Source organism: Cucumis melo, chromosome 3, assembly GCF_025177605.1.
Source record: "Cucumis melo cultivar AY chromosome 3, USDA_Cmelo_AY_1.0, whole genome shotgun sequence".
NCBI classification, from domain to species: domain Eukaryota; kingdom Viridiplantae; phylum Streptophyta; class Magnoliopsida; order Cucurbitales; family Cucurbitaceae; genus Cucumis; species Cucumis melo.
Window position 1 is genome coordinate 23,697,741 of NC_066859.1, and position 108,783 is coordinate 23,806,523.

The window sequence follows — 108,783 nt, forward strand, 5'->3', positions numbered from 1 at the left end:
ATTCATCTAGTTCACCTGTTGATGAGTTTCCTGAGACTGTTGGGAATATGAACTTTGAATAGTGCACCCTTATGATTTAGTAATTGATCACTTTCTTTTGTTATCATCGCAAGCAATATAGTTTGTGATGTTCTTGGTTGTAATGTTTGCAATGTCTCATCATTGTTATAGGTGACATGGGATGAGCCAGATTTGCTGCAAAATGTAAAGAGTGTCAACCCATGGTTGGTTGAAGTGGTAGTAAATATGCCAGCTATCCATGTCTCCCCCTTCTCGCCACCGAGAAAGAAGCCGCGCTTTCCACTTCAAGCAGATACTTCTGGTTTTGGTCACCTTCCAATGCCATCGTTTTCCACCAATATGTTTGACACAACTAACCCCTTACAAAGTATTACCGCTAACAAAATTCCTGCAGGCATACAGGGAGCCAGGCATACTCAATTTGGACTCTCTTCACCCAACCTCCAAATCAGCAAACTGCTTCCGGGACAATTTTCCCCTGGTCTTAAGCACCTTGATGATGCCACTCCTCTTCCTGGCATCCGAGGGGAAGATATTTTTGGAGGCATGAAAAACCCTGATATATGTTCTCACTGGCTAACAGTGGGAAATCATATCCAAAGCTCGAAAGAAAGCTCAAAGGAGGAAAGCTCAAAAGAGAGCAAAGAAACAAAACCAGCTCATATAATATTGTTTGGCCAACTCATTTTTCCTAACCAACAGAATTCTAACAGCTGCTCTGGAGATACGATGAATGCATCAGATGCAAATCAAGAGAAAGCATCAAATATTTCTGACGGGTCTGGTTTTTCATCGCAACAAAATGGTTCACTTGAGAATTCATCAGAGGGAGGATCTACCTCGTACAATGGTCAGGACAAATCTGGTCTTAGCTTGGACACTGGTCATTGCAAGGTGTTTATGGAGTTGGAGAATGTTGGTTGTAATCTTGACCTATCAGCCCTCAGGTCATACGAGGAATTATATAGAAAATTAGGCAATATGGTTGGCTTAAGAAGCTCAGAGATGTTGAATTCTGTTCTTTATCAGGATAGACTAGGCGCTACAAAGCTTGTTGGAGAAGAGCCTTTCAGGTAATCTTGTTTTAAATCTTTGAAGTCTCTTTCATCATTGCCAATCATCTGACCATGTAGTCTAAAAGACGCTGTTTATATCTGGTTTTGACAGTGAGTTTCTGAAGAAAGCGCAAAAACTAACCATAACCACAGATTCTCGAAGTAGGGACAACATTGATTCTCGAAGTAGGGACAAGATTAGACACATTAGAACGTAGTCATAGGGAATATATGGAACTGCTTTTTCGTTGTACAGTTGAGTTATAAGTTGTGTTGATTGTTGTTTCTTTCTATTTTTCTTATCTTCCCGGAAGTCTAATTTTTGATACATTTCAGTTTGAAATGAGCAGTTCTCCTTTGTTTACCCAGTAAACAAGAACTGGGTTTGTTTTTGAATTGTTGAAAACTCTAGAATTTTCTAGTAATGATATTCTCTTTTATTAGTTACTCATAGTTTTGCTCAATAATATGACCATGAAAAGGAAATAAGCAAGCAGCAATATGAAATGATTCATTCATCTATCCAAATCCTAAACTATGCAAAGATTAATGTAAAAAGTGTGAATGGATAAGATTCGAGTGTAAAAAAGGGTAAGAAAAGTTTCAGGTTTATAGAAACAAAAGTAAATTGGAGAGTGAAAATAATTGGATGAATGACTGTGAAAGAGTGTCAGAAGAGAAAAAAACAGAAAGTGTGATGAGAGAGGAAGAAAGAAAGAAACAATGACACTCAAACTGCATTTAGACAGAAACAGAACATAACAAAGCCCATGCTGTCACCTATTTTTTTTTCTTTTTTTTTGAAACTATGCTGTCAGCTACCTTAGAATCCATAAACTAAAAAGAAAAAAGAAAAGGGAAAAACCAAGGTTGTCGGTGGCCATGTTCACATGAGCAAACACTGCACTATCTTCTAAGTCAACCAACAAACACTCACAAACACCCAAACAAACACAGAGGTGTCTTCCAAGAAATATATATATATATATATATATATATATATATATATATATATATATATATATATATATATATATATATATATATATATATATATATATATATATATATATTATATTTAAAAGATGTCTTTTGGAGGTCCAACGACATTGTTTTAAGTAACCCCAGATCCAAGAATCCATGGGGAAGGCAGGTGGGGGGTTTTAAAAGTCAACTTTGTGAGATTATTTTTTCCCTCCTTCTTCCTTGTTCTTTCTCCTCTCCTCTTCTCTCTTTGTTTAAGAACTAAAAAGACTATCGTTTTTCCTTTCCTTCCAATTTAATATTGGTTCTTCTGAGCCAGACTTTCATACCCCTTGTCGAGTAGATGGTTCCTTTAGTTTCCTCATTTCATACCAGAGTAGAACTTAAATCTGTTAAAATGTTGGATGAAAATAGAACTTATGATCAATGATAAAAATCTCAAATTTTAATAGACTTTTATTCCACAGATGACATAGTTTATGTATCCTTTTTAATTAATACAAACAAGCCACTTACAATTAACTTAGTTGCTGGTCCTTAATCCTAGGTGATTAAGTAGGTTTAATCTATATATCTAATGGGTGTTGTGAACCAAACAAATCTAATAAAATAATCTCCTTTCGGGCCAAAGATGCTAACGGGGTAACAATCACCTTAGGTATCGTTATTCTCACAAACCTCATTACAACCTCAAGGTGATGAAGTAGAACGCTATATGTTTAAAGCTCTAACTATAATAGCGAATGACTTTTAATTATCATAACCTACGCAAATTATAATAACCGATTCAATATTTCAAATACGCACTTAAATCGTAAACAAATTATGATTATCATAGTTTGAATCTAAATTATCTAATCCCGATCATAAATTCATATGAAAATAAAAAAGGAAGAAGAAGAAGAAAAAATAGAAAAGAAAAGAAAAGGTATCTAAATTTAAAGTCAACAAAAAAATAGGGTCAAACAAACAGACATTTATTACCTTGTTCATCGCCATGGTTTCTTCCAAGTTTGACGATTGCTAAGAACAGCTCAGTATATAAACATTTAAATATTCATCTGATTCCTCGTTGCTTCCACAAACAAATCCCCCCTCTTCCTTTTTTCAAATTAAACTAAACCATGAGACATTCGTGAACATTTTTATAATGTTTTAATAATCCAAGAACCGATTCTATTTCTTTATTTTATAAATAAGATTAATCTTTACATTAATTTATATCAAAATTTCATTGAAATAGGATTAGTATTATACACAAATAATCTTATCTTGTACACTCTTAAAAATGTCTACAACCTAACTATAAATATTTTCTTTTAAAACTAGACTCTCCTAATTTATTATAATTATTTTCTTATACTACTTATTTGATTAATTTTCTTTATCAATCTACGAATAGAGATGTTGTATTCAAAATTGATTTTCTACATATTTTAATAAGTTCATAAGGGAGAGAGATTACTAGATAATTTGATACTTAAAGTTAAATTTCATCATTAGTGTTGTTGTATTCAAATTAGAGACACTTTCTCTAGAAAAGAAAATGCTAAACTTACTTGTTTTCCGATAATCTTCATGATGAACTCACAACCCTCTTGATATTATCTTAGTATCACACTGGATTCCTATTTCTGCTTTTTTTTTTCAATACACAAAACTGTAGTAGGAAAGCAGAAGTAGAGTAAGAGAACTGAAACTGCCAACTCGAACAAAAACTCCTAAGAAGATAGTTTATAGTTTTGAGTTGAACAAAGAATGTCCAAGGAGACATTCCAAGTCGGAGAGGCTTCCCTACCCCTATTTTCGAACCATAACCCTATGAAAATCTTCATTTAGTTTTCTGAAATTACTGGACGAGAATCTCTCTTTTTTTTTTTTTTAATTGGTTAAAATCTTATTTTGATTTTATACCATAGTATTTTTCCTAAACTTTTAAAAGTGTTCATTTTAGTCCATAGTTAATTGGTTAAAAGTGTTCCATGACTAATACAGATGCTTGTTCGGCCATGATGGAAGGGCAGAGAAGTTAAAAAGAAGCGTAGAACTCGTGATACAAAGCAGGAAAGCTTACGAATAATACCTCAAAATATGATTTTATTAATGAATATGGGAGCTTTTTATAGCTGAAAGCTAAACAAGAGTTGGTGATATTTGAGCTAACTTTCTTTTGAAATAGAAACAAGAATAATAAACCAAGTAAAATCAAGAAACCTAGGAAACAATTAAAGAAATATCATGAACTTAAAAGAATCTAGGATGTTCTACATCAGTTTGGGCATTTTGGGGCCGAGTCCAGCCGAGACTGAAAAAGATTGGGTCAACTCGACCATTATTTGCAGGAACCGACTCAAGTATTTTTTTTTCTTCTCCAATTTTCTAACCAAATCCAACCCAATTTGGATTGGGTAATTTGAATTGGTCTATTATCGGTTTTTTTTAAAACCCCTAACACAGTCCTCTATATTTGAATGACCAAGAAAACTTACTAATTTATTTTAAAAAATCCTTTAAATGTTTCGAGCTTTGCACTTTTTTTCTCTCTATCTAACGCTATTCTACTTTAGTCATTACGGTTAAGTCTTTTGTGTGTAGGTATTCATAGACAGATGTACAGCTATAGTAGGGATGAATGTGTGAATCCCTTACTCTGAAATAATTTGGAAGGTCTTGTCCAACTACTGTTAATGGAAGAGATGCGAATCAATTTAGTCAACGAGAAAAAGTTCTCCCAACTCCATTCGTTATTGTTTGGAAGGATAGATTTGATGTCCTTTTGTATACGACATTATTATCAGGTTGAAAAGGGATGTGTGTCCTTTTTGTACACATTTTTATACAGTGTACTCTTATATTCATAGTATGTTTGATGCTTCAACATATTCAAATAGTGTGTTGAATTAACTTTTCTCGTGTATACTTTGTAGTAGCAAATTTATAGTTTATTGATGCTAATTTATTTGATGATGCTATCTTGAATATACCTTGTGTCTTACAAGTTAATTAACAGATAAACTTTTCAGACGTTCTCTACACAAAAACTTAAATCACTGGTAAGAAACCTCAGAGAAATTAAGTGACCTAAAACAATGTAACAATGAATTCGTTTTAAATGTTTTATACTCAAACATTTATCAAAAGATCTATAGCAACCTTTAAGAATTAAGAGTATTTTTTAAACAAATAGTGAAATTCCGACCATTTTTTCAAAACCTAACCTAACTAATTAGATCCTATCAAATAAAAATAATCATAAATATTATCATATCTCTTCTGTTTTTTCTTTTAATGCCCACTAAGAACAAGATAATGAATACAAATGGAATGGCATCTAATACCATTTCTCAAGACTCCAAAACCATAGAACTAATTAAAAATAAAATCTAAATCTTATAGGCCCATCTTAGTTCTTCCTATATTTAAAATCTCAATTTGACAAGTTGCAAAATTAATATTCATCCTTACTGAGACAGCAGCAATAGAATTAACAAGTAACAGTCTTTATTCTTCAAATTTAAAAAGTAGTTGAAGTTGAAGCTGAAAGAAATAGGAGAATATATTCCCCACCCTACACATAATTATTAATCTTTATTAAATCCTTAACGAATATACTAAAAACTCAATTATTTACTGACGAAAGAATCCGAATCTTCAATGATTCTATAACCTCAATCCTAATTTCATCAAATAAAAAATGGGGTAACAATGAAAGTAAAAACAAATTCATAGAATCAAGAAATACAGTTTATGTAGGTACCACATAGTTTTTAAAATTTTGAATTTGAAATCAACTGCTTAAATTCAAATTCATTGAAAACACATAAACTAAACAATCAGTTACAGCATAAGGTTAAATGAAGTTACAACATAATATAATATCACCGAACAAGCAGTTTGATTGTATATGTATTACATTGAAATCCCCAATTGAGTTTTATTCTGAAACAGTCATCAATATATGCGTCTTATGTTACACAAATTACACAGGCAACGCCACACGACAACATTGAGCTCAGAGAGTGGTAGCAGAGCACATCGCATGGCTTTCCATGCCTGCATTAACTGAATTAAAAAGAGAGAAATCAGCCCTATTCAAGAACATGGAAACAGGTAGCTTGATGTATCTTAGTTGTTGGTAGGATTTTATCTTTAAAGGGTTAAAATTATCCAGTATTTTGTATTTACTATTTTCTTTATGTTCTGCAAGTTTCTGAACAGTAACTTCGTTTGGGCCCTTTTTAGTCTTATCGGCCAATATATAAGCTAGACCGGTTAGCTTTTTAAGTAATAAGAATCCATTTTCAGTTTTTGTCTTCCCATTTGATTACATCATAGCTTCTCCCAAATGAAAAGCAGCCATCTGTAGTACTTACTAAGAAAAAAATCAAGGAAAATGCCTATTAAACAAGCGTATTATCATTACAATGCTAGTTTAAGGAATTTTATGCCATATTTTGACTGCAATCGAGGAACATAGATAAGTTTTTTAGCTCCACAAGTGGAGTGGAATATTTGAACCTATGGCCTCTAAGTTGAAAACATTTGCCTTGAGGTTTAACATTGAGGAATATATAGTTGCCTCTCCGTGACTACAAGAAAACACACTAGGCTACGTGGAGTAAGGCTCACTAAATGAGGGATCCAAAATTAAAACCTCACCTCTTTAAGGAATTTTCTTTGTGAGGAAAATGGCAGAGGACCAGTCCTAATGTACCACTGGTTTAAGGTATTTTTATTTTTTTGAGAAAGAGATGGCATTGGTATTTTGACGAGCATACATCAATTTCTTGCAAACCCTGAACAGATTAGTGTTGGGGGCGTTTGAAAGACCCCCCCCCCCCCCCCCAAGAAAATTTTTCCTACTCTCTGGCATTTCCTTAAAGTGGTTTTGGAGAAGAAAATGGCTTTACGCATAGGTGGCATAACTGGATATTAAATTGTATGAGCATAGACTCTTTTTACAATGTTTTAAATGGCAAGTCTCATGTTAGAGTGTGCAAAACCTTGAGAAGCAAAGACAAGATGCTTAATTATCACATTTTCTGATTGGCACGTTGGGGATATTTAGAGACATGAAAAAAAATGTTGATTGAAACTGCTGAGATTAAGCTTACTAATAGCCATCATATAGAAAGATAAGAAGGTAAATGAATTTCATTGGCAAGATGCAAGGCTAAGAAAACATTCCCACCCGTACATTAAATCAGGTAAAAAACAATTTCCCACGGTCCAGCAGACTAATTGATCACCATGGATGGAATCAATGGATAACTCACAGTAGATCAATGGTTATATAATTAGTAATAGGAGATCCATAATTTTCATTTTTGAAAAAGAATGAAAATTGTTAATCCTACCCCGTTAGAAAAGACCAAGATCGTTAAGAAAGAACCAGAGGGATATGACTTGACATATTGCAGCTTACATTCATGAACGGCCCCCTACTCAGTAAATTAATTTTCCAAAAGTATTTCTTGATTTAGTTAGCGAAGTTATAAGGCTCCATATAGGTCCTCCGGCAAGAATGAAAGACTTCCAAAGTCACCTAGAATGAACTATACACCAAATAAAGATCTAATGAATACGTAGACAGAGAAGTAAGGGCAGTACTACTACAGAAGATTTATCTGAACTGTGGGCACCTTTGTGTTTCACCAACTTCTTTTATATCTAATTTACAACAACTAAAACATGCCCTTTTTTTTTATCTCAAATAAAAAACATAATATATAGTACTTTCTCATTCGAAGTGATCTTTCTCCTTTACAATGTAATCATCGATACTTAAATTAAAATAAAATGAAACTACGGGAATTCGGGGGAAATTAGTCAAAAATATTAGAAAAGATAGGAGTTACAGTGACCTAATTGTAATCATCAGCCAGAGCATGTAAAATTCATTGCATAAGAAAGAAAAACAAATAAATATCCAAAGAGTGATGAGAAATTAACCTAATTGTAGTAGAGTTCGAGGCCCATGCCGTCGTGGATTTCATAATCCTTGAGAGTAATATGATCCTTGTAAATATTGTACCATTTTTGAATCCGAATCTTCTCAGCTCTAGTCCCAGTCTGGGCAGCCACAAGCTTCTTCAAGTCACCTATGGTGTCATCTTCGTTGCATTTCACTCTGACCTTCTTCCCCAACCGATCATTCAGCACCACCTCGATCATCTTCTTCTTTCTCCCAAGAAAGCAAAACCCTAGGTCGTCTCAGAGTACAACAAGAGCAAAATGCAAAATTGAATAGAGAATTTTTTACGCTCGCTCATTATTTATTTATTATATATTTTCCGCCGCCTTGAAAACTTTGTGTCAATAGCGTTGACTCGGCCAAATCGTCTAATATAATTAAATATTCTAAGTACCACCACGACGTCGTTTCCAATTTACTTTTTTGTTGCTTCGTTCCTTATTTTTGGAATAATTTTACTATATTTTATGTATAGTTTCGATCTTTTGACAAAAGATAACAATTCAATTGTGTTAATATTTTAAAAGTTCTTTAATTATAAATAACTAAAAAATATCATTCTTTTTTTAAAATTATAATTATTGTAGTTTTACTGCTCTTTCTAATATCAAAACCTTGTTTATAGTTAATTTAATGGAAATTTTTTAAAATTTATGAAAATAATTCAAAATATTTATAAAATACTAACATAGTGAATAGTTATATAAATAGTCACAATCTATATTGATAATAGAAAGTAGCGATAGACTATTATCATACACCGTTGAAAAGACACTAATAGATTTTTAGTATCTATGGATCACTGATGATTGTCACATTTTTATAATGTTGAAGGTTAAATCGTGTAATAACTTGTATGTCTTTATGGAAACTAGAGATCACGTGTAACCCACAATATGCAATTATATTCATTCTTACTTTTAAACACATTTGATTCAATTACGCACATTAAATTATTTATGTTATTATAGACCAATCAATAAAAATAATTTAGAACTTTACTTTATATTTGATGAAGTTATGCAAATTAAATATAAAATAAAATAACAACTCAATTTTATTGAATATGAATAAATTAAACTAGGAGCTAAGAGCATAAAACTTAACATATACGAAATATGTCCAACATCTTTAAGAAAGTAAAATTAAAATACTAACAAACTACTTCATTGGGAACAAGTCTTCAAATCTAAACACGAGGAGCTACTCCTTCCAACTATCGGCTTGATATATCTTGACGATTATTTCTTCGATTCTATCAGCAAATTAAAATAAATATTATTTTTAATTAATGGAAGTCAAAAGCATCCAAGAATATAGTTATTTATCAAAGTCTAAGATGTAATAATTATATTACCACGAAGTTCACAAATGAACAATTGCACCAAATTTGATAGATAGTCAGCATCAATTCTCACTTTACATCTATACACAACTAATTATACAATGACTTAAAAGAGATTTTTTTTTACGTAAATAGCTAGCTAAAATATGCGTTGTCAAACAAAAGGTTCTCTACGTTTGATCAATTTGATTGTGTCAATTAAAAGGGAAAATTATATAGCAACAAGAAATTTATAATAAGGAAGCAACTTGCATAAACGTTCTTTTTTTTGTCACCCTCTCTACAAATCATGTTAATTGCAATTTAAAGACCACGAAACATTATCGAAAGAAAAAGTATTTACTTATCCTTAGGACTTGAAGAAAGAATTTTATATGAATTTTATATGTTCTCAAATATCCTAGAGGTATGCAAATCATTTGTGCATAACTAATTGATTCATACATGTGATTGAAAAATTAATTATATGGAGAAAAAATAAATCGCATACCTAATTATTAGTTCACTCAAGCCGGCTCCAATAATCTTTCAAATTCTCTCACAGAATCTAGATTCTTATTAAAATCAAAGACTGGCTTGATCTTGTCAAAAGCTTCCCTTGAAGCTTGACTTTGTTCTTGTATATATGGAGCATACCTCTAGAACCGCAACAACGTATTCATAAATATTAGAATCATTATTGAAATTAAGAAGTTTTTGTTGAGCCTTCAAAATGGTACTTCCAAATTTCGCTTTTAGCATTTCCACTCGAGCAGCTTGTCTTGGTGACAATACTATGATAGTAGTTTTTGTATTTAAAATGGGCGACAACACACTATTATTCTTTTTGGTGATGGAGATTTGAAGTTTGATGATTCATGATTATTGTTGGATTTCTTTATTTGGTGAATGGTATATGGTTTCCCAATGGTTAGAACTTTTGTTGATAAAACTTTGGGTTTTGAAAAACGATAATTTATATATTTTCGTTTTGTTTGCATCATCCTCATCTTTTTGAATGAATATTTTTTTGAAAAACATTAGATGTATTGTTATTGTATATTAGAAACAAAAATGCAAGATAATTAAGTTTGGAAAAAAGAAAAAGAAAAACTCACACGAGAAATGATTGGGAGGAAATATGAAACGACTATGATTAAATTAGAGAAAGAATCTTGAAATTGCGATCCAATATTAGACTATGTTCGTTTTGTTTTATTGGACTTTAAATTCTAATATACTTTAAATTAGACTTTAAATTGCTTTCGTTTTATTCATATTTGTAATATACTTTAATTTTAATTTACCGATTTTTAGTTTAATTTTGATATTTACCAACGTCACAGACTCTCTCACAGTCATTATTGTTAAATATTATTTTCTCTGCTAGATTATTATAATCAACTATCCTTTTATACAAATTATAATTATTGTATTATTAATATATTTACTAATTTTGATACCAACATCTCTATATAGTCTGAATAAATATGCTTAATTACACTATGTAAATTTTATAATTTGTTAACTATTATATGATCATGCATAGAAAAGAATCTGAAAATTACCACCATCTTTTAATCCACTTTAAATTTGTTCATGTAATATTAATTAAACTCGGTATTCAGTTTCTTTTGCTTAATATGAACATCATTATCTCCACTTCAAAAATTAATTCAATAAACTTTTGCATGAACCATTTGATTTGATTAGATAATTTGCAGTTGTCTAATTTTATTTTCTAAGTAAAGTTTTCAACTTAACAGTTTTAATATTTAGTAATTAAACTTGGAAATATATATTAATTTTTACCCATTTGAACTATAAATTTACGAAGAAGAATATGAAAATAGGTCTGCTTAGATATGGATGCACATTTCCAAATTGTGGTACAAGCAATGTTTTAAATTTCCAAGTTGAAAACATATCAATAAGAGGTCATAATTTCACATAAATTATGATGAAAATATACCTGAAATGTCACCAGGATCACTTGGAAGAAGAAATGCAACAATAGCTAAAATTTGGACGTGTTTGCCTAATTTACAAAACCTACGACATCGACGAGATGATCATCAACAACGGTGTATGAGAGAAATAAATAATGTCTATAGTGACAGAGAAAGATTTGGAATATACATTGTGATTTCTTGAAAAATAATGTTCAATCAATGCAAAAAATTATTTGATTAATAAATAAACCAAAATTTGTAAAGGTTGGAAAGCACAGTGTATAAACAACTTGACCAATTAATGTACCCAAATTGTAAAGTTGGGTTGAGCTAGCTTCTATTTTGGATTGGGTTGGGTTAGATCTTTTTTATATATATTTTTTAAAAAAATCAGATTAACACAATCCAATCCAAATATCTAAAGTTATTAAAATATTCATATCATAACTTATAATATTATAATTCATTTATATTGTTGTTACCAAATTAAATTTGTAATAGATAAGTTGAATTTTGATATTTTACATTTCAGTTTTATAAAATCCTAGATATCAATATGTGTTGTAGATAAATTTAAGCCTTTCGAATTAATAAAAAATAATAATAAAATAATAACTTTACAATCCAACCCAAATTTTAAGAATTGTCCAAAAAAATCTCGCTCTAGCTCAATCCAATCCAATTATAGAAGAAAATTTGTGTATATTCAAATAAAGTGAAGATAATTAAAGTTAAAAAATAGGAAGAAAAACTCAGCGAAATCAATACGGAGGAGAAATGTCTGGGAGAAGTTGCGAACTGGGAAGAAGAAAGTAGAGAGGAATATGGAGAAATTAAACCAACCTCTTTATTTTTTTACTTTAAATTGGTTTTATTTTTGTATATACTTTAAGTTTTGCCGCCATCTCCACATCTCTATTATTAGAAAATCTCAACAATATTATTTTCTAAATGAAAATTACTTTTCAATTATACTTTTATTCAAATTATAATTATTGTACTTTTACAAATGAACATTTTCAATATAAGTAAATAAATAAATTTGTAAAAGGGAAACAATATTGTTTAAATATACACAAAAAAAAAAAAAAAAAGGAGGAAGAAAAACTCAGAAGGAAAAATGATTGGGAGGAGATAAGCAACTGTGATGTGATGAGAAATTAGAGAAAGAATCTTGAAATTATGATCTACAATCTTCTTTGCTAATTTTTTTGAACTTCAAAATTACTTTCGTTTTATTTATATTTATAATATATTTTAATTTTAATTTACTAATTTTTAGTTTTGATATTTACCACCATCACAAACTCTCTTATCGTAAAATAATATTTTCTATTATTATTATCAACTAATTTTTTTATACAAATTATAATTATTGTGTTATTAATATATTGCTCATTTTGATATCAATATCTCAATTCTATATATATACATAGTCTAAATAAATATGTTTAAATACACAATGTCAATTTTATAATTTGTTAACTATTATACGATCATGCATACGCAATATAGAAAAAGAAAATGAAAACTATCATTATCTCCCCTTCTAGAATTAATTTAGTAAACTTTTGCCTACACCGCATTTAATTTGATAGGATAATTTACAATAATTTAATTTTATTTTCCGATAAAAAGTTCAAGAAACATTTTTTTGATATGTATATTAGTTTTTATCCATTTGAACCATAAATTTACAAAGAAGAAGTTTCAAATACATCGGCATGCAAATTTCTAAATTTTGGTATAAGCAACGTTTTAAAGTGTCGAAAACATATCAATAAAAGGTCTTAAACGAGAATGTGTATGTCAACAACAGATGTAGTTTCTTGAAAAATGATAGATATTTGATCAATGCTAAAAATTATTCAGTTAATAAATAAACAAAAATTATAAAGATTGGGGAGTAGTGGTGTTGACATAATTCGACCAATCTGAACTATCCAATATAAAGATTGGGTTGGGTTAAATCTTTTTATATATATTTTTAAATAAAATTAACTCAATCCAAATTTTTAATATTATTAAAATATACGTATCATAACTTATAAATATATATATTATAATTCATTCGTATCGTTGTTATGAATTAAGCTTGTAATAGATGATTGAATTTTGATATTTAACATTTGAGTTCTATGAAATTTTAGTTGTAGATAAATTTAAATATTTCAAGTCAATTCAAGTTATTTTTTATATATCTACTTAAGTAGAGGAAAATTCAGGTATATTGAGACAAAATAGAAGATAATTAAACTTACACAAAGAAAGAAAAACTCACCGAAATTGATACGAAGAAATGTTTGAGAGAAGTTAGGAAGTGAGAAGAGAGCAGAGAGGAATATGAAGAAATGAAGGCACCCTTTTTATTTTTTACTTCAAAGGATTTTCTTTTCATTGATATGTGTATTTATAGTTTAAGTTTAACCGCCAATCTCAACAACATTATTTTCTAAATGAAAATATCTTTTCAATTATTTTTCTATTATACTTTTATTCAAATTATAATTATTGTGCTTTTAGGAGGAAGATTTTCAATATAAGTAAATAAATAAATTTGTAAAAGGGAAAAATGTACAAAAAATATCATAACTTAGATTATATAATTGCAATAATATTATTTTCCTGAACGAAAAGAACTTTTCAACTATTTTTAATTATATTTTTATTCAAATTATTTATCTATAATTTATTGTATTTTTACCAATTTCTCTTTTTAGCTTAACTTTTTTTCTTTTCTATAGCTAATTTATTTAGAGGACAGCAATCCATTTTTATGTTATATAGGTGAAGAAGAGTGGAAATTCTTGCTATCTCCGCACTGCCGAATAGTTTCTCTCCCTCAAAATTCCACCACCAAATCTCTGCTCATTCAATGGCAGGTACTGTTCATTTCATTGCAATCTCTTAAGTTCTTCGATTCACAATTTAAGTTCATTTTTCACATTCTAATATGCCTTTTTGCCGGACAATCTGAATTTCACATTATTGTATCATTTCGCCATATGTTGAAATTTCATTTCCGTCCGATTCGGTTCCTTTTTCTGGGAACTACTATGCAATTACTGGCAATCGAGTAGGGGATAAACCTGTTGTTATGGTTTTCGTTGACAACGATTATATTGATGTAATACTAAGTGAACGTGAAGAGTATGCTTAAGCTTTTGTTTTCATTTCTTGTTCGTTCGTTCGTTTGTCAAGTTTTTCCTTCGAATGGTGTTGGAGTATTAGATTGAAGTGAGCTTCAGGAAGAAATGACTTAGCGTGTGTTTTATGGGGGTTGTTTTAGTACAACAAATTTTCATTTGAATTTCCAATCTCAAGGGATGGAATAGATGCCTTTGCCTCAAATTGTTAGTTATTTTTATGCAATCTTCCCATTATTCTAGCGACACATGGGAAATTCTCTTTAATGTATTTATCAGGTCCTGTAATTGTCATGACCAATCAATCGACCCTGCATCACTTCAGATGTCTCAAACTACAAAATTTTGAGTTCATTTCCGAACTAATGGAAGATTGAATACAAAAAAGACTAATAAAATTTCAACAAAAAAAAAAAAAAAAAAAAAAAATCAGAGTATCACTCCTTTGCCAGACCATATTTTTACAGTATGGAGATGTTAAGCTTCAATCTTTGCTCCGGTCAAGGAGATTAGAATAATTCAGACCGTACTCATGGCTCACTCTTTTCTAGCCATGTGCCACATAACAAACACAGAAGAGCAAGATTTCTGTGTTGTATGATTTTGAAGAATTGGTATAATTGAATTTACCATAACCTATCATCTTAAGCTTTTGGATTGAGTGGTAATTTGTTATAATATTAGAGCAAAATGTCCCCTGTCTGAACCCTTGTAATGTTTTTTCATCTTCAATCAATGTTGATTTCTACTTGTTGGAACTTTCACAAGATTTCAAGTCCATAATTGACAAGTGTTGAAGTATTGGTATGGTTAAGTTCATTGTAATCAATTAGGTTGAGCTTTTGGTTTAATTACTTATTTAACAAGCACGGCATAAAAGGAAGAGAGGTATGTAATGAGTTACAAAATTATTCAATTGCAGAAGTTAATTGTTCACAATCCACACCTTAGAGGTGCGGTACCAAACTAATCAAGATAAAAGTTTTCTCTGTGTTTGTAGCCTAAATAAAATGCTCCATGGCCTGAAGCTACCACTTCAGGAACAGTATGACTATTAACATGATGGATTAATATTCTATGAATACTAAGTCTATAAATTGTAAATTTTTATGCAGCAATTTCAGGGAAGGTTTTCCAAAATATTAATGTATCACAGTGCTACCAACAGTCTAGGCATTTCAGCAACCAATATCGAAGGGACTGTTTTGCCCCTTTTAACTTGCTTCCCTTTGATGGAGGGAAGGTTGCATGGACTAGCATCTCATCCATGCAGTTGCGCACCTTTTCCACACCCCAGATAAATTTTATTATTCGAGGACCTGTTCACTGCAATGGTCTGTTCTAGACTCTCACTATCCAGGTTGACATCAAGCGTAAAACCACCATGCTAGACATCCTTTAGGATTTGCTTGATTCCTTTCATGCATAAAGTTTGCTTGCATTGTCTGCTGAGTTGTTTTTCTTTCAATCCTTATTATTTGTTTGACTTCGGTATATATGGTGCCACTTCATATTTTTTGTTTATGTTTTTTCACTACTAAAATTTTATGGTATTGAAAGCAATTAACAACAACCCGAGACTTACGTGGAAACCCGAGAACCGGGAGAAAAACCACGATACTTTAGTTTTTATTATTTTTCTTATGAACTAAAAACAATAGGTACAAAGGGAGTATAAATAGAGTACAATAGGAATAAGAAAGGAAAAGATTTAGGAAATATTTAGGAAATAAAATCTTATATTTTATTTTTTCCAAAAGTATATTTTATTCTTTCCAAAAGTACTAATTCTAACACTCCCCCTCAAGTTGGGAGGTAAATATCAATGAGTCCCAACTTGCTAACGCAAAGGTCGAAGTGTGGTCGGAGAAGCCCCTTGGTAAGAACATCAGCAATCTGTTGGCTTGAAGGAATGTACGGAATGCATATGCTTCCACTGTCAAGTCTTTCTTTGATGAAATGCCGATCAATCTCAACATGTTTAGTTCTATCATGTTGCACTGGGTTGTTAGCAATACTAATAGCGGCTTTATTATCACAAAAAAGCTTCAATGGTGTCTCACATTCCTGATGAAGATCTGACAAGACTTTCTGGAGCCAAATTTCCTCACATATTCCCAGACTCATAGCTCTGTATTCAGCCTCAGCACTGCTCCTGGCCACAACACTTTGCTTCTTACTCCTCCAAGTTACAAGATTGCCCCAAACAAAGGTACAATAACCGGATGTAGACTTTCTATCAATAACAGATCCTGCCCAATCTGAGTCAGTATATGCTTCAATGGTCTTTCTATTTGTTTTTCTAAACATCAACCCTTTACCAGGTGTATTTTTCAAGTATCTCAGGATTCTGTTAACAGCTTCCATATGTTTCTCATAGGGAGCCTGCATAAACTGGCTGACAACACTCACAGCAAAGGAAATATCCGGACGAGTATGGGATAAGTAAATTAATTTACCTACAAGGCGCTGATATTGTTCTTTATCAACTGGAACTTGATCATCAGAGTTTCCTAGTTTACAGTTGAATTCAATAGGAGTATCAGCAGGACGACATCCCAACATACCTGTCTCGGTTAGCAAATCAAGGGTGTATTTTCTCTGAGACACGGAAATACCTTCTTTTGATCTAGCCACCTCCATTCCAAGGAAATATTTCAGATTGCCCAAGTCTTTGATTTCAAATTCATCACCCATTCTCTGCTTTAGTTGACTGATTTCTGTTTGATCATCTCCAGTCAAAACAATGTCATCCACATAAACAATTAGAATAGCTATCTTTCCTGTTTTGGAAGCCTTTGTAAATAAAGTATGGTCAGAGTGCCCTTGACTGTACCCTTGGGACTTGACAAAGGTAGTGAATCTGTCAAACCATGCTCTCGGAGACTGTTTCAGACCATATAGAGATTTTTGGAGTTTACACACCTCCTGACCAAATTGGGCTTCAAATCCTGGTGGGGGGCTCATGTAGACTTCCTCCACAAGGTCTCCATTCAAAAAAGCATTCTTAACATCCAGCTGGTATAGAGGCCAATCTTTGTTCACAGCAACAGATAGCAGGACTCTAACAGTATTCAATTTAGCAACTGGAGAAAAGGTTTCCGAATAGTCAATACCATAGGTTTGAGTGAACCCCTTTGCAACTAACCTTGCCTTGTGTCTATCAAGCGTACCATCTGCTTTGTATTTGAGAGAGAATACCCATTTGCATCCTACAGTTTTATGTCCCTTGGGTAGAGCACAGATCTCCCAAGTTCTATTCTTTTCGAGAGCCTTCATCTCTTCCATAACAGCATTCTTCCATTCAGGACACTCTAGAGCAGTGTAGATATTTTTCGGTATTATGGTAGAGTCAAGGTTTGCTGTAAACGCTCTAAACTGTGGAGAGAGATTATCATAGGAAACATAGTTGCAAATGGGATGTTTAGTGCATGATCTGGTACCTTTTCTCAATGCAATTGGAATGTCAAGAGAGGGATCATACTCATCAAGTTTTCTTGTATGACCCTGTTCAGCTTCATCGTTACTGGTTTCTATTCTAACCTCAGTCTCATCATCAAAGTTCTTTTCTTCCATATTTTCAAGAACAGCAATATCAGACTTGTCATTCTCACTCATTGTATTATTAGTACAAGGTTTTGTAGGGTTTTCCATACCTTGGTCTCGAGGAGGTTCGAAATTTTGGACTGGAGCCGGCGGTTGACTAGTAGGGGACCCAACTTCCTTTCTGAGATTCCTCCTGTAATATGTTTTCCAGGGAACTTGGTTTGTGGGTAAGATTATGGGATGAGGATCAATGTCAGACACGGTAATAAGAGTAGGTTCAACAAATTCAAAGGTGTTGTTAGACTCTTCACTCACATTCTCCCCCTGAAGATGGCTAACAGGAAAGTAGGGTCGGTTTTCACAGAAAGTAACGTCCATAGTGACAAAATATTTCCTAGACGGCGGGTGAAAACATTTATAACCGTGTTGGTGAAGGGGATACCCAACAAACACACAGGCCTGAGCCCGAGGGGTAAATTTGGTCTGATTAGGGCCGAAATTATGGACATAGGCGGTGCACCCAAACACACGAAGAGGAACCTCAGAAACAAGACGAGTAGAGGGGTAAGACTCCTTAAGACAATCTAAGGGAGTCTGAAGGTGGAGGATACGAGAAGGCATTCTATTGATTAAGTGAGCAGCTGTAAGAATAGCATCTCCCCACAGGTATGATGGAAGGGAAGTGGAAAGCATAAGTGAACGGGCTACTTCCACAAGGTGTCGGTTTTTTCGTTCGGCCACTCCATTTTGTTGAGGAGTGTAGGCACATGAGGTTTGGTGAACAATCCCCTTGGAGGCTAGAAATTCACTAAGGTTATGGTTTTGGAATTCCCGACCATTATCACTTCGAAGAATTGCAATTTTTGTATGAAATTGTGTTTTGATAGTATGATAGAAGTTTTGGAAAATGGATGGAACCTCGGATTTATCTGAGATAAGGTAGACCCAGGTGAGACGGGTATGGTCATCAATGAAAGTTACAAACCACCGCTTTCCCGAGGAGGTGGTGACCTTGGAAGGACCCCAAACGTCACTATGGATGAGGTTAAACGGTTGTGTAGGTTTATATGGTTGTGAGGGAAAAGAGACTCGATGTTGTTTTGCCCGGATACACACATCACAAGATAGAGAAGAGACATCAACTTTAGAAAAAAGGTGGGGAAATAAATGTTGCATATATGTAAAGTTTGGGTGGCCCAGTCGAAAATGCCACAACATACAGTCTTGTTCAGAAGTGCTAAAGTAGGATGACAGTAAACTAACCCTAGACAAACTACTACATGAGGTATCATCATCAAGGATGTAAAGTCCCCTGCTATGCCGGGCAGTGCCAATCGTCCTCCCCGAGCTCATGTCCTGAAAATAAACCGATTCAGGTAAGAAGATAGCTTTACAATGCAACTCACGAGTGATCTTGCTTATAGATAACAAATTGTAAGACAGTTTAGGGACATGCAAAACATTCTGGAGAGCAAAACCGTCAAAGGGAACTATTTGTCCTTTGCCAGCGATCGGAGCTAGAGAGCCATCGGCTATTCGGATTTTTTCATTACCGGCACACGGGGCATATGAGATAAAGTGTTCTGAAGAACCTGTCAAGTGATCTGTAGCCCCCGAGTCTAAGATCCAGGGATTCTTCCCATCAACGCTAATAAGCCCAAGGGACTGAGGCATACCTGACTGAGCAATGGCACCCAGAGTCGGAGTCTTGGTCTGGCTCACAGTAGGATCAGTTGATTGAGAAGTGCTAGCAGGTGTAGTCTCACTAATGTAGGCACGTCCTGAGTTCTGTTTCTCGTTGGAGGACCGTTTCTTACCTCCTGGGGGACGACCGTGGAGTTTCCAACACTGATCCTTGGTGTGCCATTGTTTCTTGCAGTGCTCACACACAGGAATTGACTTCCCATTATTCTTGTCACTGTCATGATTTGAGGACCGAGCGCTAAAGGCTGCGGAGTCGATGGTAGGGGTAGTCAATACACCCATGGCATTAGTGCGATCCTCTTCCAGGCGGACTTCAAAACAAACTTCCATTAGGGAGGGAAGAGGTCTTTGTCCGAGTATACGACCACAAACATTATCAAATTTGGGATTAAGTCCTGCAAGGAAGTCATAAACACGGTCAGCCTCTTCAAGTTTAGCATATTGTGTACTGTCATTTGGTGTGTCCCAAACTGTCTCTCTGCACAAATCCATCTCTTGCCAGAGGAGAGAGAGCTTGTTAAAATAGGTAGTTACGTCCAGGGTCCCTTGTTTGCAATTATGGACCTGTTTTCGCAGTGTATATAACCGAGAGGCATTCTGTCGTTTCGAGTAAAGGGTCTGAGTTGTATCCCACAAATCTTTTGCTGTGGCTGCATATAGTAAAGGCTTGCCGATCTGTGGTTCCATACTATTAATCAGCATGGACCGAATAAGTGAGTCCTCTCCTTTCCAGAGTCGTTCCAAGGCGTCTCCTGGTGGAGGACGTACAGTCTCTCCAGTTAAGAATCCGAACTGGTATCGACCTTCGAGGAACATCTTTATTGATTGTGACCAAGAAAAATAATTTTGACCATTTAATTTTTCGCCTGAAAAATTCCCTGTAGACGAACCCAAAGAGCCAGTTATATAATTTGACTGTGAATTAGGGAACGAAGTTACCGGGTTCTTGGAATACATCGGCAACTCGGTTGGTTTGGGATGCGTTGAAGATTCGCCCGCTTCAATGTCCGATCTGTTTTGGGGTTGATCAATTCCGTTACCAGAAAACAGCGGTTGCTGTAAAGGGTCAACGTACAGCTGCTGCTTACTGTACTGATTTGACAAATTTACGATTGAGGGATGCTGTCCGGAGCTCGTAGATGGCGCATGAGGATGCGGATGGCCGGAAGGGTTTGACGGCTGGACATCCGACGGCGCGTAGAAGGGAACGGGATGGGCGGTGACGTGAAACGGCGGCGGCGCGTGGGCCCACGCGCCGGACACGAGCGGCGCGTGAATCAACTTCTGGTCAGACGGCGGCGCGTACGGCTGCGGAACCACTCCCGTTGGGTAGATCGGCGGTTTCTGTAGGTTCTGGAGCAGTTTCTCCATGGCGGCGGAGACGGCGGCGTCCACGGCGGCGGCGATTCCGGCGGCGGCGGCGGCGGCGGCGGCGGCGGCGGTGACGGGTTCAGTTTCGATCTGGGTTTCTCCTAGGTTATTTTCTAGGGTTTCGTTATTGCTTTGCTCTGATACCATATTGAAAGCAATTAACAACAACCCGAGACTTACGTGGAAACTCGAGAACCGGGAGAAAAACCACGATACTTTAGTTTTTATTATTTTTCTTATGAACTAAAAACAATAGGTACAAAGGGAGTATAAATAGAGTACAATAGGAATAAGAAAGGAAAAGATTTAGGAAATATTTAGGAAATAAAATCTTATATTTTATTTTTTCCAAAAGTATATTTTATTCTTTCCAAAAGTACTAATTCTAACATATGGCTTTGCCATCTGAACAATACTTGTCTTCATGATCTTGTTGCAGCTGCTCCATCTACAATCTCTTCTCTTGATAATATTGATTTCCAGAAGCTTCAAAATGGAAGGTACTTAAAAATTGCCTTCTTTTCCTACCATGTTCTGCAATTTACATCTACCTATTTTATAAAATACTCGAGATATCATCTTCTCATTAAGTCAAACGTGTGAAATTTCGATGCATCTTGGAGTTGGGAGGACTCAATAGTACTGAGCATCTTACTTGTGCATTTTATATTGAGAAATTGTCTAATATGGCAGCCCCCCTCCCAAGATTTTGTAGCTGGTGTCTATTGGCTAAAAAGTGTCAGAGTGTTGCTTAACTTGCAGTGATATTCGAGGTGTTGCTGTTGCTGGTGTTGAGGGGGAGCCTGTGAATCTTACTGAACTAGTTGCAGAAGCAATAGGAGCTGGCTTTGCTGCATGGTTATTAGAAAAGAAAAAAGCTGATGGTTCACGACGCTTGAAAGTTTCTATTGGACACGATTCACGTATTTCAGCTAAAAAATTACAGGTATTTCCCAACCTCCACTTGATGATTGGATTTAGTAATTTAATGCTGAAGTCATTAATTAACTCCGCTAACATTTAGACCTTTAAAAACTTGATGTTTTTTCATTTGAAATCATCTCGTTCATATGTTGCGTGTTACATGATTATTACTAAAATTTGTAAACTAAAAATTGTGTTCAGTATGTTCAGTTGAATGAAATATCTAGTCATTAATGAACCCCATCCATCCTTTGTGGTTTTTGTTTTCTTCTATTTCTGACATCCCAATCAACTTTCAGGATGCAATTTCTCAAGGTATAGCTGGTGCAGGGCTGGATGTAATTCAGTACGGGTGAGTTATATTCACATGCCAATATTGATTTTGTAGTCTTTGTGAATAATATGATAATTCATATAGATGTTATTACCTGTAGGCAAAGTGGTTAAATTTTCACTTAATTATTCCATGGCTATCTCTCTCTCTCTCACACACACTTTCTCTCTGATAAGAAACCAAAGAACAGAAATCAACAATGGATGTCCAACAACAAGGGCCTGATCAAAGGGACAGAGCTGAAGAACAGAAACGATATTAATACTAATACAGTAATACTAAAAGAAGAAAAAAAGGAAACAAAAAAAAAAAAAAAAAAAAAAAAAGAGAAAAAGAAAGAAAGAAAGAAAAGAAACCAAAAATACAAACATTCCAACTAAATCTAAAAAATTGCAATTATCACGCTTTGCTATTTTGTATAACTGGATCCAACTTCTTTATATTTTTTAGTCTAATGACATTATCTTTTGACTAGATGGTTACAAGGAATAATACTTTCCTTAGTAACTATGATGCTGATCATATGCTATGTGAGAGACTTATGTTTGATATCTTTTCTTCTTTTGTAGATTAGCTTCTACACCAGCTATGTTTAACAGCACTATCACTGAAGATGAAGCACTTTTTTGTCCTGCTGATGGATCTATTATGATAACTGGTAAACTACACATTAAAAAGTCTCTGAGTTTTGGGTTTGTTTTAGGAAATGAAAAGAAAGTAAATTTATGAAAAATTCGCCGAAAGCTGGGTGTTTACGGAAAGGTTTCTGGTTTCAATCCTATCAGAACTAAACCTACATTATCGGCTCTTTTTCATCTTGAATTCACAAAAACTTCCTGGCTTTCTCCTTGCCATCCTAAGAAAATCTACATCCATCTCAGACTGTTTGACGTTAATAGCCCACGTTAGATCCACCAGATCCATTTTTCTGTCTAAGAAAGAATGACTCCTTTGCACAATGCTAGAATAGTCAGATATTCAATTGGAATTTAGCATGGAAAAGTAATTAGTATAGGGAGAACGAAGGGAAAGTTCGTGAATGATGCTGCATATTTGGACATTGTCTACTAATACAACTTTGGCAGAAGAATGAGAAAAAGAAAGACTCTTGAATATCTTCTCAAATTCTCAGCCAACTCATTACCTAATAGTATCTACTACTGAGTACTAGTCAGCCCTGTCATATCTTCAACAACATATTGGGCAAGGGCATTCTTAATCTTTCAGATTTACAGAGAATAGTAGATACACAGTGACAGAGTGTTGAATTATGTGTTCAGCAACATTGTTTCCGAAAACAGTAGTGCTGTGTCTCAACTAAAAATTTTAGTGTAATGGCCACATTAGCCTTCTATTAGAGATTTGAAATGAAATCAGAGTCTACGAGGACCTTTTTTTTATCCACTTTGCATTTCTAAGCCTGGAACCAAACAAAATAATTGCAGAAAGATAGAAGGCCAAAAATCTTGCGCCATATTTATTCATTATTTTTTATCCATGCTATGTGTTTACACGGATCTCAAATACTGTTATTTTTTGTAGCAAGTCATTTGCCGTTCAACAGGAATGGATTCAAATTTTTTACTAATGCTGGCGGGCTTGGCAAAGCTGACATTAAAGAAATTCTGGGGCGTGCTGCAGAATTCTATAGAAATCTGAATAGCACAGATGGTTTGAAAAATTCAAGGGGGAAAGGTTCTGCATCAATAGAGCAGGTCGATTACATGAGTGTCTATGCATCTGATCTCGTGAAGGCAGTTCGTAAAGCTGCAGGAAATAAAGGTGCGACCATCTAAACTTTTCGTTGTGCTTAAATGGATATGGAGATTAAAGTTTATGAGTCGACTTGGTTATATCTGTCAATTTCTTAATTCTCAGAAAAGCCCTTGGAAGGATTCCATATTGTTGTTGACGCTGGAAACGGAGCAGGAGGATTTTTTGCAGTAAATACCTGTCCTCTTAACTCCTCACCCACACTATTTACACCATCTGATTTTTAATCAATTCTTTATTTATGCCCATAGTTCAAAACTTCTAAAAAGACCATCCTTTATTTTTGTGCTTGTGGTAACACTTTTTTCATTTCCACTTCACAAGCCTGCTTATTTTTCATTTTTAGCTCCATATAAAATTGTATTTATGGATGTTCTTCTACAGTTCTACTTTTGTTGGTTATTCTAGTGAAGGTTTTATATGTTACATATATGTACTAAAGAAGTTCTTCAAGCATGGGTGAGTTGATCGCATGGTAAAGAAAAGTCTAAAAATTTTATACTTTGAAAAAATGAAGAAAAAACACAAGAAGTTATTGTTGTAATCATTGTAAAAGCCCTAACGACTATCGCAAAGTTACTTGCCTTTACGATATTGTGCAGAAATTGGACAGATGCTAGATCAACAAATTATACATTAACAAAGTTCTTAATTCCCATCTCTTATCAGGCAAAGGTGCTAGAACCACTTGGTGCAATCACTTCGGGTAGTCAGTTCTTGGAGCCAGATGGTAATATTTGGTTCGGCAAAAGTTAGATTGGTCCAGTTTCAAAATGGTTTATGGGATTAAAGAAGAAAATTTTATTTGTGCCAGGTTTATTTCCAAACCATATACCAAATCCCGAGGACAAGACAGCAATGAGAGCCATAACAGAGGCTGTCCTTCACAACAAAGCTGATTTAGGGATCATCTTTGACACAGATGTTGACAGGTAATGATCAATGCTGTAATGATAGTTGGTGCTACTAATGCTTAATTGTTAATGGTTGAATCGTTTTTATGCTATGCTCTATTGTTTCAAAACATTCATTTGCTTTAGATCTGCTGCTGTGGATTCTAATGGACGTGAGTTTAACCGGAATCGCTTAATCGCCTTGATGTCTTCCATTGTTCTTGAGGAGGTATTTGTGTATCTGCTCTCTGAAGAGATGTTGTCTTTTATTAGTAAAAGTGGTCTAAATAGTTTTCTTCTTCTCTCCAGCATCCTGGCACCACTATTGTTACAGACAGTGTGACCTCTGATGGCCTAACCTTGTTTATAGAGAAGAAACTTGGTATGAAGGATTCCAGAAATACGTTTAATTACTTAGTTATAGATTCGTATCTAACTCGATGTTTTTTTTTCAGGGGGAAAACATCACAGGTTCAAAAGAGGCTACAAAAATGTCATTGATGAAGCTATCCGCCTGGTAAGATTTATTGTTCTACTGTATTCTAATACCATCATGGTTGGTATCAATGAGTTTCTCAGGGACACTTTTTTTTCCGATAAATTTGATTATTCATGATAGATAATACATGTAATTTAACATTAAAAAAACATATACTTCACTAAAGCTGAGTCAAGTCAATTATCAAATGTGGGGAGTTTGAGGATTTTGAAGATTTTGGTTGGCTATGGCTAGTGAAAGATGCCTGCTAACAGTTTAGGAATGATCAATATTAATAGAATCTCTGTTTTTTTTTTTCATGTTAGGTTGAGATTTAATTTTAAAATCATAGTTACAAAAAGAAAGTTATCATTATCCATGTGAGTCGAGAAGAAGAAACAAAATCAATGTACTCCTATAGCCATCCGAATGACATTTTGTTAAATTTTCATAATATTTATTCAGTAAAACAGGATCCTGTTCTTCCATTTTCACCTTATACTCGTGCCTTTAGAATGGGCAACTTTAGAATTGTCCATGTCTTATGGGCTTGCGTTTACTCCTTTTACTAGAAGAAGAGTATCAATTGCTGTCAGTTGTCTTTTGTTAGGCCTGGTTATCTATTATATTCAAACTTTTATCTTGTCAGTAATCTTTATAATAAACACTAAAATACTAATGTTGTAGAATTCTATTGGTGAGGAGTCACATTTGGCTATTGAAACCAGTGGTCATGGAGCTCTTAAGGAGAACCATTGGCTTGATGATGGCGCATATCTCATGGTGGGTGTTTCTATTTGATATAGCATCCCACAAATTTTCTCTCTCTATTTTTGATACGTTCCCAATTGACAATAGTTGTCTGTCATACATGTACTAATTTAATTTCTCTCTTTAGCTTCGTTGTTTCCTTTAACAATGTAAAAATGAATCTCAGGTCAAAATTTTGAACAAACTTGCATCAGCAAGAGCCTCAGGATTAGGTGGTGGGAGCCAAGTTTTGACCGATCTGGTGGAAGGTTTACAAGAGCCTGCTGTTGCTGTTGAGTTGCGTTTAAAAATAAATCAAAACCATCCAGACCTTCAAGGAGGGTATGACCTATTTGATTTCGCTTTAGAAGGTATTCCTCTCTTGATTCCTTTGCACAAAGTTACTAATAAATCAATGTTTCCAGACCCTTCCGCGATTATGGAGAAGCAGTGCTGAAACATGTTGAGAATCTTGTTGCTTCTGATCCCAAGCTTGTGAAAGCTCCTGTTAACTATGAAGGGGTAAGTTCAGATTTGTCTGCTGGATGACATCAGTTTAGAAAGGTTAAATTAAAAAAAAAAAAAAAAAAAAAAGAATCCTAAAGAGTTTTGTACCTTGTTCAAAAATACCCTATTCTTTCAAAAGTTGATATATTACCCTTTGGCCTATGATAAACATTTCAAAACTACACTTTGAGTAAAAGATTTCTAGAATTTCAGACAAAATTTGGGCTATTTGGATCGCCTCACCATTCTAAAGGATCTCTTCTCCAAGATTACTTCTAGAACGCTTATGAAATATCAATTGTATTGGAACTTTTGAAAATATAGAAGTTATTGTTAAAGAGTACATTCTCTAATTTAGCCATTCAAAAGTTATCTATAACAATTTTCACAACTTCAGTTGTCAATTTCCCGTTTAGTAAATTGGTTTTAACAAAAAGTAAGACGATTTGATTTGTATTAAGAAAACACTTGTGGATGTAAATGGTCTTGTTCAAGGATAAATAAATCATCTATTCAACTCAAAAACAGGTTCGGGTTTCTGGATTTGGTGGGTGGTTCCTTCTAAGACTCTCATTGCATGATCCTGTACTTCCTCTTAACATCGAGGTAAACCGTTCATCCATATCTAAGTTGTTTTTACGATTGTGGTATGTCTTTGCATCTTAAAAATTGTGAATGCTGCGTATTCTAGGCACCAAGCAATGACGACGCCATAAAACTCGGCCTTACAGTCCTAGCTGCTGCCAAGGAATTCCCTGCTTTGGATACGTCTGCACTAGACAAATTTGTTCGAGTATGAATCAGTTCCCGAGGTATACGACCTCTGTATTTCTCAGACACCAATATTCCGAAAAAAACACTTACTGCTCTTCTCACTACACCTCGTCTATAGGCTACGTTCTCTTTTAGTTTCCAGGCATGAACCACAGATATTTTTTCCGCAACTCTCTGAATGACAAACTTCTTGGTGAGAACTATTTTTTCCTCTTCCAATCATTCCATTGTCATGTTCTCAGTTTCTATTTGTGTGTTATTTCTAATACAAGCAAGGGTTTTGAAATTGACGACATTTCTAATCTTTTGTTAGAAGTTGATTGCATTTTGAAGCCCTCCTCGAAAACTTGAACTTCATTTTGATTCAAGTAAAGCCGTGAGTACTTTCATTTTGATTAGATCCCAAATTAAACTTAGTTTTATTTTCTTTGTTAAAATTATATATTAAACCAACTAGTAACATACTTTTAAGTGGTAAAAAAGTTTCAATGAGTTGAAATTATTCTATATTAGATCTCAATTAAGGGTTAGGCTGGCAGTGGATTGATTCTGATTCAAGAACCAAGTTAGATCTTGATCTATTTAATTTTTATTTGTCTATTAATAAAATATAGAGAACTTTTTTATGGATGACAAAGACAAATGAATTGAAACTGTTTAAAAAAGTATATAGTAAAAAAGAAACTGACTCCAAAGAATCGGATAGAATTGCTATATTTTGTAATAATTTCTTTCTTTTTCTTTTGTTATATTTGAAAATGTTCATCAAATATGTATGATTTTTTAACATACTGGAAAAGAATCTAAATTAAAATTTAGGAGAAATGTTAATTATGTCACTATATTTTGGGTTGTGTGAATTAAATCTTTCAATTTATATTTCGCCAATCAATATTGTACTAAACTGATGGTTTAAGTTAATTGATCTAAAAAATTTTATTTTAAAACTTAATTATAGTTACCTTTAAAAATTGTATTGATTTTTAAATAGTTGTTTTTAAATATTAATAAATATAGTAAAATATCCTAGTGCACAATGATAGAATAGTATATTTATTTATGATATTTTACTATATTTATAAATATATTAATCAGTTTTGTCATTCAAAATAAATTTTCAATGTTAAACACGTATGAACGATTATCAGAAAACATTAGGAATAAGAGTCTAAATTGGTATAGTTAAAAAAAATCAACAATTTAAATTGATATCATTATTAATTTATTATTCAAATTGATAACTCCTTAAATTTACATGATAAAAAAAACTTTTGGTCATTAAGATTCGAGGACCGATCTCTTGGAATTGGATTGTAAAATTGTTTAAATAGTCCACCACAACCCAATAAACACAACGAGTTCAAAGAACTCGGTCTTATTTTCTTAATAATTTCTTTGAAAATTCGCATAGAAAACCATAAAACAATCAGAAGGATCATATAAAAATTCCACATGATGTTATTAATCATACAAACAAACTTTCTTCAACATGTTTACAAAGGGAGCAATGTGCACCATTATACAATACAAATACAAGATATTCAGCTAACCAAAGTTCTCCTATCATTTATACAAGCTGTTCTAAGATATCCCACCATTCATTTCTGTTTCGTTCAGAGATGGAAGTTTCTTTTGCACCCCTTTTCCCCCACTTATTTTAATCTTTAAAATGATGTTGAAATGTCCTCTGAAGTTACTAAATTGAGGATGGGTTTTTCAGAAGCTTCATCATGAAACTGTACCTGATGTCTGGAGAGGTCTTTGGCTGAGGCCAGTTTGCTCCTTCGGGTACTTTGATGCTTTTGAAACCCTGACCTCTATATAGCTTTGTAGCCCCGGGATTGTTCGTATCACAATGTAATGCAATCGCTCGGCAGCCCCAGTTCCTGGCTTCGGCTTCCGCCTTTAGTATTAGCTTTTTTGCTATTCCCTTGCGTCGAAACCGCTCACGAACTGCTACATTTGATATGTATGCAATCCCTGTCCTGCCATGGAAGATGCAAAACAAGCAAGGGATTCTTACTCGAAACTACATCACTGGAATGGATCAAACTTCAGCTGAAAACAATGGATGAAGCTCAAATTTTCAGGAAAACATAACTTGAGATCAGCTCTTTCTTTAGAGGAATGATATCATTGAACTGTAATGATATTGATAAAGGGTTAGTTGCTAAATACAGATCAGGTGCCTACAGAAAGACTTAAATTCAGTTCATCTGATCGGTTTCAACTGCAAAATCAAGTGCAAGTATCCTAGTTTGACATTAAATCGAACTTTCCTGCCTCACTTGGAGAAGCCAGGTAAGTATAAGCTGAAGGATATTGTTATTGTTCCTCACCGAGTCAAATGATCAAATGTACAGGAACATCAAGATTTGATACTTCCACACGACAAATGTGTGAATTGCAGACTTATGCATAACATCAGAAAGACTTGAGCATAACATCAGAAAACCTGTTACTTTTACAATAGCAGACTTACGCATAACATCAGAAAGATACAGCCGAAAACTGAATTACTTGAAAACAGCAATAGTTCTTCTTGTCTAAGAATAGTCCTATTCCACAAGTTGAACAAGAGTAATATACTTTAAAGCTCACCTTCTTTGCCGCATCGGTCCTTTTCTCGGTAAGAAATCGGCAACGGTATCAACGGTTAATATTCCAGCAACATAGCCCTTGTTGAGACTAACTTTACCATCAAATCCTCCAATCTTGAAATCATCAGGACCAATAAGAAACGAATCATTTTCTGAGCCACCAATCACGGCAACCAAACAAATCCTCCTACAACCATTTGGTACAGACAATCCAGATAACATAGCCACAAGCCTATCAACCCTCAACACAAAATCTAATGGGAATGAGTATTCTGGGAAGAAGGAACTGCAATGAGTCTCAGCAACTTCCCAACAGTCCTCTATTCTTGCCTCTCTAACTGTTATCTCAGGAGTTAGAGTTGGAAATAAATCAAAAACTTGACTCGCTTTACAAACTCTTGCACCTGAAGGAAAATGCCAGAAGAATCAAACTCAAACCCCATAGCCTAACTAAATGACCAATTCATTACACAAATCAAATATGAATTTCTAAGCTCCAATGTTCATAATCCAATAAAACTCCAAAACAATAACTATGAATCTAAAAAATCGGAAACTAAACAAAACAATAAACACCCACAAGAAAAAAGAGAATTTGACCAAACAAACGAAACCCAAATCCATAAAACACTCAATAGCAACAACCAAACTGAGAATCAGCAGAGAAAGTAAAGTAACAAGCAAAGGAAGAAGAATCAAAGAAACCCACGAAAAGGGGTGTTTTTAAGAGCAAAAAGACACCCACCTGAGGCTGATTTGGGGGTAGAAAGAAGAGAGACGCCATGAGCAGAAGCAGATTTGTGGGGGTTGAAGTTTGTGGAAGAACAGGGTCTCAAGGAAGTGTAAGAAGAAGAAGAAGAAGAGGAGGATGATGATGATGATGATGAAGAAGAGGTTGAAGAGACTGTGAGTCCTAAGGATATGGCCCGCATTTCCAAAGCGATCCAATTGCTTCTGTAATCCTCAGTGTTCCTCAGAAATTGGAGATTCTTTTTGTAAGAAGAGAGTGGTAGTATAAAGGATTAGCAGGCGATGAAGGTGGCACACGTGTGATCATGGTTTGAAGAAACGGTGGTGATCGGCTGAGGATGGTTCGTCCCGATGTGAATTTGATGATGTGAGGTCCTTAGTCTCTCAAGCACTGCCACTCACCTCCAAAATCCAAAACTCTCTTTGGTCAAATCAAAGATCATTCTAAAACCATACTTCAGCCGCCTCCGAAATTGATTACATTACTATCACCGGAGGTTAGAAGTTTAAATTTAGATTAAATTTGTAAATTTACTCCTCCCACAAAGAGTCTACCATGAGAAGGATTAAATCCTTGGTTAATTTACCTACGCAATAAAATTGAAATTATTCACCCCCGAATAATATAATAAAGAAAAATTCATGAACTCTACGATTAATTTTATATTTTTAGATCATTTTCTCTCTTTCCATGATTTATTCCTTCTTCGTCTCTTTGGTACAAGATGGTTTTTTCGTGAGTGTGTGGTCGATATTACTATTATTTCACCTTCTGGATTGGTATACTTTTTTTTTTTTCAAAATTATTTACGTTTTGTTCTATTTTTTTTTAAATCCTTTAATCCTTAATATATAGACTAAATTTAAAATCATTTTCATACCAAACCTATCGATTGTTAATTATGCTTTCTTTATTTAAAAAAAGATTTTTGAAAGATCATTTTCATTATATCATTGATTAGAAAGTTAAGAAAAAAATGAGTTAACTTGAAAGGCCAATATTGTCTAATTTAAGGATATATCAATGCGTCAATAGATGTCTCTAATATTTTAAAATAATAATTTTAGTCATTGTCATGTTATGTTTTTATTCATTACTTGCTTCTATCATTTGTGATTATCACTTAGTTTTACGATCGAGGAGATATCATATTTTTTAAATAATTTCAAATGTAAGTTTATTAGTGTATTATAGTTGAAATTAAAACTGTTTATCTATTTTTTTTAAGTCTAATTTGATAGAAACTAAAATTTTAGAATAAAAGTTTAAATTTTGGTTGAGCTAAAATTTGATTTTTGAAAGAAAAAGAAGAAAAAGGGGTCCGGTCGAAGCGGTCGGGTAAATAACAGGAACCGGTCCGATGGATCTTCATAGAATTGAGTCAATTGAGCATATCGGGTTTTATCGTTTCGCGGCTGCTACTTGTTGGTGTGTGTTCGGTGAAGCTTTTTTCATTGAGGTGAGGGTCCAAGAAAAAGAGCTGAAAATCTTCATCCTCCTTTCTTCTCGATTTCCAATTCCCCAAACTCCATGGCCGCTCTCCAACACTCCTCTTCCACTACACCGGTCAAAAATGGCCTTCCTCCTCAAGAACTCATCGACGATCTTTGCAGGTCTCTTCTTCAACTCAACTCAATTTTCACCTTTCTTCCTTCTTCTTCTTCTTCTTCTTCTTCTTCTTCTTCAACTCCTCCATAATGTACTTCCATCATCTCATTCTTTTCATCTGCACTGTCTTCTTTTTTCTTTTTTGTTCAATGTCTTTTCACATTCTGTTGATTTCTGTTCTGCGACGCCATCGATCGTAATTGAGAGAACTTGTTAAAGAAGAGTAGTCAGTTTACTTGCTTAAAGTTCCCCTTAAAAACGTCGATGAAACTTAGGGAGTTGAAATTTCGAATTTGAATGCGGTTTATGAGAAGGGAACATAGTGGATCGGCTACACGGATGTTCCTTTTATGTATGTGTATGTGTATTTGTTTATGTTTTTGTTTTGAGTGATATCTCTACTTACTTACTTAAACATGCGAACAATTTCTGTATATGAATTATGGTAGGGAGTATTGTTTGTTCATATTTTTGTTAAGAGGAGTTTGTTGGCACGTTACTGGGTGTGCGGTTGGATTGTTTTTTCTTTCTTTCTTTCTGGAAGCAACTTTATGTTCTTCAATGTAGTAAAAGGCTAAGAAATTTTGGCCTTGAATATTGATGACTGATAATGTTATCAGATGTGAAAGGACGTTTTATGCAAAATAGAAGAAGCTCTGCTTGTTTGATTTTTTGGAGGATCTTTTAGAATACAGTTTCCGAGTAAGAAATTTCACAGGTATTTATGAAGAGATGGATTGGAATTTTTATTGGAAAAATTAGTTGTTACTCGAATAAAAGTTTGTTTTTTCTTGGACCTAGATCCATTTCATCCATAGTCTTTGTGTGAGATTTGACCTTGATGGATCTTAGATTCATTCTTCGTTGTTTTCCTTATTTTCTAACCTGCTCGATGCAGCATTGAATCTCTTTTCCTCTTCCTCTATTTTCTTAAATATTTGTCTTGCTTTTCTGCAGTCGGTTTGTTTTGAATGTGCCGAAAGAAGATCTACAGTCATTTGAGAGGATTCTATTCCTCATAGAGTATGCACATTGGTTTTATGAAGACAATTCGGTGGAAAGGAATCCATCTTTAAAGTCATTGAATCTGAAGGAGTTCACTTCATTATGTATCCTGCACTGTTTGGCAACTATTTGATTATGGAAAAATAATTCAGAGTTCTCTCTCTCTATATCCCTCTCAAATGATGATTAATAATTGTTAGTGGTATACTTTATTATTCTCTTCTTAATCCAAATTAATGTGCATATTAGCCACGAGTTTCCACATTGTGTTTTCCCTTACTATATATTATATCAGTGTTTAAAAGCTGTGATGTTTTAAGACCTTATGTTGCCCATATTGATGATATCTTTAAAGACTTCACTTCATACAAGGTTCGAGTTCCTGTAACTGGGGCAATCGTACTGGATGAGACATTTGAGCGGGTGAGGTCTTGTTAATGAAACTCGGCTCACTTACCCCCCCACATAATTAATGTAAAGGATGTTGACACTGCTCCCTTTTGCTTATTATTGGCAAAATACAGTGCTTGTTAGTGAAGGGATGGAAAGGATCTAGTTGGAGTTTTCCACGCGGTAAAAAGAGCAAAGATGAGGAAGACCATGCTTGTGCCATTAGAGAAGTAAGCTTGATTCTTTTCGAATTTTCTCATTGCATAGTCAGCATTCTTGTGTGTCATGTAAATACTACTCGGATTGTAACTGCAAAATTCACTTGAAGTTTACTGAATTAGAAGGTGTCAGATGTTATTCCATTTCCTTCTATAGGATCTGGCCAAGGACTGAATTTTGGTTCAATAATGTCCCGTGTAGATGGAGGGAAGTTTTTCTGTTATCTGGAAAAATTTTCAAACATTGATTTCCTGTTGACAGACAGTACCGGGTCTCCTATAAATGTGAGATGTACCATTTGAATGCAGGTCCTGGAAGAAACAGGATTTGACATTAGTAATCTTCTCAACAAATCTGAATACATAGAAGTTATATTTGGACAGCAGAGGGTGAGGCTTTACATCATTGCAGGCGTGAAAGATGATAATATCTTTGCCCCGCAAACTAAGAAAGAGATCAGTGTATGTGTGTTTCCTTACCTCAAAATACTTTTCTAGAGTTTTAGTTTTGATTTGCATTGAAATCACTACCTCAAAATATGTTTCATAAAGTTTAGTTTTTTCATGCACGTTTTGGGTTTTTTCAGGTTTTTTAACTGCGATTCTTTTGATATTTTAAGCATTTATTATCCTACTCGAACTCCTAAAAATTGTCTTGGAGCCAACCTGAGCATTGTTTAACCGGGTTAAGTGTTTTATGCCACCCCTTGAAGGATCATAAGTTCAAATCTTCTCCTGTATTTGAAACATAATTCTTCTACTTGAAAAAAGAAAAAAAGAACCAAAAAAAAGTCTCCTTCCTGTGAAGGTTTTGGTAATTATGAATTATCATCTGATTATGGGCCATGCCTATCAAATGTTGAAAAGGTAGGCGTGTAGCTTTTAATTTTGAGCCCAGAGAAACATGGGTTCAACAAATTTCTGGGTTAAACGTAAAAGGACAAAAATTTGTTTATTAATAACAGGTCATAGTTGGAACCTTCTATAGTTGAAAGCACGTACTTAACTATTTGTAAACAGGAAATTGCATGGCATCGACTTGACGATCTTGAACCAGCTAGTGATAATGTAATATCTCGTGGGATGAACGGGCTCAAACTTTATATGGTTGCTCCTTTTTTGGCGTGAGTACATCTGTATATTCTTAATGGTTTCTTCCTCATGCTTTAACAAATGTAGATATTTTAAGGGGTCAGTCTTTTCGTGCAGATCTCTGAGGTCATGGATTTTGACACATCATCCCCCTGTTCATTCAAACCCCGATATCCCAATAAGAGGTTTTCTTTTCTCAACGTACTTAGAGATAATTAAATTTTGCAGTTATTATCAAAGATAAGACTCTGTATTTCAATTCAAGTTAATAGGCCGTCCAAATTCCAATGCCTAATCTCACAACCTTACATTCATTAATTTACATATTTATTTGCCAATATGCCTTTCTGATATATGCTAATGTAGTGTCTGTTCATCTTTTCAAGGACTAACGGTATGGAAGGCTAAGAACAGCTCGATAAGTAGCAGCAGTACAATCATAATGGAGAGCCAAATAAGTAAAGCAGAAGTGGATGTTGATACTGGTCCAGGCAAGAGCTTCAGAAACTTCAAGTTTGATACTGCCTCAATCTTACAATCAATGGAAAGAGCCTTTCCTTAAGTCTTTCTATAAGTCCTAAATACCTTTTTTTCCTAATTAGCTCATGCTTAGACCTTATAGATATGTCAAATTACTAACTAATAGTAACAGCAGAAGAAAAAAAAAAAAAGTAGAAATAGGAGTGATAGCTTAGATAGAGAGAGGGAGGGAAATTGTTTTCATCTACTCAACTTTCCTTCCTCCTTGCTATTTTGGACATAAAAAGTGTTGGTTTAGAGTTTTTATTTTGTGTGAAATTTGCATATAGTCTGTAGTCTATACAAAAGTATCGGTGTGAAAATGTGTGAAAAGAAAAGAAAAAGGCTCCAAGAATTGGCATGAATTTGGATTGTTCTTGTGGTGAAAGAGAGATGGAAAAATCACTTCTTGGTGTTCTTTGCCAGCTTGATTGATACGACAGGTGTCGGTTCGTGGGGAGTTCATGTTTATGGCAAATGGGATTTTCTGTACAGAAACACTGATGTGAGAAATGTGTTGAACTTTGATGTTTACTTTAGTTTTTAAGTTTGGTTTAGTAGTCTTGTGGGGTGAGCGCTTTTAGAAATGCTTCTCCTCTTCCCTCCTTTCTCCCAAGGTGGCTCCTACCCATTTCTTTGTTGTTTTACTCATACTTTGCTAGTAATGTGCTTTTTCCTCTTTATATCTATGTGTGTGTGAATTGTTAATGAATGTAAAGAAAACATACTAAAGAATGTATTTGAGTGAGTCAAGTAAAAAGAATCTTTAAGAAATAATCTAAAAGTGGCTAGTTATTTTATGTTTTTTTCTTTCTTTTGTCGAATGGGAATAGCAGGGTGAGTCTGGGACTATTTGTTTGAAGTGTTTTTCAAAAGGAAATCACGAAGTGTTTTTCAGCTAAAAAAACATGGAGAATTGTGAAAAATGACAAATTTGACAAAATATTTATGACGTATACCAAAATTTCAGATTCTACAAATAATAGATAATGATATTTTTCTATCAGTCATATTGATAGACAATATAGAAGTCTATGTTGCATTTTGGTCTTCAATGCCAAAAATTGTCCAAGTCCGACAAATAATGATGAAAGAAACGAAATAGCAACTGAACGGATTGTTAAAAGAAACAAAGACTGCAAAACAGAAACTGGATTAATGAAAGGCTGAGTTGCGGAACATGCTCTCTTTAGGATGTTTCGTGGCTTTGCTCTGAATCGTGCAAATAGAATTATGTCTAGTCGTCATCTCCAGGATAAAACAGCTATTTTTCGTCAATTAGTTTTGCACAGAAATTAATTGGAACTGAAACACTAAAAAAAGAACAACTTGAAAAACTTTTAAGAGTGAGAATTTAATAGAAGATTGTTTGTTGTGTGTTTTGAGAATGAGAGTGAGGGATCTATTTATTGTGTGGGCGGATTACCAACGGTCATATTCGCAATGTCACAAATTAATTTTGTAAACGGTCAATTTAATTCTTAACGGTCAAACGATAAAAAAATTAATTTTGTAACATTTAACGGTCAAAAAATTAATTTGTAATAAACGTTTCATAATTCCTTATAAATTTTTCATCAATAATCCCCCACTTGAAAAATTTTTACTATCAGTCCCCCACTTAAAAATTTTTAAAAACATTTTCATCGAGCAATGTCTGTCTCTATAATGTGTGCTTAAGTAAAGGTGTTTAATGACTTGAACGCTTACATAGTGACAATAGTTTAGAGTATTGTAAAGTAACTCGTAGTTTTGAACTTTACTTCTAACACTATCACACACACAATATTATTTGAGTGAAGTTCTAAAATAGTCTGTGCTTTATGGCCTTGTACGTATATCTTAGTTTAGTGAATGCTCTAGGAATCTGTCCAGAATTTCATAAAAAGCGGTCTTCACTTCCACATTCACAAAGGTGAATCTATTAAGAGTACTCCTGTAGCTAGGTACCCTACTTGATATCAAGTATAGATTTCATTAAGAACAAAGTTCAACCTCATCATACGCTTCAGGATGTCATGTTAATCACTAAAACATAAGAATGAGACTTTTAAATATTTAGCATGATTCTCATCATCTTACTCGTGATCAGTTATTACCCATTGAACTTGTTTCTTGGGATCTCTAGTCTTTCAAGTTGGGTTTACCTCACAATAATTCAAGTTTTAATAGGTTTGAGTCCCATTCTTTCTGAGGTTTTAAAATCCTTTTCTCTAGCTAGTCCTTTCGTCAAATGATCAACCAAGTTATCGTCAGACAGTACGTAATCCACTATCACTACACCAGTAATGAGCAATTCTCTATTGGTACTGTGCTTACGACGTATCTATCGTCTCTTACCATTATAGTAACGATTTTGAACTTTTGCGAGCTGCAGTACTATCATAATGGATTAGTATGGTTGGTATCGGTCTTTCTCATGTGGGAATCTCTGATAGCAAGCTACGAAGCTAGCTTGCTTTTTCACTAGCAGCAGCTAGTGCTATCATCTCTGACTCCATCGTCGACTGGGCTAAGATTGTCTATTTCTTGGATTTCCAAGCTACAACTTCTCCTTCTATATTAAAAATATAGCCACTTGTAGCCTTTGAGCCATCTGAGAGGGAGTTCCAATCAACATCGCTGTAACCTTTAAGTACAACGGAAAACTTGTTATAACGTAATCCTAGGTTTTAGGTTTTCTTAACATATCTCATTATTCTCTGTATCGCATTCCAATGCTCTAGACTGGGTCTGCTGGTAAACCTACATAGTAATCCTACTGCATAAGCTATGTCTGGTCTAGTGCAATCATCAGCATACCTCAAACTACCTATGATACTAGCATACTCGTATTGGTTAACACTGTCACCAGTGTTCTTGAATAATTTTACACTAGAATCATAAGGTGTACAAGCTGGTTTACCATCAAAGTAGTTGTACTTCTTTAGAATCTTTTCTATGTAATGAGATTGATCTAAAGAAATTCTATTTTCAATTCTTGTAATTTTGATGCCTAAGATTACATCAGCTTCACCTAGGTCTTTCATGTCAAAATTTGCACTAAACATAGATTTTACATCATTTATGACGTGCAAGTTTGATCCAAAGATTAACATGTCATCTACATATAGGCATATGATAATACATAGTCTACCTTCAGTCTTATAGTAGATACATTTGTCACTTTCATTTACTTTGAATCCTTTTGACATGAGTAAGTTGTCAAACTTTTCGTACCATTGCTTGGGAGCTTGTTTTAGGCCATAGAGGAATTTATCTAGTTTGCAAACTTTGGATTCTTGGTCGTGAACTATGAAACCTATAAGTTGTTCCATGTAAATCTCTTCTTCTAAATCACCATTTAGGGAAGCAGTTTTAACATCCATCTAATGGATTAAGAGATTGTTCAGGGTAGCTATAGATATCAACACTCTAATAGAGGTGATTCTAGTGACCGGGGAAAAAGTATCAAAGAAGTCTATGTTTTCCCTTTGCCTAAATCATTTTGCTACTAATCTAGTCTTATGCTTATCTACTGATCCATCAGATTTGAGTTTCTTCCTTAAAACCCATTTGCAGCCTATAGCTTTACATCTAAGGGGTAAGTCACCAAGTTCTATTGGATTCAAGAGAGTCTATTTCATCATTGATAGCTTCTTGCCATAAATTGGCATATACAGAGGACAATGCTTCTGTTAGATCTTTGGATCTTCTACATTGTACATTTTGAAGTCTTCTCCAAAGTCTTTTACTGTTCTAGCTCTCTTACTTCTTCTAGGTTCAGGATCTACTTCCTTGTCTTGGGTTTGGATCCTAAATGAAGTTAGACTACTGGAACTTGAGCCCCCACTAGTTTGACTATTTAGGCCCCCACTATTTCTAGATTTAAAAGGAAATCTATTCTCGAAAAAATCTACGTCATTCGATTCTATGGTTACATTGTTTTCTAATGTCATTGAATCTATAGGCTTTACTATTTTCAGCGTAACTTATGAAGACACATTCATAGACTCTACTTGCTAAATTTCTTCTTTTTGGATCAGGTATTCTAACATAAGTTAGACAGTCCTAAGTTCTAAGATAAGACAAGTTTGGTGTTTTATGTTTAAGGACTTCGTGTGGTGAAGTTTTACCATTTGATTTAGGAATTCTATTAAGAACATAATTAACAGTCTTAATTATTTCACCCCACCAAGATGGTGTTGCTCCTGACTCAAGTAAGATAACAACTACTAACTCAGTTAGAGTTCTATTCTTTCTTTCTGCTTTTCCATTCATTTCAAGAGAATAAGGCGCAATAGTTTCATGTATTATTCCTTTTGAGTTATAAAACTCATTAAAAGAAACTGAATCATATTCAGTTCCTCTATCACTACGAAGTCTCTTAATTCTTCTTTTAAACTGGTTCTTTATTTCAGTTACAAAGACTTTGAACATTTCATAGGCATCACTTTTATTTTTAAGCAGATAAATAAAAGTATAGTTAGAACAGTCATCTATAAAGGTAATTACATACCTTTTACTGTTTTAGTTAAAGTGTCATCAAATTCACATAAGGTAGAATGAATCAATTCTAAAGGCTCTGTTACTCTAGTTACATACACTTATGCAAGGTTTTAGTTATCTTAGCTTGATTACAACAAGCACGTTTCTTAAAATCATGCAGCGATAACTTAGGTATAAGATTTAACCTACTCATGTTACTAATTAATCTTTTATTAACATGACAAAGTCTAGCATGCCAAACATTAAAAGAAGTCAACATGTAAGCAGAAGATGCAATCTTATTAATTTCCAGATTCAATTTGAACATCCATTAGTAGCGTAACCCTTCCCCACAAATACATTGTTTTTAGTTAAAGCGAACAAGTCGATCCTATGGTTTGTGTGAATCCATTCTTGTTGAGGAGATATCCAGAGACCAAATTCTTTCCAATTTCTGGAGTATGCAGAACTTTCTTCAGCACAAGCGTCTTGCCGGATGTGAATTTCAGTTCTACTTCTCTAATACCAGCCACCTTGGTTGTGTGATGATCTCCTAGAAGGATATTCTTATCCTTAACTTCATTATATTTTCTAAAAAGACTAAGGTCGTGGCAGACATGGCGGGATGCACCAATGTCTAGCCACCAACCTTCAGACCCCTCAATCACATTAACTTCAGATATCATAGCTATTAATTCATCTTCTACCAGGTTCGCCTGCATAACAGGACGACTCCTGTTTCTACTATTTCTAGCTAAATGACCAGGCTTATTACAATTATAACAAACAATTTGTACCGTACTTCTGAATTGTGGGTTGTTTTGTTTGTTGGATTCTCGTTTCATCTTGTTTCCTTTCGGCTTCAGGTCCAGTTTCAGAACTGCAGTAGGCTTCTTTCTGAGGATAGCGTTCACCTCTTCTTTTTTATCATGCTTCCTTGCTTCTTAGCCTTGTAATTAAACTTTTCAGTGAAAACTCTTTGGTTTTGTGCCTTAGGGTGTTCTTGAAATCCTTCCACGGTAATTTATCAATAATAACAGCAACTTGAAATTGATCATCGAGTGGCATACTTTCACTGATAATCTCGTGGGCTATTTTCTGGATTTCATGCGACTGTGCCTCCACAAATTTGTTATCAGTCATTTGATATCTCAGGTATTGGCTGACAGCGTACTTCTTCGACCCCACTTCCTTAGTATCATACTTCTTTTATAGTGCATCCTACACTTCTTTTGCAGTAGTCATGGTACTATAATAATCATATAGTTCATCAGTAAGACCATTAAGAATTAGATTCTTACAAATGAAGTCAGTTTCTGTCCAAGTGGTGAGGTTCTTTACTTGTTCTTCGTAGGATCTATTTTTGAAACCTTCGGCTTTTTAGTAGTACAAGCAGTGGCCACCTTCTTCAGCGTGAGAAAAAATAACATCTTTTGTTTCCCCCTTTTGAAGTGTGCTCCTTCAAAATAGAATGGACGGTTGAGATTAGAAGACATGAAGTCGAATTGGATTTATCCGGTCATCACAGCAGAAAAGAAGCGTCTTTAAATTGTTCTTGCACTTCGGTCTTCAATGCAAAAAATCGTCTAAGTCCGGCAAATAATAATGAAAGAAACGAGGCAGCAACTAAACGGATTGTTAAAAAGAAACAAAGACTGCAAAACAGAAACTAAATTAGTGAAAGGCTGAATCGTAGAACACGCTTTATTTAAGACGTTTCGCGGCTCTGCTCTGAATCGTGCAAACAGAATTATGCCTCGTCGTCCCAAGATAAAACAGCCCTTTTTCATTAATTAGTTTTGCACGGAAATTAATTGGAACCGAAACACTAAAAAAAGAACAGCTCGAAAAACTTTTAAGAGAATGAGAATTTGAGAGAAGATTGTTTGTTGTGTATTTTGAGAATAAGAGTGAAGGATCTATTTATAGTGTGGGCGGATTACCAATGGTCATATTCACGACGGTCACAAATTAATTTTGTAAATGGTCAATTTAATTCTTAACGGTCAAAAAATTAATTTTGTAACTTTTAACGATCAAAAAATTAATTTGTAATAAACGTTTCATAATTCCTTATAAATTTTTCATCCAATAGCCTATCTTACTATATATATTATAAATAGTTTATTTTATTTTATTATATTTAAAAATATCTATTAAAACATTTATTCCCTAAGTACCTTTAAAAAAGTACTAATTATCTGCCTCTCCCGTGTATTGTTTTCAACGATGATTGAAGCATTTTTTGTTGAGCACCAAACATGGATTAAATATGTGAGTATTTTTTAATGTGATAAAATTATTATTCTTTTGTCATTTTTAAAATCATATAAAAATATGCTTTTGACGTGTGATTCTCATACAGTGAAAGATATGATTCTAAATGAATAAATCATATTTCAAAATGATTTTGAATATGATGGAAAAGAAAAGATGTTTACATTGCTTTTTAAAGGACTAAAGCTGTTTATGAAATAACAATACTAATAATAATTATATAAAACACATTTTGTACTTTCAAAGTTCATATTTAATTGTTTGAGAATCTTGTTTATCTTTAAAACCACTTTCCACGAAAATTTTAAGAGCTTAGAATTCTTTTTGACCTTTCAAGAAGTTATTAGGTTTACTTCTGTGGATTAAGAAAAGTGTTTATTTTGCATGGTGGACTATACTTATTCTTTCATCCTACTGGATAATGCGATAAATTTTTTCTACCTCTTTTCTTATGTTTTGATTTTTTTATTGGATGAAAGTGGGATGCATAGATAGTTGCATACTGGGATGCATTCCAGCATTGTTCGTCGAAAAAACAACTTAACTTCAGATATTACTTTATGTTGATCCTTTCTTCTATTGTGTATTTTTCTAGTGACTCAAAGACACTGGAACATTGACCAAAGCTAAGTCATGATGGTCTTGTTATAGTTCAACCTCCAAATATTTAGATACTATTTAGTCTGTACATATATGATTTTGCTTCATTTTAACTCATATAATTTCAACTGTAGTTTATTTATCTTTAATTTCAAGCTCATTCTAGTCTTTATATTTTATTTGAATTAATTATTTATCAATTTTTTATTTTCTTTCTGTTGTTAAAGGACTCACTCCCAAAAATATATGAGTTAAAATAGATAAATTAAAAGTATTTGAATTACAAGGAAAAGGAAAAAAGAATAAAAGTAGAGTATCAAAATATTTAAACCAAAACCAAATGAGCAGGAAAAAAAAAAGTTCAAATTCAAAGCAACATCTTTCCTCGGGCTTTTAAGCATAAGACTTCGGGAGTCGAAAGGAATTGGAATTTGCTTTTTATTACTTTTACTTTTTGTCTCCATCCCCAATTAATTCAAATTCACAGTTTTAAATTCATTACTTTTATCATTGTATTCCCAACCATTTCAGGGTCATATAGATCATTTTTAAAACTTATTTAATCAAATAATAAGAAATAAATATTATTTGTTGTGAATTTATTCAAATAATTAAATATATCATAACATATTGTACAAAGTTTCCTAATCCAACAGTGTTTAATAGTAAAGTTAGATTAACATTTCCTTTCCAATTAATTAAAGTATTAATATCTTCAAGTTTTGGGTTAATTTTAAAGCTTAATTCTGATTTTTGATCCATTTTTAGGACATTCCCAAGTGAGAATTATGCTTAAAAGCAAGATCATACAATCAAGAAAGTTCTTATTTATGATACAAGAAATTCAAATGTACCCTTTCGAATAATCCATAAGGATAGGATACCCATATTCTCGACGACAAGTATTGTTTATGTTAGATTACATCTCATCATGATCATATTGGTTGGGAAAAATAAAATCCATAACATTTTTCTTCTTACAACCCCAACGACATTTCATGGAACAAATGGAGTTGAAGATTGACATTCTTGTAGAATGAAGAGATATAATGTTTGAAGTTGAAGGAGATTTGGAGAGCACAATTGCATAGCCATCATCCATGTAGTCAGTTCCTTCAGGGAATAGTTGCCACACCAGGCTTCCTCCTCCACTCCCTCCTTTCTTTGTCGAATCCAGCAGCATCTTGTATACCGAGCTAAGATATTTATCCCTGTAAGTCGAATTGTAACCGGGATCCTTCGATGATACCCCGAACTCAGCGAAAATGACTGGCATTCCAAGGTACTTCTCTGCATCCTCTATGTGAGCCTCCATCCATGATTTTGTGAATTGGAGATGGGCATCAGAGATTGCTTGAGAAACCCTTTGATAATTGAGTTCATGTTAGAATCATCTAACAGAGTCTAGTTCATATCTTATGTTTTAAGTTCAAATGTATAATTCAGGTTCTAAGGGTTTTTTCTTCTTTTTTTTTTTTTTTTTTTTTTTTTTTTTGCAACCTACCATGTGTCTGCATAAATGTGAACTGAAGCAAAATCAACACCAAGAACTTTATGGTTTCTGATGAAATCAGTTCCAACTTGTTGAGCATATGTATTTGGATTGAACTGAACTCTATTGGGTGTGGATGGACCATAAAATCCCTCCAGACCAACCTCCAGCAAATGTTTTGGATCCATGCTCTTCACGAACACAGCCATTTCTTGAATCCATCCCTGCCAATGATCATTCAATTAATATTAGTTGCTTAATTGATAATTAGATTTGGTTGTTGTTTTTTGGTTTTTGAAAATTATGTTTATTTCCTCTCAATTTCTTACCATGGTTCATATCTTACTTAAGTACAAGAGTTGTCTTCTAAGTCAAATTCAGAAAAACAAAAACATGTGTTTAACCATTTGTTTTTTGTTTTCAAAATTTAGCTTGATTTTTTCAAAACATCAATAAAAAGTAGATAATTGCAAAATCTGTGATAGAGAAAAGACAAACCTGCAGTGTATTGCCTGAAGGATCTGATGTACAACGGGGTTCGTTCATTAATTCCCAGGCGAAAATGGTTGGATCTTCCTTGTACGTTACATTTGTGTATGTATTCACTCTATTAAGCACCGTCTATGCCGTTCACATTGAAATTCACAATATATTATTTTCATGCTAACAATATAAGATAACAATAACTTAACCATTGAATTCAGTTGATATGTGGGGAACTCACCTTAACATGAGCTTTGTAGTAGCTTCTAAGAGTTGGATCAGTGAAGAAATCATCGTCAGATGTCAAATTGAGGCCAGCAGCTTTCCCCCATTTCACATATTGTGCTTTTCCACCGAATGCTTCCCAATTGTTTGCTAATGATAATATCAACCTTATCTTAAACTTCTTTGCTTCACTAATCACGAAATCTAATCCCTACAATTCATAAATCAAGGCAGTTACACGAGTGAAATTTTGGCGCTTACACAACCAGCATTTTATTGAAGGTATAATTATAAACAAGAGTGAATATGTTGAAAATGAAACACAATTTTCTAGTTTTGATTTCAAAATGATCTCCAAGGAATATGATCAGATGGCTTGTAGATATTAGTCTTGTTCTTATATTTACCTTGAAGACTTCTTCATCATACACAGATGGAGATTTCTGAAGAGCTCTCCACTGGCCATCATTGAAGGCCCATGTCCTACAAACAGTTAAACCCACAGAAGCAGCTTGTTTAAACACCTCTGTGACCTTTCCTCTCGTGGATTGGTCCGCTGCAAATATCATTAACCAATAAGTGTTGAACCCATTAACATAGAATGGTTGGCCGTCTACTACAAATTGGTTCTGTTTTGTCTCCACCATACTCCATGCGTCGTTGTCATTTTGATCCACTCCCTCAAACCTACATTGATGAACCCCACAAAAAAAAAGAACTTACATTTGAACATTATTTGATACTAAAGCTACACATTACTTTGGTCCATTCAATTCTATGTATTGAAAATATGAGTTCAATATAGGTGACTTAAATACATCACAAAGTTATCACAGAAATTCAAAAGGAAATTTGTAAATTATTTGAGGATCATAAGAAGATCTCAATTTATAAAAGATCCAAAGGAAATAATGACGGGCTCATTTGGTAGTTTATTTTTTTTTTTTTTGAAAAAGATATGAGTTTGGTATCTATTTGATTTTTAGTTTTAAATTTTTGAAAATTAAGTCTACAAACACCTACCTCTAAATTTGTTACTTAGTTATACGCTCTAACAATATTTTTAAAAATCAAGTCAAGTTTTGAAAACAAAAAAAAGTAGATTTTATTTTTGAAATTGACAAAGAATTCAACTCTTCTACTCAAGAAATGGAGAGAATAGGTTTACGTTTCAAAAACCAACAAACCAAAACAAAATGGTTGCCGAAATCAAAATGTTCGGGAGCGGCTTTGAAATGATAAAAATCACTTTTGTCATATTCAAAATTACGATGAAAAGAAGGTTACCATTAAAAATCAATTTTAGATCGAATAAAAGTTGTGTTTGAAAGTGAAAGTTAAACACTAAATTGATTTCGAAGGATAAAAAGCATGTCACAAATGATTTTAACCGCTCCAAAATCACTCCCAAGCATATACGATCTGGAGTGGCGGGACCTTTAAATGAGAAAATGATACAACGAGGAGACATAAGTAATAGTTACCCATGACTCATGTCTGAGTACGTGAAATGATTCTCAGTAGCATCCTCGACTGAGAAATCAAATGGCTGATCATCTCCATTACCCTCAACAAAGGATGAAATTGTATACTCAACACAAGAGATAAAAACTACAATCAGAAAAACAAGTTTTAAATTGAGTAATATGTAACGAGCAGCCATTGTTTTGACTTCTCACTGAGAAATCCACCACAAATTTGGACTATCATTTCTCAATCTATATATATATACACACAAATCCTCAACTACAGAAACGTTAGACGCAACAGATAATTTCAAGAAAGAACTAAACAGTTCCAAATCTTTGAAGGCAAGATAAAATTAGATATTGATAATTCCTTCTATGTTTTAATCTTTCAGTTTCAGAAATAGCAATGGCCGTAAGAGTAAAGATGCAAAATGCTATCACTTCTAAGCTACGTCCATCTATTAAACTGGTAAGTAGATACACAGAGGAAAAAGAGTTAAAAAGGTTACCAACGCCATTGATTATTTATTTGAAGCATGAAAAGGAATTTGTCGTTACTGTAGTAAGTGGCATGCACAGTGAAGGCACTGTTCTGAGTGGGTCAGAAGGAACGAACGACAAAGGTACGGAAGCAACCAAAGGCAATGGCAAGTGGGTAGGCGGTGGTGCCCAACTCAGGCGGAGCCGCTGAAAATCACTGCTGCTTTTCTCTTATTTTCCTTCAATTTCTTCTTCATTAAATGCCGCTATTCGGATCGCCAAATTGCACCACATTTCTTTATTCAAAGTCTCCTCTAGGGCTTTGGTTTTGGTTTTGGTTTTGGTTTCAATTTTCTGTGTGTTTATGGCGAAGGACTACCAGGATCCGCCACCAGTGCCGCTAATAGACGGCGTGGAGATAAGGAAATGGTCGTTCTATAGAGCTCTGATTGCGGAGTTCATGGCGACTCTGCTTTTCCTGTATGTGACGGTGTTGACGGTGATCGGGTACAAAGCGGAAACGCATGGTATGGGGAAGAAGAACGTGGATTCTTGTGGAGGAGTTGGGATTCTGGGAATAGCTTGGGCTTTTGGAGGAATGATCTTCGTTCTTGTTTACTGTACTGCTGGAATTTCAGGTTCTTCTTCTTCCTCTCTTTCTTCGTCTTCAAGTTAAGGAAAATTTTCGAAAATTCTCTCATTTTCTTACCTTCCAAACAGCCCAAATTCCATTTCGCGCTTTTTTTTTTTATTTATTTTTTTTTTATTTTTTTATTTTTTATTTCTCTCTTATTATTATTATTATTATTATTATAAATTATTATTATCTGTAAGTTATTTTACTTATTAGTCAATTTGAATACATGGATATATTATATGTGACTAGTTCTTGGGAGGTACACTTTATTTGTAGTTATAACATCCTTTTCTATTCAAAGATAATATTGAAATTTATATGATAAGTTTTGAGTTTTACCTAGCTAATAAAATTTTATAACTACTATTGAGTACCAACTGCTAATATTATTATAAATTTAAAGTAGCAAAAATTAATTTTCGAAACGGTTAACAGTAGAGACTGTGCAGGGGGCCACATAAACCCAGCAGTGACATTTGGGCTTTTTTTGGGCCGAAAGGTGTCACTTGTGCGAGCCGTGATGTACATGGTGGCCCAATGTTTGGGGGCCATCAGTGGAGTTGGGCTTGTCAAGGCCTTCCAGAAGGCCCACTTCCAGAAGCACGGCGGCGGGGCTAATGGGGTTTCCGATGGCTACACCATCGGCACTGGACTGGTCGCCGAGATTGTTGGCACTTTTGTGTTGGTGTACACCGTCTTCTCCGCCACCGACCCTAAACGTAACGCCAGAGATTCCCATGTTCCGGTACACACTTTAACCAATCTCTCTCCTCTTGAAACAACATCATAATTTTTTGTTGAATCTCTCTTATTTTGTTCGAATATAAGTTCCAAGGTTAATTTATAATAAAATCCACAAAAATTAACTATCCTTATAACAAAATCCACAAAAATTAATTATCCTTATAACAAAATAAGAAAAGTTCACGAAGCTTGATTATTTTTCACAAGTTCCATATATATTCTATTTGTTTACAATATTGCGAGACGAGTTGTTTACTTCTTTTTTGCGATTTATTTATCTTGTTTGCAATTTATTATCTCCTCTTCCAAATTTTCTTTCTTTCTTCAGCGTTTAGAGTATAAGATCATATCGTTTAAATCTTATATTTCATCTCCATCATCTTCGACTATGCCCTATTACATTTCTAAACGATTGTGTAACAAAATCTAAACGATCTTGTATATTGTATTATACGATCATTATATTTGAAGTTTTTCACTTTTACATTGGACTATATGATCGCTTACCATAATCAATACAATTATTTATCATGGTCAACACGATCGTTTAAAGCATATTATTTCATTACAAGATCGTTTATTCTTACATAAACGATCGTGTATACAAATCTGATGATCGTTTAGATTATATTACACGATCGATTATGTCTAAAGCTTCCTCGCCATCGTTTAGAGTTTATTATTCGGTTGATTAAATTTGAAGTCTTTTTCTTCATTGTTTAAAATGAACTAACAATTGTGTATCATGATCTAAACCATCGATTAGACTGTAGTACACGATCGTTTAGTCGAAAAAGATTACTCGCGTGCATGTGACTAATTAATCACATGTTGACTAAAACATTTTTGGTATTTCACATCATGGACTTGTACGTTTTTTCCTTTTTTTTCAAATTTTTTCTAAAATTGTTCTCTATAATGTAAATATTTTACCGATTTGTTATATTTCTAGAAAAAAAAACCCCAAGTAAAAAGTAAATAACGAAATATAAGAACTAATAAGTTGAATAATGTTTAAAACAAACTTTCAATTCTGCGATTAATATATGGTTGACTTATTTATGGATCTATAGTAGACAAAAAAAATCTATTAAACACATAATTGAACACTTTCGACGATAAGAACAAGAATATAGCACAATACTTAAATGAGTCAAGACTCCTAACTACGGGAGCGGAGCGCAAAGAAGAGGATTTCTAAGATAGGGGAGCGGAAAGATGCAAAGCGGAAAGAAGCGAAGCGCGCTGCAACTCAAGAGTACGCCCATATTTTGAAAACCTTCGTCGATTGATTTATGGAATTTTCGGCTCGCGGCTGCGATCTATACTTCGCTGTATTTCTTTTTAGAAATAACTTAACTCCAAATAAAAAACAAAAGGGAGAATTCTCATTTCTTGTCTATTGGCATCTCACTTTGAACCCTGTCCTCTCAAAACAAAGGTGTTCGGTGTCCGCGGATAAGGAGTCTGAGTTCAAGAGAATGCAAAAACTCAGAATTCTTGGATCGAAGATCGAACCCGGACCTCTCCTTTCAGTTGAGCCTCTTGTTTTTTCTTTTTCTTCCCTAGCAGACGAAGGAGTTTGATCTTGGGCCTTTCGCTGGCTAATCTCTTCCAAGGAGTATCGGGGGTGCAAGGGTCTTGTGACTTGAATTTGAAAATATCCTCTTATGAGACACTTCTACAGGTGAATGATTTTCAATTCGGACTAAAAGGAGTAATTAAACTACCACAGACCGATAAAGGAAAAAATCAGCAGCAGCTAAGCAGCATGAGTCTGTTCCCGTTTTCCCCTTGGAGCATAGCGACTTCAGTAGTAGTTGCTATGTTGAGTCTGGGTCCGCTCTTTCTCTTTCTTCAAAAGGAAAGTGATCCCAGAAACTAGAATCCAAAAGTCGTAGGACCACTCAAACTAGGCCTTCTAAGATTCCCACGGAGCAAACATAATAAATTAAACTACGATGAGTCTTCTTCCTTGCCTCCAGGTTGCTTTTCTTGCAAAGGGATCGGATCCTGCGATGAAATGCCTGACGATAGGCCATGCCAAATCTTCTTAGATCAACAAATTTCTCTGAGCTAGGACCTCATCCAAAAGAGAGGAGGGAACATCCCGACACTAACTTTTTTTATTATTTTATTATTATTGATATCTAGTAACTCAAATTCTCTATATTTTTTGAGGTAATATTTTCAAGTTAGTGAATATAGCTTTGGCATATAAGTTGTGTTAGGAAGTGGACTTGAGAATCTCCCTAACTTTTTATTTGTTTCTTAGGAAAACTATATTCCTTCCAAGAAAATCTTTTCTCTACCTATATGCCCTAGTGACCTCTCTTTGCTTTTCATCCTTTTAAATGGTATGCTAAGTTTCTTTTTATTGAAAGAATTACAAAGTGGGTTCTTGTGTTGGGCACCAACTTCCAACCCTAAATGCCTATTTCTGACCTTACTTTTACAAAAATTAAAAAAGAAAAATCCTTCTATCAAAGTTATCAACTTTGTTTTATTTGGTTTCACATGCATACACATACTTTACTCTTCCTTAATTGTTTTTGTTCCTAACTTCCTTCATTTACTAACTTCCTTCATTTACAAAGCATACTCTATCCCCCTCGTTTTCATGAATGGCAAAATTTTGCCAAAACGATTATAATTCAATCATATTTAGTATATATTATATGTTAGTAACTAAGAAGCCTCTTGATTAATAATGTGCCTTTTATTCCGCTTTTTGGTTGAAGGTTTTGGCTCCACTTCCAATTGGGTTTGCAGTTTTCATGGTTCATTTGGCTACAATTCCAATCACGGGCACTGGAATCAACCCAGCTAGAAGCTTGGGATCCGCCGTTATTTTAAATGATCAAAAGGCTTGGAATAACCATGTTAGTCCTTATTTTTTTTTACATTCAACAGCAATATTGAAAGTTTTTTAATGTTTCAAAAAAAAAACATTAACGACAATACTAGTAACTCAAATTTACGAAAACATCGAAGTTTGTTCACAATGTTAATGTGTCTAATTTTTTTATTGTTTTGCAGTGGATATTTTGGGTTGGACCATTTCTTGGAGCAGCCATTGCAGCTTTCTACCACCAATTCATCTTGAGGGCAGGTGCTGTTAAAGCTCTTGGTTCATTCAGAAGCAACTCACATGTGTGATGATAATTAGTAATGTTGTTTTTAATTAAGCTACCTCTTTGGAGATTAAGGTTCAAATCAACATTAGTTTATGCATTTTGAGTTTTTAATAATCATGTTTGCTACTGATTTTCATGAAGTTGATGGCTCTTCTTTTCCTTTTGCTATTGGAATGGCTAGAAATAGTTTGTTTATTTTTCATTTGATTTCAGAAGGGTTATTTCCTAGTAATGTAACAGGCAAAGTTTGTTTAATTAGCTTATTTTTTACTTTTTTTTTTTTTAATGATCTTAGTTTTTTATTGTTTATTCAAAATCTTAATTTATCTAGTCAAAGGAGAAAAATTGTGGGATTACCCTAGAATATAACAAAAGAGAAAGTGAACTCATCTTAGAATATACTAAAAGAGAGACAAATTGATTCCCCCTCTCAAAGCATAAGATAAGATGAATGGAATTTAAAATTTTTCTATGGAATCTCATTCTTTTACTTTTTTGCACAGACAAACAAATGAGTTTATTATATGCTAAAAGAATAATAAAAAAATTTAAATTACCTTGATGATATAAAATATTAAGAATAAAAAAAATTATTGTATGAAACTTTAATACCTATTTCTAAAACTTGGTAACAAAAGAGTTACCATAGAGATCATATGGCATATATTCAAAGTTAGTGTTAAAAAAAATTACTTTGAAAACTCATAAACAAAACGTAACTATTTTTCAAAATTTAAAGACTCACTAGAACGTAGTTTTTTTTTTTCTTCCTTTTTTTTAATTTAAACATAGGGTATGAAAATTTCACCTTCCAATGTACTATCACTTAGCTATCCTAAAAAATTGGTTAAAGAAAAAGAAAATGCAACTAAAACTAATACTAATGCAGAAACACGAATCAAACTCTGAGTTAAAAAAGAGTATCTATTTGTTTTATATATAATTAGGTGATATTCCATTTATTTGAAATAACAAAACATCCCTATCCATCCATCATCTTGATCTTGTCACACACGAAATAATTTCTTCATTTTCTTGTTACTTTTCACCTTAAAAGGAAGTTATTATCACACGCCATTCTTTATTCTATCTTTGAAGTATGCTATTTCTTGATATAAGTCAAAAGTAACCTCACACTTAAAGCACAAAATTCATTCACAAATGTCAAAACAAAGAAACAAGAATGAAAAGAACACCTAATATACAATAAAAAGCAAAAATGCATAGTTTAGGCTTAAAAGCAAAGATCACCTTCAATTGGCTCATCACATAAGCTTCTGATTTTTTACTCTATATTAAGCCTTTCACTCAACAATTAACCATAGGATTCCAATTTCCAAACTCTTCTGTCATGTCTGGTCCCCTACCAATCTCCTTTTCCTTTCCTTTTTTTTTTTCTCCTATGCTACTGTTAGTGTTTCTTTCTTTTTTTTTTCTTTGATGGTGGTTGTAAGTGTCTGAGTCGACTTATGTGCATTTTGACTAATCTCATAAAACAACTCGTCTAATTGTACAATATTTTTGGACAAAATAAATACGTAAGACATAAAATTTAAGTAGGTAATCAACATGGATTGAAACTCATTTCCTTCAAGTCTTTTATGAAACTCAGGACCTTTATGTACCATCAGGTCAGCTCATGATGGTTCTTCTCTTTCTTTTTCTTTATTGTTTCTTGTCGTTCTTTTTTTGGTTTTCTTTCTCACAATTTCAAAATATTTAACTATAAGCAACAACCATGACTATGTTTCACTTGTTTTTAGAATTCAAAGGCACGCCTACATAATTACATTACATCATTCATATTCCCTCTACTCACAATTTTTGTCCCTTTTGCTTTCTGTGTCAGGGCATAGAGACCCAGAGATTAAAATAAAGTAACTCTACAGGAAGCCTTATGGCTAAATATATAAAAAGAACTCATGTTGTTCGATGAAGGGTAAAGAATAAGCGAGACAAGTGCATTTCTTACAGGATTTGGAGAGAAAAATAAATGGCACCCATCTCCACCATCTTGTCTTTTCTGTTGTCTTCTCTATCCTTTTTATCTGATCCTTGGCCTGAGGCATTCTATGGTCTCCCTCTCGAACACTCGGCACAGCTGTCACTCATCGGGTATGCTATTTTCCACACAGATACTGCAATTGTGTTATAATTTGCTAATACAAATCAAACTGTTTGTCTTCTCCAAATTCTGCTCAAGATTTCTGTTGAAGATGAAGACAGAGCAGATAAGTAATGGTCATTTCACAGTTCCCTTCTGTTAATCATATGCACTTGTGATATTGTGGTACTGAAGTTCAATTTCAAAAACTTCCAATATGAGAGATGCAAAAATTGTAAATGTAATGTAATCAGCTCAAACTTTTATAGTTCTAAATCTATGACATAGCCTGGCCTTCCTAGTATAAAATAAAAGAAAGGAAGAAAAAACATTCTTATTTAATTATGAGAGGCCACTATATGAGTTTGATGCCTGGGGTGGCCTAAATGCCCACAAAATTAATGAAGATAAGGAATGTGATATCGACCCCATTCTCAAATAATTTTCAGCCTCATTGATGTGATATTCATAATCTTAAAAGAACACACACATATATGTAATTCATCACCTCATTCAAAATTTGTCACCTCAATGTTAGACATCATTTTTTCTGTTAGTCTAGTAACGATCAAAATAACTTAAAAATCATTTAGAACTATTCCTTAGATCTTGGAGACTAAATAGACACTAAACTCAAACTTCATATATCAAAATTTCCTTCTTTTTTCAAGATTTAGAGAGTACAGTAGGGTTATTAAAATTGGCCTCAAGTGTTCTACATTCAGATCAGAATTTGGGCTTGGTGTACTCGTGTATTTGGATCAGAACTAGTTAATGGGACTTTGTCAATTGCGCTTGCCAACATATCCGATGGCCCAGCCTAATTATTTCCCTGGCCAGGTCATCTTTCGCCTAGTCTCCTTTTCATTTCCTTGTAATGCAAAAATTAATTCTCAGATGAAAATTTTAATGTGACATCCGTCAATTATTGTTCAGAAACGTCCTTTTTATATGTTCTTTTTTTTCTTTTAAAGATGTAAGGTGATAGAGATTCAAACCTTCAATTATTTGGCTAATAAACTCTTAGTGCTAATTGAAATAATTAGTCAAAAACTAATTACAATTGGAATATATGGCAGTCGATTGGAAAGCTCCAATAATCAACTCCTCAACATGACCAACACTAAATTCAATTAATGCCATAGAATTTTAAAAATTCTATTGAATATGTAGAAATAATTTTATAGATGTATGAAATTTACAAAAAAAGGGGAGAAAAGAACCCAATCTATGGTGGTTGTCAAAAGAGAACCAGAGTTTTTGGTTCTTTTAAGTCCAAATATCCCAAAAAATTCTCCACATCATCAAATGAATATGTGTTAACAATTTAAAACTAATTGATTTTTGGTTTTGATAGAATATCTTTAGTTTTTGTCGAAGTTCCACAACCTCTTAATACTAGAGATTACTTTAAAAACTTAAAAAATCTATCCAACGTTCATTTAAATATCGAAGTTTTTTTTTATCTGAGAATACCCTTTTGGTCAGGTTCTAGGTCTAGTTTCTATTTGGTCTCTAAGCTTCAAAATGTTACACTTTTAGCCGTTGAGTTTTGTTTTAATTTGACCCCTAAGTTTCAACATTTACACTTTAAACTTTGATTTTTCACCTAATACTCCCTTTCATTTTTTGACATTAATTTTAATAGTATAAAAATAATGAAACTTAATAAACTATAATTCTTTTAAATTAACAAATAAACATAAATGCCAAAGAACAAAATATAACTCAAATCTCAAAAGTGAAAATTTACCATTTTGAAACTTGAAAGACTAAAACTGAAGCATTTAGAAACTCAAAACTTTGTACGGAAAAAGATTTCTCCCTTTTTAACAAAAGAAAAGTTTTATTTCTTGTCATAAGTTATCGGACACTTCAGAGGACACATTGATTCACAGAAGGCAGATAAAAGAAAAGAGTGTGACAAAGCACGTAGTAAGCTAGAAGAGAAAAATGCATAATTTAGGCTTAAAAACAAAAATTACCTTCAATTGGCTGATCATCCCACAACCTGCTTCCGGCATTTGATTCTTTATTCAGCCTTTCACTCAACAACGAACTAGAGTAGTCCAAAAAATCTCCGACATGACCGGTCCCATCCCAGTATCAATCTTCTCCTTCCTTTGTTGTTTGTTGTTATCCATCTTTTTCCCTTAATTTTTTACCCTAAAAATCCCAAAATATTCAAGTACAAGCAACCATGACTATGTTTCACTTGAGGTTGGAATTCTAAGACACGCCGGCATAATTGCACTGCATCAAACTCCTTCCAAACACAAAATATATTTCTTCCTGCTTTCTGGGTCAGGGAATAGGACCCCGGAGTTCTAATGGAAGTAACCCTTCAGGAAGCTTTATGACTAGATATTTCAGCAAGCTTCAATCTCTTTCAGCTCTATATAAACTCACCCACTCCAGCGACTGCATTAACTTACAGCACTTCTGGAAGAAAAAAAATGGCACCCATCTCCACCATCTTGTCTTTTCTCTTCTCTTATTTCTCCTATTTTTCTGATCCTAGGCCTGAGGCGTTCTATGGTCTTCCCCTTGACAACTCGCCCCAACTTTTGCTACACGGGTTTGCAATTTATCAAACAGATACTGCATTCCTGCCATAATATGTATCTCTAGATTCTCTGTAAACCAAGCAGTTCGTTTTCTTTTAAGTTTGTAGCAAGTTCCGCACAAGTTCACTCTGTTGAAGATAAGACTTGCACATAATTAATAGTGTTGCATCGTTTTCCTCTATTAAGAATTTGTGAAGAGAAACTTTCATAAGTATTAGTCTATTGCAGTATACAAGATCAAAACCTCCAAAAAGACAAAACCATTTGCTTGACAAATATTTTCCGCCTGAATCGAGCCATAATACTGAAGTTACCATCATTAGAGAGCAATGATTGTAATCAGCAAAAACTTTCATAATTCTAATTCTATGATATGTATATAGCCCACTTTTCCTTGCAAGAATTTTTTTTCCAGGCGTTTAGCAAACTCGTGTAAGATGAAATTTTGAGGGAAATGCCAAAAAGGATGTTTTTTTTTCTTTTTCTTTTCTTTTTCCTTGGTTTCTTCTAAAATTGTCCAACGGAAAAAGAAAAGGACGGAAGTAAAGGAAATAGTTAACCGTAAGAACTTACCTTCCTTTTTTCTAAATGAAAGTTGTTTTTTTTTTTTTTTTCTCTTTTTTAGGAAAGAGTGAATTAACAAGAAGAGCATTCTTATCTAAGATGAGAGGCCATTGAACAAATTTTATGCTTGGGGGAATTAATTGCCCACAAAATCGATGCATGAAAGGAATTTGATCGTGACTATTCCATCCTCCAAACTATAAAAAGGAAACTTTTTCTCCCACTCCTTTTATACACTAACTTACTTGGGTTACTCTCTTCTTCCTTTGTTCTGCACACTCTCTTCTTCCTTTGTTTTGCACCCTCTCTCAGTTCTTTGTTCTTAGAGTTTCTAAGTTATTGATGAGAAGAAACAGTTCAGTTCATCAAAGTCAAAGAGCAGAGTGGTCTAACAATTCCAGACAGTACTTGTACTGTATCTTCTCAAAGGAAAAAAAACAATAAATAAAACAAACAACACAAAACAAAACAAAACAAAAACTGTAGACTGCATATTCTAAGAAGAAACTGCCAAGTGTTTTGAATTAAGCATCTTTAAAATTTGGAACATTTATGTAACTTTCAGTTTAATTAATTTTGTCTAAATTGGATACATATTTTAAATTTTTAATGATTATCTGACAAAGGACAGAAAAGAGACCAAAATCTCACCCTTGTCTAACGATGGGTTCACCATTTCCTTTAGGAGAACATAACAGAACGTGACTTTGGAAACAGTCAGCAAAAATTTAAGAAAATAAAACTAATTCAGACAAAATATCATTTTACCTTGCTACCATTGAAATTTCAGAATATCCTGAATAACTTGTTCCACCACAATACCACAAGCAAATAAACCTAGCCCAAGCAGTGCAGGCCTTTCTCTCAATATCGCCTTGGATTCAGTCTCCTCTGATTCCCTACTGTGCATTGCCCATGCCATTGCTGGGGGGAGAACTCCATACAACATTGTCATGCAGTATCCTCCCTGTTTCCATTCAGAGCATCAGAGAAACAAGAAAATCAAGTACTGAAGTTCTGTTGCATAATAAAGGATATCCACAAATGATTATACTGACATGACGGTTGATATACTTAATGAGAATCAATTGACTGATTGTATCATTATGAAATCTCTACATTGAAATGTGAATAGAAATAAGTTAAATATTATACACAATTTTTTTACTGTCATATGATTTTGTTGGGACATAATAGCAAGGGGATAATAAAGTAATAAACTGGGAGTTCGCTTTGAGTAGAAGGTTTGGGTTTTAGGAGAGGCAAGCTATTCTTTGATGACTTTGGGATTGAGTGGTATCTCTTTGAGAAGAGATCCCGAGATCCTAAAATACTTGGGAGAAAATGAATGCTATTGAAAGTAGAGATGTAGAACAAACTGATAGAACACCAGAACAGTGATTCTATATATTGATATTGATCAAGATTACAGAAGGAGAGAAGAATTGAGGAGATCAATTCTTGAACAACAAACAAGGAAACTGATAACAAATCCAAAACAGACTCAAAACAAGAACGAAAATATTGAAAGTAAAGACAAAGAACACACCCCGGCTGTATGTGGTGGAAGCTCTATTTGGTGGAAGCTCTATTCCCCTATTTGGTGGAAGCTCTTCTAGCCAATTAAACACATCTTCATATTTATTTAATAGGGCTGGAATGGATTCATTTATAGTCGGAACAACTTCTTCATCATACAATTCTTCAATCGACAAGCTTCCTTCCATGGCTCTACATTCAATCAAGAACCCTTTGTCCTCTATGCCCCAAGATTTCATCATGTTTTTCACACTGACTTGGGTTTTTGTGAGGCTCGGATCCCCCCAAACTATTTTCTTCCCTTCGTGCTAGAAAGTCATGCTCAAATTTTGCCAGTCCACTTTGGTCACTCCTAAGGAATGTAGCCACTCGATTCCTAGGATAATATCAATTCCCCTGAACTCCAAAGGTAGGAAGTTGTCTACTACCTTCCAATCCCCAATAGAAAATTCCACATTTCCACATATTCCTTTCCCCTTAATTGATGTTCCTGAGCCCAGAATTACACCATAGTTCGAAGTTTCTTTAGTTGGCAGATTCAAAGAGGTTACTAATTTTTTCAAAATGAAGTTATGAGTCACGCCACAGTCAATGAGCATCGCTACCTCTTCATTATGAAGCTTTTCCTTGACTTTCATGGTCCCTAGATTGATCAATCCTACCACGGAATTGATAGATAATTCAATATGAGGATTTTCCTCTATTCCCACCTCCATGGATTTAACCAGCAATCATCCTCAATGATCTCCGGTTCTTCTCCGTTTTCTTGGACTATTAGCAATCTCAGTTCCTTTTGCTCCTTCACCTTGCAACGGTGGCCGGTATGATGTTTCTCATCACAGCGAAAACATAGTCCCTTCTATCTTCTTGATTGGAATTCCATAAGATAGTCTTTTCGAAGCTCCCTCTCACCGGTTATCTCCGACTGTTACTCCCTGAAGGGTGATGGTTCTCATTGGCAAATTTTTGTTCGTCTAGTTTTCATTTGGATTCCCAGCCATATTAGTTTTAATATTAGATGTAGGGGTTTGAGGCTTACCTCCATATACACTTTTGAGTCCAACTTCCTTTCGTACGATTTCCCTATTTTCTATCTTCAATGCTAATTTCATCATTTGGCAACTTATACCTCAGCCTTATGCCATGGGCTCAACCGATTCATAAACGTCTCTTCCAATACTACCTTCTGTAGGAAGGACAGTGGCGCCAACAGCTTATTGAATTGGTTGTGATATTCTTCCACAGTGGTTTCTTGTTTGATCGATAAAAATTTCCCGCATATAGTGCCTTCCCTTGTCGATCGGAATCAGATTAACAGACAATGTTTCAAGTCTGCCCAATCTGGAAATGGCTCACGTTCATCATGTGCTCTATACCAATCTAAAGTAGGTCCATCGAAGCTGATCATGGCTACCATCATCTTCTCTGACTCAGTTAAGTCATGGATCTTAAAAATCTATTAGCTCGAAATAACCACGCATCTAGATCATCACCATTAAACACAAGCATTTCCACCTTCTTAAATTTGCTTTGATCAACTGATGTTTCTTTAATTTCCAGTATCGTTATCTCACTTCCTCCCAAATTACTCTCTATCGGCCTTCCTCTACTTGAAGAACCTTCCGTTTCCATCGTCACTATCGATTTCTCTTTGATCATTCCTTCAATGTACTTCAACAACAATTGCTGCTATTTCTGTTGCTTATCGGCTTGAATCCCCAATCTCTCGATACTTTTCGCCATTGAGGGTATATTTTCTTCGATCACTGGCAACTTCTGTAGTTCCACCCGAATTCCAAAGATATCCTCATCAACGGTCTACAACTTCTCTTCAATCCTCTTCTACGCCATTTTGTTTTGCTTCCCCAGGTGTTAAAGCTCTTATACCAATATGATAGAACACCATAATAGTGTTTCTATATATTGATATTGATAGTAATTACAGAAACAGAGAAGAATTGAGGAGAACAATTCGTGAACAACAAACAAAGAAACCGAAAACAAATCCGAAAAAGACTCAAAACAAGAATGAAAACATTCCCCACCCTCTTCCTCTCTCTCAAAGAATCACAGAATTTCTTACTCACAGAAAACGTGCCCTCTCTTCCCCCGCACTACCTATTTCAATCCATTTCTCTAAATAACAGTGGGTCCCACAATGTGATCCCCTTCCCGTTGGTTTCCTTCCTCATTTGCACGTGTATTTACATTTTTATCTCTTCTACTATATTTGAATATAATTGGAAGTTTAACACAAACACAAATCACGTGGAAACCCTAGTACAGGGTGAAAAACCATGATGCCAATATTTCTTATTATTTTCTTATGATACTAAAGATACAAAGGAAAAAATATTTATAGGCAACATGGACCTAATTCAAATAATAAAAAATTAGGACAAAGTAAATGTCAACTACCCTTGGACCTTCAACATGACATAAGCCCACTATTTCTAACAAATGGCTTCCGTTTTTAATCTTTCAGAATGTTTCAGTAATTTGGATTTCTTCTTTTTTCTTACAATCAGTCTTGCATCAAGGAAAAACTAAAGATAACATTACTTTTGTGCCTCTGTTCCGATTTAGACGTATTTTATTTTAGTAAGGTTAATAGGCAATTAAATTACATTTGCATCAAGGATTTAGGTCCTTCAAAATGCATACCCGATGTTCATAAAACAGCAGGCACCTGGTTTTGTTTACTTACCGCAATATCCGTAGCAGCAGAAAATGAATCAGGATTAGTAGTGGACACAAGAAGGGAGGGACCAACAGCAATTGCCAAGGCAGTAAGGCCTAATTTATGCATTTCCCACCAGTTCTTCATTAAGCAGAACTTCGGTGGTTCCTGTCATAGCCAAGAACACATGGTGGCCACATTAATTTTGCCTCTTGCACTTCAACATATCCAACATATAAATCTACAGAGACCGTGAAGAAATTACTTTCAAAGCCTCTCTTGTAGACAAATCAGAAAAGATGTTACTGAGTTGCTCCTTGAAAAATGCAGAGAAGCTTAGCAATGTTCCCAGCATAGATGTTCCAACAGCAAGAAGTGAGAACCATTCTACCATGTAAGAAATTCCACTCCATTTCACACTGAATATCAAACCAACTTCTTTCAGAAATTTGAGGAGATGATACTTTAGCATATCATTACATAGAGCTACTCAATGGAATGTTGAAGGTCTGGAATGAACTACCTCAGGAGCAATTCAACTGGGTCAATTAATTGATCCGCTTGTGCTAACAAGCCAAGGGCTATTTCATCCCAGACAAGCAATGCTAGCAGGGGAATAATGCTACCAAGCAAAACTGAAACTCTTAGGCGAGGAAGGTCACCTTCCAAATAAGCACAGAGAACTGCCAACATATAAGATTTCATCAACCTAATGGGGGCCATAACTTTATACTTTCACAAATAATCGGAGCAAAGTAATGGCAACAAAAAAAAAATATATATATATATATATATATATAATTTACCCGGTATTACATCATGATATACCAAAGCAAAGATAATAACAGGTATTGTAGTTGGGACCTTTCTCCAGTCTCCTCCCCCATCCATTGCGGACCATCCTCCAAACTGAACTGCTAACACTTCAATTCCCAGTAGTAAACCTGTTGCCCAAAGACATTCAAGAATTACTAAATCAACTTTATCTACAATTGTGAAAAATACTTGCAGCAAGAATTTTGCCAATGCCTATCAATGGTTTATTTGGAACAAAAGAAAACAACGGATGTTTGAACCAAAGGAAACTACTCATTGGATCTTTTTTTATTATATAATTCCCTTATTTTTCCTTCTCTTGGTCTAAATTGAATTCTTTTTTCTCCGAGCCAACTTACGGGCAAGGAAACTCGTAGGAAATTAATTCCTAGATGGCCACCATGGCCACCATGGTCTCACTTTTGTTCAATTGGAAATCTTCATTGTAACTCCTTTGGATGGGGGATCTCTCTTTTCCCTTCTTTTGTAATTAGGCAGGTTGATTTCAAACCAGTTTTCCATTCTTGAGTCTATTGAACTGTTTCTAAAATCCCATATCAATAGAGGATTAGTACTACATTTGGAACCATTATGTACATAAAAACTTAAGTGTAATAACAAGTTCAAGTCCAGATATGTTTTAATTGAAATTGTGTCCCAAAAGTTAGAACTGCTCTGAGGTGAGAGGTCATAAAACTGGTTCAAGTCCTGAAGTTACCTATCATACAAGCTGTAAGCCATTGGTTGACTTGATCTACGGCTCTGGTCCTACCGACGGAGATAAGCAGAGAAAAAAACAATGTGAAAAGGAAGCCTGAAAGTGGAGATGGAAGATTAAATGATTGGAGAAGGATCTCTCCAGACTTGGAAATATAGGCAACCATGGAAGTGTAGCCCAAGAAAACATAGGTAACAGTGGCCAGGGTTCCACCAAAATCCCCCAGAGTCTCCTGCGCCATAGTTCTGACTGAAATCACCTCCATCCCCGTCTCTCCCTCTTCGCCCTTCTTCTTCTTTTTCTTCCTCCTCCACAGAACCACACTAATCTCAACAAGCACCAGTGCTTCTACTAAAAGAAACCCCCAACATATTATTATCGATATCGAACTGGGGAAAAATCCCTGCCACGAATTAAACGTCGAAGATAACAAAAATAAGCTCTCCGGAGTCTCCATTTTCAACATAATTTGAATAAAAAATAAGCTAAAGCTGAGAGATATTAGAAGAGAAAAAGAAAGTTACAGCCGGAGACGCTTTCTCTGGAATTGCAAGAATCCCCGATCCAATACTGGTACCAATAATAAAAGCCATAGCTCCAGCAACAGTTCCTTTCTTCTCAGACGACGAAACCGGCTGCAATTCTTCTGTAGATTGTAGACCTTCCTCTTTTTGCTCGAAGCAGAGCAACCGACGGTTGTATCTATAACACCAAGCGAAACTCAAGATTGGTGGATGGTGGATTAAATAGTGGAAAAAGTAACATCTTCAAAGCGAGACGTATTACCTCTTTGCTCTTTTGCTCGTTTGCAAGTTCTGTAGAGTAGTCCTTGGACATGGCGACGGCAAAGGCGATCGTGGAAGAAGTCGCAGGCATTGTATGCGGACTTTAGGGCATAATAAGGTGGAAGAGATGATGATGGAGTGTAAATTCATGGAAGCCAAATGCAGAGGCGAAGAAAGTGATTTTGAAGTTATGGCTGGAAATGAATCTCAGTGCAAAATGCGAACGAAAGTTTCCAAATATGTTGGAGAAGATTCGATGGGGTCCATCGTCGAAAGATTCGTTTCTTGCGATTCCTTCGGAACCAAACATGGGCCATTTATTGGGCTGAGGGCTTAATCTAACCAATTAGGCTGTTTTTGGGCTCAAATGTCACAAGGCCCAGCCTAATTATTTCCTCTGTCAAGGTTCAACAGCTCATTCTTACCAAACTCTCAACTTTCAAACTATCATTTTTCCTCCGGTCCTCCTTTTCATTTAATGCAAAAACAAATATTATTTAAAAAATAAAAATATGATATGGAAAAAAAAAAAAAAAAGGAAAGCTTTCAAAAATATAATATTTGAGCTTTTAAAAATATAATATTTGAGTAATATTTATCCTTAATAGAAAAATCAAATATAATAAATTTTGTGCAGTGATTTTGTTATTTGAAGTGTAAATAGTTTGTCAAATTTTTTTACTCTTAATAAAATCCCTATAAAAAAAGTTTAATCATCTCATACATTTTCTCATATCCATTTTTCTTCCATGTTAATTGTATTTATTAAAAACTAATACGAAATAAATAAATACTCCTAAATTTCTACTTTTTCAAACAGTATTTTTATTAAAAATAAAGTCGAAGTTTTAAGTATTAAAAGTAGTTTCCAAAAACTTATTTGCGATAGAAATAAATAAATATAGTGTAAAGTATAATAAAGAAAATATACAACCCAGAAAACTACCCCCGATTAGGTCCACAAAAAGAATAACAATCACTTTTTTCCAATAACACAATCACAGAGTTTACAAGTCCTATGCTAAAATCATCACAACACATCCATATGTCAAAAATAGAGGTGATGGTATTAGTCAAATAAAAGATGATATTTGTCTCTTAAGGCTTTAGTTCATCAACACAAGACATGGATGTAGTGGGCTTGGCTAATCAACAATTAGTACTAATTGAAATAATTAATCAAAAGCCAATCACAGTGGAGAAATAAAGAAACAACAGTCAATTTGGAAGATCCCATCATCAAATTAAAATCAGTGACCCATTCAAAACCAAACCCAATACGCTATGATTTCCTTGTGACTTAAAACAACTAATTCCACTTCAATTAAAGACATCATCAAACATGGTTTTCAACAATCACAAGCTCAAAACCATGAAAATGACATTGTTTGGCGATTGAACTAAAATTTGATATGTAGCCAAGTTTATGCAAGTTAGCATAATATGTGTATTCATAGTATCACTATACGTTATGTTCAGATGATTAACTTGGACACTCGATTTAGATTTTAACATGTTTTTAGTGATTATAATATTTTTATTTAATAAGGATCTAAGTTGATATTTCTTTTTTCATTTGTTTGTTATTTAATGTTTTTATTTGTATTTCAACCCGATTTGTGAGACTCATCTCTTTTTCTAACAATTCATTAGTTTGAAAAGAAAAACATATACTTTTGATGGAGAGGGTCGAACATATGAATCTAAAAATCGAAAAATAAATGAGAGTTGATGGTGGGATGGAAGGAAGGGCAGTTTGGTCAGAAAGAAAGACTGAAATTAATTAATTTTTTTTTCTCGATTAATACGAGACGAAGAATAAGATTAAGCTTAGTGCGCGTCCACTCTAATTTTCCTTCGCCGACGGGGTTTTTTCATAGTTGATAAAACCGGACCCACACGTAACGGCAAAGAAAGAACCGCGCCAAAAGAACAAATAAAATAACGGACTTTTATGTAATTTTACCGTTCATCACGGACAAACAAGAAACGACTGATTTAAACCGTCCGATCATGACTTAGACATAACATCTACCGTACATGATCAATCATGGCGTAAGCCACAACGGAAAAAACAAAGTCACAACCAAAACGACACCGTTCCCGCAATCGAGATTATTGGTTTTTCTTGTAAGAAAAAGAGTCAGGTCCTGTGCAGCTGCAGCAGGTTTCTTCTTCCATATTCATCTTCCTCCTCTGCTCTGTCTCTGTCTCTGTTTCATTTCAATTTCTTCTTTTCATTTTCCCTTTTTGTTCTTTCTTCCTCGTAATCTTGCTTTTTGTGATATAGACTCATAGCTCATCAAAAGTCAGAGAAAGGGGCTTATCGCCTTTTCTCATACTGCTACTGCACTGTATCGGAGTTGCGAAGGAAAGCCGGCTTTCAGAAAGGACAATCGATTTCCGGATACCCATAATCGGAACACCTGTTTTTGCTAGCGGAGTGATTTGAAAGATCAATTGGTTGGTTGAGCATTCTTGTCAAGATGACGTGACTTTTTTTGTTTTTCGTTCTTTGAATTTTTTAGGAGTTTATCACGATTGTATTGTGTTTTTATTTGGTCTTGAGGAGATAATAGTGCTTTTCGATCGAAGATTTGAGGTGAAGGTCAAATATTATTTTTCTGGACGTAGACTTGTTCTTATTGAGCTGTGAGAATGATTTTCCTTGGTTCTGCGAGGTTTCGTAACGGCGAGGAATGAGACTGGAATAATCTTTGAAAAGCTAAAACCGAAAACAGAACGCGGTTTTTTGTTGTTAGTTTAGTTTGGTTTTGGAGGTACGGATTTCTGCCTGTTGATTGATTTGAACTGTGAAATCAATTCGTCAGGAAATGCAGGAACCAAGTATTGATACCGATAAGCTTAGTTATGAAATCTTCTCGATTCTTGAGAGCAATTTTCTTTTTGGTTATGATGATCAGAAGCTATGGGTTCCCAAGCAGATACCTCCAACTGTTGAAGGTAAACCGATATCCGATACAGCAAGTACTCAAGCACACGCTCAACAAGAAGCAAGTCGTGACACTTCGTCTATTAGAAACCAGAGAGGCAAGGTCTGCATTTTAAGCGTCGATGGCGGAGGTATGGGAGGGATTCTCTCAGGTAAGGCTCTGGCTTACCTCGAACAAGCGCTCAAGTCGAAATCGGAAAATCCTGATGCCAGAATCGCTGATTATTTCGATGTTGCCGCCGGAGCCGGCGTAGGAGGCATTTTCACTGCTATGCTTTTCGCTACGAAAGACCATAACCGACCGATGTATAAGGCAGAGGACACTTGGCGGTTCTTGGCCGATCAAGGCCAGCGGTTCTACCGCCGGTCGAATTCTAGTTCAGGTGGAGGCTTTTTAGGGCGGTTGTTCAAAATCAACCATACAAATTCAACCAGTTCAGCTACCGCCGCTTTAGAAAAGGCGATGAAAGAAGCATTTACTGATAAGGGACGGAGTTTAACCCTAAAAGATACTCTGAAACCAGTTCTGGTACCTTGTTACGACCTGTCAACAACGGCGCCATTTTTGTTCTCGAGAGCCGACGCCCTAGAAAATGATAGCTTCAATTTCCGGCTCTGGGAGGTCTGCAGAGCAACATCTGCCGAACCTGCCGTATTCGAGCCAGTAACATTGACGTCTATCGACAGCCAAACCAATTGCCTGGCCATCGACGGCGGTTTGGCGATGAGTAACCCGACTGCGGCCGCAATCACTCATGTACTACACAACAAACAAGAGTTTCCGTTCGTGCGAGGAGTTGAGGACCTTCTGGTTCTGTCCTTAGGAACCGGCCAGATATTAGAGGCCCGCCGTGATCACCGTCAGGTCATAAGGTGGAAGGAGAAGGAGTGGATTCGGCCCATGAGTCGAATCTCTGGTGAGGCCTCGGCCGACATGGTGGACCAGGCCGTCGCCATGGCATTTGGTCAGTCCAGGAGCTCTAATTACGTGAGGATTCAGGTACAACAATCTGCCACGTGCACAAACTGCATTCAATTCCTATTTCCAAGAACTTTCGTTTTTTTTTTCTTTGAGAAATACTTTCGTTTCTTTATTAGTCATACCATTTTTAAATGAAAACATTCTCTTAAAATAATTATTATGACAACAAATGCATCAATTTCAATGAAAAAGTAGACATGTAGTATATCAATAGGCACGATATTGACCACATGGAAAGGAATGCATGTCAATGGATCTACACTTCAACAGGAAATTTATGGTTCGTTTCATAATCTCGTTCTAAGCGTTAAGGAATTAAATATTTTCATTCCAATTTAAAGTAGAGATGGGTATATTAATTATTACAAAGTTACAAAGATTTTAGTTGAGTAGGTGGGACAAAAATTAGGTGTTTCATGGGTCGAGTTGGCCTCCTGCAAGAAGAAAAGTCACCAGAACCTATGCGGTTTTGCTACCAATAGTGATGATTAATTATGGCATATAAGGACCCTGTGGCCCAGTATTCTGTTCTGCCTTACGTTCTGTATAATTTTGAATGTCATTACTCATAAGCAAACTGATTCTAAAATTCTAATCCATTTAATTTTTCTTGAGAAGAGTTTGCTTCCACCAGCATAGTAATGTGATCATCAAGTCCATTGCCTAACCAGCCTTTGTAGCTAACCTTCCATCCAATAATCTTATCGTAAGTTTCCTCAAAAGGAGGAAATATAGCTGTTCGTGCGGGTAGGAGTGTAAATGCAAGAGGGGAAAGAGTATGGGTTTGATAAAAAGGCTGTGGCCAGTGGTGCATAATACAAAATGGTACTTTACTCTTTGTTTTGCTGCTATTGCGGGGTCCATGCATGATGTATCAGAAATTTGGTCCCTTCTTATTTATTTATTTTCACTGTTCAACCAAACTATCTTACTATAAACACCTTAAAGTCTGTGTAAGTAATTCTATGACGGGCGATTCTGCCTTTTTCTCCGGAATTGGGGAAAATTTCTGCTCCTGTTTTAATAAGGAGTCTTTTTCTTTTGTAATTAGAGAATATCCTTTCACCCCCACTCATTTCCTTTTACATAATACATTCGAACAATCATATATGGGTAAAAAGTAATAATTATACATTTTATTATTATCAGTAAGCGTTCTTTGTAGCTTTAGCTCATAATCTACTGCTTGAAATTCTCCAAGAAGTATTGAGTGAAAACTGAAAGACCTTTTAATGCACATGATACTCAACCAATCATTATTGGAATCTCAGGCACTTGGATCGAGCTTAGGCGAGGGTGGACCTAGCTCAAGTACTGATTCTGATGCTGGTAATGTAAAGAAGCTGATTGAATTGGCAGATGAGGTTCTCAAGCAGAAGAATGTTGAATCTGTGCTCTTTGGAGGAAAGCGATTTGCAGAGCAAACCAACTTCGAAAAGCTCGACTGGTTTGCTGAAGAATTAGTGCTTGAACATCAGAGGCGGTCCTGCAGAATTGCTCCCACTGTGGCTTTCAAGCAAGCTACCACCCGCGAAAGTGCTAAGGAACGTTCATAATGACCAAAAGTATGCTCACTCTTCCTTCTGCTCTTTTCATAATTCATCACTCTGTCTTCAACTCGTTTGCTGAATCCTTCTTATTGTGGCTCATATTACACAAGCTAAGAAGAAAATAAATTGTCAGGCCCCACCGCTCTTTAAGTTTTAGATAATGCGGTAGAGGTCAATAGATATGAATGAAAAATAAACTTGAAAATTTCAAGTATTCACTTAACTAATTTACCATGCTTAAACTTGGATCTAAGTCCTGTGACCTACTACAAACTTCCAATCCTAAAATTGAGGAGTGTGAACTACTTATATAATTAAATTTAGGTTGAATTACTAATTTAGTTTGAGTCTGAACTTTCAAAATTACAAATTTAGTTTTTGAGCTTTTAAAACTTCTAAAATTCACGAATTTACTGGCCACAATTGAAAGAAGGATTCGACGCTTTAAAAAGAATCAAATAAAGATAGACCTCAGAATTTGTCATTATTTAAAAAAATTTCTTTTTATTGACTTTTCACTTTCTTTTAAATTTTTTAAGAAATCAACCCTGAGTTGTCGAAGTCAACTGGAGAGTATGGATCTCTTGCACAGTTACAGAACCTGATTTGAATTTTTATTTTACTGTTAGTTAGTTTGGTAAATTCCAGATAACCGCTTAAAAGTCTTGAATACGTTTGAAATTCTGAAATAAAATAAGGAATCAAATCCTATTGACCAAGATATGGAATATGTTGTAGTATTACTAGAATTAGAGAGCAACCCAAACTCTAATAAAAAGTTGTACCTAATATGCTCACACAAAGAGTCAAAGGTGTGATTGTGAAAACTGGTAAATGGAGAAAAAAGACAAGAAAAATTCTCGTCCCTTTCTCGCTAACTTCTAAAAAGACAAAGGCAGTACTGTAGAAGAATCTCCGTGTCAATTATTTTTGAAAAAGATGCATGAAATGTGAATTCCATTGTTTTTTAAGTATATTTTTTCTTTTTTCATTGTTGATCTTAGTTTATATTTTCATATGGAGTTCTTCTATTTCATCTACCTGAGCTTATGAAGCGTTATTTTTAAGTGGATAGCAATCTTATACTTGTGAAGATTGAAGACATGACCTAAAACATTCTTAATCCCATTTGAAAAAACAAACATAGGATTGTTGCTAAGAACTTAGGACAACATTTTAATACTATTCTTCTTAAAAAATAATAACACTACAAGAAATTAATCATCAAGCGTCAAGAAAAGGTTATCCCAACCACGACGTTAGGAGTTTTGTCGGCAAAAGATTGGTAAATTTTACTCTCGTCGACGCTCTTCATTTAGTGTCTGACAGCTTACACACTCATTCTCCCGACCCAATTAATTATTATTAGTCCTTGTTTCTATTCAATCTTATGTTCTCTTACACAACTTTTGTAATTTCACAGGATATGGTGTAAGAAGAAGAGAAGAGGAGGCCATGAAAAGGACAAAAAACATATATACAGTACAAAAGATTGGTAATCTTTGTGGGATACCCTTTGCTCAAGAGAGGACAGACAGTCTTGTCTTCCATACACAAGTACATGGGTAAGGAAACAAAAAACTGAGGGGAGAAAATTTGGATTTCTCTCCATTTTTCAGGGTCAAACAAACAAAAAAAAAAAAAAATGCATGAATTTCTTTTCCAGCTTTCAAATTGAAAAATAGTTTTAAGTGTGGGTAAAAAGATAAAAGTAGAACAACCCCAAAATATATTGTTTACAAGGGTCTGCCCTGGCTCAAGAAACTTGAGTCTATGGTGGTGGAGGTCTACTTTTGATTTTAATATTGATTTTTATTATTTGTCCTTTTTTTAGTCAGGTTCCTTTTTCCATCAAATTACATATTCAATAGAGTGCAAAAGATATTTGAATGTGGCCATTTCTAGCTATCTGCTTATTTATTTACCTTGGTCTACATTTTAAAATTGATGATAATTCAATTGGTTTAGGTCTCTTTTCTTTAGTTGGTTTCGTTGATATATTTTTGTGGGTTTTTATATTGTAAACTTTATTATTAGGTGTGGTTTTGTTTGATTAGGATTAATTAACCAATATATGTTGGATTTGCATGGATTTTTGGGCAAAATTCAAAATGCTCTCTCACCTATTTAATTAAATATTGGCAGGTACTTCCAATAGTCTTGAGTTATCCAAAATTGTTTTTTTATTTCATAATGAACTAATTTCAATTTTTTTTTTTAAAGAAAACTATTGATTCTAAAATATTGCAAGTACATTTCATAATTGAATGTCACCGACAGCTATGGTTTCAAAAGTTCTTATGATGCTTTTTATTTAGCGAAAATGATTTGAAAAGATTATCCATGGGGACTGCGTAGAATTGACCAATCAAAAACATGCTTAGCATAGTTGAATCTTAAAAAGAAAGAGAGCTGTTTAGTGCACTATTGGCTATTATCTTCGCATCTTTTTTTAAGTGTACTTTTTTTGTTTCTTAGCATCAGATGCACAAAATTTAACACAATAATTTTCATATTTCTTAAATAAAAAAGAAATTTACCCAAATAATTCTAAAAATAAAATAAAATAAAATTTTAAAATTTATGCATATATTCTTTTAATTTTCAAAACTTGACTTAATCTTCTAAAACAAAGATTAAGAGTAGAAAACATGAAAATATACCTTTTCAAAAACTAAAAATCGAAATGGTACATTTAATTAATGTGTCATTTCTTTTATTGTACTTTATTTAACAAATTATTTTTTCCCTCAAAAGTTGCAACACTGTCATTGATTTTTAAAATTCTAAAATCATTTCTACTCTAATTTTACTTTTACTAGAAGTAATATTATAACTTTGAAAAGAATGTTAATATTTTTATAAAATAAGAAAACAATAAATATAAATACATCATGCTTTTAAAGTCATTATAAAGTACTCATCAACTTTTAAGTTTGAATAGGATGATAAGTCAATTAAACCAACCCCACCCCACGGTGTAATAGCACCACTTAACTAAAGTTATATATATACATATATATTTCCATAGTTGATTAAAACCTTTTAGTCAGGATCAGACCTTTGTCTATGAATTTTCATATTACAAAAACCCCTAATCAAAGAACCCCATCAAACTTTTTGTTTGTTAGGACAATTTTAAAAACTATCCTTTAATCATGATTTCTTTTTTTTTTTTTTTTTTTTTTGTTCTTTGCTTTCTCTCTATGTATTGATAATATAATTGTATTTAGTCGCCAAATATGACTTTGAAAACAATATTCTTCTTTAGGGCATGATAATGGATGACCATAACTTCTAAGAAGGAATCTACTTTTTAAGAGACTTGTTTGTCATTTGACAAGAAATGCTTATCCTCAATGTCTCTTAATATATGATTTTGAGTTGTCCCTATGCAAATTGTCTTTGCTAATGTTGGATGTAATAGTATAGTCTCTTTTTTTAGAAGGGCCCAATAACCAAAACAACTTGTAAACGTAACTAATTGTCTTAATAATTATGGAGTGAGAATATTAGGGCGGGTGAAGCATCCCTTCCTATGATAAGGATACTCGTGAATGCTAAGATGAGTTTAGTTTAGTGGTAATTGACAAAAAAAAATTTCTTTAGAGGTTGAAGATTTGAACAACATATCTAAATGTTTATAAGTAATTTACAAACATTTAGAAAGTCAATCCAAATGGACATTTACATAAGCGTTAAAAGTAGACCCTTCAACTTATAATGGTCGAAGAAATTGGACCCCAAATAAAAAAAAAAATTAAACTTTTAAACTCATACAATTGTTAGAGTTTATAGAATTATGTGAATTTTAGGGTCCAATTTTAACATATGTATAAGTTTGAGAGCTCAATTTTTACGATTGAAAATATCACTCAATAGGTAGTTTTTTTTTTGCAAATTAGCCTTAGAAAAATAATACCCAACTAAGGTCGGGGTCAATACTTAATGATAAAATTAGACTAAGAATATATTTGGTATAATTTTTAAGAGTAATTCAAATATAGACAAATGAACTAAAATATTTTTAAAATATAGCAAAATATCGTTTAAATAAATCCTTTCATTTTTAAAGTGATTTTCAAAGGTCAAGGGTGTTTTATTTAAAATATAATAATATGCAAAGCTTTGAAACTAATAAAAAAATAATTTCTTAAAAATTGATGTTAGAAACTTCCTAAACAATTCAAAGTGATTGTGGAAATTTAACATTTATAAAATGACTTTTAAATATGATGCCAACATAGGGTAAGATTTCTTAAAATCACCTGGAAAATATAATATATATATATATATATATATATATAGTATAAAAGTTGTGCCATTTAAAGTATGAGGGAAGCAAAAGGATACTTTTAACTTTATGTAATATTTTTCTAAAATTTGATGACTAATCATGAGTAATTAACACATTTTATAATAACAGTGTATAGATAAATCAATGATTTAGGAATGAAGATGAGAATATTTAACATTATAGTCCTTTTAGTAATTTCTATTTATAGTCAATCTTATGTTTGACTTCTCATATTTTTCACCTTAATTTTTCAAAATGTATGGTTTTAATGAAGTTTTTAAAAATAAATTGAAAGGAGTGCAGAAGTGTTTTTTTGTTTGACTTTTTAAAAATAACTATATAATACTTAAAACTCCAAAAAGGAAAAAAGTAATAAAAATGTATTTTTTTTAGAATATAACTTTTAAAAATTATTCTTTATAATTTAGAATGTCATGTAAATATTTAAAATAAAATCTAGAATAATTTGAGACTTTTTAAAGGGACGTTTACAAAAATAACAATAAATTTTTTGATAATAAGATCCGTGGTACTATATTTTCTAAATTGTAAAAATAGTAAATTTAAAACGAATAACTCTATAATATATCTAATTATTTGTCATATTTGTAATATGCAAAAAATAGATACTATAGACTTTTTTTTTTATCTCTTTTTTGTTTTATAATGTAACTTTCTCTTTTTAAACTTAGGGTTAAAAACTTAAATACTAAAAAAGTATATTTTAAAACTCAGAGATCACATTGATCTACTCATATAAGTCTGAAGATGCATTTTTAAAATTCACGAACTAAACAAACATATTCTTCAAAAGTTGAGAACTAAAGTTGTAATTTTCCCAAAAAAAAAAAATTATTATAATGAATAATGAATTGAATACTTTGTTCCCAAAATTTTATAACAGAGAATTGCAGGGTCATAAAATAAGGTCACAATTCAAAGACTTTTATTCCCAAAATTTTGACGTCTCATAGATTTCAAGGGTGAAGAATCACAAACAACTCTGCAATATTAACTTATTTTGTCCCAAGATCCTAACAGATTACAGGAAGATTGGGGGAAACAAAAGAATTGAGCACTGAGAGCAAAGCGTATAAGAGATTTATGTTACAATAGCTTTTGTTCAAACAGTCGTTTTCGAAACCCCAACTTTTGGTTCGATTGGTGACTGCAGGTCTGAATTGATTGGGAACAGATTGCATTGTCCATGCTGTGCCATCAACTGGTCCATAAGAACTAGAGCTACCATAGCTTCAACCATAGGCACAGCTGCATAACCATCAAAACAAACAAAGGCAATTGTTGTAATATAGACTGAATTCTCCATTTCTGTAAGTGTATATGTTCATGGTCACAAGATTTCTAATGCTATTTTAAGAAGGATAAAATCTTACATCTCTAACACATTTTCTAGGGATTACTAAATTAGACATCGGCAGTCAAATGTGAAATAAAATATACAACGGAGTGGAGTGTGGAGACTGCAATGTGCCAATATCTCAAGTTTAGATCTATCATTTCTTGCTAATAGTGGCCACACTTCCAAAGGACGGATAGATGAATATTTAAAAATCAATGAAGTACCTCTTGGGACGACACAAGGGTCGTGACGACCACGAGCAATCAGTTCAACCTCTTTCTTATCTCTGGTAACTGTATTCTGCTTTTTCTGCATAGAGCACAGAGTATTTTATATCAGGATTGAAGCACCAAGAAACATACAGAAAAGGTAAACTGAAACAATGTGGATTCACTTGTTATTTTCACCAAAAGCAAACCAAATAACCACGAGCTGGGTTAAAGAAAAGAAATTTGGTGGAGATTACATTTCTCATCAGATGGGCAAGGAAAAGATCAATAGAGGAGCATCTTACCCCAATGGTAGCTGTTGGCTTAAAAGCTACCCTCATGCTTATGATTTCTCCATTAGATATACCTCCCTGAACGACAATACAGGTTTTCAGTAATTAGAACAAAATCGCAAAAAAAAAGGCACCATGTTCTGTTGATCAAATCTTAATCACTTCATTTGGGCACGACTCAGTACCTGTATTCCACCAGAGCGGTTTGTAACTGTTCTAATTCTTCCATTCTCATCTAAATAGAATGGATCGTTATGTTCACTGCCAGTTAAAAATGTACCTGTAGGGGTTTTAGTTTTGAACATGTGAGTGCTGAATATAAAAGAAAAACAAAATTCAACTACAAAACATGAATTAATTCCAACAAGGGTTGTGTAATCAATGAAATAAAATTGTGCTCCAAAGAGCTAGACAAAATTTCAACCTCCGAATCCACTGCCAATTTCAAAGCCCTTCGATGCTGGTAATGACAAAACAGCTTTAGCAAACTCAGCTTCAAGTTTGTCAAAAACTGGTGAACCAAGCCCCTGATGAAATTTGTAATCCTCGTTACTTCAACAAAATTTTAACAATATAGAAATATCTTGAGAGAGAGAGAGAAGTACAGGTGGACAGTTCTTCACAATGCATGTGACCACACCACCAATTGATTCCCCCCTCACACGAACAGCGTCGATGGCAGCAATCATTTTCTCAGCATATTCAGGATCTGGGCACCTGACTATGTTGCTCTCAATCTGATAATATTCAAAGTAAATGATCATCAAGTCGGAATTAATAAAAGAAAAGGAACTGAGTATACAAGGAGAACATTTGCTATGAAAAATTTGATTCGATATTAGAAACAATTAGAATAACCATCCATCGTTGATAGTATCTCAACTTACATATACACAAATCATTATATGTCAGTGGAGACGTAATTAACGGGAAACCAGTTCTACAGCAAGAGAATTCAATTGTTCAACAACAATGATAAATGTACTATAATTACAAAAAGAAAATGAAGACAGCACCCAAAGAGAGGCATTAAAGTGAATCACACCCCACTTTGGCATGTTAAGGGTGTCATGAGTTCTTAGTGTGAATGAGAAATCCTCAATACACGTTAAGCTTTCAGATAGTAACTTCAACGTAATTCCCAATACATTTTCAGTATTGGTATTCTTGAAGGCAAACAAAAATTTGAACATCAAAATTTGATATCTTAACATATTTTAGAGTATCTGTTTTAACTCTCTGCATTGCTAGCTAGTTTACCTGCTCCATTGACAAAGTTTCATGATCAACCACACCCTCGGGCAGTACAACCTTGTAGACTTGAGATACATAAGCAAGTACCTAAAGAATTGACAATAACAAATCAATCAGGAGAAAAGTGGCGGCTAAGATTGAGAAATAGAAAGTTTAATCATAATATGGGATACACATTTTTGGATGCGAGTATAAACAGTTTATGCTGTGCTATAAATATGGATAATGGCTAAGATTCAGCATGAAACTACCGACAATGACAATTGACAATAATGAAAATGAAAATAAATTTCACAACTAAGTTGAAGTATGAATCCACCTCAGTTCCTGCTAGTTCCTTCAAAATTTTCTTAGCAACAGCTCCAGCAGCAACCCTCCCAATGGTTTCCCTGGCTGAAGATCTGCCACCACCCTACATGAAAACACACGAAGGACATACATAGTGTTACAAAACGTTCTACTAGTATCAGAATGATATACAAATATGAAACAAGAGGAATTACCTCAACAGCTCGAATTCCATATTTCATGTCATATGTGGCATCGGCATGAGAAGGCCTATAGGCTATTGACATTTCACTATAATCCTGAAATCAAACAACAATTATTAGAACTACGGCCTACGCCTAACATTCCAATATAATCAGGAATAAAGCAAACTTCAAACATATGGCTAGTGCATAGGTCTCTAATGAACTAATACACTTAGAGCTCAAGTTAGATGTAAACAAGAACATTGAATAAAAATCCATGCACCACATCCATTATAAAATCATCTTGTGCAACGTATTTTATATTTGCATTATGAGATAAAAGCCGTGTTTATAGCACAAAGAGAATTTTAACCCAAAAGAAGAAAAAAAAGATCTAGAAATCATTGTTTTCACTGTAAAAGATCAGATCGTCTAATGCACCAAATCATTCAAAATACATTCAGCCATGAGATTACTGCTATAAAGTCAATATAGAGCCACAATATGTTCAATCAAAGCAAAATATAAAAGATAAGAAACTAAAATTTTAACAAAATAAGATAAGCAACTCACATGTCCTCTCTGATCGGTATTTGGTACAAATACGTGAATTGGTGTTCCAGTAGTAACTCCTGCAATAGAAGTATCATAAATAATTCATTCAAGGAAGTAGTGATTGAGTGACATGGTGAAGAAAATTCCCAAGGAAGCTAAAATGGTTTAGTACCATACCATTAGTGACTCCTGAAAGTATCCGACATGTATCGGTCTCTTTCCTTGGAGTGGTAATTCTACTCTGACCTGGTCTCCTGGATAGTTAAATATATTCTATCAGTTAATGCTGAAAGAAAATTCATTGCTAAGGAATGCATAAAAAAATCACTTGTAAAATAAATAAATAAATAAATAACATGGTAACTTTCTCAACTTTTTGGACAAATAAACCAATTGAACCTTTTCTACCAGCCATAATCAACAAAAAAGAAAAAAAAAAGATGAACAAAGATGAAAATGTCAATATCAAAGGATATCTTGAGTGTAGGCTTTTTGCAGAATTGTAGATAAAAACAGTCAATCTAACTAGAATCTAGAAAATACATTTACGGGGTGTTTGGCCATTGAGTTAATTATTATAGTTTGTGTTTATTATAATTAACGGGCTATCATAGTTAGTGTTTGGAGTGCAAATTCTTTTAGTCTAAGCCATCACATTTGTATCTGGAGTGTAAACTATTTTTGTTTGAGTAGAAAATAGCAAACACTATAGTAAAGAAAAAAAGAAAGAATGAGAGAAAATAGTAAATAAAAATAATGCAGCAAAGAAGACTTTGAAATAGTATTTACTATACTCAATTGTAAGTGATAATACACCAATATTGTTGGTGGTGCCCCATACATGGAGTGGGCTATAATAACCCACTTCACCAACTTCTAGTTGGTATCCCAAACGACTCCAACACGTTAAGATTCTCATCTTATTTATGATAGTATTTTTGTATGATGCTGTCAATGAACAGATTAATAAAAGAATTGAATAATTGGTCATCCATGAACATCATTCGGTATTATGATTTCTATTGATAAGAAATATCATTCTCTTTGTAATCAATGAACAAGTAACATTAGCTCCATAGAAATGCCAAGAACGCTACCAATATTTTTCGACCTTTTATTTACACAAGCAGCCTTAGATAAAATGTCAGATCATGAGGTTCCTTGCAAGTACCTTCTGTCAAGCTCCACTTGCAAATCAGCTTCCGAAATTGGGCGACGTGGAGGACATCCATCAATCACACAGCCAACTCCACCTCCATGAGATTCTCCATAGGTTGTAACACGAAAGTAATTTCCAAATGTACTACCAGCAGCTTTTATCTCTGCGATTAGCCCAATGAAATGTAAGAAATTCAAAAGTCTAAAGTTATTGGTTGCAAGTTCCTCACTGAAGTTAAAAGACTACATTTTCCAGACCCCCCCCCCCCCCCCCCAACTCATACCACTAATTATGTACCATTTACACCACATTGGACAATTGGATGACCAGGAGAAGGTTGAAAAAGCTAAAACGGTTCAATAAAACAAACTTCCATCCACCTATCACATGAACTCAATTCAAGCCCTCGATAAAATTATAACCAAACAAACAAAAGCAAGTGAGTAAAACCCGATTTCATGAATTTCCTACAAAATTTGTTACAACTAATAATCAATAAGTAAACGAAATCCTCAACAAAAAACTCCACCATTAGAAGAAGGCAAAAGACATGTAATACAGAAGAAGATAAAGCAAAACATACGCAGCTTCTTCGCGTTTCGGGACCCAACTGAGATTTTAACGGCGGAAAAGGAAAGCTTGGAAAGATCTGTAGAGAGAGAGGTCAATCCAGAGAAGCCTTCGGTTCTGGAAGAACCCAGAAACGGTTTAGACGAAAGAGAGGAAGCCATGGAAGAAGAAGAAGAAGCAGAAGAGGAAAGGTTGAGATTTGTAAAGAAGCAATTTTGTGGGAAATATGTTTTAAGTAATAGAAAAAAGAGTACCAACCCACCAGTCCTACCTCACCTACCCCCTCAATTTCTCACTGCTTTCTCTCTGCTTCTGTTTGTTTGTTTGGTGGGTCTTGTGGCGGGCGGTTGAAGATGGTGGGCTGTGAATTTGGTTGGTGGCCCTTGTGGCATTCGACGAATTTGACCGTTGAAACGACGTGTCGGTTTTGTTTATTAATTTTAAAAGTTGGCCTTCGAACAATGGTCTTTTCAAGGCCCAATAGATTTAAATGGGCTGTTTATTAGGTCCACTAGTTTGGGCCCTGGAAATTCTGTTTCTATTGTTGGGAGTCAAATCAGAAAAAACCAAAAGTCCTCAAACCTTTGAGCCCGGCCCGAAACTGTCCGTCGCCATTTTGTTTTTTCTTTCTTTTCAAATTAACTTAAAATTATATTATAATCACTGTTAGCGATTAGATTTAAAATATATAAATATTTTTAAAAAATTACAAGTATATATCATAAAAGTCTAAGCGATGGAAGTATATAACCAATAGGTTTTAGTATATTCGCATTTTTTTTAAGAATGTAATTAACTTAATTTCAAACTATATGGATGGATTTTGTATAACTAAAGTTTAAACTTTTTCTTTTTCAAATTATATGAATCACTTGCTTTTGTAAATTAACCTAGCTGGTTTAATTAAATTAACAGATAATTCTTTTTAATTTTAAGTTACAATAAATATAGGAAGATTTTAGAAATATAATACTATAATTGTATAAACTAAAATAACATTTATTACATAAGTCAAATGTTCAAACATCCTCACAATTGATTATTATAAAAATAACAAACAACTAATTCATGAATTAGTTTTCAAACGAACTCTATATAAAACTAAATTTTTTACTACACACCTACTTCTCTAACAATATCGTTGTTGTTTCTTACAAGAAAAAACATGATATATATTATTTGGTCAAATTCGATGGCTTGAAGCATATGAACATCGTCACTAATGTGACAGGTGACATGGTTAATAATATTATTCCCATTACATATTATAATATGAATCCACTTAATATCCTATATAAAAGTATTGGTATCTTTTGAAATTCATACCTTCAAAGCAACTAAATTGGTTGTCAATTCCAAAGACAACATCGAATATTATTACATATATTAAACCATATATTTACAAAACTAATAAAATTAAATTAAGGTTATGGGCCCATCTATTTTTTATTTTTTTTCTTTTGTCGCAAAGGCCATACGATTTTATTTCTTTTGATATAATATTTAAAAGATGAAAAGAAGAAAAAGAAAAATTATGGTTGCGTTGACCCGTCAACCCAATGAATAGTTACCTATCATCCTCGTGGAATTCACATTTAATCAAAAAAAAAAAAAGTGTTTTTCATTGTTTTAATTTACTGACTTATCTATCCGTTATAATGTTTATTTTCTATTCTAATGGTAGAAATTTAAGACATAATACAAATTTTATGTTGGTTGTATTGTACTCATTTTGACACATGATTTTCAATTAATATAGTATGTGAAATGTATTATATATATAGTATTTATCTTTTATTTTACTAGCAAAATTTAAATAAGATACAAAATTTAAGATATTAATTTTGTTTGATTGACCCATGAGTTTGAGCTAATACATAAAGGTAGGCAAATTTAATATTATATATTTATACCTAAACAATTTTTATTTACTATATGATTGTTCCTTGTGAGTATATATGTGTATTTAGATCTTTCAATTTTGCTTTTGTACTATATTATGATAGTTACAAGCATGAAAAAGAAAAGTTGAGTTGTTATATGTAATATTGGACCTATAAAAAAAAACCAAGAAAGAGATTCAATGATCATAGACAAAATTAGAAAATTGATATTTCAAATAAAAAAGAACTAGAAAAATGACTCGGACTCAAACGAACATAAGACAAGTATGAAACAAGGTAGGGTGAGGAGCCAACAAATAGTGGGCAAGACAATTTAGCTCACTTGATCAAATTGGCTTGCCTTGGTCTTGAATGAGGTCGAACCAACACCAACTAAACCCCATTCTTCGAAGCTAATTATCCGCAGATTCCCTACTTGGTATCCTTTGTATTGGCTCGACCTAACTCTCTAGATCTTTACAATAAAACTACGACATATAACAAGTAGAAAACAAGCATATGTGAACCCAACGAAGAGTGAGAGCGAGACAATTGAGCCACCTAAGCCAATTAGCATGTTTTGCCTAGCTTACTCCTAGCTCTATCTAGTTCTCCTTGTGTGGTCTAATACAACCCATCGAGTCCTATTCTTAATAGAATATTGAGGGAAATCTTGAGTTTCACTCCACTAAATATAGATTATGATAACTTTGGCATCAAAGTTGATGATCTTTTCTTCTAAAATCACTGAAAGCTAATTTAAGCATTAGAGTGTCTGTGACAAACATTATACTTGTATTTTATTTTGATTTATGTAAGAGACCTCTTTCCCAAACTACAAATTTGCCAACTTTAATGTCATGTAGAGGCCATGTGAGTTATTTAGGCTAAATTTTGGCCATCAACATAAGCCAATATTGCATAAATAACGATAATGTGATGACCTAAGAAGATAATCGGTTAGTCTCATATTTACAAGGCTTATTACCCTAACAAGTTAAAAAAATTCACTTATCCTTAAGCTCATCTAAAAATTATATATATATCTCATTTGCAAATTGCGTTCATGCTCTTGTAGATGTAATCGCTTACCTTCACACTCCATAGAAATATAAATTAGACACACACATCAACCAATGGTATTTTTTGTATAGTAGAATGAGCACAATTATTAAGTGCAGTTTAGCATCTCCCTCTTTTAACATAGTAAAAAAATAAGAACACAATATATACTTTACTTTTTAATTGTTGCTTTACAAATTTAATTTGAGTAATTGACTAGGTTGCCATAACTATAAGCCAACCCCTAATACATTTTCTTCTAGAAATAAATAGAAATTCAGACATGATAGCAAATTTATTGAGATCCAGTGAGTTGGCAATTCTATTTCTTGATCTGATTGATGGGTGGACAAATTAGAAGTGCAATACAAACGGATAAGAATACACATTTTCAACCCATTAATTTTGACATTAAAAAACAAGTAAAAATCATGAGAGATTTAAACTTATTAATAACTTTTATTTCACATTTGAATTGACTAATCTAGCTAACTATGCTCATAAACATAATTTAATATATAAGAATTAATAAATAGACAAAGTTATTTGTGGTGGAAGATTTAATTTAATTTGAATGAAGTTTAGGGTTAGGGAGAAATGATGATGGAGAGAGAGCATGCGATAAATTATGAAAATGATGATTGATGTGAAAGAGAAAAGAGGTGTGTGTCAAATGATGCTTTTTTTTTCTAAAGGCTAAATGTTGTCTCAAAATAATGTCGCATGCAAGTGTGGATGCAGCTTTTATTTCTTTCCAACTTCCAACTCAATTTTTCCTTTTTCTTTTCTTTTTTCCAATCACTTTTTGGATTTTTCACAATAAAACTCTCTTCAATTATTCTTACTCCATAAATTAATAATTAAAATTTCCAATTTTGTTTCTCTCTCTCTCTCTCTCTCTCTCTCTCTCTCTCTCTCTCTCTCTCTCCTCCCTCCCTCCCTTCTTGGAAATTTAATTTCACATCATATTTCAATGGTCTAATTACAAATTTGTTCCTTTTAAGGTTGTAAAAAAAAAAAAAAAAAGATTTTAGTTAGATGTTTTTAAAATTAACTGATTAGTTTTTTTTATCACATGTATATCAACCTAACTGAGAGATATGCGATGATGTATACTTTCTAATTATTTGATTACCTCTAATATATTTTGACAAATCTCTAAAAAATGATTCATAGTAGGAATTATTTATCGAGAGTTTTACCAAATTATAATGACTAAATTCTAATTATAAACAATAGAAATTACATTATATATTATAACTTTCTCAAAACTATAAGAACTAAATTTGCAATTTAACCAACCTATATTTCAATCCAATTTTTATGCATAGTTGTTTTAAGATTAATTTTACATTGATACATAAGCTACTTCTTTCATTATGTTGTCAATTACTTTCAAGATGAGCCTTCATGTGTTATTTAATACGACATAGGAGTCCATGAAGCCCAGCACATGGATTTAGTCAAAAAAAAAAAATAAAAACTTGGGATCCGATTGAAAAATGATGAATCCATAGGACATCGGGGACATGTTCAAGATCTCATATTATTGATATAGAGTCTCATGTTATATAAGACATATAGTGAATCAAACAAATTAATAGTATAAATGATCAAGAACTAAGTGTGATGAATAATTTGAGAAAAATATCAAAAACGCGTGAAAAAGTGTATATTATAAGTACAAATGGTCAATGATCAAACATCGAATTTTCCAAGTTAGAGGGTCAGTAGGAGTCGGAAAGGTGAAGATGTTAATAGCCAAAATTGAATTAAATTAGTGGAGTATGAGTTACCTCATGATTATGATTTCATTTTCCCTTTATTTTTAAATATTATAATTTCACAAAATTTGGTAATTGGGATTGAAATAATTGATCTTTTTAGTCACTTTTGTTATCCTTAAGTAATGAATGTAGATACAAAAGTTACTGAGGATTGTTAGAGAAGGAGAGAAAAGATGGATGGGATATTTAGAATAGAGGTCATGATAAATTATATAATACAAAGTGTATGATTGATGTGAAAAAAGAAGATTGATATGAGTCAAATTATGTCGCATGCAGCTTTTGGGTTGCAAATAGATAAAAAAGAAGAGAGGAGAAACAATTTTACTTCATTTCAATTTTAATTTTAAAGTCCTTTTTTTGGGGGGGAAGATTTGAAATCTAGTAGCTATATATCTACTTTTGGACTTATATATCCCCATGTGAATGATTGGAAAAAGCAATTTTTTTTATTAGAGTAAAACTTGGGTGAAACCCTTATAGAAGAAATGTTAGCTAGGTGACAATTTGTAAATTGAAGATTTAGTTAAACTCAAAACTTAATTAAGTTAATTAAACTGTACATATAGGGGTGCAGTAGGATTATATGGTCAACAATATTTTTCTTTTAATCATTCTATATACAAAATGAGCTACTAATGTAACAAAAATGTTTATATGTTTAAAATTTGAATCTATAAAATATGTATACATATGCATATATGTATATCTTTTTCAAACATCTCTCTATAGTGTTTTGGACTCGTGATTAGGTTTGTGTATTTCAAGCTAGGATTTAAGAAGCTAGACTTATGTGCCTGTAATTTTAGTGTATTATCTCTCTTGAGTTATCTCTTAATATACAAATTGGTATAGTTAAACTAACAATGTCTTCCATAAGTTGAGACTTTTACGAAAACATAAAACCTCAGACAATCCAATTAAATTCATAAGCCTCATTATTGAAATTCAAGTTTTTCATAATTAGTTACTTTCCTACAATTAATAAAGGGACAAAATATGCCACAAACTTCTTACTTTTCCAATCCCAAACTTGCTTAATTTGACAACAAATTAACCTTTCTAATCGTTTGTTTGTTATTCTTAATTTTTTTGGGAGGTTAAAATTATTGTATATATTATGTATATATTGAACACTATAAGTTTAGTAAGTGTTTAAAAAAATGTTTTTAATAATTAAAAAAATCAATTTAAATGAGTCTTCTATCATGCAATGAAGTTCGTTGAAAAGTATAGTTTTTCCTCTTTAACATGGATACACATTGTGCAGTAAATGTTTATATTATTGTTTTAGCAAACATAGTTTAACTAGTAACATACTGTATGTGTTATTAATCAATAGTTATCAGGGTCTATAGTTTAATCTTTTATTTAATAAAAAAAAGTTTGATTTGTAATAATTTATAAAGAAAGTAGAAACTGAATTTTTACTATGCTATTATCGTTTTTTATAAAGAAGAAAAATAATAGTTAGTAATGAAAATGAAATAACTTGTCAGTATAGCTACTTTGTGAGACAATGATCTTCAATCCATTCTTCTCTTCCACTACTTGTTGTCTTTTATATACTGTTTAGGGTTTTGATCTCCTCTTCTTCCCTGTTATCTAAAAAGAAAAAAGATTAAAAAAAAAAAAATATATCATCTCCTCTCTTATATATTAATAACTTATATAAACTTTATTATCCCATGAAAGTAGAGAGATCACACATCACAGAAGAAGCTTCATTTTTCCTAAACTAATATTCACCTAATTGTTGGGTAGATGAGACATAATCCTCCAAGATACTTATTAGATTATTGTTAATAGACTGACCAATTGAGAATGGTTTAAAATTTAAATAACATTTTACAATACTAATTATGATTAAATCATGCGTCAAGAGTGAAAAATGTAGAACATTACTATACTAGTGACGTTCAATAGTCTTACTGGGGTATCTTTAATATGATCATATAGTTCAAACAATCAAGTATTGGAATTTTGCTCTATATTTGTAATATTTATATTATAGAGTGATATTATTCTCTTTAATAATAAAATTATACGCTTACTAAACCACTAAATTCTGTGTCGATTTTTTAATAGATTTATCTTTGATAGTAAAATTTAATTTCTTAACAAAGTCTTTATGAGCTAAGTTGGTTAATTATACTTATATATATTCTGTGAAATAGTTTTACACACATGGCACACCAACTTTAGTCATATGGGTTTTGAAAAACCATCTACTAGTAGGAAAAAAGAAAATTAAGAATAAAGACTATGTCAATAAATCTCAATTTTAGAAGAATGTTTTACAAAGAAAAAAAGAAATTACGAAATCTTCATTAAGTGCTAAAGTGAAATTACCTCAACCTGCAACTTATATATGCAATTCATCAGTGAACCACTTGCACCAAACAAAATCTGATCGAATATACTAATATTTTATACTATTTTTAAAGGTAACAAAATAAATCAAAATATTTATAAAATATAACAAAATCTATTAATGGTAAATACTAATATAGAATCCTATTAACGTGTAATAAGGATAGAATTTAAAATTTTGTTATATATAAAAATATTTAGTCATTTTGATCAGTCAGCTGCCGAGAAGCTTGAAAATTTTTGGCAGAGAAAGAAAGAAGGAAAAAGAAGGTTTTGGTTTTCTTCTGTCTCCTTAATTTTCCTTTTGTCTGAAGAATTTAAAGTGTCCTTCCTTTGACCTGTGCTCGGCCTTTGAGACCCTCTCTCTTTTTATATTTATATATATATATATATACAATCATAATATTATATTAATTATACAAATACCAACAATAATTATTCTCCCTTTTCCTATTTTCAAACCAATCACATCACGACAATTGTACATCCTATTGAATATTTGAGATATACGATAAAACATACTGATTACTGATTATTAAGAATTAGATCAGAAAACATGCATTTTTTAAAAAAAATTCAAATCAAACATATATTAAGAGAGTCCCATTTTGGCATTCTTGTTAATTTCTCATACCCCTACATAGTGAGATTTTCCTTTTTTTTTAGTTAGAATATAGATGCACTCTATTTTGATTAGGTTGAGATATTCTCAATACCCTTCGTCACACTCTAAAGAATCAAAAGCATTATCGTATTACCATGAAAACGGTCGAATAATAAGCAAGGCCTTTATTCCTTATCATACCTCTTTAAGTTACCTTAGTTAATCTTCTTTTTAGAAAGATACGTACAATAAATAAATAAATCGATGAGGTTTTACATAACTAGATTGGCACATTCATAACATATTCTTTCTCATATAGGATAGTTGGAGGAGAGCCGTGGGAAATAATGGAAGATGAAGAAATATATAATTACGTAAGATTAAGCATCCCTCGTTATAAGAGTACCCTAGTTAATCTTCATTAATCATTTTTGCATGTCTATCAAATTTTTTCATTAAAGAAAAAAAAAACAAAATTTTACATTATTCCCTTTAATGATAATTTCTTTTGGGGAATATGTAGTTCTTGCACATGCTCAACACCCTTCATTAAGCAGTATTTGACATATACTTCATTCCTTCTGGTTAGATATTCAAATTTCCGTAATAAAAAAAAAAAACAACTTCGAAGATATATGTGTTTAGAGGAAAAAAAATACAAATGATTACATTAGATAATGTAATAAAATGGGTAGCTATTTGGGCTAAGATGCTATGCAGATAACCCTAAGCTAAGAGAGAATCCCTTCTCTCTCTCTCTCTATACTCAGTTACTCACATCTTTTCCATTGTAATATATAAACACCAACTAAGATTATATATTCAAAAAGGAACAAGAATAATAAACCCTATAAAAAAGAAAAGAAAAAAAACCTATTTGGGATCCCCTGTGTTGGTCAGATCTACGATTCTCCCTTCTTCTGGAACACGCATCACCGCACGATCAGATTTAAACTCATCAGATCTTCGGTCGATCGAGCACTCCTTTTGCTATTCTACATTTCTATATTCATAACATATAATCCAGATTCCATTGCGTTTTCCCAATGACATTAAAACAATTAAGAATATGTCATTCACCCCATGCCTTAACAAAATATCATAAACATTAAACTCAATGTATTACACAATGTCTTGTTTTTTATATTATTTGTATTTTTAGTTTTAAATATAATTAATTTGCATATATTAGGTAATAAATATATAAATTCCACTGCCAAACAAGAGAAAAATTAGTTTGTAATAAAATGAAATTAATTTAATTTCCAAATCAGAAGAACCCTAAACTTAAGGAAAATAATAATGGTCCAACACCTAAAATAAAAGACGTACTATTGTCTGTGAGTCTGTGATATTCTTTCTGCAAAAAATAAAATAAATAAAAAACATCACATCAAAAGAAAAAAACCCTAAATTTCTTAAGGAAGAAGAAGAAGAAGAAGAAAATAGGAGTAAAAAATAATAATAATAATAATAAAAATAAAAAGGTACCTCTTTTAGTGAAATACAATGTAAACTAGATTAAGAAAAATGGAGATGAAATCTTTGAAGTTAGGGTTTTTCTTCTTCCCCTTTTTGATTTTTCATCAGCCTTTTGAAATTAGGGTTAGCTGTAATAATAATATTATTAATTTGAAAAAAACAAATGTAATTAAGCTAACACTACAGTAAATAGAAGCCCGTAAAAAACGGAAAACTTTAACATAGAAAATGCAAAAAGATGGAAAAAAATAAAAATTCTCTTCTTCATTCACCGTCCATTAATAGGAAAAAAGTACACAAAACATAACATTGAGAAACGCTTTTTTTAACAATATTCACACAAGGCGACTAATAACATAGCTCAAATAATTTAAAAATAAGAGTTAAAACAAAAACAAAAGAATATCATGGCATAATAAGAGTGTTGCAAAAGCTCGATGCATCCAATGATCCCTCAACCGTGCGTATTTTATTTTCAAAATAAAAAACAAAGAAAAAGATAAAGACTTTTATAGAGATTAGAGATTTGAAAACAGGACAGGAGGGTATACATACATATATAATAGGAAATATAGATATGGATATGCTTGGCTCCTCATACGCCATGCGCGGAGGCCATCGGGAATGACGGTGAGCGCTCTACAAATGGCATACAGGGAGCCAGGCATATTGAAAGCATATATTAATTATCACAAAAAAGGAAGAAGAAGAAGAAGAAGAAGAAGAAGAAGAGGAGGAAAAAAGAAAAAAGAACAAAAATTGGAGAGATGAATGGGTGAAGGGAAAGAGAGGAAAAGGAAGGGATTATATAAGGAGAGATTTTGAAGGGGGGGGGGGGGGGGGGAAGGAAGGTGAGAGAGAGAGAGAGAGAGAGAGAGAGAGTTGGGTCAAAATCAGAAATGGGGGATTGGGGATTCAAAAGCCCCACAAAGACAAAGGGAAACAAAAGGACTTTTGGAGAAAGACATAATAATAATAATAATAATAATTTCTTTTTGAAATTAAAAATAATTACCATATATATATTTTACTTTAGGGTTTAATTTGAAGAGAGAGGGTAAAAAGAAAAGCATTAAGTTAGGGTAGGGGAGGGGGGGGGGGGGGGGGTTAAGGTGTGTGTGCTTTGAAATCTCTCCTTTTGTGGGTCATAAAGCAAACCTTACTTTTCTATTCTGAAACTCATTTTGTTTGGGAGTGTTTGGAAACATTTGGATTCCCCCCCTCCCATCTTCACACACACACACCCCCCCTCTCCTTTCTTTCTTTCTTTTCTTTTTTTAAAAGAAGAAAACAAGAATACATATATGCACATCCCCATCTCATCTTTCTACATCTCAAACATCCTTCAAGAAATTAACTGGAAAAAGGCTAAAACAATGTGGTTGGTTGGCTAACAAGACATAGTTTAATACACTAGGGGGAAAAAACATATTTTTGGTTCTTACATTTTAGGGTTTAGTTTTTATTTGTTTCTAAGTTTCAAAACTTTTAACCTCTCATTTCAATTTAACTTATTTATTTTGGATTTTACTATTTTATCCTTCGAATTTTGAATTTTGTTTCAATTTGATCTTGTTTAAATTAATTTTTAAAATTGTATTTCATAATTATTTTGAGTTATTAGATGTTAATGTCAAAATTGAGAATGAGTATTTAGTTTAAAAAAATCAAAGTTTAAAGTACAAATCTAGAAATATAATGACCAAATTGAAATAAAACTCAAAACTTAATTAAATGACCAAATCGATATATCAAACACAAAACTTAAGAACTAAAAATGTAATATCTTACTACATGAAAACTAAATAGAAACGAGTTAGATTCAAAACTTAGAGACAAAAGAACCAAAAAAAAAAAAAGTCTCTTTAAAAATTGTATTTTTTGAATCATGAATGAATGTTTACTATCGAGAAAATTCAACTATAACGTAACAATCATGCATTAAAAATTTATCCTTATTCATATATGACGGAGTTTATTATATTTCGATCTCTCTTTCTCCCATTGTACTAACTCTATAAAATAAAACCTTCATTTTGTTATAAACTTAAACTCAATGAATTAAACTAGTTGTATATCTTCAACCAAAACATTAGAGATATATTATTACTAATTGAATGGTGGTGAATAGGTATATCTCTCAATAGTGATAATTTAAAAAAAAAATAGAAAAAAAAAACAGTCTCAAATGGAGGCTGATTGAAAAGAGAATATAATTAATGATCATAATGGGATTTCTTTGAACAATAACTCTTCTTTCTTTTTGGGTCAATATTAATTAATTGGATTTTGTGTGTTTTTGTTTGTATGGATGATAGAGAAAGAATGTGTTTGTGTAAATTGTAGAAATAAAAAGATAGTTGCTTTAGTGTTAATTAAGATAACTAATCCAACCCCACTTCACCTAATTCACTTATGCTTTGTCCCTTTATTGGGTTTGCAAATGGCCACTTCATGCCTTTTGAGTTCTTTTAGGCCAAAAGGGTCAATTTGACTAAAAGAGAGGGTGAGGAAAATGAATATATATATATATATATATATATATATATATATATATATATATATATATATATATATATAGGTCCTACTATAATTATCATTATATTTACTTTAAATTCCTTTACCCTCATGTTCATCTAATTTGTCCAATATACATCTCCATCCCTCTCATTATCCTTTTTCTCTAATAATTCCCTTTCTTATTTTCAATTTTCAATTTTCAATTTTCCTTATATGGTACCTAATTCTAATTAAATGTGAACAATCAAATACATATCATAATTTAAATTTCTAATTTTGAGACAAAAATTAAGTTAATCAAATACATATCCTTCCATGAATGGTGGATATGAAATTTTGTTATATTTATAAAAAATATTTATTAAATTTACGATACTTGGCAAATGCGTATATATGATCTTCATTTTAATTTATGTTAATTACAAGAGTATGATGGATTATATGGTCTTTGGAAGCTGTAAAGTGCATATTGATCCTTTAACAAGTGCAAATAATTGTTTCCAAAAATAATGAACAAAGATATTATTGTTTTAGTTCAAATATATTTTTAAATTAGGTATTTGTTTTTATGCACCGGAAAAAAAAAAAAAAAGATACACATGCCATAAATTGGAGAGGATTTAAATACAATAGTTTTTTTTTTTTTTTGTTATTTTTTAAGACATTATTTCTCTCTTTTCTTTCTTTCTTTTTCTCCCCTCAACTCTACCAAATCATTTTCTCAAAAAGAAAACCCTAAACCTTGAGGAAGCAAAACTGATATTAACTAATGAGATAATAGAGAGTCCAAAACCAACCCTAATATTAAACTGTTGGACTTTTAAGAAAATTAACTAATAAATAATTGTAATCGGTAGCATATGTCTAGAACTAATAATAATGAAAGTGTATATAACAATTCTTTAAAAAAAATTGAAAATGTAACAAAATATATTATCAAAATTTGATAGGCTTTTATATATCGTTATTAGACTTTGAAAGTTAGATCTAATTTTTGTTATATATATGTAAATTTCTTTTTGGAGTGTTCTCTATCTCTTCTAATATTTTTTTTCAATATTTGGAACTATTCTAAAACAAATAATATTATACCATTTAATAATGTATTTGTCCTCGTTCTTTCATTTGTTACTATCTAGTTTTTATATATGAAAAGAATATAGTTATGATTAAGTTTCCTTGGTAAAATTAAAGAACTAATTAGGCATGAAGTATATATAGGTGAGTGAATGAAGTTGTTAAAGGGAATAGTTTTCAAATGAGTCGTCTTTTATTATATTGTAACATTTTTTTAAAATTTAGTCTCTTACTGTTACATGACATAAGTATTATTAATGAACTTTTCTTTTTGGAGAAAGTTTGTAATTATATTCCTCTTTAAAATTTATAAGAAATTTGATAGAGTTTTAACTTATCACTACCAACAAATGAGAAACTAAACCCTAAACCTTCCAAACCCTAACCCTAAGACAAAATGAAATTAATTTATTGTATAAAAATAAAACCAAACATATAGTTAGGGAGGGTAACTATTATTATATAAGTATATAGCTAGTGAGATACTAAATGAAAAAAAAAATGCTAGAAAAAAGTGAAAGTACAAAGACTATAAAAATGTATATTATTATAACATTAACCAAACCAAAAAGAAAGAAAGAAAAGAAATGGAATGAGAGAGAGAGAGAGAGAGAGAGGAATATTCAAATGTTGCAGTTGGAGAACACCCATTTGCCCACTTGGAACTATGGGAATTCTACAGAGAACATACCCAATGTACTATATAATATAAATATTTTAAAACCATACTATAAAAACAAATAATAATAATAATAATAATAATAACAATAGGTATAGAGTTGTAGAGATAGTGATAATGCTTTTTGGCAGACAAAGGCAAAGGAATTGGAAAAATGGGAAATGGTCAAAAGAGAAAGATAAAGAAAGGATTTGTATTTAAAAATAGAAAGAAATTAAAAAAGAGAGAGATGTTTATATTATTAGAATTAGAATTAGAATTAGAATTAGAATTAGAATTAGAATTAGAATTAGAAATAGAAATAGAAATAGAAATAGAAATAGAAATAGAAAATTGAAAGAAAAGAAAAGAAAATATAAAAAACACTAAGTGTGGGGAATCCTGGTGTCAGAAATTTAATCATATTGGCCTTCATCTCAAAAACTCCCCTTTACTTGGTTTTGTGCCAAACTGATCAATCTTTTGTCCCCCTTCTGTTTGTTGTTTGTACCCAAAATGTCTCTCAAGGTTAGATTCTACTCCAACCTCCCCTTTCTCACTCTCCTACTCCTCCATCTCATCTCTTCTTCTTTTTCTTTTTATTTTCCACAAATTTCAAATCCCAGGAGTTACAACTATATACTTATACATAATCCTAATCACATAAGTTTGAGACTATAATTTCAAGTTGTACCGTTATTTGATGGTTAGATTCGTCATTTTAGAATTCAACTTTACACTATGATAGTAAAATTAAAACTAATAGATTATACAATCTACTGTTTGTTTGTGTTTTTAAGTATTATTTTTGACATGCTTCAATATTTTAAATCTTTGTTCACTCTTCCCAAAATATCCACACACAAACACTCTTTTAAGTATCTCTCCTTTTCATGCCCAATACCAACATAAAATATTCTCCCCACCCCCTTTTTATTTTATTTGTTTCATTCATTCATTCCTACACTCTCCATCCTCACATTCCTTTCTTTCTTTCTTTCTTTTCTTTTTCTTTTTTTATTATTATTTTTCCCATCAAAATCTGCCATGTAATTTCAAACATGATTTGATAGAATAATAATAATAATAATAATAATAATAATAATAATAATAATAAAGCCTTATAAGTTGTAATTTCAAACTTTTTGAAGCCATTCTAGGGTTCAAATTGTAGTGGATTAATTAGTACTGTATTAATTACCTATTCATAAAAGAAAAAGTGTATTTATATTGTTATTTTATATGTTATGGTTTAGTTTTATAATTAAACTTCATATTGGGTTCTGTTTTGTACGTGTGCTTTAAGAAGTTTTGAATAGATTCTTAAAGCTTTTAGGGTTATACTTAGTTACTATGCTTTCAATATATATATATATATATATATTATAGGTAGAACAAGCCTAAATTGTTGTGTTATTTTTTAAATTAATGACACAATTTAAATAATCAAATTTTAGACTAATTAAAAGTTAACATGAGTCACGAATTAAAATCAAAGATATAATTAAGTTGGTCGATTTTGATGATCATACAAAATAATTTGGTCAAGTTTAGTATTAATGGCTGAGTCCAATTGAGCAAAAAAAAAAAAAAAAAAGGAATTTTTTAACTTAAAGGTCAATCGAGTCCAAAATTTGATTAGTTTAACTCAAGAGCCAAGCCGTCCAAGTCCACAATACTTATACGAAAACTCTATAAATAGAGAAATTCTCTACGTTTGAGCGGTGCATGACTTTTAAATTTGAAAAAGCCTAGAGAGAGTTCTAACAACAATTAAAAGATTTTCTAAGCATTTAGGTTGAATACCATTGAAGATACAAGTCCTTTAAAGTTATGAATATTATTCCAAGATTTCAATTTCAAAAACATTCAAATGTTTTGCTTCCTCATATTAAGCGTACATATTCAACAAAGAAAATCATTAAAGATATATCAAATTACACAAAACACAAGTTCAAATACAGAACACTTCTCTTTGGAAGTCTCATGTAACTAAATTGTCAAGCCCGTTGAGACATCTCTACCTTTTGTTTTTCTCTCTCATATCATCCAAATCAAGCTAGCAATAAAACCAAAGAATCTTGCATCCAAAACAACTACTACACAAGCGACTGTTACATGCATGAGACCTATCCTCCCACATTCATTCAAAAGAAATCATGGAAGGAACAAGAACAAGCTCCTATCATATCAAGCAAAAATCTAGAAACATATTTCAAAATCTCCCAGAGGCGAGATTGTTATAAGGAAAAATCCTTTATTAAATTTAATTTGATTTTGCTTCTGCTTCAAATTGATACAAAAAGTACATAATATTTGTTATGGTCGCAATGTAACATGTGAAAAAACTATTACAGAGATCATGAAGTCACGTCTTCAAAAATTAAATGAGAACTCAAAGAACTGCTAAGTGAGTCAAATAACTCTTGTTTGTTAAAATTAGTCTAGTAGGAAAATTGCAACATTCAATTTCTATTGTCTTGTTGTAGTCTAGTAGCTTTAAAATATGATCATGAATTTTATAAGATCTAAAATGTAGAGACTAATCTTAGAATAATTTTATGTATTCAAGACCATATACTAAGAGAATCAATAACTTGAGAATGTTTGTTGGGTACTAACCAGTAAAGTTCCAACACTTTGATGTAAAATATGATTCAAAGTAGCACATTGTCCACTTTGTTGAAAACGAGAAAAACTAGAGGAAACATGCTCATGGGAACTTTGAAAGAAAACACTTGTGATTAGGACACTAATCTAGAACCTAAAGTGACTGACATTAGAGAAGAGCTAGAAAGAGAGTTTATAGGCATAACTATTAGTACAATCGAGTTAATTAATGCCAAACATCGAAAAGGAAAAGTCAGTTATCAACTGCATAAGGATAAAGAGTCTCGAGTCCTTTATTTCAAAGATCGACTCATAAACACAAGTTCGATCACATGTGCATCCCTAGCAATGTATTTGATCAAAAGGGTCCAGATGTAGGGCACAATGTGGCCTTCTTTAAGACTACTTCAACTTCTCAAGCATAATGTTGGCGCGAGATGTGAATTCATTTGAGTGTCATTCACCTTCACTTTTCATGCTTAGCTCGAGCCTTTAAAGGATTTTGTGTGGTTGCAACCTACGTACATACTTGGCTGCAATTGTTATTTCATGCACAGTACGTCCTTAAAACTCATGAAATCAAATTAAAAAAAAAAAAAAAAATCAATTATTCACAAGACATGCAAATTTCAGGTGGGGACACATTTCACTTAAGCTTTTCTTTTCTAAAAAAGTTCTCTGGATGACCTCTAGAATAGGTCCATTTGTTGCAATTAAAACAATCGCCACCAAATTTTCTTGTACACTATTGCCTTTGACTTAAATTCGGACCTTAAAATTTTCTGCTTGGGGATTTATTTTTCATAACATTTTCAATCGGATCTATAGCACTATTCATATAACATTATTACTACTTTTTTACATATTTGTTCTTTTTCCAAATCCGAGACAAAGCAGATGCTGTTTGAGCTTTATCTCATTGCTTATGTATGAGAGAGTTTTTTAGGCCTCTCCATGAAGCTAGTAATCTTCTTTTTAGCTCTCTCTATGGACATTACATTTTGTCTTTTTTCTCCATGAAGTTTTTTAGATTTCTCCAAGAAGCTACTAATCATTTTTCTCATGAAAAATTAATTTGATTCTTTAAATTATTTGAATCTGATTGATCATCGTTTTGGAATCCACCTTTTTTTTCTTTTATTTGTAGTCTAGAAGCCACCAACCATGAATTTCTCCAAATCAATAACATCTGCTTTATATTTATTCTCTAGTGAATTTTGTTCATTTCTTTCCTAAATCAACACTGCGCATTGCAAAAGTATGTAGTCAGTTCATTAAAAATTTTATGTGAAGATATTTTGGATGCTTCCATACATCCAATGCAATTTTTTTTGGTCAACCTATCCCTTAAATAAACCAAGATCAGCCTCTTCTTTAAGAAATTGTTGCCCAAAATAAAAAATGGTGGATGAGAATTGAGACCTAGTGTCTCAGTCCAAATTTCCATTGCAAATCATACCTACATCATTCTAAGTTCCAATTTTTTAATTTACATTCTAACGATAGGATAATGTTAGACCCACTATCAACTTCGTTTATAGTAGAAGAAATAAAAAGAAATAATTAACATGTGTTAAATGTGGGAGGAGAGAGTCGGTTAGTTGCTGAGTATAAATAGGAAGATAGGGCAGGAAAGTGGGTAGTGAACTTTTCATGCAAGTCTGATGATTGTTTCTTGAGAGCAAGATCAATCCAGTGTAATTCAGAGTTGATAGATCATCAATTCAGATTGTAATTCATTACTGTAATAAAGAAGAAATTCTAAATCAAGATAGGAGTTCTATCAAATTGGTATCAGAGCCACGATCGAAGGAAGAATGGTTCAGACCAAAATCGAAGAACGGCTGGAGATGATCGACCAAGAAATTGCAGTAATGAAGAAAGAGTTAGGAAAGATGCCCAACTGAGTTTAAACGATATCGCAAAGAACTTAGAGACGATGCGATCGCAATCTGATAAACAACAACAAATGTTACTAATGATAATGGAAACTATGGTGAAAGATCGGTCTGCAGTTAGTGATCGAACTACTGAATCAGTTGCGCGTGATTCTGTGACGATCAAAGGAAAAGAGAATGAAACGACATCGAGTAAATTGGCTGAATCAAACCGAAATGCTGGGGATGGCCGAAACGAAAGAAAAACAGAGATCGATGAAGTCGCGCCGGATCGAAACAAATTAAAAAAGGTTGAAATGCCAGTGTTCGGCAGAGATGATCCAGATTCATGGCTGTTCTACGCCAAAAGGTATTTCCAAATCCATAAGCTTACTAATTTGGAAAAAATGTTGGTTTCTACAATAAGTTTCGATGGACCTGCCTAAAACTGGTATCGGTCTCAAGAAGAAAGAGAAAAATTCCTTAGCTGGTCAAACCTAAAAGAAAGATTGTTAGTAAGGTTTAGATCGAGTAGGGATGGGACAATATTAGGGAAGTTTCTTCGAATCAAACAAGAAACCACGGTTGATGAATATCGAAATTTGTTTGATAAGTTAGTCGCCCCATTATTTGATGTTCAAGAATCTGTGATTGAGGATACGTTCATGAATGGATTATTTCCGTGGATCAGAGCTGAAGTAGCCTTCTGTCGACCGAAAGGTTTGGTCGAAATGATGGAAGTTGCACAGCTTGTTGAGAACAAAGTTAATCAGAAACGAAGTGAATTTAAATGGCTTTGTGGGCGAGAAATATCCCCCTCAGACTACAGCGAATAACAGAGGAGCGGCCGACAACAATGCGATTGACAATAAAGGAAACACTGTTTCCTATGCATACCATTACTTTGAGGAGTTCAAGTACAGCCGAAGTTTGAAAAGATACGAATTCAAGAAGATTGTCGGGTGCCGAGTTTCAAGCTCGAAAAAAGAAAGAGCTTTGTTTTGGATGTAACGAAAAATATTCGATCGATCATAAATGTAAAATGAAGGAATTACGCGAGTTGAAGATGTTTGCGGTGATAAAAGAGGGTGAAGAATATGAGATAATTGAAGAAAATGCAACTGAAGAGAAGACATTAGCAGTGCTGCAAGTAGAGGAAGAACAGAAGGCTTATGCAGAGTTGTCTATTAACTCTGTTGTTGGATTAAACGATCCTGAAACAATGAAGGTTAGAGGTAAGTTACAAGGAAGAGAAGTGATTATTTTGATAGATTGTGGGGCTACTCACAATTTCATATCCAAGAAGTTGGTAAAATTTTACAATTGCCAACCAAAGAAACTGCTCACTATGGAGTTATCTTAGGATCAGGGATAGCAATACAAAGCAAGGGAGTATGCAAAGATGTAGAAATTCAATTAAAGAATTGGAGTGTGAAAGAAGAAATCCTTCCACTTATTGAGCTTGGTGGGGTGGATGTCATTTTGGGTATGCAATGGCTCAATTCTTTGGGTGTAACAATGGTTGACTGGAAAAAATTAACGCTCACATTTTCTGCGGAAGGAAAACAAATCTGTGTTAAGGGGGATCCTACTCTTACAAAAGCTCGAATCAGACTCAAGAGTATGTTTAAAACTTGGGGGAATCAAGATAAAGGGTTTTTAATCGAATGTAAGGCGGTAGAAGTTTGTGAGGAAATTGAGCAGTGCAAAATAGGGACAGTACATCTTAAAACCGGGCCGGTGCAAATGATGTTAAAGCAATTTGAGGATGTTTTTGAGTGGCCTGAGCAGCTCCCACCGAGGAGGGAGATTGAGCATTATATTTATTTGAAAGAGGGTACTAACCCAATCAATGTAAGACCATATAGATATGGCTATCAACAAAAGGCAGAAATGGAGAGATTGGTGGAAGAGATGTTATCTTCAAGGGTTATTCGGCCAAGTAATAGTCCTTCTCGAGTCCAGTACTTTTGGTCAAAAAGAAAGATAGCAGCTGGCGTTTTTGTGTCGATTATCGTGCAGTAAACAATGCTACGATCCCTGATAAGTTTCCAATACCAGTGGTGGAGGAGTTATTTGATGAATTGAACAGAGCAACTGTATTCTCAAAAATAGATCTCAAATCGGGGTATCATCAGATAAGAATGGTTGATGAGGACATTCCTAAAACAACCTTTCGCACTCATGAGGGCCATTATGAGTTTCTTGTTATGCCGTTCGGATTAACTAATGCTCCGGCCACTTTTCAAGCCTTGATGAATACTATTTTCAAACCGTATTTGAGAAAGTTTGTTCTGGTGTTCTTCGATGATATTTTGATTTACAACAAGGATGAGAGAGACCATGTCGGCCATATTGAAAAGGTCTTTCTTACATTGAGAAGGCATGCTTTATATGCTAATAAGAAAAAGTGTAGTTTTGCCCAGCTAAAGATTGAATATTTGGGACATGTCATATCGAGGGAAGGAGTTGAAGTTGATCCTGATAAAATCAAAGCTATTGCTGACTGGCCATGTCCAACAAACATAAGAGAAATTTAGGGATTCCTCGGGTTAACGGGTTACTATAGGAGGTTTGTTCAACATTATGGCTCCATAGCAGCTCATTTAACCCAATTACTTAAGAAGGGTGGATTTAAATGGAATGAAGAGGCTGAGGAAGCATTTTTGAAGTTGAAAACTGCAATGTTGACTTTACCGGTGTTAGCATTACCTAGCTTTGACCATCCTTTTGAAATTGAAACGGATGCTTCTGGTTACGGAGTAGGTGCTATGTTAGTTCAATCTAAAAGACTCATTGCTTTCTACAGTCATACCTCGTCAATGAGGGATAGGGCCCGACCAGTGTATGAACGTGAGTTGATGGCTGTTGTGCTGTCTGTGCAACGATGGCGGCCTTATTTGTTGGGAGAAAAGTTTGTTGTAAAAATAGATCAGAAATCACTTAAATTTCTATTGGAGCAGAGAGTTGTTCAACCACAGTATCAAAAATAGGTATCTAAGTTGTTAGGATACTCATTTGAAGTGGTATATAAACCGAGTCTGGAAAATAAAGCAATTGATGCCCTGTCTAGAAAACCTCCGGATATTCAGTTGAGTGTTATTTCGGCTCCATATTTGGTTGATTTGAAAATTATAAAAGATGAGGTAGAGAAGGATGAGAAACCGCAGAAAATAACAACTGCTTTGTGTGCAGATGGGGGATTACAGAACAGTAAATTTTCATTGAGAAATGGCTTTCTGCATTACAAAAATCGGTTGGTTCTCTCTAAAACCTCATCTTTAATTCCATCAATGTTGAATATTTTTAATGATTCGGTGGTGGGAGGACATTCTGGTTTTCTAAGAACATATAAACGAGTGGCAAGTGAGTTGTACTGGGAGGGAATGAAGTTTGACATGAAGAAACGTTGTGAAGCATGTTTGATTTGTCAGCATAATAAGAGTTTGGCTCTATCACCGGCTGGGTTGTTAGTACCACAGGAAATTCTCCATCAAGTTTGGAGTGATATTTCTATGGATTTCATTAATGGGCTACCTAAGGCGAAGGGTTGTGATGTGATACTAGTCGTAGTAGACCGATTCAGCGAGTATAGTCATTCCCTAGCCTTAAAGCATCCTTATACAACCAAGTCAGTGGCGGATATCTTTGTGAAAGAAATAGTTAAACTGCATGGTTCTCCTTCCTCCATTGTTTATGACAAAGACAAGGTGTTTCTCAGCCATTTTTTGAATGAGTCGTTCAGGTTGGCAGGTACTAAGCTCCGTAAAAGCACGGCGTATCATCCACAGTCCGATGGACAAACGAAAGTAGTAAATAGAGGTTTGGAAACTTATCTTAGGTGTTTCTGTAATGAACGCCCAAGGGAATGGATTTTGTGGCTGCCGTGGGCCGAGTTTTTGGTATAATACCACCTATCAGAGAGCTTGATATGTGATTTTGTGGCTGTCGTGGGCCGAGTTTTGGTATAATACCACCTATCAGAGAGCGCTTGATATGTCACCATTCCAAGTGGTGTATGGCCAGAAGCCGCTGACTTTGTTATCTTATTGAGAGGGTGGCACATCGAAGTCATCAATCGATGAGCAGTTACGTGAGCAGGATATAACATTAGCTGCTTTACGTGAACATCTTTTGTTGGCCCAGCAACAGATGAAACTGTATGCCGACCGTAAAAGATGTCAAGTTGAGTTTAAAATTGGTGAATTGGTGTTGTTGAAAATTTGCCCTTACCAACAAGTTACTTTGCGAAGTAAAAGGAATGAAAAGCTGTCATCACGGTATTTTGGGCCTTACAAGATTCTGGAGAAAATTGGTGAGGTAGCTTACAAGCTAGAATTACCAGCTGGTGTTGTTATTCATCCTGTCTTCCATGTCTCCCAATTGAAAAAGTTTGTGGGTGATCAAATGGGGGTGTTACCTACGCTACAGTATGTGACTGAAAATTATGATGAAATGAAGAAACTTTATCCTAACCTTCACCTTGAAGACAAGGTGAATTTGAAAGGGGGGAGTAATGTTAGACCCCTATCAACTTCGTTTATAGTAGAAGAAATATAAAGAAATAATTAGCACGTGTTAAATGTAGGAGGAGAGAGTCGGTTAGTTGCTGAGTATAAATAGGAAGATTGGGCGGGAAAATGGGCAGTGAACTTTTTAGGTAAGTCTGGTGATTGTTTCTTGAGAGCAAGATCAATCCAGTGTAATTCAGAATTGATAGATCATCAATTCAAATTGTAATTGATTACTGTAACAAAGAAGAACTTCTAAATCAAGATAGGAGTTCTATCAAATAATATTGCAGCATTTAATTTTTAAAGAGTGAGGATACTTTTTAAGCAAAAGTCAAAGGTCAACCTGAAAAAGCATTAAAAACTTGAACATTAATAAGTTTCATCAAATTTAAATCTCAAATATAGATAAGAAATGAAATCATTTCCTTACATTTGAATTGTTGCACAGATTTCTGCTCAAAAGATTGTTGAATAAAGCACTCTTGTGTTCGATAAATTGTAAAGCAGAAGTAGTATGCAACAATTTTACTACAATTTCACAGAAAAGGCTTCTGAGCTTTAATAGGGTCATTCCATGTTCAATTTGTACGGCGAACAAACATAATATTGAGGAAAATTCGATGTGGTAAAAAACCTACTAATTCTTCTATAACAAAATAACGAAAACTAATCTATTTGTTCATTAACAACAGCATAGCTTAGGGAATAAGATACCGATCGTGTCCAATACTCCACCCACCATAGTTAACAAAGAAAGTAACTATTAATTAAAACAAAAGAATAGTCATCACTACACCTATTTCCCCTTCTGTCACACCATTTTGAATTGATATACATTTGGTACTAAATAGGGCAACCTAAATAAGTTTATAAAACCCAATGCAACTTGAAAGCAAACAAGGATCAGCAAGATTATATTCGGAAATTGTGTTTTTTCTTATGTTCTCTTTTCGTTGCCATTATGTCTAAAAAGAAATAGAAATGCAAAAATGCAAAGCAACCAAGAATGACTTGAATCAACACAATCAAATTATTTATATCTGAGTTATTAACACTTCCGAACAAATCAAATCAACTCAGACCAAACCCAGTTTTAGGTTCCTGCCAAGCATCTATAAGAATCCCACTTAAGGGTACTATCAATATGAATTTGAACCCATAAGATCTCCCTCTTTATTGTGAACATTCATGCAAGAGGCAAAAGAAGCATATTTCACAGTTACAAATGAATATACCAACATATAGGGTTAAATATTTCAAGGCAAAATCACTGAAATATTTCCCATTAATGAAAGGGAAAACAAAATATGTATTCACTAATCTACGAAAAAATTAGAGGGTTACCAAACGGATACCCATGAAGAGAGAAAAAATAACTTCAATCAAACCTCCCAATTATTATTTTTGCCACTGACGGGTTTTGGTGGTGTGTAGAGGTTCAAAGCAGTGTTTCGACCTAAATAAAATCATGGAAGTACAGCTCTCACTTCTTTCCTATCTGCTCCATATGACTGCAATGGAAAATGAGATGGTAAGACCAACCAGAAGTACAAAACTCACTTCAAACTATGATAAGGTTATTTTTATCAATGGATGAACACAAAGCATTCCATTCAGATGCTACGAAAATCATGGAAAATTCAACCTATTGGAACAAACAAAATGATCCACCAATGCAATATGAGATAAGATGGGGTAGGAAACACTGGGGTGAGCAAAGAAGAAGAAAAAGACCTGAACTGACCGAACTAAGTTTCGTCAGTCAGTTTAATGTATATGTCGGTTGGGGTTCTGGTCAGTTGATCAGTGAGCCCAAAAAAGCTCAAACCGACTAACCTTACATTGATTTTAAAACCAAACAGAGGTTTTACCTTTAGGTAATGATTGCCTATACAAAAATAAAATTTTTGTTATTTTATTTTTCCAGTCTCTTCCTCTCATTTCTCACTCATTATCCCCATCTTCTTCTCCTCTTCTTCCTATGGTCTTTTCTCTTCTTTCTTGCTCTTCTGTTCTTTTACCTTTTTTTTCCTTCCTTTTTCAATAATACCTTTTGCTTGGGCAATCCAATGCTACCACCGCCACCAACTACATTATCAAAGTTTTGGGTTGATTGGTTATTTAACATGGTATCAAAGCAGGAAGTCATTTATCCAACCCCTAGAGTGTCATTTTCTCTCTCATTTAATATTGATTTCTATATGCTAAGCATTCTATAACTTTTCGAGCTTATAAGTGAGGTAATGTTTGAGTATTGATATAGTTAGGTTTACTTGATCCATAAATTTAAGCTTTTGGGTCAATTAGTGACTTAACAGTCTCATTTTAGACCACTATTTCTCTTTTCTTTTTCTCATATCTCACTCTCATCGGATGTTTTCTTTTTAATCAGAATTTTCTCTGGCTAACTCCCAGCAACCCCCCAGTAGCTCTAGTGAACTCTCAAAACCAATTGCTTTCAACCATTTTGTGTTTTTTGTGTGTTTTCCAATAGGCAGGTTCCATACTCAGGCCCAAAACCAACAAAAACCGATTGAGCAAAACAACATGATGTCAGCATAACTGAATCAAGTGGGTGAATAATGATAAAGAAATGAAATTAACATACAGTAAAAGAATGGTATTCCATTTGGCAATTTAGCATTTACTACACTATTCTTACTGCTATTTCTTTTGCTCCAAAAAAAGAGCCATGTTAAGACGACAGAACGATATTTTACAGATTGGCCATCATCCCATTTCGAGCTTGAATTTCATAATTTTGGTTTGATTTAGGCTCATGCTCAAATTCACTAGATATTTGTAATGAAAAAGTTGAGCGAAAGGAAACAATGGAAATACCTCAGTTCCAAAACCTTTCACATACACATTTGTGAAGAGTTCAGCAGGATCCGGCAAAGGATTTTCCTGAAACATGGCACAAGCAACAACTATTATTCATATCTACTCTTCTCAAAAACCATGCAAAAATGTTTACTAGAGATTGGCTCATAAACAAATGTATTCCATAAATTTGGGGATGCACAAACACGGTGAACCACTGATTTGTTTAACTTCATCCTCCTCACCTTGGCTTGAGCAATAGCCTCATCGACTTCTCTTCTAACTTCCTTCTCAACATCCTAATGAACAAGAAATGAACAATCATCAGAAAAGTTCAAAACACTTGCTCTAACAGACCCTTCCACTGCACATGTTTATTAGTCTAGGTGACAACATGTTAATTATCTTAATCGACGTCCAATATATTTCAAATTACAAACTACAAAAGTTAGCATCTAAATCCAAGTTCAACAGTATACCTTTAGCTCCTTTTCAGTGGCCAGATCATAGGATAATACTAGTTTTCTTATTCTTTCGATGGGATCACGTTCCTGGTACAAAATCATAAGAAAACATTCAAAACTTAAATCTAGTTCTTGGAAAACTTAAAATATTGTGAAAAGTTATTTAGGAAATGATTAAATATCCAGAAATAAGTAAACCTGTCTAACACCAGAGATCTCATCACGTGTGCGGTAAGTGCTACCCGGATCAGACATAGAGTGACCATGATACCTATACGTGTCCATTTCGAGAATCTGAAAAGAAATAAATAAATAACATAAATATATTTACATTTACCAGAGGGGAACCATCGTGTGCCAATTTTGTTTATTAGTTTTTATAAGAAACAAGAATAGCATTCAAAGAATGAAAGAACAACAGCCTAGGGACCAGAAGAAGAGAGAACCCTACCAACGAGACTAAACCAACGTGAACCAACTAACAAGGTCCCCTATTTAAAAGGCGTGCCTTAGCAAAACTTATTCCATTCTTCAAAACACATTCCCTTAGCAACAATGATATAGTTTACTACAGAGAACTCACAATTGGTCCGTTCTTCAAAGCATGTTCCTTTGCAAACTTGCAAGCCTGTTTGACAGCTAAAGCATCCATACCATCCACCTGTAACCCAAAATTATGATCATAAGTTCTTTCCTTTTTTCTTTTTTCCTAAGAACTCAAGAAAGCAAGGAAACAGCATCTAAAAAAATGCCAAAAATAATTAAAAAGAAGATACAGAGACATTGGAGGGTATCATTTGAGGATCCTCAATCTTTCAAAAAAAAACTACAGATTTAGAAACAGGATTTTTTAATAAAAATATAAGAATGAATAGTCTGTGATGTTCAAAAGAAGGTCAATAAAGTCAATCATGATATGAACATAGAAAGCAATAAAATAAAAAAAGGAAAGCAATTCTGATACTTTATTAAAAAATCCTGTTACTAAATCATGACATGAACACAGAAAGTAATAACGAAACAAGAAATATTAACAAGAAATTCTAATGAAAGCAACTTCACCAGCAGTGCAGGGAGGGTACTGGTTTATGAATGAAAGAACCAGGTCACGATATTAACATTGAATGCATTAACAAAAGAAAAAAATAGTAACAAGACACTCTAATGAAAGCATCAACGGCAGCAGCACAAGGGAGGGTGGTATTTGTTTATTCACACAATCCTGTGAAGTATTGGTTCCATGCCCAGATTAACTATTAAAACCCCTCCATCTTTGGTTACGGGGAATTGGACATTTTTATTAGTCAAATTATTTTGATGCCATATATTATTTCTAAGAGATCAATCACTTAGAAGATAGTTCAGCCAAATATGGTAAAAAAAACTGTTGACTGAACCTCTCTGATAACCCACAAAAGACATCTCAAAGGCAATGTTCAGGTGAAAAAACTACCCATCACACTGTTCCATGTTTGTGAGCGTATGATATTCATATAATATGTTTGTAGGCAGATCAATATATGACATAAAAGTTGCCTTAAAAGCGTAAAAGTAAGGTAATATTCTCAATATTTGACTATGTTCGTTCTCTTCACCATACAACACACTGCAGTCAACTGCGGAAAAAATATTTACCCCGTCATTGAAATTATCTAAAAGTCCAATTGTACAAGTTAGTATTTAACAATAACTGCTCAGACAAAAAATAAAATATTAGAAAATGAAACAATAGTAGTATTAAGCTGACCAATTTCAATACTACCAATTTCCTAAGTATCTCATACATGCCTTTAAGTTTTCATTGACATGATGTTTTTAAGAAATTATGTCATATGGGGCAGAAGATTATGACCCTTTTCTAGTAAGTAGAAATGCCTTAACCGTTGAGCTATATTATATTCAAGCTTGCTCGAGTTTCCATTGACGTAATAGACAACTTTTTCATTTTTCCACGCCCACCACAAGGTCCAGACTCTAGAGACATTGGGGGTTTCTTTGAGGATTTAAATAAGCAACCTCTAGGTGCAGCGTGCAGGTACTCAGAGACTCCTGCCATAGATAACATGAATCGACAACTCTTTTAATTGCAATTCGATAAAGGTGACCTTTTTACCTCATCATTAGTAATTTCTTTCCAAATAGGCAGAAACTTGTTACTATTGGTGAAAACCATAGAAGTGACCTAGAAGTGACACTAGGTCACACGGGAAATTGGGGGGGGACAAAACATCAACCTCAAACTCTTGGGAACAACATTACGAACGTAGGGGATCAAGGAGATGGCACAGAAAACCTTAGGCGCAATCGTGTGAAAGATAAACTAATATAGAAGATATAGTAACTTTGAACTTCATGTTCATGGTCGTCATGTTCTTGTCTTTGACCTTTTCTATTACTTGCCCAAAGAAATTTCGTTAACTATGCAGGTATCAAACAAACTACTATAATATTTCTTCAGGAAGCAAAAGTTCTGACGAGAGAAAAGAAATTGAGGAAACCAGCCTCAGTAATAAATATTCAGCGATTAAAAAATCGGGATTGAGAAGCCTCACTTTCAATCCAGGAACGTAGTCTCCACGTTTATAATAAGCTGGACTCTTCGCAGCTCTCCATTCAGCGGTCCCCATACCATCTAACAAAATCACAACCAAAATCAAACGAAATTGTGACAAATATACAACGCAAACAGAATTTCAGCGTCTAATTTGAAGTTGAATTTTTCAGTCAATTCTTACAATGGTTGTTTTCGCAGACGAGAATGACAGGCAGATCCCAAAGCGCGGAGATGTTAAGTGCTTCGAATAACTGACCCTGATTCGCGGCACCATCGCCATAAAGAGCAAAAGTAACAGTCTCGTCCTTAGAATACTTCTGCGCAAAGGCCACTCCACATCCAAGAGGAACCTGAGCCCCAACAATACCATGGCCGCCATAGAAGGCAGCATCCTTCTTATAGAAATGCATAGAACCACCTTTACCTCTAGAGCACCCAGCCTGTCGTCCCATTAGCTCCGCGAAAACCTCCAGGAGCGTTCCTCCGCGACCAAGGAAGGTACAGTGATCCCGATAAGCAGTAATAATGGCATCCTTCTTGGTAATTGCAGCCTCCATTCCCACAGCGACGGCTTCCTGACCATCGTAGAGATGGCAAAAACCGCGGATCAACTTAGCCTTGTAGAGAGAGTCAGCGGCGATTTCCATCCTGCGCATCAGGGCCATGTCACGGAAGAACCCGAGCAGCTCCTTGGGACTAGTCTGGACAGAACGGGAGGGCTCGTCGCAGTTGTGGGCTGTGAAGGGGACGGAAGTCTCGACGGTGAGGGTGGCAGAGTCATCGGAAGCGGAGGAGAAGGAACGGCGGAAGGAGGAGGAGAATGAGAAACCGGAGGCGAGGGGCTTGAGGAGATTGGATCGGGAAGCTGCGTGAGAGAGAGCCATGAGAAGCGCGAGATCAGAAAGAAGGTTTGTTGAGAGCTTGAGATTTGAGAAATGGTTCAGAGCCGGGGACGGTAGGTGAAGAAGGCTGCTATGATTTTTCTTCTTCTTCTTCTTCTTCTTCTTTTTTTAATTTTATTTTATTCTTTGATTCTTTTTAATTTATTATTAGGGGAATTAAATATCATCATTTTGCTATTACTTCAATATATATATAAATTATTATTATTATTATTATTATTATTATTATTATAAGTACTAAATTTATGGAACATTTTCAAATAGCAAAATTTGAGAGAAACCAATCAACTTCTGTCTCTGTCAATATCTACAATCTAAACTTTACATTTCCAACTACAATAAAAAAAAAAAATATTAAGATATTTATAAAAATAGTAAAATTATAAAAATTATTAAGAAAGTACGTTAGAGTTAAATTATATCCTCAAACTTTTTTTAATTTTAAAAATAAAATCTTTAAA

The 108,783-nt window shown here is 33.5% G+C and overlaps 11 protein-coding genes and 1 non-coding gene across 24 annotated transcripts in view; 5 read left to right on the plus strand and 7 right to left on the minus strand.

Annotated features, from left to right (window-relative positions):
- Nucleotides 1-1,523, plus strand: part of LOC103496426 (auxin response factor 16-like) — a 3,733-nt gene extending 2,210 nt beyond the window's left edge. For both annotated transcript variants that reach the window (XM_008458264.3, XM_008458263.3), the window contains exons 3-4: nucleotides 172-1,094; nucleotides 1,189-1,523. In XM_008458264.3, the coding sequence (XP_008456486.2) occupies nucleotides 172-1,094; nucleotides 1,189-1,294 (1,029 nt within the window). In that variant the 3' untranslated portion in view covers nucleotides 1,295-1,523. The remainder of the gene's footprint in view (nucleotides 1-171; nucleotides 1,095-1,188) is intronic.
- A 4,387-nt stretch (nucleotides 1,524-5,910) lies between these two features.
- LOC103496425 (ubiquitin-like protein 5) lies at nucleotides 5,911-8,320 on the minus strand. 2 transcript variants are annotated; one of them, XM_051082563.1, is made up of 2 exons: nucleotides 8,013-8,320; nucleotides 5,911-6,113 (listed from the first exon to the last, which is right to left on the minus strand). In XM_051082563.1, the coding sequence occupies exon 1, from the start codon at nucleotides 8,232-8,234 to the stop codon at nucleotides 8,013-8,015; it is 222 nt and encodes a 73-aa protein (XP_050938520.1). In that variant the 5' UTR covers nucleotides 8,235-8,320; the 3' UTR covers nucleotides 5,911-6,113. The 2 variants fall into 2 exon arrangements, with proteins under 2 accessions (XP_050938520.1, XP_008456484.1); XM_008458262.3 differs by having other exon boundaries at nucleotides 5,911-6,122; nucleotides 8,013-8,316.
- Nucleotides 8,321-14,044: 5,724 nt separating this feature from the next.
- Nucleotides 14,045-28,153, plus strand: LOC103496424 (uncharacterized). 5 transcript variants are annotated; one of them, XR_001763580.2, is made up of 19 exons: nucleotides 14,045-14,192; nucleotides 15,572-15,790; nucleotides 21,517-21,577; nucleotides 21,840-22,023; nucleotides 22,301-22,353; nucleotides 22,905-22,993; nucleotides 23,878-24,117; nucleotides 24,214-24,278; nucleotides 24,778-24,838; nucleotides 24,923-25,040; nucleotides 25,149-25,230; nucleotides 25,311-25,383; nucleotides 25,457-25,518; nucleotides 26,167-26,262; nucleotides 26,417-26,571; nucleotides 26,655-26,751; nucleotides 27,265-27,342; nucleotides 27,428-27,703; nucleotides 27,824-28,153. XR_001763580.2 is itself a non-coding variant. In XM_008458259.3 (18 exons), the coding sequence occupies exons 1-18, from the start codon at nucleotides 14,186-14,188 to the stop codon at nucleotides 27,533-27,535; spliced, it is 1,848 nt and encodes a 615-aa protein (XP_008456481.1). In that variant the 5' UTR covers nucleotides 14,045-14,185; the 3' UTR covers nucleotides 27,536-27,805. The 5 variants fall into 5 exon arrangements, 3 of the variants coding, with proteins under 3 accessions (XP_008456481.1, XP_050938522.1, XP_008456482.1); XR_539143.3 differs by having other exon boundaries at nucleotides 27,827-28,153; XM_008458259.3 differs by lacking the exon at nucleotides 27,824-28,153 and having other exon boundaries at nucleotides 27,428-27,805.
- A 795-nt stretch (nucleotides 28,154-28,948) lies between these two features.
- On the minus strand, nucleotides 28,949-31,328 carry LOC103496423 (uncharacterized). The gene is made up of 3 exons (XM_008458258.3): nucleotides 30,856-31,328; nucleotides 30,112-30,514; nucleotides 28,949-29,495 (listed from the first exon to the last, which is right to left on the minus strand). The coding sequence occupies exons 1-3, from the start codon at nucleotides 31,040-31,042 to the stop codon at nucleotides 29,207-29,209; spliced, it is 879 nt and encodes a 292-aa protein (XP_008456480.1). The 5' UTR covers nucleotides 31,043-31,328; the 3' UTR covers nucleotides 28,949-29,206.
- Nucleotides 31,329-32,263: 935 nt separating this feature from the next.
- On the plus strand, nucleotides 32,264-36,376 carry LOC103496421 (mRNA-decapping enzyme subunit 2-like). Its single transcript, XM_008458256.3, has 8 exons — nucleotides 32,264-32,474; nucleotides 33,427-33,578; nucleotides 33,770-33,897; nucleotides 33,999-34,094; nucleotides 34,392-34,544; nucleotides 35,103-35,206; nucleotides 35,292-35,359; nucleotides 35,561-36,376. The coding sequence occupies exons 1-8, from the start codon at nucleotides 32,392-32,394 to the stop codon at nucleotides 35,734-35,736; spliced, it is 960 nt and encodes a 319-aa protein (XP_008456478.1). The 5' UTR covers nucleotides 32,264-32,391; the 3' UTR covers nucleotides 35,737-36,376.
- A 7,468-nt stretch (nucleotides 36,377-43,844) lies between these two features.
- On the minus strand, nucleotides 43,845-46,923 carry LOC103496420 (mannan endo-1,4-beta-mannosidase 6). The gene is made up of 6 exons (XM_008458255.3): nucleotides 46,722-46,923; nucleotides 45,645-45,924; nucleotides 45,254-45,448; nucleotides 45,028-45,150; nucleotides 44,542-44,753; nucleotides 43,845-44,401 (listed from the first exon to the last, which is right to left on the minus strand). The coding sequence occupies exons 1-6, from the start codon at nucleotides 46,898-46,900 to the stop codon at nucleotides 43,957-43,959; spliced, it is 1,434 nt and encodes a 477-aa protein (XP_008456477.2). The 5' UTR covers nucleotides 46,901-46,923; the 3' UTR covers nucleotides 43,845-43,956.
- Nucleotides 46,924-47,550: 627 nt separating this feature from the next.
- Nucleotides 47,551-54,262, plus strand: LOC103496419 (probable aquaporin PIP2-5). 2 transcript variants are annotated; one of them, XM_051082567.1, is made up of 5 exons: nucleotides 47,551-47,824; nucleotides 48,273-48,568; nucleotides 51,309-51,449; nucleotides 51,607-51,679; nucleotides 53,554-54,262. In XM_051082567.1, exons 1-5 carry the CDS (start codon nucleotides 47,551-47,553, stop codon nucleotides 53,583-53,585), a joined length of 816 nt encoding a protein of 271 aa, XP_050938524.1. In that variant the 3' UTR covers nucleotides 53,586-54,262. The 2 variants fall into 2 exon arrangements, with proteins under 2 accessions (XP_050938524.1, XP_008456476.2); XM_008458254.3 differs by lacking the exon at nucleotides 53,554-54,262 and having other exon boundaries at nucleotides 51,607-51,982.
- On the minus strand, nucleotides 53,423-63,830 carry LOC103496418 (uncharacterized). 6 transcript variants are annotated; one of them, XR_001763584.2, is made up of 11 exons: nucleotides 63,479-63,717; nucleotides 63,217-63,394; nucleotides 62,693-63,095; nucleotides 61,965-62,102; nucleotides 61,682-61,841; nucleotides 61,424-61,577; nucleotides 61,186-61,326; nucleotides 57,708-57,906; nucleotides 57,185-57,270; nucleotides 55,794-56,503; nucleotides 53,423-53,911 (listed from the first exon to the last, which is right to left on the minus strand). XR_001763584.2 is itself a non-coding variant. In XM_017046516.2 (9 exons), exons 1-8 carry the CDS (start codon nucleotides 63,625-63,627, stop codon nucleotides 57,712-57,714), a joined length of 1,518 nt encoding a protein of 505 aa, XP_016902005.1. In that variant the 5' UTR covers nucleotides 63,628-63,705; the 3' UTR covers nucleotides 55,619-56,503; nucleotides 57,708-57,711. The 6 variants fall into 6 exon arrangements, 2 of the variants coding, with proteins under 2 accessions (XP_016902005.1, XP_050938523.1); XR_007819548.1 differs by having other exon boundaries at nucleotides 57,185-57,906; nucleotides 63,479-63,718; XR_539141.3 differs by lacking the exon at nucleotides 57,185-57,270 and having other exon boundaries at nucleotides 63,479-63,705.
- A 1,420-nt stretch (nucleotides 63,831-65,250) lies between these two features.
- On the plus strand, nucleotides 65,251-70,860 carry LOC103496417 (patatin-like protein 6). The gene is made up of 3 exons (XM_008458252.3): nucleotides 65,251-67,430; nucleotides 68,684-68,977; nucleotides 70,386-70,860. Exons 1-2 carry the CDS (start codon nucleotides 66,312-66,314, stop codon nucleotides 68,966-68,968), a joined length of 1,404 nt encoding a protein of 467 aa, XP_008456474.2. The 5' UTR covers nucleotides 65,251-66,311; the 3' UTR covers nucleotides 68,969-68,977; nucleotides 70,386-70,860.
- Nucleotides 70,861-74,183: 3,323 nt separating this feature from the next.
- LOC103496416 (chorismate synthase, chloroplastic) lies at nucleotides 74,184-79,535 on the minus strand. The gene is made up of 13 exons (XM_008458250.3): nucleotides 79,146-79,535; nucleotides 78,575-78,725; nucleotides 77,581-77,657; nucleotides 77,422-77,480; nucleotides 76,879-76,962; nucleotides 76,695-76,787; nucleotides 76,382-76,462; nucleotides 75,727-75,858; nucleotides 75,546-75,648; nucleotides 75,307-75,401; nucleotides 75,134-75,199; nucleotides 74,844-74,928; nucleotides 74,184-74,528 (listed from the first exon to the last, which is right to left on the minus strand). The coding sequence occupies exons 1-13, from the start codon at nucleotides 79,291-79,293 to the stop codon at nucleotides 74,383-74,385; spliced, it is 1,320 nt and encodes a 439-aa protein (XP_008456472.1). The 5' UTR covers nucleotides 79,294-79,535; the 3' UTR covers nucleotides 74,184-74,382.
- A 9,362-nt stretch (nucleotides 79,536-88,897) lies between these two features.
- On the minus strand, nucleotides 88,898-88,999 carry MIR160B (microRNA MIR160b). Its single transcript, NR_120787.1, has one exon. It is a non-coding gene; the product is annotated as a microRNA MIR160b (primary transcript).
- A 13,725-nt stretch (nucleotides 89,000-102,724) lies between these two features.
- On the minus strand, nucleotides 102,725-108,475 carry LOC103496415 (pyruvate dehydrogenase E1 component subunit alpha-1, mitochondrial-like). The gene is made up of 8 exons (XM_008458249.3): nucleotides 107,602-108,475; nucleotides 107,419-107,498; nucleotides 105,450-105,527; nucleotides 105,065-105,160; nucleotides 104,882-104,953; nucleotides 104,648-104,701; nucleotides 104,421-104,486; nucleotides 102,725-103,090 (listed from the first exon to the last, which is right to left on the minus strand). The coding sequence occupies exons 1-8, from the start codon at nucleotides 108,302-108,304 to the stop codon at nucleotides 103,046-103,048; spliced, it is 1,194 nt and encodes a 397-aa protein (XP_008456471.1). The 5' UTR covers nucleotides 108,305-108,475; the 3' UTR covers nucleotides 102,725-103,045.
- Between the last annotated feature and the right edge of the window lie 308 nt (nucleotides 108,476-108,783).

Excerpts from the sequence above, each read along its gene's own strand:
- LOC103496425 (XM_051082563.1), bottom strand. The coding sequence starts at position 8,234 with ATGATCGAGGTGGTGCTGAATGATCGGTTGGGGAAGAAGGTCAGAGTG.
- LOC103496424 (XM_008458259.3), top strand. Across the intron at positions 22,024-22,300 it reads TTTCAGCTAAAAAATTACAG|GATGCAATTTCTCAAGGTAT; the intron begins GTATTTCCCAAC and ends ATCAACTTTCAG. Across the intron at positions 25,231-25,310 it reads CTTCCATTGTTCTTGAGGAG|CATCCTGGCACCACTATTGT; the intron begins GTATTTGTGTAT and ends TCTTCTCTCCAG.
- LOC103496423 (XM_008458258.3), bottom strand. The coding sequence starts at position 31,042 with ATGCGGGCCATATCCTTAGGACTCACAGTCTCTTCAACCTCTTCTTCA. Across the intron at positions 30,515-30,855 it reads TACCCCCAAATCAGCCTCAG|GTGCAAGAGTTTGTAAAGCG; the intron begins GTGGGTGTCTTT and ends ATTTTCCTTCAG. Across the intron at positions 29,496-30,111 it reads GGACCGATGCGGCAAAGAAG|GACAGGGATTGCATACATAT; the intron begins GTGAGCTTTAAA and ends CTTCCATGGCAG.
- LOC103496421 (XM_008458256.3), top strand. The coding sequence starts at position 32,392 with ATGGCCGCTCTCCAACACTCCTCTTCCACTACACCGGTCAAAAATGGC. Across the intron at positions 34,095-34,391 it reads ATGCTTGTGCCATTAGAGAA|GTCCTGGAAGAAACAGGATT; the intron begins GTAAGCTTGATT and ends ATTTGAATGCAG. Across the intron at positions 34,545-35,102 it reads AAACTAAGAAAGAGATCAGT|GAAATTGCATGGCATCGACT; the intron begins GTATGTGTGTTT and ends ATTTGTAAACAG.
- LOC103496420 (XM_008458255.3), bottom strand. The coding sequence starts at position 46,900 with ATGGCTGCTCGTTACATATTACTCAATTTAAAACTTGTTTTTCTGATT. Across the intron at positions 45,925-46,721 it reads TACTCAGACATGAGTCATGG|GTTTGAGGGAGTGGATCAAA; the intron begins GTAACTATTACT and ends TCATCAATGTAG. Across the intron at positions 44,402-44,541 it reads CACATTTATGCAGACACATG|GGTTTCTCAAGCAATCTCTG; the intron begins GTAGGTTGCAAA and ends CAATTATCAAAG.
- LOC103496419 (XM_008458254.3), top strand. The coding sequence starts at position 47,551 with ATGGCGAAGGACTACCAGGATCCGCCACCAGTGCCGCTAATAGACGGC. Across the intron at positions 48,569-51,308 it reads CCAGAGATTCCCATGTTCCG|GTTTTGGCTCCACTTCCAAT; the intron begins GTACACACTTTA and ends TTTTGGTTGAAG. Across the intron at positions 51,450-51,606 it reads AAAAGGCTTGGAATAACCAT|TGGATATTTTGGGTTGGACC; the intron begins GTTAGTCCTTAT and ends ATTGTTTTGCAG.
- LOC103496418 (XM_017046516.2), bottom strand. The coding sequence starts at position 63,627 with ATGAATTTACACTCCATCATCATCTCTTCCACCTTATTATGCCCTAAA. Across the intron at positions 61,578-61,681 it reads CCAGTTGAATTGCTCCTGAG|TGTGAAATGGAGTGGAATTT; the intron begins GTAGTTCATTCC and ends TTTGATATTCAG. Across the intron at positions 61,327-61,423 it reads CTACAAGAGAGGCTTTGAAA|GAACCACCGAAGTTCTGCTT; the intron begins GTAATTTCTTCA and ends TGGCTATGACAG.
- LOC103496417 (XM_008458252.3), top strand. The coding sequence starts at position 66,312 with ATGCAGGAACCAAGTATTGATACCGATAAGCTTAGTTATGAAATCTTC. Across the intron at positions 67,431-68,683 it reads CTAATTACGTGAGGATTCAG|GCACTTGGATCGAGCTTAGG; the intron begins GTACAACAATCT and ends TTGGAATCTCAG.
- LOC103496416 (XM_008458250.3), bottom strand. The coding sequence starts at position 79,293 with ATGGCTTCCTCTCTTTCGTCTAAACCGTTTCTGGGTTCTTCCAGAACC. Across the intron at positions 76,963-77,421 it reads ATACCGATCAGAGAGGACAT|GATTATAGTGAAATGTCAAT; the intron begins GTGAGTTGCTTA and ends GTTTGATTTCAG. Across the intron at positions 75,402-75,545 it reads AATTGGCAGTGGATTCGGAG|GTACATTTTTAACTGGCAGT; the intron begins GTTGAAATTTTG and ends AAACCCCTACAG.
- LOC103496415 (XM_008458249.3), bottom strand. The coding sequence starts at position 108,304 with ATGGCTCTCTCTCACGCAGCTTCCCGATCCAATCTCCTCAAGCCCCTC. Across the intron at positions 107,499-107,601 it reads CGTCTGCGAAAACAACCATT|ATGGTATGGGGACCGCTGAA; the intron begins GTAAGAATTGAC and ends TGATTTTGTTAG. Across the intron at positions 105,161-105,449 it reads CTTTGAAGAACGGACCAATT|ATTCTCGAAATGGACACGTA; the intron begins GTGAGTTCTCTG and ends ATTTCTTTTCAG.